Source organism: Acanthochromis polyacanthus, chromosome 10 (genome assembly GCF_021347895.1).
Source record: "Acanthochromis polyacanthus isolate Apoly-LR-REF ecotype Palm Island chromosome 10, KAUST_Apoly_ChrSc, whole genome shotgun sequence".
Taxonomy (NCBI): domain Eukaryota; kingdom Metazoa; phylum Chordata; class Actinopteri; family Pomacentridae; genus Acanthochromis; species Acanthochromis polyacanthus.
The window spans coordinates 41230461-41374639 of record NC_067122.1 but is presented as its reverse complement, the minus strand read 5'-3'; the positions used below and the strand labels follow the sequence as shown (position 1 = coordinate 41374639).

At 40.6% G+C, this 144179-nt stretch overlaps 3 protein-coding genes and 1 pseudogene across 8 annotated transcripts; all 4 read left to right on the top strand.

The window, feature by feature from the left end:
* The first annotated feature begins 10363 nt into the window (after window positions 1–10363).
* Window positions 10364–14483, top strand: smim19 (small integral membrane protein 19). Its single transcript, XM_022223359.2, has 3 exons — window positions 10364–10653; window positions 11377–11501; window positions 13064–14483. The coding sequence occupies exons 1-3, from the start codon at window positions 10520–10522 to the stop codon at window positions 13126–13128; spliced, it is 324 nt and encodes a 107-aa protein (XP_022079051.1). The 5' UTR covers window positions 10364–10519; the 3' UTR covers window positions 13129–14483.
* A 12851-nt stretch (window positions 14484–27334) lies between these two features.
* cep162 (centrosomal protein 162) lies at window positions 27335–72096 on the top strand. 6 transcript variants are annotated; one of them, XM_051954952.1, is made up of 30 exons: window positions 27335–27474; window positions 39357–39458; window positions 41869–42004; window positions 47504–47563; window positions 48049–48327; window positions 49087–49233; window positions 50316–50493; window positions 51435–51508; window positions 51585–51655; window positions 53331–53361; window positions 53581–53649; window positions 54597–54803; window positions 55809–55890; window positions 56579–56774; window positions 57052–57283; window positions 57611–57768; window positions 65392–65523; window positions 65830–65942; window positions 66085–66184; window positions 66272–66398; window positions 66906–67069; window positions 67698–67802; window positions 67900–68139; window positions 68316–68519; window positions 68618–68957; window positions 69295–69427; window positions 69507–69648; window positions 69732–69830; window positions 70397–70531; window positions 71403–72096. In XM_051954952.1, exons 2-30 carry the CDS (start codon window positions 39399–39401, stop codon window positions 71613–71615), a joined length of 4227 nt encoding a protein of 1408 aa, XP_051810912.1. In that variant the 5' UTR covers window positions 27335–27474; window positions 39357–39398; the 3' UTR covers window positions 71616–72096. The 6 variants fall into 6 exon arrangements, with proteins under 6 accessions (XP_051810912.1, XP_051810913.1, XP_051810911.1 ...); XM_051954953.1 differs by having other exon boundaries at window positions 57608–57768; window positions 68636–68957; XM_051954951.1 differs by having other exon boundaries at window positions 57608–57768.
* Window positions 72097–72210: 114 nt separating this feature from the next.
* Window positions 72211–74419, top strand: LOC110969667 (microfibril-associated glycoprotein 4-like; annotated as a pseudogene).
* Window positions 74420–102840: 28421 nt separating this feature from the next.
* Window positions 102841–104695, top strand: LOC127535934 (uncharacterized). Its single transcript, XM_051954970.1, has 2 exons — window positions 102841–104509; window positions 104602–104695. Exon 1 carries the CDS (start codon window positions 103202–103204, stop codon window positions 104198–104200), a length of 999 nt encoding a protein of 332 aa, XP_051810930.1. The 5' UTR covers window positions 102841–103201; the 3' UTR covers window positions 104201–104509; window positions 104602–104695.
* Window positions 104696–144179: the final 39484 nt, after the last annotated feature.

Below are 144179 nucleotides of genomic sequence, written 5' to 3'. Positions count from 1 at the left end.
TGTAAAATCAAAAAGTAACACTTTAGACTGACTTTATTAAAAAATACACTCTCCAAAGTGGAAATCCAATGCAATAAAAGTCATTATTGAAATATTTTATTTTATCATTTTCTATCCATTAGATAGAAAATGATAAAGATGAAGATAAGAAAAATTTAGAGGTTCACATTATGGAAAGTTCTTGACACTGAGGTGTTACAGAACCTTCAGTTCCACTAATAATATCTTTGCCAGATTTAACATGCTTGCCCATCTGTTTTCCATAGCTGAATTGTGAAAGTGTGTTAGCCATATTCTGATGCCAATTCTTCTTATACTTTTGTTTAAGTGTAAATTTAAATTCATTACTTGTATTTCTACATTGTAGCATCTCTCACCTCTAAAAAACTGGAAGACATTATTCCCTCTTGTACAACAGTATATATAAAAAAGAAAAACTTGCACAGAAGATGAATGACCATTAGACCACAGATTGTTTCATTTTTCACTTCCACCTTCCATAATAAAAAAAACAAAAAGTGCCATGAAAAAAAAAAGACTGTAATAAGTGGAAACCGAAGCGCCAGCAGTCCGCCACGATGCGGCGAGACAAAACCCACGAAGAAGAAAAACTACCCGGAATAGCAGACCTACTGGCAAAGGCAACCATAGACATAATAAAGAGTAGACGCGGCTACTGCCTATTGGGGCTGACGAGCGGTGGGGCCGCCATCTTGGTCCGGTCACCCGCTCCACTCAGCGCTGTTTGACAGCGCATTTAATCCATCTTAACTCTGAATATTAAACTGATTTTCACGCGTTTTTTTTTTTTTTTTTTTTTGCTGCAAACGTCATACATGTGCCAGTGGCATCACTGGGCTTCAGGGGGGCTTCAGCCCTCCTAAAATATTCTTAAGCTCCCCTAAATAATTTTATGTTCTTTTTTTTTTTAAAGTTGTTTTTGGGTTTTTTTTTACAAAAAAGTGCCAAAAAGTTCCATATAATGTGACCAGAATATGAGTTTAAATACATAATCACATAACCAGTCATTTTAACTTAGATACGATCATAAATCTTAGTTTCTCTTTACTTCATAGTGGAAGGTAGAGAGTCAGAGTCAGTGCGTCGTTATGCAGTCCATTCCACTTGTTCATATGAAGCACGCCCACATCACTGAAATCCAGTCCACGTTTTCCCTGCAACCTAGGCTGCTGGTACCTCCAGCATGTGTTTATAGGGAACAAGCACACAGAACGGACGAGAGCAGCGTTAGGAGAAGAACGTGAACAAGAATGGATATGCGAAATGTTTTCAGGAGAGTAAGTATTCATCAGTGCTGATAGTCACAATAAGTTAGCTCCAGCCCCCCAACTAACAGCAGAAAGTCCCATGTAATTAATGAACCAAATGCTCCCTGTTTGACAAATAAAAACCTGGCTTGTTCACTCTGTAGGAGAGAGCCCCCTGTAAAGGAGGCAGCGTGAGATGCTGCTGTATCTCTGTGCACGTCTTACCTTTGTTGTTCTGCGGTCAAAAGTGATATTTCAGCTCTAAAAGAACGCTGCTACTTAGCTAGCGAGTTAGTCTGAAATGCACTGTGAAGGTTCTGGCTGTTCATAGAGTTAGGTGTGCACTCTCTTTTTTTTTTTTTTTTTTACCATATACTATCTTTGGAGTGACTTCCTTCTGGAGCATCAACTCCAGCATCAGATGCACACAGTGAAACAGGAGCTGAGCTCATTCACGTATGATTATGTGAATAATGATGATGATGATGATAATAATAATAATAATAATAATAATAATAATAATAATAATAATCACTCCACCACCCCTATTGACCTGTAGGAGTCAGGGCAGAGGAGCAGAGAGAGTGAGAGGGGAGAAACCTCTACTGGAAAGGTGAGTCTAAAGGATTTTACAGGAGAGAATTTGTGATGCAGACAGTCTTGGATTTTTATGGAACTTGATATGAATATGAAATATGAAACATTTCAGTCCAGATGCACCATATAAGACTTATTTAACTTGAGCTTTTATTTATTAGAGTAATGATTGGAAAGTGGAGATAGCCAAGAGAGAGAGATATAAGCCAAATATACGACATAAATAAATACATAATTTTGCTAGTTTTGGACCTAATATGACTCTGCTTTCACTGGTTGGACTAAAGAAGACTAAGACCAGGAACACTGTGGCTCTCGAGGGAACACTCTCCTCTATTATGACTATTAAAATGGGTGGTTTGGAGCCATGCAATAAATGGGAACCCACCCCAGAGATCATCAAGGCTTCAAAAAAAGCCACCAGGGAGTACAACATGGCTCACAAAAATTCATTTTTCCCTGTTCTTTTCCTGTTCCTGTTTACAATTGTGCCATTTATTCTGAGTTGACAGTCTTTATTATTTGTTTTTGGGCCTCGTTAATATGTTATTCATTCATTTAGTCCTGGGTTTAGTCCATGATACCCTGCTCCTGTGAAGTCAGACCTGGTTTAGTCTTGATTTTAGTCCATGTCACCCTGCTCCTGTGAAGTCAGACCTGGTTTAGTCCTGATTTTAGTCCATGTCACCCTGCTCCTGTGAGACAGAGTTTAGTGTCTGATTGTAATTCTGTTCAGTGAATAGATAATTTAAGTTATAAAGATGTTTTGCTTTTGCTTAAGCACTTTTTATTGTTTAGTTGGCTGATGTGGTCAAATTGAAGCTGTTGTGCATTAGAATCCTCCAAGACAAATGTTACAAGTGGTTGCTGGAGTTATTTCAGTTATGCAGATATTTATGGAAAATGCTGAAATGTGTTGTGCACATCCAGCCACAGAACTTTCATCCATATTTTACATGAAGAACTATTTTCAATACTGCCTGCCGTTGCAGTTTTTTTTTTGCCTTTTTTTTTTAGCTCAATGTTGTTGTTTTTATTATCCCTCTATAATAAGATTTTAACAAAATGCTCATAAAATATACCAGAATGCAGGAAATAGAATCAGTAATTTTCTAAATTTTCTGAGGGAGGACCCCCAGACCCTCCATCAGCATCCTGCACAAACCAAATCTCACTCTGAGGTCTGGTCACAACTTGGTAGCTCTGAGTTATTGTGTTGTGAGCAAAAGTCATGGCCACTGTGGTGTAAAACATTTTCACAGTGAAGTATCTCTGAATAAATCTAAATCTTAATGTAGAAAAGCAATTTCTCAGTTTTTGTTAGCTGTAAAATTAAATGTTCACTCACATCCTGTGCATCTCCTGGGGGCTAAGCCCCCCTGTCCTTAAAACCTAGTGACGCCTCTGCATGTAGCTATGATACAGGACAAATGGTTCGTCATATTTTAATATTCATAGCGGGAATAATAGATAATAATAATAATAGGTAATAGAATATTCTGATATTAAGCTCGACTGTAGACAGGTATTTTGCAAACACTGTAAACACACACACACACACACACACACACACTAATATAGCAGATAATGGCAGTAAAGTCAATTATTTTAATAATTTGAAGAGGCAATATATGATTACACTATATATACATATATAAACAAAATACTGACTATACATATTTCTATATAAAACAATAGATAGAAGTTATATATCAGAGAAAATGAATATATATAAATCATGTATGGAGTATCAATATAATCAATATATCAGAAAACTGACTAATGTGTTCATTAGTCAGTATTTTGTTTATGTATGTATATATAACGTAATCATATATTGTCTCTTCAAATTATTAAAATAATTGACTTTACTGCCATTATCTGCTTCTCTAACATATATTAGTGTGTGTGTGTTTACAGTGTTTGCAAAATACCTGTCTACAGTCGAGCTTAATATCAGAATATTCTATTACCTATTATTATTATTATCTATTATTCCCGCTATGAATATTAAAATACGCTGAACCATTTGTCCTGTATCATAGCTACATGTATGACGTTTGCAGCAAAAAAAAAAAAAAAAAAAAACGCGTGAAAATCAGTTTAATATTCAGAGTTAAGATGGATTAAATGCACTGTCAAACAGCACTGAGTGGAGCGGGTGACGGGACCAAGATGGCAGCCGTGTTTCTCGCTGCGCAGCACCCCGAGCGGCGTCTACTCTTTATTATGTCTATGAAGGCAACACTTAAGAGGGGAGAAGTGGAGGTGGAAATTCCTATGGGAAGGGTTGAGTTGAGAGCAAAAATTAAAAAGTGTGTGGAGAATGAGTGGAAGAGAGAGAATGGGAAAAGGAAAGCAAGGGAAGGCATTATTTGTCTTTCCGTCCAAAAATTAAAAAGAGCAATAATTTTCATGGAAACCGGGTAGACTCTGTTAAAATTTGAATAAAGCTGGGACATTGTGGACTAAATAAGTATCTGCATATTATAGGGAAACACAGCACAGGGTTATGTGGATGTGGTCACTCTGAAACGGTGAAACATGTTTTGCTGGAGTGTAGGAAATATACTAATGAGAGGAGAAATCTATTTAAATCACTGGCAGATCTGGGACTACATTCAGTTTCTGTTAAATCTTGTTTTTGTGATCATAATAACTATGGAGCAATAGGAGTGCCAAATCAAAATATAAATAAATAAATGTGGAAATATAAAGATAAATAAATAATTAAATAAATAAATGTGGAAATATAAAGAGAAATAAATAAATAAATAAATAAATAAGTGTGGAAATATAAAGAGAAATAAATAAATAAATAAATAAATGTGGAAATATAAAGGGAAATAAATAAATAAATAATTAAAAAGGAAAATTTTGTCTTTGCTTTTACCTTTTCTGTTTTTTCCTTTTATTTATTTATTTATTTATTTCTCTTTATATTTCCACATTTATTTATTTAATTATTTATTTCTCTTTATATTTCCACATTTAATTATTTAATTATTTATTTATTTCCCTTTATATTTCCTCAGTCCACCAAGAAAAGGAAAAATGCAAATCAGTTTGCTCTGGGCGGGGATTCTGAACACAGGAGTCCTGCCTGACACCAGCTCCCAGCACGGCTGAAGTGAAGCCATGTCACCGTTGAGCTTCGGCTTATTCTGCCACTGATAAGAAAATAAACATTAATTTACCGAATTAGCAGCGTCCTTTCAGTGTCTGATGGCAGAATCAGCCGAAGTTCCACGGTGACACGGCTTCACTTCAGCCGTGATCGGAGCTGGCGTCAGGACAGAAACCTGTGTGCGGGTACGACTCCCCCCCTGGGAAGGAAGCCCCGCCCAGAGCAAACTTCTTCTTCTCTTCTTCTCTCTTTTTAAATGGCGGGTCGCAAACAACTTAAGGTGCATACCGCCACCTACTGCACAAGAGTGTGTATCATCATTCAGTCATTTCTATTTACCTATTTATATCTTATTTAATAACCCTGTGTCCCTCAGGAACACAAGTAGCGCCCTCCTCCCTTTCCTTATCTCTTCCCCCTCTCCTTCTGTTCCCAACATTCCAACTAGACTCCACTTCCTACCCGACTCCTTAACTTTCCTCTCCAACATTTCCCTTTCCACTGAAAATTTCCTACACTGCATCACCACATGTTCCACGGTTTCTTTAACTCTGCATGTTTCACATAGATCATCTCCTCGTTTCCCTAACAGATACATGATATTGTTAAGCCCAGTGTGTCCTACTCGTAAACGTGAGATGACAATTTCTTCCCTCCTGCTCCTTTCTTCGTAGCTATTAACTTTCACTGATTTTTGAATTTTATGAAATCCCCTACCCTTCTTATCTTCATCCCACTTTTTCTGCCATTTTTCCAGTCCTTTCCTTTTAATTATTGTTTCCCCTTCTCCTCTGCCTAATTGAATATGCAGTGCTATTTCTCCCTTAAGTGATGCTTTGGCTAATTTGTCTGCCATCTCATTCCCTTTCACCCCCTCATGTGCTGGTACCCAACAAAACTGTACATCCACACCACCCCGATGTAGTCTAAATAGGCTATGCTGTATTTCCATTAGAAGATCTTCTCTGTCTGAATTAGTTGTCTGTATACTTTGTAAAGCTGCTGCAGAGTCAGTGCACACCACCACCCGTTCTGGTCTGACTTCCTCCACCCACTGCAAGCATACAATAATGGCCACCACCTCTGCTGTGTAAACTGATAACTGATTCGAAATTCTTTTAGATATACATATAATGAAATCTGGGATAAAAATACCAACACCCACATATTCATGTTCATTTTTTGATCCATCTGTAAATATTTTAAGGTGGCTGTAATAATTTTGCCTCACATATGTATTTACTTTTATCCCAGTTTCTGCCCTACACCATTCTCTTTTCTTTTCTAAAATACACATATCCACTTTTATTTCTGGGTACAACCATGGAGGAACATTACTTATTGGATTAGCTATTGCAAAATCCAAATTCTCCATGTTAAGCTGTTTCACCTTATTATTTATCTCCCATCCAAAGCCTCTCCTTTTAAATGTGGAATACTCCCAGCACTGTTTTAATGTATTAGTCACGGGATTCTCACCTCCATACCCTTTTAATTTTACCCAGTAACTTAATGCAAATATATCTCTTCTTATCTCCAGTGGTACTTCTCCTGCCTCTATTATGACTGCATTAGTTGGTGTTGTTTTAATGAGTCCTGTACAGATTCTCAAAGCCCTATATTGTAACCTGTCTATTTTTTTGAGAGTAGTTACTGCTGCTGCTCCATATATTATACAACCATAATCTATGGCTGACCTCATCAGTGCTTTATATATGTCCAGTAATGCTTGTTTGTCTGCTCCCCAATTACACCCAGCAACAGCTCGTAAAAGGTTTATTGATTTTTTACATTTTGCTTCTAAATGTTGAATATGAGTTTTCCATGTATATTTATTGTCCAGCCATAGACCTAGGTACTTAAACTCAGACACTTTCTGCAAAGGTTGCCCATACAACGTTAGATTTATATTATTAATCTCCCTTTTATTTGTTATTATCATGTAACAAGATTTACTGACTGAAAGTTTGAACCCCCACTCATATGACCACCTCTCTACCTCCTGAATCGCATTCATCACATTTTTGGTTACATGAGTCACATTTCTGCTTCTCATCCATATAGCACCATCATCTGCATAGAGGGCTGAATTAATATTCCAGTTTAGATTTGAAAAAATATCATTAATCATGACATTAAACAATATTGGACTAATGGCACTTCCCTGAGGAATACCATTTTCTACCTCAAAATCCTGAGACAGCGTTGTCCTACTTTTACCTTAATTTTTCTATCCGTTAAGAAATTTATTATCCAGTTATAAACTCTTCCACCAATACCCATTTGGTTAAGTTTAATGAGCAGACCATCTCTCCACACTGAATCATATGCCTTCTCAATATCAAAAAAACAATAATCATAACCTCTTTCATTTTTAAAGTCTTTTCAATCTCATTACTCACTCTAACTAAGGCATCCACTGTTGATCGCCCTTTCCTGAACCCATACTGCCTAACATTCAACAATCCTTTCTGCTCTAAATAAAAAGCTAATCTATTTACTATGATTCTCTCCATCCATTTGCAAATATGTGATGTTAATGCAATAGGTCTGTAATTGATTGGATTTCCAGGATCTTTTCCTGGCTTGCTAAAAGGCAGAATAACTGCCTCCTTCCAACTCCTAGGTATCTGTCCCTCTCTCCATATTTTATTGAAAAGATTCAATATTATTTGCATTGTTACTTCAGGAAGCTGTCGGAACATTGCATAACATAGTTGATCTTGTCCTGGAGCCGTGTTACCTGTGCCTTGCAAGGCTGTTTTTAGCTCTTTCATTGTGAACTCCATATCTAATGGTGAGCTGCAATTTTCTTTTACTTCCCAGATGTTTCCATGTTCCCTAAGAACCAATTCTCTCCTTTCCCTGTGTAAATCATCTAGATGATCACCACTATGAATGGCAGCAAAGGTTTTCCCAAGTAATTCTGCTTTTCCTTTATCTGAAGTAATCACCTCATCTTCATGAATCAGTACTGGGGATTTACCTGAGTTCCTGTTACCATTCATTTTCCTAAACATGGACCACACCTGATCTAACTTGGTTTCTCTCCCAATGGTGGAGCAGAAATTTCTCCATGATCTCTTCTTTGCCTCTTTAATTATTTTCCGAACACACGCCCTTTTTCTTTTGAACTCTATTAGATTTTCTTGTATCATATTTTTCATTAGCTTTCTAAAAGCCCTGTTTCTTTCTTTAATTGCTTTAGTGCATTCCTCATTCCACCATGGAACTACCCTTCTCCTACTCCCTGTTGTTTTCTTAACAACATTCAAGTTTGCAGCATCTATAATATGTTCTGCAACCTGTTTAGCATTATCCTCTATATCACCTTCTAGACTGATGAGGTCTACTGTGACTTCACACCAATGTTTAAATTTCTTCCAGTCAGCTTTATCAAAGCACCATCTCGTAAAGGTGCAGCCCATCTGTTTGGATACCTCTTTATTAATTTTAATTAGTATTGGAAAATGATCACTACCTACCAGAGACTCATTCCTAACTCTCCATTCACAACAATTAGCTAGCGATTCAGACACTATTGTGAGATCTATACATGAAAGGGCACCTCTATTTACATCAATTCTAGTCCCTTGTCCATCATTAAGACAAACCAGTGACCTTTCATCTAAAATTTCTTCTATTATTGAACCATTTCTATCCGTATGATTACTACCCCATAAGGTATTATGAGCATTGAAATCACCACACCATATTTCTCCTCTGTGTGGATTACCAGCTAATTGTTCTAACACTTCTACCTCCAGATTTTTACACGGGTTGTAGAAATTTATTATCTTAATATTTCCTTCAGTTCTTCCACTGCATACTTCAAGGCTCACACCCTCAATATCACTAGCTGATGGTATCCTCCTGTAAGCTAATCCCTCTTTAACAAAAGTAGCACACCCTCCACCACTCTGATTTCTAGTCCTATCTTGTCTAATTGAACTAAATCCAGGAATTATAAAATCTAAATGGGGTCTCAGCCAAGTTTCCTGAATACATATAATATCTGGGACAGTTTCTAGTGAATAAATATAACTTTTGAGTTCTTGTCCATTAGCTATAAGACTCCTCGCATTCCACTGGAAATAAAGAGGACCATAATTGATGTTTTACTCAACTGTTTGTCCATTTCCAATTGCTTCCTCTGCTGATAATAACGCATGTATTCAGAGCAAACTGATTTGCATTTTTCTATTTCATGGTGTCAGGCCATTATGAAATAACCACCAAGAAATAAAATGCAAATCAGTTTGCTTTCACTTGGTGGAGTGAGCTGTCAATCAAATGGCTCTAGGCGGGGCTTCCTCGTCGTTCCTGATCACAGGCCGCTCAGAGGGGCGTGTCGTATCTACTCTTCATATGCCTGTGATCAGGAACGACGAGGAAGCCCCGCCGAGAGCCATTTGATTGACAGCTCAGTCCACCAAGTGAAAGCAAACTGATTTGCATTTTATTTCTTTGTGGTTATTTCATAATGGCCTGACACCATGAAATAGAAAAATGCAAATCAGTTTCGTCTGGGCGGGGCTTCCTTTTCAGGGTGGGGAGTTGTACCTGCACACAGGCTTCTTTCCTGACGCCAGCTCCAATCACGGCTGAAGTGAAGCCGTGTCACCGTGGAGCTTCGGCTGATTCTGCCATCAGACACTGAAAGGACGCTGCTAATTCGGTAAATTAATGTTTATTTTCTTATCAGTGGCAGAATCAGCCGAAGCTCAACGGTGACATGGCTTCACTTCAGCCGTGCTGGGAGCTGGGGTCAGGCAGGATTCCTGTGTTCAGAATCCCCGCCCAGAGCAAACTGATTTGCATTTTTGCTTTTCTTGGTGGACCTGAGGAAATATAAAGGGAAATAAATAAATAAATAAATAAATGTGGAAATATAAAGAGAAATAAATAATTAAATAAATAAATGTGGAAATATAAAGAGAAATAAATAAATAAATAAATAAAAGGAAAAAACAGAAAAGGTAAAAGCAAAGACAAAATTTTCCTTTTTATTTATTTATTTATTTATTTCTCTTTATATTTCCACATTTATTTATTTATTTATTTATTTCTCTTTATATTTCCACTTTTATTTATTTATTTATTTATTTCTCTTTATATTTCCACATTTATTTATTTAATTATTTATTTATCTTTATATTTCCACATTTATTTATTTATTTATTTATATTTTGATTTGGCACTCCTATCGCTCCATAAATAACCACCAGCAGATGACAGCAATCATACAGTTCCTGCGCGACACGGGGCTGTATAAGAAAATATAAAGGATGTGCGACCTGTGACAACCAGGGGTAGGCAGTAATACGCCTCGAAGCGTCTACACTGCCGGAAATTAAAAGAGGAAGAAGAAGAAGAACTCCCCGGAAGTGACGTGCTAGTGTTTACAAAGCAACAGCTCATAGACATTTATGGCACAGACGCGTAGCTAACGAGGCTAATTTGAGTCAGTTTCTCATTTTAATTGCATATTAATCGACATAATTTGGTTGTAGTTGTTGTAGTTTCCATGGGTGGTCACGGGGCTTTAGGGAGCGAGCCTGAGTCTATCGATTATTCGGTGCACGAAGCCTGGAATGAGGCCACTAATGTTTACCTGCTGGTGATCCTGGTCAGCTTCGGCCTGCTCATGTACGCCAGAAAGTAAGTAGCGTTCATGTTCAGTCAACTAGTAAAACTGACATCTTATGCCAATGATAAGATGTGCAATTGAAAGACAGGTAAAGACAGGTAATAGTGTATAATAAGGTAACGTGATTTGCTCTGAAAATCTTTAGGACCCAAGCATCCCTCCATATGCTTGTTATTATTTCTAATGATGTACTATATTTAGACTTTAATACTAATTTTATTGTCAAAACCAACACAGTTTGGTCTGTCTATCTATCTATCTATCTATCTTTGGGTGCAGTTGTTCCTATGTTTCTACATGAGTTTCTCTTTTCTTTTCCCGGTTCTTTTTACTGGATGAAAACCTTTTATAGCACCACATCAAGACATTTGTTTCCCACTTCCTCCACACTGTTACTGAAGTCTTATAAATGCTTCAGAATTACTTGATCTCATTCACAAGGATTAGATTTTAAAGATTATAGTCCACAGGATAACAGGAAAAAGGTGAATTCTCAGACCCATCTGTAAATCATGTTAATAATCTAACCAAGGATATTGGGAATACCAAACCCATGAAGCAAACAAACACTGTTGCCTGTAGTCATCCCAATGTAATGCCTGATTAGGCTATAAACTGCACATTGCATACAGTGATTGCGTTGGAAGACTTTTTTCATGTTATGACTGTTTGAGCCAGACTAAAGCAGGTTCAGATGGAAATGTATGCGACTGCTGACTGCTTGTTCTTTTCAGAAACAAAAGGAAGATCATGCGTATCTTCGCCCTGCCTCCCACCGCCGGCAGCAGCCCGGAGCCCAACTTCTACGACAGCCTGCAGAAGGTTCGCCTGAGGCAGCAGCTGGAGATGTACTCTCTGGGTGAGGATGGACAAGAACTACAGCTTGGATAAATGATGCTGCTGTAGAGTCTAAAACTGTATAATTTCTGAAGCACATTTTCCAGGTATTGCTCAGAAAACAAAAACACGAGAGTACAATACATTACTGAAGGTACAGATAGGTCAGCTTAAAAAGACTGGAATAGGAAAGTGATAAGTGATACTTGTAGTGATTCTGAGGTAGTAAATTAATATCACTCATAATGTAATATTGCGCATAAAATTTAGCTGTTACACGTAGTAAAGAAACTATCACTGTAAGAGTTAAGAAATCACACATTTTGGTGTCTTAAACTTCAGTTAAAATTATTAATAATCTGATCTTTCATTTGAAGGAGACAGTTCACACAAAGGCAAGATATCCTGTTTATTAAGCACTTAAATTCTGTCTACATGTGATGATAATTTGTCGAACTACAGCAACTCGTGGTTCAACAAAATGTCTTTTCATTGTTCCTGGACCACCCTTTACTTTCTTAGGTCGTCCATCTTTTGTATTGCAGTTTTGAAGGCCTAAAAATACTTACCAAACCGGTAAAAATGTTTAAATTTTGGGGGAATTATATCCAGTTCCAATCGGGAACTACAGCCACTACTACGTGTCACCTACAGCTATGAAATTTAGTAGACATATGTAACTCATCAAGACAAATGAAAATTTACTTGACAACCATACCTAAAGTACAACGGGAAGTCACCCATTTTGAATTATCTGTCATATTTTGGACCAATTTCTGCACATTTCTAAAAACTACAAACTCAAACAGGGCAATTCAGAGCTGAGATTTGGCCAGAATGTACACCAGGCATGAGTGCATGGGTTATTAAGACGCTCTGTGAAAGTCTGAGGGCGTAGAAATGGTGGAATTTTAACAATTCACCATGAAACAGGAAGTGATGTATAACTGACCTGTACATGCTCCAATCTGCCTCAAACTTTACATGTGTGATCAGACTCTAGCCCTGATGACACCCATAGGTCGAGATAGATTTACAGTGATAGCGCCACCTGGGGGACAGTTCTGATAATTCACCATCAACAAAGCCATAGGCTGACATACACTCTCTGTTGTAGCACCACCTAGTGGACATGCTTGGATTCACTGACCAGCAAAGATGTGAGGACCCGTTAAATGCTGCTTTCAGCTTTATTTTTATTTGTTAAGTTCATGATTATCGAGGTCAGGTTCTATAACACTTCATATTAATGTCACTTCTGCAAATACCCCAAAGAAATGTTTCAGATGAGGTCAATAATATACTTTGTCAATTTAGAAGCTTTTTTTGAATTAGTGACATAATTGTAGCTTCATACTTTCATTTCAGTTAAAATTTATAAGATCCAGTCTATCCTTCATCATTTTTTTGCGTTAGAGAAACAATGACATAACAACTGCCACTCTAAATCATTCTTTTTGGTTTAAGCATCAGGCAGAGGACACATGTAAACAGATAATAATGGACAGTTATAATGATCCTGATCTAACTAAGCAGATGCTGTCAGTCTAATGTTTCTGTCCATCTTCTGTTTTTACCTTCTAGCCCGGAAGTTTGAGCAGCAGCAGCAGCAGAGTCAGACAGAGAGTGTGCAGCTCTCCATGGAATAAGAGCAGCAGATAATTCACCACAAACACTCCCATCGTCACGACATTCTCTCTACGTACACGGATAAGAAAGGACTTAAATCACCGTCATGATCAGAGGTTGTGTAGAAGACGCTGCCCTCATCCACCCTCTCTGTCTTCATTCATCTTCTCATCTGTTAGTGGTTGAACAGCTGGATGGATGAAACCCAGTAGTGAAGTGATGAACACGAAGCTGCAGCAGAAGTCGTATAGATATGTTTTCATTGTGGCACAAGGACAAAAAATGTCCACTGTGAAGTACTTTATATATAAGGAACAAGATTCTTCAGCTGTAACATAAGCACTAGGGGTTTTTGTTCCATTTGTTTTTAATTATTTGTTAGATATGAGTAGACTAAGTTAGTAAATTAAAATGTGAAAATAAAGGCACATAAACTCAAAGTGAATACGTCGATCAGTGCATCTTCTGAGTTTGTTTTGTTTGTCATGGAGTGTCACGATAAACTGGTAGTGATGTGACTTTTAAAAAAAGAAATATTAATTAGGGAAATATTTGATCGACACTCCAACACAGTGGGGATGGTGCTGCATCTAAATGTTGCCAAATGGACAAAGGAAGAATGTGCATTAACTTCCAGCCAACTACAACCAGTTCATTTTTGGGTACATTAATCATGTAGTAAAAAACTAATACAGTGATATGAAAAAGGTTAGGCACACCTCTGAGGCTGCATAATAATTTACTCTGTCTTCACAGAAAATGATCACAGTGGCATGCCATTCATTTTCTAATAAAAGCTAAGTACTGTTTTCTACCCAAAGGTTTTTAGTGTAGCAATATTAAGTTGGATGAAATTACAATGTGAATAGTAGGCCGTGCACCTTTGTCATTGTGTTGATTTGAGTACCTGTAACTACTTAGCAGTGATTAACTGGAACACAGATTTGGTTTGATGATCTCCTGAAGCCTTGAACTTCAGACGGGTGCCTCCAATCATGAGAAAAGGTATTTAAGGTAGCCATTTGCCAGTTGTTCTTCTCTTTGAATCTCCTCTGAAGGGTGGCAACGTGGAGGCCTCAAAATGACTCTCAAATGACCTGAAAACAAAGATTGTTCAATATTATAGCTTAGGGGAAGGCTACAAAAAGCTATCTGAGAGACTTGAGCTGTCGGTTTCCACTATAAGGAAACAGAAGACCACAGGCACAGTTCTTAAGCTAAGACCAAGGCCAAGAAAATATCGGAGAGGCAAAGGATGATGAAAATGGTCAAAGAGAACCCACAGACCGTCTCTAAAGACCTGCACCTGTCTGATTTAGTTTTGATGCATATTGCACATTTTCTGTTAATCCAATAAACCTCATTTCACTACTGAGATGTTACTGTGTCCACCAGTGATTTGATCGGCCAGAATGAAACTGCTGATGCAAACACCTGATCGTCAGTAGATAATTGCAGGACTTTTTGTATCATAGTTGACATTTTTGCTGCTTTCAGGCCTAAAATCAACATGCCCGCCTATAACCAAACACCACATGGCATTTTTAGAGAAAAATTCTTCTAAAATGTTATATATACAATTGAGGAAAATTGAAAGTTAAGATACTGTAGTAAACCTGTAGACTACTTTATACTAAATAACTCAGAAAGCCTTGGAGTCTGGCCAGTAATTTCTTCAGGAGGAAATGACATCATGTGGAGCAGGTCATGTGATCTGGACTGAACACTTCCTTCAGAGTTGTTTTTGTAATGGGTAGTGGAAAGTGATTTCTCAGACAGATACAATTTGTTATTCTCTATATAATATCTGATATATTGTCAAAAAGGAAATATCCATCATGATTATCTCAACAGGATTATCTCAAAGAACACAATCAAAACTATTTCTGAATAAGTTCATTTTATTGTTGTTTAGCTAAATAGAAGGTGGTTGTTATTAAATTTGGACGGCTATTTAGTTGACATTTTAGTGATATCCAGTCATTTTTATTAATAAAGGATTGTGTCCAAAATAAATAATTATGGGATTTGTAAAGACATGATCATAATGAACATAAAAAACATTCTTTTTTACTTTTAATAAAAATGCATGCAAGATATATCCCATGGACTTCTAAAGTACCTCAATTACATACTGACCCAAATGATTTATATATAAAAAACAATGAGGTGCCCAAACTTTTTCATACCACTGTATAATATGACTACTTTTGTCTTTTGAATGTTTTTTTTGACTTGTATGTCTAAAATTGTGTTTTCGCATACTAGCATGCTAACCTAACACAACAATCATTATTCCAGGTAGACGTTAGCATGTTAGCACATGTTAGCATGTTGCTGGAAAAGCAGTAAATTCAGTCTTGCTAAAATGTACTTTTAAAGTGTATCAAGTGCCACAGACTAAATCTAATCCCCACTGCAGGCCCAGTGTGGCTAATCGTGAGGACCGGGACAATAGACAGTTTTCACTGATGTCACACTTCCGGGTCAGTAAGTAGCTCAGCGCCATGGTGAGTGGCAAACTTTGTTGAGTCCATTTGTTGGCTATGGCTGCCACTCAGCTGAAAAAGTATATTGACACACTTGATAGTAGGGCTGCAGCTAGCGAAGCCTCGAGTAATCGTCTGAGCATGAAACGGCATCAAAAGCGGAAGTGAGCACGCAATACAACAGAAATCACCATCCGACTGGAGCGCGGAACACCGACGGACATCGGCGCTGCATTGTGCATGTATTATGTATGCATGATGCAGCGCGGACATCCACGATCTATTGTAAATGCGGATGTCAGCGTTTACTATACAGCTGTATCTAAACGCAGACATCCGCGCTGCATCGTGCATACATAATATATGCACCAACGTCCGTCGGTGTTCCGCACTCCAGTCAGATGGTGATTTCTGTTGCATTGCGCGCTCACTTCCACTTTTGATGCCGTTTCATGCTCAGACGATTACTCGAGGCTTCGTTAGCTGCAGCCCTACTTGATAGCACTTCAAAAGACCGATATCAGAGGAAGTTGGAGGTAATTGAGTAAGTTTGAGCCATTTGCGCTCATAATATGAAGAAGTAGCACTTCAGACACAGATTTTTTTTGCCGAGATTTTGAACACAGTTTGGTGTAGAGTTCGTCCGAAAACAGCATTAATTCAGGTCGCCGATTTAACTAACAATGAACCTAATGATTTTTTTCTATTAATTAGCGTATCATTGGTCTATCTAAATTAAATTAACTGGAATAAACAGTGGGGTCTGGCTAGGAATGGGAAATTGAGTGAAGAACAATTTAAATATATCTTCTCTTCTTTTGTAATATACTAATGATGTTTGCAGTGCAGTTTTTTTATACTGTCATGTCGTTACTTTTAGAAACGACATGACATGACAGAAGCCTTCAGCTTCCAGTCACAACGTTGTGATAAAGACTGGACTGAGGAGCTGAGTGTGACTATTTTCTACAACAGGACACCCAGGGACAAGGGTCGGGTCAGGGGCCAAAAGTATAATCTGTTTTTCTGACCAAACCAACAAACGAAAAAGGGAAAAACAGCTCAATTTTCATTTTTTCGTTTTCAACCAAAAACGAAAAAACGTTTTTTTCCTTTCTCAATTCAAAACCAAAAATGAAACCAACACAAGCAAATTACCCCCGAATTTCGTTTTTTGGATTTCAATTTTCCGTTTTTTTGTTTCAGGTCTCATAACGAAAAAACGGAAGCACGTGACCCCTGACTGTCACGGGTCAAATGGACTCCCTACCAAAATAAAAGCCTTACTGATAAATGGGTGATAAAAGATAAATTACGTTAAATAGCGTTTTTATTTTTGCACAGTATTTATTATATACACTACTAGGCTTGTGATAATGTTAGAAAATAATAATTATTATTATTAACAACAATACTACTACTACTACTATAATAATAATAATAATTACAGGTCTGCTGCCTGGCCTGGATACATCTAATGAGCGGACACGAGATCGTTAAGTGTTCACCTTTGCGATAAGTGTGACATCAACCGGCACTCCGGTTGATGCTATGTCTGTTGATCATAAAATACGTGGGTCATTTTAACTTTGTGACATGTCAGCTGCATGGCGTGTGCTGATGAGAAACTCGGTCGTCCAGGGGCCTGTTTCACGAAGCAGGTTCAAGAAACTCTGAGTTTCATCCTCAACTCTGAGTTGATCTACTCTGAGATAGAAAACTCTGAGTTTTCGGTTTCACAACGGCTGATTTGAGTTGAGTTAATCAACTCGGAGTAGTTTGACCCGGAGTTAAGGGCGTGCACCGCAACTCTGAAAAGACAGCATGGAACCCCGATTCGACGAGTCACCATGGAAACGGGGAAGCGAAAGGCTGCGTTTTTGAACTGGAAGTTTTTAACGCGCTCATATGGCGAGTTTGAACATGTTTTTAGAAAGAAGTGCAACACCGCTGCAGCTGCAAAAGAGAGAGAGACGGCGTAGAGAACACTGCTGCCCGGATCAATGCGTAAAGTTTAAATGTAGTCCTTTGTAATCGTAATAATATTACAGGGAATAACTGTCTGAATGGGAGCCTAGAAAGTTAAGGGAAACGGTTCTTTTCGAGCTGCCTCATACAGCTGTTCTCAACGCGTAAAGCGGCATGGAGGAGCAGCAGTTCTACTCCAAGCTCCTCCCGGACGACCGAGTTTCTCATCAGCACACACCATGCAGCTGACATGTCACAAAGTTAAAATGACCCACGTATTTTATGATCAACAGACATAGCATCAACCGGAGTGCCGGTTGATGTCACACTTATCGCAAAGGTGAACACTTAACGATCTCGTGTCCGCGCATTAGATGTATCCAGGCCAGGCAGCAGACCTGTAATTATTATTATTATTATTATTATTATAGTAGTAGTATTAGTAGTAGTATTGTTGTTAATAATAATAATTTTTATTATTTTCTAACATTATCACAAGCCTGGTAGTGTATAAAATAAATACTGTGCAAAAACATAAACGCTATTTAACGTAATTTATCTTTTATTACTCATTTATCAGTAAGGCTTTTATTTTGGTAGGGAGTCCATTTGACCCGTGACAGTCAGGGGTCACGTGCTTCCGTTTTTTCATTTTGAGACCTGAAACGAAAAAACGGAAAATTGAAATCCATAAAACGAAATTCGGGGGTAATTTGCTTGTGTTGGTTTCGTTTTTGGTTTTGAATTGAGAAAGGAAAAAAACGTTTTTTCGTTTTTGGTTGAAAACGAAAAAATGAAAATTGAGCTGTTTTTCCCTTTTTCGTTTGTTGGTTTGGTCAGAAAAACAGATTATACTTTTGGTCCACCCTTGTCCCATTTCCTGTTGTTTTTGTTTTTTTGTTCAAAACGAAAAAACGAAAAAACGAACCGTTTCCTGTTTTTTTGTTTTTTGCTCAAAACGAAAAAACGGCTTGATTTTTTGTTTCTGCTTGTGTCTTTTATAGCCAGGAAACAAACGGATAAAACGTACCTTGTCCCAGGGGGACAAGGTACGTTTTATCCGTTTGATTCCTGGCTATAAAAGACACAAGCAGAAACAAAAAATCAAGCCGTTTTTTCGTTTTTTCGTTTTGAGCAAAAAACAAAAAAGCAGGAAACGGTTCGTTTTTTCGTTTTTTCGTTTTGAACAAAAAACAATGAAAGAGGAAACGGTTGGTTTTTTCGTTTTTTCGTTTTCACCCCCAAAATGAAAATACGACTCCATATTCCGTTTCATTGGTGGGCGGGGTTTCAGAGCCCACCGGTGCACAATAAAGCTCCTGCCCATCACAATAAAGCTCCTGCGCTGGCAGGCATAGACAGACTGACTTTCATTGTATTGCCTGCCCCCACTGCACTTCCCCTAACTCTAAATCAAAGCAAGTCGTGTACACAGTAATGACAGTCATAACCAGTGGTGTAGTCTAGTTTTTTCTAGTGGGTATACTCCAACCTCATAAACCAAAGCCAGGTCAGGTTCTCATATATGTGCGCGTGCACTCACACGTCCACACACACACACACACACAGCAGCTCCTTTATTTCAAACTACCAATTAGATACTTATAGACATTATAGCGTCAGCAGCTCCTCCTCCTGCCATCAGGTAGAGCTGATGTTTCCTCTCCATCAGGTAGAGCTGATGTTTCCTCTTCATCAGGCTCCCTTTCCTAAATGTTAACCTTAGCTCCAGCTGTAGTGTTCCCTAAAGCGGCAGTATTCACAGGACAAGCAACAGGCTTATTAAAACACTGAAATAGTTTCATTTAGCTTTGCTTTCTTTTTCTCCACTGACTGATGTTGGGTCATTAAAAGATGTTGTGTTAGCTAGGCAGACCCGAGCCGAGAGCCACTATACCAGAACCGGAGAAGTTGAAAAAGGGTTTTATTGTACAGGGGTGGATATGGCTGGAGTGCAGAGACCGGGATGCAGGAACAGGGATGCTGGTGGAGGGAGGATGTGGCCGGGTGGGTCTGGGGACGGGGATCGGCGGTTGTCCAAGGTCCGGGCGGGACCGGAGCGTCGCAGATGGCTGTGGGGGATCCCTGGCGGCCAGACGTCAAAGGGCTCAGAGTTCGATGGAGGAGGAGGGGTTCGGAGGGAACGAGACGTAGCACTCTGACGATCCAGGGGGCCGAGGTGTTGGACTGGCCGGGCAGAGACGGCGTCTCGCTGGTGATGTTCCGGGAGGAGCTCCGGGAGGCAGGGAGCAGCCGGTTGACTGCTGCAGCTCCAGCGGCCGGGAAGGAAATGGGTCGGGGGTTCCAGGAGGGGGTCCGGGCGGAATGGGGGATCCGAGTGGGGAGGAGACCGGTACCGAATGGGTTGGGGGGTTCAGGTGAGGGTTTCGGGTGGGTAAGTTCCCGGGCAGCTGGGTCTGGAAGAAGGCAGGAGAGAGATACGCTAGAAAAACGTCAAATTTTCAACAAACTTTCTGGAGGCTAGAGAGTGAACTGACAGCAAAGTCTATTTCAACAATCTGGCAGGGTGTGGAGTGTTGAGCCGGTACTTATTGCTTGGTGAGTAATCAGGATGATTTCTTCCAGCTGCCCGGGACTCGTGGAGGAGGTTGATTACCTGAGTGGAGACGGCTGTGAAGCCGAACTCCACTCAGGTGCAGTGCTGTGAGGGAAAGCAGAGGAAAAGGGATGGATGGGAGACAGGAGGCAAGACAGGGAGGAAAAGGATAAGGGAGGGGGTTTTGTTTGGGATGCCAGGTGGGGAGGGAATGAGGAGAGGACCCTGACAGTTGTAGACTCATGTCCCTCTTCTGCTAAGCCAGGGGTATTCAGCTAAAATTCAGAGAGGTCCAGTCAGCAAAGGTCCAGAACATCATAATGTCTAACTTGAGTTACTGTGATATATGCTGATGTAACCTGGTAGTTTTATTAGAGTCTGCCTGTAATCAAAAACTGACCGTCAAATAAATTCAGTACGATTCAAAAACATTTAGACATTTATTAATAAATAACTTATATATAACAGTATATCTTAAAATAAACTGCAGAACTTAAAAAGCATGACTGAACAACCTGAATCAACTTCTATACATCACCAATTATGTACGAGTTCAGGCATCCCACGTGATGCTACTCAGCCAATGACGTCGCTGAATTGCATCGCAGCTCTGCCTTCAAAAAGCAGCTGAGAGATGAGGGACAGAGAGGACAGTAGTGATGCAAGTTCGGCTCTTTTTTTAGAGAGCTTTTGGCACTGCTTCCAAGGAAAAGCCGGTTCTTTCGGCTCCCAAATGGCTCCTAATTTATTATTCTTTGTAGCCTCATATTTTATCCTAACCTGGCAAATATGAATCGTTTGTGTTTTGACAAACTCTTTTTCATTCAGTGTTTTTATGAGAAGCCTTATAATTGACTCATTTTGTACATTTGCTCTGTTACAAAAACAGATATTCTTGCTTTTGTTTAATATTTCAACCAAACTTTTTTGCACAAAAACAAATGAACAAAACTCTGCACATGAACCCTCAGAACCAGAACAGAAACAGAACCAGACTCAGTATTCAAACAGTATAAATGTCCTCAGAGCAGGCTGACATTCAGAAAAATCAGATGGCTGAGCTTGGATGGGCTGATACATTTCTTCTTTCAGTGAGTATCTGCTGTGTTTTTGAGAAGATTCTCTCAGATGGAAGAAGTTGTCTCTCCTCCATCACCTTCACCAGGTGGGGCAGACTGAGGCCTTGTCCTGCTCCAGCTCAGTGGGTCGTCTGCTGGTTGGATGAGGGCTTCCTCTAGATATGATCCTCCATTACCACATCAGCTGTAGGATTTCTCCTGAATCATCTCCTGTAGCTCTTCCATCAAAGAGCCTCCACACAGCAGAAGTTTGAGGTTCCTCCTCCACTTGGTCCTCTAATGGTGGAGGTGTCAGACTGCTGCTCTTATTCTCTGAAGTTTCTCATCAACAGCTCTGTTGCCACTGAAGGCAAGCTTCTTTAATCTAGGATCCAGTAACGTGTTTTCTGTGAGGACAGTGTTAAACTCCATACTCCATTAAATACGTTAGGAGTCGGCTCTTCAGATTCACTACAAAGCATCGGCTCTGAGAGTCGTATGTTTTGTGCCTTATACATCTCTAGAGGACAGACTGTGGTCACATGCTGACCATGTTTAACTCAGCAAACAGCTGTAAGGCAGCTTTCTCAACTATGAACATAATCAAAATATGTTTTGAGAACGGCTCAAACAAGCAGCAGCTCAGTTCTCCCATTAAGCCGCAGAGATATTAGGGGAGTGATATGAGACAGACAAAAATGTAAAAGTGTTCAAATGTTTACATTTATGAGATTTATGTATTGTTAAAGATGTATAGAAGTTGATTCAGGTTGTTCAGTCATGCTTTTTTAAGTTCTGCACTTTATTCTAAGATATACAGTTACATATAAGTTATTTATTAATAAATGTCAAAATGTTTTTGAACCGTACTGAATTTATTTGACGGTCAGTTTTTGATTACAGGCAGACTCTAATAAAACTACCAGGTTACATCAGCATATGTCACAGTAACTCAAGTTAGACATTATGATGTTCTGGACCTTTGCTGACTGGACCTCTCTGAATTTTAGCTGAATACCCCTGGCTTAGAAGAAGAGGGACATGAGTCTAGAACTTCTAATGACCCAACATCAGTCAGTGGAGAAAAAATAAGAAAAAGAAAGCAAAGCTAAATGAAACCATTTCAGTGTTTTAATAAGCCTGTTGCTTGTCCTGTGAATACTGCCGCTTTAGGGAACACTACAGCTGGAGCTAAGGTTAACATTTAGGAAAGGGAGCCTGATGAAGAGGAAACATCAGCTCTACCTGATGAAGAGGAAACATCAGGTCTACCTGATGAAGAGGAAACATCAGCTCTACCTGATGAAGAGGAAACATCAGCTCTACCTGATGAAGAGGAAACATCAGGTCTACCTGATGGAGAGGAAACATCAGCTCTACCTGATGAAGAGGAAACATCAGCTCTACCTGATGGAGAGGAAACATCAGCTCTACCTGATGGAGAGGAAACATCAGCTCTACCTGATGGAGAGGAAACATCAGCTCTACCTGATGGCAGGAGGAGGAGCTGCTGACGCTATAATGTCTATAAGTATCTAATTGGTAGTTTGAAATAAAGGAGCTGCTGCTGCTGTGTGTGTGTGTGTGTGTGTGTGTGTGTGTGTGTGTGTGTGCGTGTGGACGTGTGAGTGCACGCGCACATATATGAGAACCTGACCTGGCTTTGGTTTATGAGGTTGGAGTATACCCACTAGAAAAAACTAGACTACACCACTGGTTATGACTGTCATTACTGTGTACACGACTTGCTTTGATTTAGAGTTAGGGGAAGTGCAGTGGGGGCAGGCAATACAATGAAAGTCAGTCTGTCTATGAATGCCAGCGCAAGAGCTTTATTGTGATGGGCAGGAGCTTTATTGTGCACTGGCAGGCTCCGAAGCCCCGCCCACCAATGAAACGGAATATTGAGTCGTATTTTCATTTTGGGGGTGAAAACGAAAAAACGAAAAAAACAACCGTTTCCTCTTTTTTTGTTTATTGTTCAAAACGAAAAAACGAAAAAACGAACCGTTTCCTGCTTTTTTTGTTGTTTTTTTTGTTTTGTCTTGTTTTAGTTGTTTGTTTTGTCATTTCGTGTTTCGCTTTATTCGCTGTTTTGAGCATCATTTTTGTTTTGTGTTTTTGTCTCGCTTGTGTTGTTTGTATTTTTTGTCGTTTTACTTTTTGTTTTTGTCATTTTTTGTCTTATTTGTGTCATTTATGGAATTTTTTGTCTTGCTTTTGTCATTTGTCCATTTTTGTCACTTTGTAACTTTTTGTGTAATTCTTTCTCTTTTTGTTTTGTTTTGTTTCATTTGTCCCATTTTTAGTCATTTTGATTCTTGTTTTGTCATTTTGTGTCTCATTTTTCTAATATTTTGTCTTGTTTTTGTTGTTTTTTGTCTTTATTTATGTCTGACTTTTGCTGTTTTGATCATAAAGTAAAATATTATATCAGTCAGTTCCAGACACCTGTTGCTAAATGTTTTGTGCATTTGTAGATCCACTGTGATCTGTCGGTTGTAATGTGTGAATGATAAAATGAGGCACAATGTTGTAGAAATAGAATATATTTTTAAGAAATTTCAGTCTGTTCATAATATTTTGGAAAAAGATTGTTCCTTAAATGAGAACATTTTTGCAAAAAAAGAGTCTCCTCTGATTTTTACTGGTCAGTAACAGTAAATTTGCTTGCGCCAGGAACCCGCTCTACTTATCTGCCTGTTCATTGGCCATATTTTTATGACGTATTTTCGTCTAGCCAATCAAATTGGGTTTTCCGCCCAGGTAGTATCACGGTACACTGTGGGGGGGTCGTAATGATGAGAATGGTGAAGTGGTTGAGGAGATGATGGATTTAAAGAGTCTTGTTTGCCTGAATGATGGAAGTGGAACAAGGTGTGATTTTAAAAGAGGAACAGAGTCAGCTATTGACTTGACTTTAGTGTCTGAAAATATTGCTGGGATTTGTAGTTGGAAAGTGGATAGAGAGACAACTATAGGGAGTGACCATCGCCCAATTAGTATAGAGGTGGGTGTAAATATTGAGAATGTGGATATAGGGGGAGTGAGGAGGTGGTGTTATAAAGGCATAGATTGGAATAGTTTTAGAATATTGTGTGACAAGGAAATGGAATGTATTAATGTGCAATCTACTGTTAATGATTATAATTTGTCCTTTTGCAGGGCAATTGTAAGAGCAGCAGAAAAGACGATTAAAAGGAAGGAAGGAAGGCGCAAGGGGAAGATTGTGCCTTGGTGGTCTGAAAATTGTAGTACTGTTATTCGAGAAAGGAATAAAGCTTATAAGAGTCTTAAAAGAAATCTGTCTTATCAAAATTATATTGAATTCAAAAGGAAGGAAGCAGAGGCAAGGAAAGTAATTAAAGGGACTAAAAGAGCTTATTGGAGAGAGTATTGTGGGAAGTTGGGTAGGCAGACACCTATAAGCCAAATATGGGGAACAATTAAAAGAATGTCAGGAATTTATAAAAGTTAAAACTACCCAGTAATGAAAAATGGTGAGCAGACGGTTGTTAGAAATTCAGATAAAGCAGAGCTGTTAGCTAAACATTTTGTAAAAGTTCATAGCAGTAGTAATCTAAGTTTAGAGGAGAAGAGAGCAAGAGAGGAGACTGTGGGGAGTCATATTAATATGTTTGAGAATGTAGGGGGCGCTGATAGTGTGATTAATACAGAGTTCACAATGAAGGAGCTAAATGACGCGTTAAGCAAGTGTGGTAAAACAACTCCTGGGAAAGATGAAGTTAGCTATAGTATGCTAAAGAATCTTAGTGGTAAATGTAAAAATTTTTTGCTTGTTCTGTATAATAAAGTGTGGGCAGAGGGCTATTTGCCTGAACAATGGAAGGAAGCTGTAGTTATACCAATCTGTAAGCCAGGTAAGGATCCTTGTTTAGCTGAGAGTTATAGGCCTATTGCACTGACCTCCCATGTGGGTAAATTGATGGAGAAAATGGTCAATGACAGACTTTGTTACTTTTTAGAAAAGTATGAGTTACTTAAAAACCATCAGTATGGGTTTAGGAAGGGGAGGAGTACTTTGGATCCTGTGGTTATTTTGGAACATGAAATTAGGAAGGCCCAAGTGAATAAGGAGAGTGTGATTGCTGTTTTCTTTGATGTGGAGAAAGCGTATGATATGATGTGGAGGGAGGGGCTAATCATAAGGTTGCATCAGATGGGAATCCGTGGGAAGATGTTGGGATGGGTGAAAAGTTTTTTAAGTGAAAGAAAAATTTTAGTGCGAGTGGGGAAAGATTTTAGTGCTAAGTATGATGTAGAAAACGGCACACCTCAAGGTAGTGTAGTAAGCCCTGTGTTATTTAGTGTTATGATAAATGAAATATTTTGTAATGTTGAAGGTTATGTAGGATGTTCTCTTTTTGCAGATGATGGAGTAATGTGGAAAAGGGGTAAAAATATTAATTTTATTGTGAGTAAAATGCAGCAAGCTATACACAAAGTGGAGGAATGGACTATAAGGTGGGGTTTTAGATTTTCTGTCAGTAAGACAAAAACAATGTTTTTTACACGAAAAAAGGTTGATCAAGTAAATGTTAAACTGTATGGGGGGAATTTAGAAAAAGTAAGTGAGTTTAAGTATTTGGGTATATGGTTTGATCCAAGGCTAACATAGGTGTTGCACATTAGTAAAGTGGTGGAAAAATGTAAGAAGGTGATAAATATTATGAGATGTTTGAGGGGTCGGGACTGGGGAGCTAGCCGGAATTGTCTTAAAGCAATTTATATTGCTATGGTCAGATCAGTGATAGATTATGGTTGTGTAGTTTACAGTTCAGCTGCCAAGACCAACCTGAAAAAATTGGAAGTTGTTCAGAGTCTTGCATTGAGGTTATGCTGTGGAGCAATGAAAACAACCCCAGTAGATGCCATTCAAGTGGAGATGGGAGAGATGCCATTAGATTTTAGAAGGATGCAATTAGCTCTGACTTACTGGGCTAATTTACAGGGACATAGACAAAGTCATCCGGTGTTGAACGTGTTGCAGCCAAGTCAGGAAAAAGAAAAGGTGCAGATTAATAGCTTTGGATGGGTAATAGAAAGCATGACACAAGAGTCCGGAATAGATCAACTTGAAATAAGTCCAACGGTTTCAATTTCTCTTACTCCTCCATGGTTACTGACAGAAATAAAGGTGGATCTAAGCTTATTGGAAAAGAAGTGTAGTAGTGGTTCTGTTAATGGGTATATTTCTTATGTTTATTCAAATGATTTGGTAATTTATACTGATGCGTCAAGGTCACTTTCAGGTCAGGTTGGAGTGTCCTTTGTTATTCCTGAATTAGGCATTGCTATTAATAAAAGAACAAGCGACAAGTTATCAGTATACACCGGGGAATTGGCAGCAATGTTGCTGGCTTTAAACTGGACAGAGGATAATGGAAAAGAGAGAACTGTGATTGCAACTGACTCCAGCAGTGCAGCAATAAGTGTTAAAAATTTGAAATCTGAGGCTAGACAAGATATTATATGTGAAATTGGTCAAGTTAGTTATAGGCTAGGGAGACAAGGCAAGCAAGTTATTATTTTGTGGGTTCCGGCACACATAGGGGTGGATGGAAATGAGTTCGCAGACAAGTATGCAAAAAGAGGGGCTGCTAAAAATGTAATTGACTTTCCCATGAAGTATAGTAGATCTGAAGTTAAAACAATAGTTAAAGAACAAATGAAGAAGAAATGGCAGAGACAATGGGATACCTGCTTGAAAGGTCGCTTTTATTACTCCATTCAAAGAAGTGTAGAGGGGAATTTAGTAGAACAGGGCTGTTTAGGCCGGAAAGAGGAGGATGTCTTGTCACGATTAAGACTCGGGCACACAGGGCTGAATAGCACTCTGAGAATTATTGGTAAGCATAATACAGGGGAATGTGAATGCTGGAGAGTGGAGGAGAATGTTGAACATGTATTGATTTATTGCCCCAAGTTTCAGCAGCAGAGAAGAGTATTCAAGAGGAAAGTCTGTGATAGTAAAATTAAATTCGAGGTCAGGGAAATTTTGAGTAATTTATCTTTGAAACATGTTGCTAGAGCATTGCTTTTATTTATGGAAAGAACAGGTTTAAGAGAGAGGGTTTAAGGGCTGCTGGGGCCTTCCTGCCCCACACTCCATTCCAGAAGGTGGCGGTAATGCACCTAAAGTTGCGTGCCAACTGCCATTAAACAAAAAGAAGAAGAAGAAGAAAGTAGTATCGCGGGAACTGCTAGACAGTCGTCAAAACAGCAAACCTCGGAGAGGTTAAACTACTGTTCATATGAGTGAGTTCAGTTAAGGTGAGTGTTTTATGTGATTTCTGTCGATGCTAGACTAATACGTGTGCGCCATTGAAAGTGTAATGCTTCTATATCGCACGTATTTGTAAACGATAGCTTACTCTGCTAGCCAGCTAACGATACTAGCTCGTTAGTTAAGCTGCAACTTAGCTGCGGTTACCGGTGACAAGCGTCTCGTAAAGAAACGGTAGCAAAGCAATACTTCTTCAAAGGTAGAGGCTAGAGGTACGGACCCATACCCGTAGCATCTGTACTGGAGGTACGGACCCGTGATTGCACACTAAGCAAGTTAGAACGACAGTTACTCTTGTTGGACCATTCTGTATTTCTACCAGTATTCGCTATGGCGAACGGAGCTCTTTCTCTGTGGCAACATTGGTGCTGGACTGCTGATCTAGCAGCCCGCGTTTGATTCCTGGGTTGTAACACCATAGATATCTATGTGTAACACTCTGTTGTTGTGGGAGTGCTCTATGCTAGAGTCTGTATAGGTGAGCAAGCTAACATATACAATTTATAAACTTGAACATTATTAAACCTTACCATGTTTACAATATTATTGTATTGAAATTATAGTTAGTACTTTATCACCATAAATATTTATGTAACTGGGTTTTAAACCTTTTGGCGATATAATTCAGTAATGCATGTACCTTAAATATGTTATAATAAGATCGCAATATAAAAGAATTGACTTTTCAAAAATCAATGAAATCTTTATTGGATTATACAACACAAAATACAATATTATATGCAATGTTCCTTATAAGCATAAAACAAGACACAAATTATGAACATGAAGCTTAATGGTTCTCAATATTAAAAATGAAATAAGAAAGTATTTAAATAGTTGCAGTTAACGCTTAATATTGATAAAACACAGGAACAATTCTTTTCATTGCTTTAAGAGAATGTTAAGTTGCTCTTTCTTTGTGAACTAAAACTATGTCTAGCAGTAAACAGTAATTGTATGCAGCATTCTGCCATAGCACTAATGTACTGTAAATTAATCACAAATATGGTAGTACATAATGCAGATTGCTTTTCTTACTTCCTATTGTCATAGTTGTATGAAGCTGATTAATGACTTGTGATAATGTATTGGGCAGACAAACTATTCATGATTCTTGATTTATTTGCACATGGGGCAAAAAAAATGTCGTCTTGGCTTGCATATAATGTTTACACAAGAGTAGTGCAGCCACAAATAACAGCTGCTGCAATGTATCCATTTGGGCTTCTTTTCCTTACTTTGCACACAATTCATATACAAACCACATCTGTTGGTTCGAAAACGGTCATTCTCTACCAGGCGATGATGAACATAACGGTGATACGTAGAACAATGTTGCTGGCACATAATGCTGGGAGACACCTCGCATGCAATTGCTTCAGCATTCTGGAGGAAACACAAACATTGTTATAATGGAGCTGCCTCACTGACAGGTAAAGACAATGAAAAGAAAAAAAAAAAGAATGACTTACCATCAGCAAGAAGACTCCGCAATTTGATCCATCAGTCTGTTCTGAACACAGCTGCTCAACAATTGTCCAATTGGCCAACTCTCCACTCACTTCACGGCGAAGCTCCATGTATTAGTAAATACATGGAGCTTCGCAGTGAAGCATGTGTCTGTTACTACAGACACATGTATTTTTATTATATTTTTTGTACATTCTTACACAATAAAATATTTTTGTTTAGGGAACTACACATACCACCAATGACTACAGAGTCTGTGCTGCGTTCTGATATCTGCGGGAGTTGGGCTTCGGGTTCAGAATGAACACAGACAGTGTAGTCACGTCTGCCACTAACAACATCCAGTGCTCTCCGTGTCCCTCATCTTTCCAACCAGTAGCATTAGACACGCCAAAGCAGTAAGGGAGAAAAACATACTTGAATCTAGAGAATTTCACCTGCGCACACATATAAAAACTCAATGTTACAGCAAACGAATGCCAACCAAAGCGTCACAATAGTATTCTTTAGTACTGTATCTTGTAGTATTTTGATGCTACTAAGTGTATGTATCTGCAAAAAATGGCTAAAATATTTAGAGTTTCAAACACAGTCATTGTATTTTCCTGCTTCTAGTTTCTGGGCCAGGGTAGATGGCAAATGGAAAATGGTCCCTGGATGCTCCATTTGTAGAAGCTCAAAGTATGAATCGATCAACTGTGTAAATGAACGTTATAACACAGTCTTGAAATATGATATGACTCTTAGTAATCTTAACTGGTAAAAGAAATCCATTAGAACACAGCACACAATTCCTGATAAAAAAAACCACATAGGAAAAAATATGTGTCAGATACAATGTGAAAGGCTATGTGTAATTTATTGAGATTTTTATTTAAAGAATAGGTGCAACAAAAAAATTGAAAAGTTATTGTTGTAAAAGGAACAAACTTATATTTATATCAAATTATAAGTTATTTTGGAAAGCTTAAACTCTTACCACGTCATTAAGCCATTCTCCAGGCTTTAAACATTCCACATCCTTCAACTCTACACGAATAGAATTCACCTCTAAGTAGGTGAATTGAGCTGGAAAAGAAATCGGCGGATATGAAAGTAAATGTGGAGGCCATAGTGGGGGCATTTTCTCTTCATCAGTCGCTTTCTTGAGTGGTTCAGCTGAATTAAGAAAACATTACATTATTAAAACCTAATAATTCACATTATTTATTTTAGATTTAGTATCTATGTTCATAAAAGTACCTACTTTTCAGCTTCAGGCGTGCCTTCTTCTTTGGCAACCCAACAACTGTGGTCTCAGCCCCTTTTGGGCGACCTCTTTTGGGCAACTTGGTTGGAAATCTGTAACCACTGCAGGAGGCGAAGAATGTGCAGCTGTAACCACTGCAGGAGAGGACTGTGCAGCTGTAACCACTGCAGGAGAGGACTGTGCAGCTGTAACCACTGCAGGAGGAGTGTACTCTACATCCACAACATCTGTGTCCTGTGATAGAACAAATTTCAACACAATTAATTTTACCTCAGATTTGGTAAAAAAGTCATTTCAAAATATTTATATTACTAGTTAGTAGTTACCTCAGTGCATTTGTCAGATCCATTCATTTCACACACCCCTGCATGTCCTGCATGTTCCCAGATGGAAATCAGCTTTTCTAGAACCTCCAGAAAACCTCCAAATTAACAGGGCCAACCCATTTATCAAATTTTTTCACTGGCCAAACTGCCCAAACAACTGTATTTCACTTTAAATAGGGCTTTTTATGTACATTAGTGCAAAAATTAACAGGGCCAATCCATTTAATACCAAATATTTAAAATAATTACCTATATATCAGCCAGTTTTATGTCAGATATGAGGGCCTGAACACTGCTGAACAGGCCAAATCTGCCATGACACGTCCCGTGTAAACACCATGGCACATGGGACTAAATCAGTGAATGCTAGTCACCAGCCCACATTTTAAATTTGACAAAACTTACAAACAATACTTCTGCAGCATCATGTAATGATGCAGTAATTGTTTATAAATAATATTATTTGAACATTTAGTAGGTATTATTTACTTTATAACCAATCCTATGAGCAATTTGCTTACCTTTCAAGAGTTTGCAGTGGTTAGCGGATTCTTGAACATTGGCGGCTGTTCTACCGGAAGTCACGTGACCAGATCTCGCAAGACAAGTCACGTGACTAGATCTCGCGAGACTTTGAAAAGTGCCGTATCCGTAGGCCACCACAGGCTACGGGTCCGTATCTGTAGACTCTGTAGACACTAGGGCTGGACCTGAATATCCCGAATATCCGAATATTCGTTTGCTACGGCACTATTCGGATATTAATTTGGTATCCGAATATTCCCCCTCCCCGTGCGGAAAGAATATGCTGCGTTACTGTCTTCCCTCCGCCTTCCACTTATCGGCTCATCTCATCATGTGATCACATAAACATATACACATATGTCTATAAAATATACACATATGTCTATGTGATCACTCCCTCCTCCCCCCAGACGAAAATATTCGGAGCTCATCTCTTCCCTGCGCCTTCGGCCCACTTCGGCTCATCCCGCCGTGTTCTTCGGCTCATTTCGGCTCCTCCATTCGTGTTTGTAAACACCACCCGAATGGCCGGGTGGCTGCCGACTCTGATGTCACGCTTCACTTTGTCACTTCGCTGCATAAACACAAGACAAAATGCCGAAGACCTCTGCTGTTTGGGAATTCTTCAGTTTAAGTGAAGACAAAACGAAGGCAACGAAGGTCGGTTTACACTGGGTTCAATCTGTCTTCAGGAAATGGTGGCCAGAACTGTATAAAAATGAGAAAGGATCCGAATTTTCGGACACATTGGTGTCAACTGGAGCCAGTTGAAGGCTGCAGTGATTCTGGTGACAGTACAGAGTATCAGAGTGAGGTTATTGAATATTTGTGTCTCTCTTCACTGTTACAGCGGTTTTGCAATTTGCAGACCGTACCTGTTCCCTCCATTGACCCCAACGTTATTTCTGCAACTTGAAAGACAGCTACTTTTGATAATACTGGGCTTGTAGCACATCATCTGCCTTACAACGATGGGAAAGAGGCATTGTTTATGTTTTGACAACCTACATCTAATGTGCTATTGATGCTGGAAGTTTGAATCTGTGAATATCTTTCCAACTTTACCAAACGCGGGGCCACAACCACCCAAGGACTGGTATATTTAATTTGGAAAAAAACATTTAGTCATACTTAAAGCTTTAAGTGCTTTATTAACACAAAACTAAGAGTTTGGTATTGTTTTATGATCACAGGTTCTGTCTAAAAAGATGGGGCATCATTTTAAACAGTGAAACCATACTAATAAAATGTAATGGCCAACCAGTGTGCAATACTGGATTCTACAAAAACATAAACAACTGAATGCAGAATACTGTACAAAGAAATTCTCTACAGATATTTTTCCCATCTAAATCTTTTCTTAACACAATGAATGTATTAACTTATTTATGTGTATATGAATGTATTTGCTGACTTATTTATTTAGTACCGTTAACATATCAGAGTTCTCAGTGAGTTTTTCTTTAGATAGGCAAAGGCCATTTATTGATCACATATAGGCTATTAAATAAATAATATTAAAAAAATAAAAGCATTTAAAATACTATTAAACAACTTAGGCATTTATTGAGTCACTAAAATACTGTAGAGTCTATGGCCGCATTAGTCTGACTATAATCATTCTCTGATAAATTCACAACCATATACTGATGTCTCTTACCAAAGGGACTTCACGAGATGACTGGGGATGATAAATTGTGACCTGCTGGTTGAGTTCTCTCTGTTCTCATGTTTCTTACATGTTGGTCTCCTGATGCTGCCTTACTTCAGCTAGTCTATGAGCAACAGAAAACACAGTTTGCCCTGTACCTATTGCCAGGGGTTCCAGTCTTCCAGTCTGTGCTTTTGAAAATGTTTTTGCTTCTTTGGATGTGGTGGAGTTTCGGGTGTAGACATTTTTAAACACGCGGGAGCAGCAGCGTCTGTAACCAGGAAACCTGTGACAGGACCGGCAAACAGAGAAGTAGATAAATCAGAAGGCAAATATTATTATTTTACCCCCACAGAAGTGGATTATTATGTTAATAATGCTTCAGCCTCACTGCGTACAACTCTTGATAGTGTTGCACCTGTAAAAAAGAAAGTTATATCTCAGAGAAGACTTGCTCCTTGGTATAATTCCCAGCTGCGGACTTTAAAGCAGGCATCCCGAAAGTTGGAAAGAAAGTGGTATTCCACTAATTCAGGGGTAGTGTATGTGGCTTGGAAAAATAGTCTAGTAATCTATAAAAAAGCTCTTCGTAATGCCAGGACAACTTATTATTCATCTTTAATAGATGAGAACAAGAACAACCCAAGGTTTCTCTTTAGCACTGTAGCCAGGCTGACAAAGAGTCAGAGCTCTGTTGAACCTTGTATTCCTTTAGCTTTAACCAGTAACGACTTCATGAGCTTCTTTACACATAAAATAGTTCTGATTAGAGATAAAATTAATCTGGCCCTTCCTACAAATGTCACAGATGCTTTTGAATTGGCTGTTAGACCTGATGAATCTTTAGAATTCTTCACTCCTATATGTCTCTCTGAACTAATTTCAACAGTTTCTACATCCAAACCATCAACATGTCTTTTAGATCCTATCCCAACTAGACTCTTCAAGGAGATTTTACCTTTAATTAATTCTTCAATGTTAGATCTGATTAATCTCTCTCTAGTAACAGGCTATGTACCACAGGCTTTTAAGGTTGCTGCCATCAAACCTTTGCTTAAAAAGCCCACTTTAGATCCAGATGTGTTAGCTAACTATAGACCGATATCCAACCTACCATTTCTCTCTAAAATTCTGGAAAGAACAGTTGCAAATCAATTATGTGAACACTTACAAAGGAATAATTTGTTTGAAATGTTTCAGTCAGGCTTCAGAGTGCATCATAGCACAGAAACAGCTCTAGTGAAAGTTACTAATGACCTTCTTATAGCATCAGATAATGGACTAGTCTCTATACTTGTTTTGTTAGATCTTCGTGCAGCGTTTGACACAATCGACCACAAAATTTTATTACAGCGTCTAGAACATTCAATTGGCATTAAAGGGACAGCACTGGATTGGTTTAAATCCTACTTATCAGATAGGTTCCAGTTTGTGCATGTCAACAATAACTCTTCTGAGCATACTAAAGTTAATCATGGAGTTCCTCAGGGTTCTGTCTTAGGACCGATACTTTTCACATTATACATGCTTCCTTTAGGCAATATTATTAGGAAGCATGGTATTAACTTCCATTGTTATGCAGATGACACACAATTGTATTTATCTATGAAGCCAGATGAAACTGATCAGTTAGCTAGACTGCAAGATTGTCTTAAGGACATTAAAACCTGGATGACTTTTAACTTCCTACTGCTAAATTCAGACAAAACTGAAGTCATTGTATTTGGCCCCAAACATCTTAGAAACTGGCTTTCAAAGCAAATAGTTACTCTGGATGGCATCACATTGGCCTCCAGTACTACTGTGAGGAATCTTGGAGTTATTTTTGACCAGGACATGTCCTTTAACTCACACATAAAGCAAGTCTGTAGGACTTCCTTTTTTCACCTGCGTAATATTGTAAAAATCAGGAACCTTCTGTCTCAGAGTGATGCAGAAAAATTAGTTCATGCTTTTGTTACTTCCAGGCTTGACTATTGCAATTCCTTATTATCGGGTTGTCCAAATAGCTCTCTCAAACATCTACAGTTGATCCAAAACGCTGCTGCGAGAGTACTGACAGGAGTTAGCAAAAGAGATCGTATTTCCCCTATACTTGCTTCTCTTCACTGGCTTCCTGTTAAATCCAGAATAGAATTTAAAATCCTTCTTCTGACATATAAAGCTCTTAATAACCAATCTCCATCATATCTTAAAGATCTGATAGTACCTTATTATCCTAGTAGAATTCTTCGCTCTCAAGCTGCAGGCTTACTTGTTGTTCCTCGAATTTCTAAAAGTAGAATGGGAGGCAGAGCCTTCAGTTATCAGGCGCCTCTCCTGTGGAACCTGCTCCCAGTTTGGGTTCGGGAGGCAGACACCCTCTCTATTTTTAAGACCAGGCTTAAAACGTTCCTTTTTGACAAATCTTATAGTTGGGGCTGACTGGGTGACCCACAGGGGTTCGGCTTGTGTCTTCATTTGCACAGCTGACTCCCTCTTGGACATCCCTTCGTTCTGCCTCTAGTCATGCTGCTATAGGCCTGGGCTGCTGGGGGACTTTTCTTGACGCACTGAGCCCTTCTCTATCTACCTTTACATTTAATATGTATACCGTTATTGCAGTACATTCACTCTGTTTCCCCCTGTGCTATTTCTCCGAGTGTCCCTGGTCCCAGAGCTGGATGCTTCAGATCTGCGGTCGATGTTCCACCAGCTGGTCCAGTCTCCATCATGTCCACTGTGGGATGCTGCTGCTGACCTTCCTCCAGCCCTCTGCTTCCAACTCCCTTTTTCCACCAGTCAACTCTGCATTGCCTTCACTATACTGTTATGCTAACTTACATACTGTTTGAATTTTACTGCTAGCTATATATGTTTAATGTCAGAGCCATACATCATAAGAGTAAATTATGAGTCAATTTTCAATGTTAGCTTACACACGTGGACAAAATTGTTGGTACCCCTCAGTTAAAGAAGGAAAAACCCACAATTCTCACTGAAATCACTTGAAACTCACAAAAGTAACAATAAATACAAATTTATTGAAAATTAAATAATCAAAAACAGCCATTACTTTTGAATTGTTGATTAACATAATTATTTAAAAAAACAAACTAATGAAACAGGCCTGGACAAAAATGATGGTACCTCTATAAAAGATTGAAAACTATTTGACCAGAGTGACATGATTAACTCAGGTGTGTCATGTAATTGACATCACAGGTGTTTCCAAACTCATAATCAGTCAGTCTGCCTATTTAAAGGAAGACAAGTAGTCACCCTGCTGTTTGGTGAAAAGGTGTGTACCACACTGAACATGGACAACAGAAAGCGAAGGAGAGAATTGTCCCAGGACATCCGAAAAAAAATTACAGACAAACATCTTAAAGGTAAAGGCTATAAGACCATCTCTAAACAGCTTGAAGTTCCTGTGACAACAGTGGCTCATATTATTCAGAAGTTCAAGACCCACGGGACAGTAGCCAACCTCCCTGGACGTGGCCGCAAGAGGAAAATTGATGACAAATTGAAGAGACGGATCGTTCGAATTGTATCCAAAGAGCCCAGAGCAACCTCCAAAGAAATTAAAGGTGAACTCCAAGGCCAAGGTACATCAGTGTCAGATCGCACCATTCGTCGTTGTTTGAGCCAAAGTGGACTTCATGGGAGACGACCAAGGAGGACACCACTGCTGAAAAAAACTCATAAAAAAGCGAGACTGGAATTTGCAAAAATGCATGTTGACAAGCCACAAAGCTTCTGGGAGAATGTCCTTTGGACAGATGAGACCAAACTGGAGCTTTTTGGTAAGGCACATCAACTCTATGTTCATAGACTCAAAAACCAAGCATACGAAGAAAAGAACACTGTCCCTACGGTGAAACATGGAGGAGGCTCAGTAATGTTTTGGGGCTGCTTTGCTGCATCTGGCACAGGGTGTCTTGAAAGTGTGCAAGGTACGATGAAATCTGAAGACTATCAAGGCATTCTGGAGAGAAATGTGCTGCCTAGTGTCAGAAAGCTTGGTCTCAGTCGCAGGTCATGGGTCTTCCAACAGGACAACGATCCAAAACACACAGCCAAAAACACCCAAGAATGGCTGAGAGAAAAGCGTTGGACTATTCTAAAGTGGCCTTCTATGAGCCCAGATCTGAATCCCATTGAACATATGTGGAAGGAGCTGAAACATGCCATTTGGAGAAGACACCCATCAAACCTGAGACAACTGGAGCTGTTTGCTCATGAGGAGTGGGCCAAAATACCTGTTGACAGCTGCAGAACGCTCATTGACAAATACAGAAATCGTTTAATTGCAGTGATTGCCTCAAAAGGTTGTGCAACAAAATATTAAGTTATGGGTACCATCATTTTTGTCCAGCCCTATCTCATTAGTTTGTTTTTTTAAATAATTATGTTAATCAACAATTCAAAAGTGATGGCTGATTTTGATTATTTAATTTTCAATAAATTTTTATTTATTGTTACTTTTGTGAGTTTCAAGTGATTTCAGTGAGAATTGTGGGTTTTTCCTTCTTTAACTGAGGGGTACCAACAATTTTGTCCACGTGTGTATACTTTGTCTGTGTCACATATCCTGTCATGCATGTATCCAAATGTGTGTTGTGTTTTCCTTGCTTTCCCACCCCTCCCTCTTCTCCCATCCCTCCCCCTTACCCTCTTCTGTCCTTCTCAACCCGCCCGGCCAGCAGGCAGATGGGTCCCCCCTATATAGAGCCGGGTTCTGCTCGAGGTTTCTTCCCTGTTAAAAGGGTGTTTTTCCTTGCCACTGTCGCCTTTGGGCTTGCTCTGGGGGTCAGGCATATGGGTTCTGTAAAGCGTCTTGAGACAATTTGACTGTAATTGATGCTATATAAATAAAATTGAATTGAATTGAATCCGCTGGACCTCACATCGGGTCCTGGGTACGTAGGTCTAAGGAAGATGAAACTGGCTGCCCTTAATATTTGCTGTGTTTTATTTTGTTTATTATGCAGTTTTGATGCGTGTGTGACAGACGTGTATGGGACATTTATGAAAATACGGAACAATTTCCCGCATTGAATCAATACGGGACGCTACAATTAATTGTCAACAAAAGGATGATTCTGTATTTTAAGGGACGGGTGGCAACCCTATTCCGAAGTGCAAGCTCTTCTCATCCCAACAGAGGAAACTGTACAGAGATCTTGTCAGGGCTCCTTCCTCACCCCCGTCCTTCCCACCTGACATCCCCTTTTCCCATCTGTTCCTCTGCCCCTGTCTCTCCTTCTGTCTCCTTGGTCTCCCATCCGCTCCTCTGCCCCTGTCTCGCTCTCTGTCTCCCATCCGCTTCTCTACCCCTGTCTTCCCTGTACAGCTCGGCGCCTGAGTGGAGTTCAGCTTCCCAGCTGACTCCACTCAGGCAATCAACCACCTCTACGGCTCCCGGACAGCTGACAGACATCACTCTGATTACTCACCTCAGCAATAAGAACTGGCTCATCCTTCCACTCCCTGCCAGATTGTTGAACAAGGACTATGCAGTTCAGTTTGCTCTCTAGCCTCTTGCAAAATCTGTTTGAGTTCCTGCCTTTTTTCTTACGTTGTTTTCTCCTGCCTCCACTCAGACCCAGCTGTCCGGGATCCAGCCACCCAGAACCCTCGTCCGTTTTCCCCCAACCCATTCATCACTGGTTTCCTCCTGCCTGGACCCCCCGTTCCTGCCTGGACCCCCCGTTCCTGCCTGGACCCCTCGTTCCTGCCTGGACCCCCGTTCCTGCCTGGACCCCTTCTGTTCCTGCCTGGATCCCCCGTTCCTGGCCAAAACCCCCCACTACACCAGCCGCTCCCCGCTCCTGCACCCTGGTTTTACCCCCACCGAGCCACTATTCATCCCCTGCAATAAATCATTCTAAATCTCCTCTGGTCTTGGTAGTGTGGCTCTCTGCTCGGGTCCAGCCCTCCCTAGTTCGTGACAGATCTAGTAGCGGCTGGACTAACTGTTTTTAATCTTTGCTCTCTACTAAACATGGAGGACTGTACAAATTTGAAGAAACTTCTGAACTGAGTCATAACCACAGAACTATATAGGAAAATATATGGATTTGTCTGTGGAATATGAGTAACATCCAGTAGTTGGCAGCAATAAGACAGTGATGTGTCTGGTCTGCCTAATTAAATGAATTAATCATTTCAGGTTCTACCTCATGAAGCTCATCCAGAGAATACCAAGAGTGTGGAAAAGCAGTAATCAAAGCAAATAATCTAAAATATAAAACATGTTTTGACTTGTTTCACACTTTTTTGTTTACTACATCTCATACTACATGTGTTCATTCGTAGTTTTGATGTCTTTAGTGAGAATCTACAATGTAAACAGTCATGAAAATGAAGAAAAACCATTAAATGGGAAAGTGTGTCTAAACTGTTGACTGGTAGTGTATTTTCACCCCTAATATCTAAAATTTCTTCATGTGAACACAAATGTGCTGCTGACTAGCAAAATGATTTATACATCAGATCAGCATTTTGTACTAGTACCAGTAATTAAATTACAATGATAATAACATTAGATCCATCAATATCATGTAGAACCCCTGTTGTTTTAATGTCGAAAGTCAGTAATAACATTTGTTGTTGTGTGATGTCATTAAAAAATATGTTTCTTTTTTTTCTCTTCTTTTTCAGTTGTGTAGTTTCCCATCGGCATATGGAGGGAGTATTATCACTATGTCTCACAGACTGACGAAAGAAGAGCTGGATGCACAGTTTGAACAATTTCTGAAAGAGGTAATATACCATCAACACACCTGTGTCACTCCTTAGAAAAAATCATTTGAGCCATGAGGTGCTGAATGTATTTCATGGTTTGAAATGAATTGTTCATTTGTAAATGTAAATATACCTCTCAAACTGTTTCAGAAGGTTAGCTCTAAGCGTGCTGCTTCCCATCTCATAAACATTTTACACACTTAAGACACTTCACACACTTAGATCCTTGACACAAACACTTTCAGATACTTTGCATTTTGTACTTTGCATTCTTTGTTGTTTCTATTTTACTACTAACCTCTGTGTTATTGTGTATATTCCACTAACCTTTGTTTATTGTTTTTTGTATTGTGCTCTGGCAAAACAATTTCTTCCAGGACGAATAAAGTTTATCTTATCTTATCTTATCTTATCTTACCTCACCTCACCTCACCTCACCTCACCTCACCTCACCTCACCTCACCTCACCTCACCTCACCTCACCTCACCTCACCTCACCTCACCTGACCTGACCTGACCTGAACCTGGCAATCATATCAGTGCTAACTTAGCAGGCTATGACTGAAAAGCGAACAGTCAGTCCTTTAACAAGTTGTTTTTCAGCCATGTTGTCAGCATGCGATTCAACAACAGAAGGCGAGTGACAAATGAGTGCAGAGAGGAAAGTTAGCTTGCCAATGTGGCAGTTTTTATTGTTTTCAGAATGTGACCAAAGCCAGAGCACCGCTGTTTGGAAACTATGTACGAAAACTGTTTCATGACCAGGGTTTGGAGTTAGGGATGAGTTTGGAACTCCTGTATCAAACGAGCCCCGGGGCTACATTTTACAGAAATATCAATAAGCTCAGATGTTACCAGTTTAGACATTAGGAAGGAAGTTATGCTGCAAATTCTTTATAGTAATAGTGTTGTCTCTGTAGAAGCAGCAGAGAAGCTCTGAAACACACTGCAGCTTGATGCAGCACACAGAGACAGTGACTTAGTGACACAGGACACAAGTAAATGCTCAAAAGTGTGGTTACACTACACTAAAGCTGATGCAGACACTGTTTGTTTCCACAAGTATCACAAGTTAATGGCATGCGAGTGCAGAAACACGAGCAATCGGTGGAAACAACCAGCAGAGGTTACATACAACCGAAGAAGTGCAGTTTGACTGCTTAGTTTGTACCTCATCTCTCATTACCTTTCCACTAACCTTAAGCCTTTAATTCTTTATATAATCCTGGGCAATTTATTGAAACACAATACACAACATTCTTTTTAGTGAGTAAAAGGTGTGACACTCTGTCCAAGATAGCTGTTTGTTTTGCTGTAACCAATGTTATTTATTTACATTTCAATTATCATGTTATGGTATATATTAGTGATTTGTTTTCAATCCAATCCAACTTTATTTATATAGCACTTTAAACAACTACAGTTGAAACAAAGTGCTTTTCATCCAGAACAAGGAAATATAATACATAAAAACAATAAAACAAATAAAATCAGAAATACACACTAAAGGCAAAACCGGTGTTTTAGCGCGAGCTATCGCACGATTTCGGAACGAGATTTGCTTTCTAGCGTCCTGAGATTTGGATACAGACCACAACAAATAGCGATCGCCAAGTAATGTGGAGGTTTTCGTTCATTTCTCATCTCTAGTATGTTGTGGGACACTCGGTGAGACTGTCCGAGCCGGTCAGTGTGGGGAAAAAAAGCACATTGGGGCGGACTTTGTCGCGGGGGGGCAAGTTGCCCCATACTTTTCGCTAGCTGAGCTGCTAGCTGAGCTGCTAGCTGAGCTGCGAAGCTGCCTGGCTGGCTAAATACTGGAGCTATGTCGAAAATTCATTTATCCATCACTCACATGTATGAAAAGACATATGAAAACAGACCCCAGGTTGAAAAAAAATGAAGTTCCCCTTTAAATACCGTATTAGTACATACAGCATCTTAATACTGTTCCTGATTTATTTAGATTTTTCTAAAAAGAAAAACTACCCATCCCTTAGTGGGAATACAACAAGCTTATTGCATCACCATAACTACTTTCACACTTTGGAGACATGCCACCAGACGCGACCCACGTTTCAAGAAACAACCTACATGCAGTCTACGATGGAGAGATACTCAGTAATAATACCATATGACTAAACAATGAATGGGTAAAAGACATAACCCACACAGTAGCATTCTGCATTGCTAACGATGCGCTACCATTGGAATGAAACACTCCTTCCTAATATAATTTTCCCCTATGTTGTCAAGTCCGTATCTGTGTTCCTTGATAAGTAGACTTTTGTTCTCCCAGCCTTTATTTAAATGAGGTCATTTAAAGGCAAAAATATAAATTATTTTCGATTATATTGATTTTATTGTGGTAGTTTAATATGCACTGTTGGATCCTGACAACATGTCACTGATTTGAGCCTGATTTCAGTCTGTTTCAGACGACTCGATTGATTTAGGAAGCCCTGACAAGCAGCCTCATGCTAAAACCAGTCAGAAATCCTCCCAGAAACCATCAGTGGCACCGTGGCAAGATGACGATCACAGCAGTGAAGGAACAGGGAGAGGTAATGATTAAAAGAGGACTTTCCATGATAATGCATCTATCATAGTGCATGTGTGAACCTAAAGCCATCTCAGGCGAACAGTGTGGAATTCTAGTGGCTGTACTTTTTTCAATGTTTAAGCTCTGCTGTTCAGGCATGAAAATACAAGGGTTTGCCTATAAAAAGAGTGTTAAGTAGAAGAGATAAAAACAAACAAGAGAGATCACCTGACTCACTGGGAAAATTAGAGAGAAAACAAGGTTAGATTTATTTTGCTGTAGCTACATTATCTGAAATTGTAAAATAAAAACAGTTGACTCATAACTTTGTGGAGTAGAGATGTAATTAATAAATTTAAGTTGGATCTGTGTACCGTCTTTGACACAACAAAACAAAATGCCACACAAATGTCGCACTAAGGTCCAGCAAAAGAAGTATAGAGACCAGGGGCCTCATTTATAAAATATTGCGTAGGATCCATACTAAAAGTTTGCGTACGCCGAAAATCCGAAATGGGCATATGCCCTTCGCCCCTGATTTATAAAACTGTGCACAAGCACAGCTGCACGCAATTTCTTTATAAATCACACACCAGCTGGAAGATTGGACAGGTGGATCCACCTCACATTCCGCCCACAACACACCCACATTTTACCATGAATGGTCAATGCAAAGTAACTCATGAATGTATCTGTATATAAATAAGCTGCTGATCCACGGCATTTTACGCAGCGCCGGCCTGCAGTCTTTTCACTGCTGTGCGTCAGGATGAATGAATCATGTGCTGACCCAGGCCACCCTGCCACTAAATTTGTTATGATCATGTCCGATGTACAAATAATTTGTACACTGACTGAATGTACATTTTTCGGTTCACATAGACAAATTCATTTTCACTCAGAGCCCTTACAGCAACATGAGTGCAGTCAGTTACCCCGATTACATTTGGGAAACCGGACATCGCTGAAAATTGCCGTTTAATGTTGGCCTGTTCACCCACAGTGTAAGGAAACCTGATGTATTGACTGGTCATGTTTATAATGTCATCCAAAACAGCTGGCATTATTGCTCTGAGGGATGGTTGTGATATCCCAGACCTAAAGGACATCATTTAACTGTACATCAGACCCAGATAGGATTTAGACAACAAATGTAACCTCATATATTCTTCATATAAAACACATACCTGTCGGCCAATTCCCACTGGAAGGAGCCGGTGTCGCCAGAAACCCCCGAGTTGTCAGCTCCTGAGTCTGTACCGGGATGGCGAGATTTCGGGTGGGTCTGTCTAAGACGGCCCAGGTCAGCACATAGATCCAAGAGCACTGCTCTAGGGAATCTGAATCGCCTTATTAGCCAGTCATCGTCATGGGCAAATCCCCGTGATCCCTAAAATCTCTCTCCATTCTTAACATGATCTTCCAGCAATGCCAGCGCATCCATTGTACCACATTACGCACGGCTGTCACCCGCTATTTATCTGCTTGATCAGTGATTGGACTGATTGTCACATGCCTTTTCCAAATTAGTAATCAATCAGTGCCACTCACCGCTCTATATCATTTGAAGATGGAAGTTTGATATACACACGTGGACAAAATTGTTGGTACCCCTCAGTTAAAGAAGGAAAAACCCACAATTCTCACTGAAATCACTTGAAACTCACAAAAGTAACAATAAATAAAAATTTATTGAAAATTAAATAATCAAAATCAGCCATCACTTTTGAATTGTTGATTAACATAATTATTTAAAAAAACAAACTAATGAAATAGGGCTGGACAAAAATGATGGTATCCATAACTTAATATTTTGTTGCACAACCTTTTGAGGCAATCACTGCAATTAAACGATTTCTGTGTTTGTCAATGAGCGTTCTGCAGCTGTCAACAGGTATTTTGGCCCACTCCTCATGAGCAAACAGCTCCAGTTGTCTCAGGTTTGATGGGTGTCTTCTCCAAATGGCATGTTTCAGCTCCTTCCACATATGTTCAATGGGATTCAGATCTGGGCTCATAGAAGGCCACTTTAGAATAGTCCAACGCTTTTCTCTCAGCCATTCTTGGGTGTTTTTGGCTGTGTGTTTTGGATCGTTGTCCTGTTGGAAGACCCATGACCTGCGACTGAGACCAAGCTTTCTGACACTAGGCAGCACATTTCTCTCCAGAATGCCTTGATAGTCTTCAGATTTCATCGTACCTTGCACACTTTCAAGACACCCTGTGCCAGATGCAGCAAAGCAGCCCCAAAACATTACTGAGCCTCCTCCATGTTTCACCGTAGGGACAGTGTTCTTTTCTTCGTATGCTTGGTTTTTGAGTCTATGAACATAGAGTTGATGTGCCTTACCAAAAAGCTCCAGTTTGGTCTCATCTGTCCAAAGGACATTCTCCCAGAAGCTTTGTGGCTTGTCAACATGCATTTTTGCAAATTCCAGTCTCGCTTTTTTATGAGTTTTTTTCAGCAGTGGTGTCCTCCTTGGTCGTCTCCCATGAAGTCCACTTTGGCTCAAACAACGACGAATGGTGCGATCTGACACTGATGTACCTTGGCCTTGGAGTTCACCTTTAATTTCTTTGGAGGTTGCTCTGGGCTCTTTGGATACAATTCCAACGATCCGTCTCTTCAATTTGTCATCAATTTTCCTCTTGCGGCCACGTCCAGGGAGGTTGGCTACTGTCCCGTGGGTCTTGAACTTCTGAATAATATGAGCCACTGTTGTCACAGGAACTTCAAGCTGTTTAGAGATGGTCTTATAGCCTTTACCTTTAAGATGTTTGTCTGTAATTTTTTTTCGGATGTCCTGGGACAATTCTCTCCTTCGCTTTCTGTTGTCCATGTTCAGTGTGGTACACACCTTTTCACCAAACAGCAGGGTGACTACTTGTCTCCCTTTAAATAGGCAGACTGACTGATTATGAGTTTGGAAACAGCTGTGATGTCAATTAAATGACACACCTGAGTTAATCATGTCACTCTGGTCAAATAGTTTTCAATCTTTTATAGAGGTACCATCATTTTTGTCCAGGCCTGTTTCATTAGTTTGTTTTTTTAAATAATTATGTTAATCAACAATTCAAAAGTAATGGCTGTTTTTGATTATTTAATTTTCAATAAATTTGTATTTATTGTTACTTTTGTGAGTTTCAAGTGATTTCAGTGAGAATTGTGGGTTTTTCCTTCTTTAACTGAGGGGTACCAACAATTTTGTCCACGTGTGTATGAACATAGTTCTGCAAATACAGTTGTAGGCCGAATGGCGCACTATAGGAACATCTACAACAATGAGGGTTTATTATTATCCAGCTCTACAAGTCTAATATGTGATAACAATAAAGATTTGAGATCAATCTGGTTTCAATTCACCACTTCACCCTCCGGCACTGCCGTTCCCTCTGTCTCCAAAATGTACTTAAGCAAGCATCAAAGTTGGCGCACCGGTGCGCACATTCTCACGCCAAGTTTGTTTTTAGAAATTACAAGGTACACAGCGTATGCCACTTTCTGCACAAAGGTTGTGATTTACGCCACTTTCTAGCCCTGTTTTGTGCGTAAGCAAGCATCGAGCATCAAGGTTGGCGCACCGGTGCGCACATTCTCAATCCAAGTTTGTTTTTATAAATCACAACCTTTGCGTCTAGCCCTGTTTTGTGCGTACGCAAACTTTATAAATGAGGCCCCAGTCCATTATCTGACATTATGAGAAGGTCATTAGTAACTTTAACCGGAGCTGTTTCTGTGCTATGATGCATCCTGAAGCCTGACTGAAACTCTTCAAACAAGCTATTCCTTGCACATAATTGATTTCCAACTGTTCTCTCCGGAGTTTTAGAGAGAAATGGGAGGTTGGGTCATGATGCTGGTACCACCATGCTTCATGGTGGAGATGGTGTTTGTTGTGATGTGTAGTGTTTGGTGTTTGCCAAATGTGGCATCTAGTCTGATGGCCAAAAAGCTCCATTTTTTGTCTCACTAGACCAAAGAACCTTCTTCTACTTGACTTTGGTGTCTCCCACATGCTTTTGGGTGAATTCCAGGGGAGATTTCAATGAGGTTTTTTCAACAGTGTTTTTTTTTGCCACTCCATACCGCTTTGACTGGTGAAGAACCTGAGCAACAGCTGTTCTATATACAGTCTCCCAACTGAGGCCCTGAAGTTTCTAACTTCTTCTGAGTGGTCGTAAGTGTCTTGATGGCCTCTCTAACAAGTCCTGCTCTAGTCCAGTCCTTCAGTTTGTGAGGACGACCAGCTCTAGTCAGTATGCTCCTTCCATTTCTTACTGATGGGTTTAACTAAACTCGTGCTGAACTGAACGCCATCCCCTGACTTATACTTTTCGATGACCTTTTCTCTGAGTTTCCTGGAGTGTGCTTTTGTCTTCATGTTGCAGTTGTAGCAGGAATACTGATGAGCCAGAGACTGGACCTTCCAGATACAGGTGTTTTTATACTACAGTCACTTGACACACATGTACTGAACTCAGGTGACCTCCATTTCACTGATTATGATACCGCTGGCATCAACCAGCATCTTGTTATTGTATTCAAAACAATTCAATATTGATAGAGAAGTTCTTACATTTCCCTGATTCTCTAGCAATTAAATCATATAAAATAATCTCTTTGTCTTTAAAAGCTAGGAAGGAAGGATCATTTAAAAAATATTTATATGATGAAAACATGATCTTACCAGCTTTGTGGTTAGTATTACATTACTATCAAACAAAACAATAAGAATTCTTGCAATAAGTTTGACATATTATTTTATTTTATGCTATATTTACTTGGGATTTCCTGCTGATTCCATTTACAATTAAAACTGTTATTGAGTTAAGATTGCTATTGAAGCTGTCGGATCCTACACTGCAATAACAGAAGGCCTGAAAGGACCTATCACAAGGCTGTTCCTTCAGATATCCATGCCTCATGTCTGCTCTGAGATGTTGCAGTGGAAATCTGCCTGTTGGTGTTGACCTTGCAGACTAATCAGTTGTTTGATTTGTCACTGAGTCGTATTTCATATTAAATGCAATATCATAGCAAGCAATTAGAAAATATCACCTTTAGCTGAAGGAAGTTGTAGTTCACCCGTGTCACAGAAAGCATCAAATTATCATAGCAGTGGTTCTATTCATCAAGATATAGTCGCTCTTACTCTCTAACTTGTATTGCTATTTACACTTGGGACTGATCTCTCCTTGTCATTTCTCATTACCCATATTCATTTTCAGAAGGATGATGGTAGTGTTGCTTCTTTTTCCTTATATCTGTCCTGTCTTTTAATTAAGAGTTCCGTCAAAAAAGCAGCCCCGTGTTTGCTCTTTTTTTTACACTTCTTTCAGTCAAAGAAATGAACACATGCAGCTTGAATTTGGAAGATATTGCAAAAGAGTGAATTCAGTCAATCAAATTCAAAATGTGCAAATCTGTAGAGGATGTGGGTGCACTTTTTCACAGCTTTGTTTTTCTGCTGTCTCTTGTTTTGAAAAATTTCCCCTTCTTTGTCCTCATCTTTTCCAGCAGAGACAGCCAAACGCAGATTTATCAAAGCCAGAAAGGCCCAGCCCAAGAACAACGAGGGTGAGAGGAAATTGAGAAAAATATCTCATTACAAAGAGCTATTGAAACAATTCTTTGACTACATCGACATTAAGCTGGTTTATTTTAAAATACTGTTGTTGTGCATTAGTGGAGCAGTGTTTCCAACTGTCTCAGCTTAACACTATGATGCTAATTTGCTATCCCACAGTCTGATCATGCAATAAGAGTAATATCAGAAACGATGCACACTGGCCTAGTTTGGACAACAGAAACACACCTGGTGAAAGTGTCTATATGATAAATAGAATTGCTGCTTTACATTAGCTCATGGTCTTCACAATAGACTTGGTTACACTTTCTGTTCTGGCTGTGACAGTATTTTGAAGCTGGCAACACATTTGATAATGGCCAGTATATGATGACGAATGAAAACAAATTCAGTCTTGTGTAGTTCAGGTATCTCATTCAGACTACAATGAAAGGACCGCCAACATTACCTTTTCTTTACTTTTTGCTCCTTGAAGATTTCGGCAGGGAGTCCTTCTATAAGCCTGTCCCCAAACCTTGCTGCAGTGCTCCGAATAAACTCGTTATTTCTGAAGAGAGTCACAAAAGCACAGTTTTGGAAGATTCCCAAACTGTAGAACGACACAAAGCTCCATCTGATGACTTGTGCTCACACAGTCTGAGCAGGTCTATGCATGAAAGTCTCCAGTGTGTGTCAGGAGAAAGGAGTCCTGATGACATTACTGAAACCCCTCCAGCCACCACTGATAGTCTTTCACAGGGGGACAGTGAAGATGGTAACTTTCCCTCAACTCTCCCAAACCACTCGTAGTTTAGTCCACCAGCAGAATAAGTAGTCTCAGTAGCTTCCCTTGTCTTCGTCTCTTTGACGCTTTAAATATTAACACTATTGATTTTCTGCCTGCCACATGGGCCTGAGGAGTGATGTTTTGTTTTTTTTACTCAATGATACATTTGACATACAGTAGGACATAATTAGTACTGTCATCGTGATTCACAGCCTGACTGCGTTTCCTTTAATTATTAGGCTCATTGTACATCTTTTCAACTGACTGGAATTTGGAAATTGACTATTTATGAAATGACAGGATGCATTATATCGTTACATCACAACTGAACATTTATACCCACATGCAGGCAGAGCAGAAATCATATAATTTCACTCATTTAAAGCAAAGTTGATAGGTACTACTATAGTGAAGACACTAGGTGGCAGCATTTGACCTTCAGAAACAATCCACTGTGTGTGTCCTGTGTTTTTGTTGCAGTAATGCTCATTTTTGAACCCACAGTGTGTTGTTGTGTGTTGTATGTATGTTTGTCCTCATGTACTGTCTGTACTGGCAATGTGTATTTGACGATCAGGCAGTCCTCATTGTTAGTGTAAGAGTAATAAATACCACTTAGTATAATAAATAGAGACTTAATATGTCTAATCGTGATCTCTTTTAATCAAGTTGTGTGACTAGTGTGACCTACACAGTAAGGAACATGAGCTTCATTGCTATGTTTTCCTTTTTGTTTTTAATATTTAGGACTGTTGGAATTTGCGAAGTCTTTCAGGAAGTCTTTAAGGAATTCACAGCCTATTCAAGAAGAGGATGAGGATCCAGAAGATGCTGGTTTGAAGAAAGACGGGATGGAAACCGCTTTCCTTAACAGAGATAGCACAGAGACAGAGAGTGAGTCTAGGAAACCTGAGATAACCAAAGCAGAGATACTTTAAAATCTATGACAAATGGAGGGATGCAGTGTGCAGGAGTCAGGCATTGAGGTTTTTAAAGTACATTATATTGTTTCCAAGCAGTATGTTACAGCTGCTGCTGCTGCTACTACTGTGGGCCTAATCCTGGTCAAATTTCTAGTTGTTTTTAGAACTTTGTCAGGAACTCCTCACAAGACCTGCCATCCAGTCTTTCAAGCATCACAATCTCAGCCTTGTCAAAGTCACTTAGATCCTTTATGAAGTTAATATACCCCACCTTTGACCTGTACCGCTGTAATGAGAATATGATGTACGCGTCACCTGTATGGTTTTAATGTTATGACTGCTTGGTGTAAGTTGCTTACAATTTTTTCTAGTATTTTGAAAACTGTAAGAAATACTAAATGAAGCTAGAAATAAAAATCAGAGGACCACATCAAACAAGACACGTTAAAGTGTTCTGATGCATCCAGCCATAGTAAAGGAACATTTTAATGTCAGGTATTCCTCGCTGCAAACCATTTACAGTATAGCAGTCTCGAGGATTTCAATTCCTCTACATCCTCTGAATATGGGACATTACATCACGTGTCTCCTTTTGAAATGCTGTTGCTTAACTACTACCAATGACCAAGAAGAGAGAACACATTTCTGTACACGTTGATTCTTAGATCCTTGCACTGGATTTCAGGAAAAAAGAATTTAATGTCCTATTGTCTGTATTTGCCTGTAAGTCTTTGAATATTCAGGGCCTGACACATCTCGGAGTTATGTTTGCTGAGCCGGGTAGGTCTCTAGGGTTTGCAGGAACTGGACCGTTGGCGATGCCCACAGACCAGACACAGTGAAATCCAGTTTCATCGTTATGCTGCCCACTGCTGGAACCAGATCCCCTTGGAATTTAGATTTGTCTTGCTATACCCAGTTTTAAAAGTAAACTAAGGATATTTGCTCTTCCCAGTCTTTTAAACGAATCAATTATTATTTATTATTTTATTTCTGTTGTCTCTGTGCACTGTCAGTTCAGAATTATCTAAGTTTGTTTCTGTGTGTGTGCAGACTCAGGCGTGGCACCAGCTGTGAACATGACCAGTATGGGTTTGGACACACTGGAAGAAGAAGAGGAGAAAGCTAGGTTCTTTGCCCAGCTCGAGGCGGGAGCTTTGTCAACTATAGATTACTCCAAGCTGAACAGAGACCTAGACTCAACTGGTTATACCATCACCACTAACCTTGGGTATGCAAGCAGCCGTACAGTATTACATCACTCTAGAACAGGTCGATCATCAGGGATCTTGGACCTGTTGATGCCAGACTTGGAAAATCTTTTGGATGTGGTGTTATACTACCCCAAAAGCAGCTGGAAGAAAAAATAGCCAAGACCGGGCTAATCAAACGCTAAGCTCTCTATACAGTCAGTAAAAGCTCATTAATACCATTTTGCTCGATCAAAAGCCAAGTATTCCCTGATGTACATCCCTAATGAAGTTATCCAAGTTGTTGTTCTGTTCTCCTAATTTCTGTTTGCTTTTAGTCAGACTGAAAACAAACATTTAAAATGAGTTATGTCAAAATTATTCTCTTGGAAAGCAGCGGGGACTTTGCGGAAAGTCCCAGAATATTTTCTGTGCTCTTCCTTGGTTCCCTGTCTCTCTCTGGTGGAGGTAGAGCACACAAAGCTACCATGGCCCATAGAACCACAGTAGCCACGCTTGTGAGAAATATATGCAGATAACGTAAACCTGGATTTTTCTGGAACGTTGTGGTAAGGCTTCATTATTCCTCTTAAAGGTGGTGGAAGATGGTTTGGCCTCATGCAAAAACATGCATTTCTAAAAGTCAAAGCTGGAAAGCTGGCTTTCCAAAACAGTTCTGTTCTGAAAAGGACACTTTGATTTTCCACATTTGTGTTTCTGTTAAATATTATTTCTTACAAAATACTTTCTGTAATTTGATGATAGCTAAAATGCTGTTACTCATGACAAGTATAGTTAAGGACACTTTTGTTAAATGTTTCCCCCCTTGACTCTGTGTGATAATAATTCTGTCTGAATGTGGCTTAGGAATGAGATGGATGAATCTTCTATGGGGTTAGTGTCTGTGGTGATGCTGTGATTTTTAAGCTCAGGGTTGTGACTTCATGTAATGACAATGGATACCCCCTACCCCGCCACACAGAAAAGCAGAGGATGTGAAGGAGCTGAGTGATGGTCAAAGTGAGGTCAGAGTCCCAGAAACTAGAATGTCTCCAGGTGAGGATAATAAAGCCTGAGCAAGATGCAGACATCACTATGTCTCTGTGTTTCTCAATAAGGTCTCCTCTCTTAGCCTTTACAGGTTCCCCACACTACAGTGACGATTTTGAAGATGAGAAGGATGTGAAAAATCCACTAGAGGAGGTTTGTAGTTAAAATCTACAGCTATTGAAGTCATGAAATGTTCTTGGATAAGGAACGGCCCTGGTTATTGAAACGGCCATCCGAATCTGACCATGAAAAATCTTATTTGACCTACATGATTTCAGTTGCTTTGAAAACTTGAGAGTTTGGAACTTCAGTCAGGTGATGATGTAATTTGTTTCAAGACTGTTTTGTTTGCAAATAAGAAAACTGATTGGTGGGCTTTCATTTAAGATTGCCACTCTATGATTTGTATTTTAAATTGGTTGAAATACACCAAATTTTCTATTGCTTTTCAAAAAAAAGAACTTCATCAGTGTTGCTGTTGTATAGTAGTGTAGCAGTGTAGTGTTGTATAATATTTGTGTCTTCCTTAATTAACCTCTCTGCAAGGTGCATGGAAAATACTCCAGCAACACGTGTCGTACCGACTAGTATGAACAGTCACACCAGCACACAGAACCTGTGGTTTCCATCAGGAGTGTTATGCTTTAAAAACACATTACATGTAGAAGAAATAAGTAAAATATACCTTCAAAAGTTTTGCCACACCTTATAATTTGAGGAGTATTCTTTATTTGTGCCGTTTTCTGAGGTATAGAGTAAAGCTGGAGTTATCGCTTATCACTTGTCAGCTGCTTTTTCCTCACTCTGCAGTCCAGTTCATCCCAAAACATCTCAGCTTGGTTTTGGTTAGTGGCCAGAGAATTCAGGTTTTCTGAAGCAACAATCCATCATTCTGCTTCTTGGTCAAACAAACCAAGCAAAAGAACCTATACCGAAGTTATAACTTAGGTATACCAAAGTTATACCGTTACACTTTTTGAAGGTAGTCACCTTTAACAACTAACGTTTCAAAAAGAACAAAACATACATAATACTACCATTGGAATGACTACTAATACTTGTATCCCAATTTAAAGTACTGAAAAGCAAAAAGCGATTTTGACATTACCCATGCCATTTTGAGTAAGAATATCTCAGTAACTACAAATATAACCCTGCTGCTTTTTTGTACAGTGATAGAAGGCAGATGGTACTGTCTTGTAGAAAAATTTGGGGTCTGTGGTACCTGTCCCACACTGAGATTTTTGCCACCAAAAATAGCCAATTAAAAATCTTGTCCAACTTTGGGAGCTCATATTTTCCAAACTGAGGTATCTAGAAAGCTCCAGTTTGCTAAGTTATCACACAAGTTTGTGTAGAATGGAACCCAGGGGTGTTAAAACACTTCTGTGCAGTATTTCTAGTACTTTTAAGGTCCCAAACCCCACTCGTGAGTAGGTATCTCTTTAATTTTTTAGCATTTTTAGCAAGCCCCCATGGCCTGCAGAGTGTAGGGAAACACCTGAGGATGTTTGTGGGGCACTAGCTACATGCAGAGGCCTTGTTTACCAACTCACAGCTCTCTGGTATGTCTCGAGGCTGAGAAATAACCACTTAAAGATGCAAAAAACGCTAGCGAGGCTTTTTATAGCCCAAATTCTGAAAAATTCAGACCCCCACAACTCAGAAACTATTTGAGCTACAGGCCTACAATTTTGCATAGAAAATACTTTTGTGACTATCTAATGGCATGCAAATTTATTACTAATTTGAAAATGGTGCGGCAACCACCATCTGGTGAAACCACACGGAATGACCCATTAGTGTTCTCATCTGTCTCTTGTTTCAGAAGTGTACAACATCTGCAATTTTTGCCAGAGGTAAGAAAAACTGATTGTTTTTCACTCAGATCACAGGCAGGTGTGTCACCCAGTAACAATGAGGAATCAGTTAGATGGCTCAGACCATCTCAGAAACCACATACCATTAAATGCTAAGACCATGAGCAGCAATGTACTATATGTGTGTCTTGTTGAAATGTGCCTCTAGTTCACATTAAAGCCTGGATAGTTATTTATGCCACTTAACGTTTGTTTCAGTTTCTCTTTATGATTCTTTGGATGAAACTGATGACAGAAGAAAGGACACAGAGGGGTCACTGGACAAAGGTAAGACAAACACAAGAGAAGAAAGTCATCCAATAACATACGTAAAACCAGACAATAAGATAAATGCAGTCTTAACAGGATGACTTTGTTACAGTAAATTTGTTTTCATTTCAAATAATGACGATGTTAAATGTGCAGAGAAGAAGCTTTAACTGAAATCAGTTTGTTTGTTAAATAATGACGACACAACAGTTTCCAGTCATTTATGTGTCGTGGAGAAGATTTTGTCTAAATTAGTAAAATGTATTAGTAATCGTGGCGATCACGATTTTAAGATTGATTGAACACACACTGAGCATCCCACTCTCAGGAAACTACTCACAGAACGAAACACTTTTCATTTATTGACAGCTTATGTAAATGTTCACTGATGAAATTCTAAAACATTTAAGATTACTTGATAACCCTTTCTAGTTCTGAGTTCTCTGTCATTTTATTTTTTGTGAGGCATGACTCATGTCAGCAGATGGATTTTGTGAATGGCAAACTCAAAATAAAAGTCGCTCAATGAAACACTTCCAGTCTTGTGTCCCCTTCCTCACTCCAGTTAGCTTGGAGTTTAAGGTTAAATTAGGAGTTTAAAGACAGTTTCCAGTGTACCGGCAATGTCTGAATCATATATACAATATGGTAAAGAACACAATAATTGGTCTGTTATTAGTTAAATATATAGTGTGTTTGTTCATAATTGTACCTTAGATAAAGATGGCTTGATTTTTCACTAAACGTAAAACATTTTAAGCACAGACCATCACCCCTTAAGCTGATTTTCTACAAGCAAAGAAGATTTTAATGGTGGCGATCATGTAGAATAAGTAAACGTAGCGATCAGAAGTGATAGATGATGTTGAATACATCCCTAATTGATGGCCTCTTCCCCATGATCATTTAAATTTGATCTTGTCCTGTTGTTTGATACGGAATAGACTAAAGCTGTTTTTGTACAGGCCACTCATATCTGCAAAGCGGAGAGTCTGAGATGGAGGCTCTTCAGGAGGCCTACAGACAGGTCCATGTTGTGGAGGATTCAGATGACTATAATCACCAAAATGCATCTGTGGAAGGGAGAGGAAAGAGCAACAGACCTGTGTCTCCATTCTCCTCTCCTCAACATGCCTGTCAGTCTCTTCAGCCTGCTTCAACCAATGAGTCAGGTCAGACACCACCCTTCTGCTAAAGGTGCTGAACTGAAGTACTGGTCAGCAAATTCTGTCAGTCTGTGTAATATACTGGTCGACAAACTTGAATCCCAGAGGCCTCTGAGAAATGCAACTTCTTTTTCTGAAATTTGAAAAGACTCAGTTGATGCTTGACTGCTGTCAGGATAATACATTACATCATGGTCTGAATAATTGTTCAGTGATACGTTCAGACAGTCTACATCAGCTCCCAAAGACATACATGTTGCTGGCTGTACATCAGTACTTACTGTGCATGACATGAAGTGAAACCATGCCTCTTCCACAGGCAGAGCACACTGTACTTGTTAGCAACATCTGCATATGTTCAAGACTACATGTAGGTGACAACAAGAAGTTGTAACCTTACAGCTGCAGCTCTTGGAGCACTATCGTTTTGGTGAGAACGCACAACTTTGGCGTATTAGCCTCAAGTTATTGAACACATCTTTTCACAGAACCCACCTGTGGCATACAACCACGCGAGTCACAACAGTGTGACTGGCAGCCACAAAAGTGCCCGGGGTTTTGAGAAGGTGTGTGTGATCAGCGCAACAGTTCTTTGTTTTATGTTAATAAAGCCGCTATAAGCACACAGTCCTCATCCCTGTTTCATTGGACATAATGTTGGCGATGAGGATGGAGCTTCACCTCTTACCTCTATCTCTGTTCCCTGCTTTGCAACGCCTCAGGTTCCCCACTGTTCTTGGCACTCTAAGTTGTTTTGATGCTCCACCAGACCCGCTCCACCCACACAGATCATCTTAGACTTGGACTCTTGTTTTTTATCTCTGCATTTTGCAAATAAAGTTCGCCAAAAAAATGAATTGCCGAAAATTATTAAATAATCAAAGAGAGCTCCATGCATTTATACATGGATCAACAGCAGTGACTTCATTAATTGTGTTAAATTCTAAATTATCCTCACATGGAGAGAGGATCACAGGGTGTGTTTATCATTGATATTTTGTGTGTGTTTAGAGCTACCTACTGAGGAAGAACTAATGAGGCGCATCCGACCAGAGAAGGACCAAATTAGAGGCTTCACCCTGCAGCCTGTCAGGTTAGCACTGCCGAATCATACTTGCAATTTTTCAAAAGGATGACAGAATATCGACAAACTACTGCACAGATTGTTCAGTACAACAAAGTTGTTAACACTGTTGCAAGAAAATCTACAGTGTAAATGAAATAAAAAGGAAACAACAATACAGGGAGCCTGCTATGAAAGTCGACGTGTATATCAAATGTGTAATGACTGTAGCACAGGTGGTGAAGCACATGTATAGATAACACCAAGTATAGAGACCAGTAAGATACTACTGGACTGAAGCGTCTACATGAAGATGCTTTTTAAGATGCATCAGAATTATTTCCAGGAGGTGAAGCACTGGCTAAAGTTAAATATGTTAGTAAGAATTGGCAGACGTTGGAATCATTTGCCTGTTGTACTATCAGTGTATATTGTATTAATGTTCATTTTGTACATCTAATTAGTGAAAGTGTCTTCCTATAAAACCTGTTTCCTTAACTTAAATTCCCACACTGGGGCAAATGAAATAGAATTCTCTCTTCTTTCTCTATTGTTTTCTGCACAGATACACAGAAACAATGCATTTTGCATTTAGAAGTTGGGAAAAACCTTCTAACATATAAGTGGAAAAAGTACACATTCCTCCATTGCCAAACAACAGCACAAAATATTCTTTGAAATTTTACCTTTATTTTCATTCTACATTGTCTGATTGCAGTGCTGTGGAGTTCAACCAAGAAAAGGAATCTCAGTTCCTGGATAACACAGATGTGCCTTATACAGACTCACAATGGAAGAAAACAAAAAAGTCTGTCCCCGTTTCAGGGGTAAAGGGAGCCAGGGGACATGCCAGCCATCAGTCCAGCTCCCCAGATCCTCCCAAGCATCACCTAACATGGAGTATCAAGGAGGAGGTAGAGAGGCTGATGCAAGATCAAAGCAATTATTCTTCTTACACAACCTCTAGTGCTGGTAAAGCTAAGAAACAACAGATAAGACATGCCATGTAAAAGGATCAATTTGTAAAAAGATACAAGTTATGAATGACTTGAAAAAGCCTATTCTGAGTATTAGGTAAATAGATAAAATGATATAAAAGGTAAATGTGTTTTTTAGGATAAGTTGATTGTGTAAAAGGTGAAAAGTCACACAATTACATAACTTTGTGTAATAATGCACTCTTTCCCCCAGGGCTCCCATGGTTCCACTGTTTTTAAACCCTCTACGCCTTCAGTGGAAAAACCTGCTGCAGCTGCTGTGAGAGGCAAGAGAGTGGATGAGAGAATTGCTCCCAGGCTGTTTGGCTCGAGTAGAGCTGCTACTACTGCAGCCAAAAGCCAGATCTCTGTTTCCCGTTTCCCACAGCATCCACGAAAAGCCAAATTTACAAAGAACCAAGAAAAGGATGACTGTGATTCTGCAGGTAATTAGTGGCTCACACACACAAACACACCAATATGAAGTCAGCAACCTACTTATATTATTAAAGACAAAAACTGTCTGTTTCTCTAATGATACTATTAAAAATTGTAAAATGGTACAGTTTTAGAATAATTTGCATTTGTTTGGTTGCTTTTACATCTATACAAGTTGTATCATAGTAACAGCTAATACCAATGTTATACTGTCATAAACTTGATTTTGCAGCATTTCTGAATCCCTTTGTGTTTATGCTAGAACATGGTGTGTCAGGTTTGGAGCAGTGTGCTTGATCTGAAGCTACCAAATATCTTTGACTTTTGATCAGCAGAGTCGGGTCTGAAGGTGAGCAGTGAGCTGGTGGCATCAGTTCAGTCCTTAGTGGCCATCCTCCAACAACAGATAGACACCAGCACTCACCAGGATGCTGCACAGGAAGTTAGAGGTCTTCAAGAAACCCGAGAGATACAACACCTTCCACAGTTCAATGTAAGGAAACCATTTATCTCATCTCCAGTTGATGTCTGTTTTTCAGAGCCCCACAAAAAGACTAACTGGTGGTCCAGTGATTAGCACAAGTAGCTCTGAAACACTTTATTAGAACCACACCTTCTCCCTGTTTGGTTATTTTATCAATAAAAGAAGAAGAAATCCTAACTTTAAACTGTGAATTAGCCACTTTAACTAATCACTCTCCAGCCAGTAAAAGTCTTTCAATCTGCAAGAAAGATTATTGGATAATGTGAAAAGCAGAATAGCCTTTATGAGTTTGAGTGATTGTTATAGAATCTGAGGTCCACACTTGCGTTAAACTGTATGGAAAACCTTTCTTTCATTTCATTAAATAGCTGCAGCATCTGAAGGCAGCAGGACAAATATGTTATTAAATCTATTACATTTGTGGCCTCTGATTAGAGCGTTTGGTACACACTCACTATGTACATCCATTCATTGTGTTAACGATGATTAAATCGCCTGCAAATGAAACCAGGCTACTACAGAATATCCACACATATCTTTATATGCTTTATATTGGTTGGTAGTATCTCAGTATTGTGCTGTTATATAGAGATAAGACATTACAGTGCCTCATCAATTGCGTGTCATTACTCTTTGTTTCGTTGCAAAACTAGCATTTAATGCTGCATTCCTGGAACATAGACTAAGGAAATAAAATAATACTGATGGTAATACACCAGTGATTGACACTTTTTCAACAGCAATAAGGAAATGTTACAATAGAATTTTAAGTAGTTTCACTTAAATACATGAAATGCAAAGTGCTATAAAAGTGCATGAGGAAAGTGGTGTTCATTTTCATGAATAAACCTCAAGCATGCTCCTTCCATGGCAATGGAGCCAGTTAACCCTCCCCATGACTTTTAAGCAGATCTCCCAAGATGCGCTAGTCTGTGGCTACCTGTTTGTCTTGACACCACATCCACACCCACAGGAGGGTGGAGGGTGGGGGAGGCTGCAGCCAACCCATGGCTGGAAAGAACAAATGACTCCTTTCTTGGGCCACTGCAAGACATTGTCATTTGTCAAGATCAGAAAACATCTGAAGCACCCGAAATTTAAAGGACCCACCTGAGACATTGAAGTCATTTGTGTGCATGGCAAAATGTAATTGGGTGACTGTTAGGTGAATGCAGCACAGACTGGGACTGAAACCCTCAGTAGAACTAAGCAAGTCCAGCTGGCGCAGAAAGAGAGGGAACTGCAGATGATGAAGAAAGGAGCAGAAGAGCTCAGCTCACTTAGACAGCAAAACTTCCTCCTGCAGAGCAAGGTGCACAAACACAAAACACGCAACAAAAAAAGCTTCTAAAACAAAGCATTTATTCCATGCAGTGTTGCTATTTTACTTGAAAAAATTCCCTACTGTCATACAGTCTGTGTACACTACACTGTGTGTGGTTTAGAGTGGGACTGCAGGCTGTTAGTGTACTATTGTACCAACTTGAATTTGCAAAAACTTTCATCCATTTCTTTATCTAAATGGACATTTTGTCACGGATTCTGAGAGCGGACCCGAGCAGAGAGCCACACTACCAAGGCCTGAGAAACTGAGAAGGATTTTTATTGTAAAGGGTGAATAATGGCTGAGGTGGGGGAAACCAGGATGTAGGAGCTGGGAGAGGCTGATGGATTGGGGGCTTGGCCGGGTGGGTCTGGAGCCGGGGATCGACGGTCATCGGCCGCCCAGAGTGCCGCAGATGGAGGTGGGGGATTCCTGGCGGCCAGACGTTGGTGGGGAATGGTATCCAGCGGGTGACGGGGGTTCGGGGGAGGCAGGACGTCAGACTCTGATGACCCGAGGGGCCGAGGTGTTTGGTTTGGCCGGGCAGAGGTGGACGTCTTGCCGGTGGTGTTCCAGGAGGCTCCGGGAGGCGACGGAGCAGCCGGCTTGCTGCTGTGGGTTCCAGGCGAATGGGAGGGAAGCAGGTCTTGGTTCCAGGGAGGGGTCCGGGCGGAATGGGGGATCCAGACGGGGAGGGCACCAGTGCCGAACTGTTCGGAGAGGACAGATGGGGGTTCTGGGCGGAGGACAGCTGGGTCTAGGTTCAGAGGGAGGAGAAACAATGTTAGAAACGTCAAAAAACTCAACGGACTTCAGGAGGCTAGAGAGTGAACTGACTGGGAAGTCTTATTCAACAATCTGGCAGGGTGTGGAAGGCTGAGCCGGTACTTATTGCAGGAGAGGTAATCAGCGGTATGTTCTTCAGCTGTCCGGGACCCGTGGATGTGGTTGATTACCTGAGTGGAGTCAGCTGAGTCATTCCACGAAACCGGTGCCTTTTCAACTTTGAAAATGTAAAATTTAAACTATATTTAATTTTTATTTTTTAAGTAGCCAGGAATCACAGAAGGTCTAAAATGACAGGAAACTATATTGTGCCATCTCAGGCTGTGTTATTTAATATTTGTTAATTATGTCAAATCCTGTTACTGTGGAAAGGTAACAGGGTTGACAGTAACAGGGTTGACCATTTTAAACTAATTTGCTTGTAGCTAGCTAAAATAAATGCTAGTTAAAGTGCAAGCTATGTACTTTGAAAGATAATTACTTGTAGATATTGATTATATTTTGAAAAATAGAAAATTGATTATGTTTATATGTTAAAAACTGGTAACAGGATTGACGTTGTATGCTTGTCCCGCCTGGTTAAACCTTGAAAAAACTTCAAAATACCAAATCAGAGATGAGAGAAACTTACTTGTCAATGAGCTGTTAGCATCTTGGTTCCGAGATGATGCAACCTCCTTTAAATCCTGTCAAATCTGGAATGTACCATTATTTTTTATAGGGTTTTTTAGTTAGGGTAACAGGGTTGACACGAAATCAGGGGACGCCGATAAATTGGTAATTTATAATGGTTAATATATATTATTATTACCAAAAACACTGTTTTACAATAAGATCATACTTTAAACTACATGTAAATGTAAAAATTTTAACATTTTGCCTACATTTTACAAATGAAAAGTCCTGTACACATACAACAATAACATTGAGGGACAGGCCAAAAACCTCACCCTCTTCAGCATGAAAGTAATTTAAATTGATTAAAATAACATTTCACTGACTTTAATTTGATGTTATATTAATGAGAGAAGACAGGGTAATGTTATATTTTTAAATGAAATATTAATTTGTTGTTATCATAATTGTATGACTGATTATTTCTTGGGGACGCAAAAGGCACCGATTTCATGGAATGACCCAGCTGAGAAGCCGAACTCCACTCAGGTGTCATGCTGCGGGGGGAGACAAAGGTAGAGGAGCGGATGGGAGACCAGGAGGAAGACAGAGAGACAGAGAGAGAGAGAGAGAGGAGCAGGAGAGGGAACAGATGGGAAAAGGGGTATTAGGGATGCCAGGTTGGAAGGAGGTGAGGAGGGAGTCCTGACACATTTAAATATACATACATTCTATGAAATTGTTGACACCCAAAGACTGACAAACAAAAAGTGCAGTTTAGTACAGTTTGATTAGACTGCTGCCAATATGTTGGTGACTTCAGTTGCACAACAGAACATCCATCCATCCATCCATCCATCCATCCATCCATCATCTATACACCACTTAAACCTCATGAGGGTCGCGAGGGGCTGGAGCCTATTCCAACTGACTTGAGGCTAAAGCAGGGGACACCTGGACAGGTAGCAGTCTGTTGCAGGGCTAATAACAACAGCCGAGTGTTTTAATTGATGACATGACGGTGTGAGTCATGTCAGTTGCTTCGTGTTTTGAAACAGTTCTTTTGCATCTCTTTTCAGCTCTGTTTCACAGGCGTATAATCTGAACAGCTGCTTCAATAGTGGCAGCACAATGTTTTGTTCATGCTGCAGAAGAACAAAGTGTATCCACAGATTGTCCACACTTTCCTGTTACAATACGATATGTACTGTGATGTAAGCTCTCTGACATCATGAACAATGAATATAGGTTAGTAGCAATAGTAGGACTGTGTGATCAATTATATAAAAATAAATAAAAAACAGTCAGTGCAGCTATGGCTTTTGTGTTGCGGTGCATCAAGAGCTCTAAATCTGCTGTGAAATGATGAATGTTTAAATTCCCTCTCTAGTTACTGATAAAACCTCTAATATGTATCACTGTTCATCAAAAAAGCATATTTAGATGTTTTTCTTCCGATACATGAATCTTAAAGTGTTTTAAAGTGTCTTACATTTAGGTCTACATTTTAGTAATTCAGTCACACGTTAGAACCAGAAACCGATTTTGAAGAGGATTAATGACACTAAAAGCCCCACCCTGCAAGTTTACAGCACTGGTTCCTTACTTGTGTTATATGTGAAACCTCAGACATTTTAATCCTTGTTTTTGAGAATGTGTTTACATTGGAGTTTTAAGGTGGAATTGCTCAGCCATGGGGTTGACCGCACACTTTTCTGACAGTTTGTGTTCCAGCATATATAAAAGGACCATATGGACATGTTAATACATTTTTAAAGAAACTTGGTTGGCACCAGAGCCCACAGGTGTGAACGTGCCTTTTTTTATTGAGCCGAGGTGATTTCAAAGACTGTCATAGCCTCTCACAACAGATCAGAATACAATAGAATAGAATGCCTTTATTGTCACTATACACAAGTACAATGAGATTTAGAGCATCTCCATCAGTGCAAGATACATGTAATAAAAATCACAAAAAAGGATAAGTTAAAACAGTATAAAAGAATAAAAAGTGCATGGTCAGTGTGATATTGCACATTAGAATAGTCCGTATTGCACAGTAGACGGTTATGAGGTAGTTTCGGGGGGGGGGGGGGGGGGGGATGTCAGTGCATGTTTGAGTTCAGAGTGGTGATGGCTTTTGGAAAGAAACTGTTTTTGAGTCTGTTTGTTTTGGTTCTGATACACCTGTAGCGCCTTCCTGAGGGCAACAGGACAAACAGGTCGGAACCAGGGTGGAAGTTGTCCTAGATGATGTTTTCTGCCCTTTTAAGGCAGCGGGAGGTGTAAATGTACATCAGGAAGGGGAGGGGGCAGCCGATGATTTTCTGTGCTGTCTTAACAATCCTCTGAGGCCCCTTCCTGTCTGCCATGGTGCAGCTGCTGTACCACACTGTGATGCAGTAAGTCAGCAGGTTCTCAATGGACAAGCGATAGAAGGTCATCACAGATTTAGAACATGTAAAAGCCCAAAGGTGAATAGTAGATTGTCTTAGAGTAAGCATCAAACTCTAAGTGACAACTAAAACTTATCATATGGACATGAAAATACTTTGTTAAAGCATTGTCTCTCTTACTTGGCTTACTGATTGTTCTGTGTATGACATGACTAACACAGGTTACTTTTATTTATGTGAGACAGTGGAGAGATTAGTGGAAGAGACAGCAGCGTGTAGCTTTTGATGTCATTTTCCTTTGCAAAGAACTGGGGCCTTATTTATAAAACATTGCGTAGGATCCATACTAAAGTTTGTGTACGCCGAAAATATGAAAAGGGCGTATGCCCTTCGCCCCTGATTTATAAAACTGTGCGTAAGCACAGCTGCATGCCATTTCTTGATAAATCACACACCAGCTGGAAGATTGCACAGGTGGATCCACCTCACATTCCGCCCCCAACACACCCACATTTTACCATGAATGGTCAATGCAAAGTAACTCATGAATGTATCTGTATATAAATAAGCTGCTGATCCACGGCATTTCACGCAGCGCCGGCCTGCAGTCTTTTCACTGCTGTGCGTCAGGATGAATGAATCATGTGTTGACCCAGGCCACCCTGCCACTAAATTTGCTATGATCATGTCCGATGTACAAATAATTTGTACACTGATTGTCTATGTGACCCGAAAAAATGCACATTCAAATTCATTTTCACTTGGGGGTTGTGGTGTGAAGCATGTGTGCCTGCGTGCCTGTAAAGGGCTGATTAATGGTTGGACACTCATCCCATTCGGCCGCATATGGATAAATAAACAAAATTATTTACTTTTTTTTGCCTTTTTACTGTGATAGTTGCAGTGAAGAGTGACAGGAAATGGGGAGAAGAGTAGGGGGAAGACATGCATAAAAGTGCCGCCGGCAGGAATCGAACCCGCGCCACTGCATCGGAGACCACCCCTGCAAATGGGTCTTCTGCTTTCCCCGATGAGCCATATGGGCATCAGGTGATTAGTAAACAAAATTATTTAATAAAGATCACCGCACCGGCCCCAGATCCCGGCCCTTCGGTCAAACGACCGAATGAAATAACGTTCAATCCGCCCCTGTTAATATATGAACATAGTTCTGCAAATACAGTCGTCGGCCGAATGACGCACTATATGAACATCTACAACAATGAGGGTTTATGATTATCCGGCTCTACAAGTCTAATATGTGATGACAATAAAGGTTTGAGATCAATCTGGTTTCAATTCACCACTTCACCCTCCAGCACTGCCGTTCCCTCTGTCTCCAAAATGTGCTTAAGCAAGCATCAAAGTTGGCGCACCGGTGCGCACATTGTCACGCCAAGTTTGTTTTAGAAATCACAACGAACACAGCGTACGCCACTTTCTACGCAAAGTTTGTGATTTACGCCCTGTTTTGTGCGTAAGGAAGCATCAAGAATCAAGGTTGGCGCGCCGGTGCGCACATTCTCACGCCAAGTTTGTTTTTATAAATCACAACCTTTGCGTAGAAAGTGGCGTACGCCACTTTCTAGCCTTGTTTTGTGCGTATGCAAGCTTTATACCCCAGGTCATTATTTTCAATAACACACACTTAAAACTGGTCAGTTATGCTTGTTAAATGTGAGACATGGGGTTGAAGGGACTCAGTGATACTCTGTCCTGACTTCCCAATCCTTTCCAACTTTGTTGGAAATCTTTCTTCTAAGTTTAATTATTGAAAAGCGTCATGGTGAAATCACTGCAAAAGTATGATCTAATATTTTTCGGAGACAGTAGGATTAAGACTGAAATAAATGTTAGATTGGTGGGAACACCATTCTATTTTTTCAATGTATTTCATATACTGACCTCATCAAAATCCTGACTTAAACCTAATTAAGAACCTGTAGAGTGCGCTGAAGTACAAATTTGTGTCAGAAATCCAACATATATAGTTGAACTGCAACAATTCTGTCAAGAGAAGTGGTCAGAGATACAACTAGCAAATTGCCAGAAACTTTTGGACGGCTACCAAAAGCACTGAACTGAGGTGAAAATGGGCAAAGGACATTTAACCAAATGTTAATTAATTACATTAATCTTGCTGTAACTTTTGACAAAACAGATATTTCCAGAAGGCCTGTAATCTATGAAAGAAGCAAAATGCTTGATTGTTTTTTGTGACTAAGATGTATGTGTTTCAATGATTCCATCACTGAATATTAAGGGTTATAGGAGTAATTGAAAACTCAAGACTGTTGCCATAATATGCATTGCCTTTACAAATGTATGTAGACTTTTGTACACAATTGCATTTACCTGGACAAAGTTGTGTGTAAGCTGACCACCGCTTGCACACACATGCCATACTGGGGCACAACCACTTTAACAGTACACTGTTTTCATGGTGGCGTATGATATATGTAAGTGTTACAAAGGTATGTAGTGAATAAGCTGTAGTTTTTCACTCCTCAGTTGCAAACTGCAGAAGAAGCTCGTCGGAAGAAGAGTTGTGTGGAGACTGCAGACCCTGTGACAGAGGAGAAGCTCCAGAAGATTGATAAAGAAATAAAAGAGCAGGAGACACTCATCAAAGGTTACCAGCAGGTTTGTGTCCCTGAAGACTGTCTTAACATGACCGTGTACACTCTTCATTTGTGACCTTAATATTGATTTTTTTCCTCTTTGATCCATCAATTTCATCCCTTCTCATTTTGTGCAGCTACATTATCTCCAAGCTCCAAGTCAAAATGTAACCAGGCTAAAAGTATCATTTTTCATCCATCCATCCATCCATCCATCCATCCATCCATCCATCCATCCATCCATCCATCCATCCATCCATGCATCTCTTTCTTTTGAAAGCAGTAATGTTGTGCCATTAAACCACAGTAACCCTAAGGTGTTCTGCAGGAGAACGAGAAGCTGTATTTGCAGATGAAGACTCAGCAAGCCGCAAGTAAAGCCAATGAGGAGGCAATGTTCAATGAAAACCAGAGGCTACTGAATGAGCTGGCTTTCACAAGGTGGGTTCTACATCTACCAAGTCTATGATCATCATGCACCCATTCATATTCCAAATATGAATGGGTGTTAATGTGGGTGTTAATTAATGTGGGCAATCATGTGTTCTTCACTGGTTTCATCATGTTCTTCCATCCTCATCAGGGAGCAGCTGAATAAAACTTCAAGGCCTGTGGGAAATGTTTGCCTAATGGATCACACTCAACGCATTACAGACCTTTTAGCTCAAGTACAGGAACTTAAGGTTGGTACTGCTCTCACTGGAATACTGTAGAAGTGAAGCTCTGTGTCAGACCCCTCATACTCAATAGATGTTTGTTTCTCTGTGCAGAGGAATGAGGCCAAGCTGTATGTGGACATTCACAACCTGAAGCAAGAAAAAAAAGCTCTTGAGGTTGACCTGCAACTAACAAGGAATGAGAGCGACTTGGCTAAAGGTCAAGCCATTTCTACGTCAGGTAAAAGAAAAAAGTGCTAATCTAAAAAAATTTTTAAAGATATATACTGCAAGTAATCTTTGATTTTCTGTCACTGAGTGTGTTTACATGGACAGGAGTGTCTCTGTTATTAGACTTATCTGTGTTTTAAATTTAGTATAAGGTTTACATATAATAACACAGAGAAATCTGGTACTTCTTAAACCAAAATATTTTAAGATCTTTATTACTGATTACTGCAAGCTATTCCCACAGATTTCTCAAAAGCAGAGTAAGGACTTATAACCCGGTGTCCCTAAGAGCTCACTGTTGTGTTTGCAGTGTTTTTTTTCTAATTCTGTGCCCCTGTTGTCAGATTAGCATGTGTTTCCTGAAGTTGCACTGCATTGAGCTCTCAAGGCCACCATCCTAAACAGGCTTACATGTGCACATGCATAAACTGGATACTTTTGTGCTCAAAAACCACATTATAGCTGTGATACTTAGTACAGGTAAACACACAGTATTTATCAGTTCTGAATGTGTCAGGTGATAAGACTTCTGAGGTGGGTGTACTGGAGAACAAACACAGAGAGGAAGTGGTGGCCCTGAAGAAGAAGCTGCAGTGGTTTGCTGAGAACCAGGTGCTGCTGGACAGAGATGCTGGCAGGCTGAAGGCAACTACAGCTGAGATACAACTGCTCAAAGAACAGGTAAGGCTCTGCTCACACATGCTCTTAAAATGCTAATTCTCATTTTTACCTTCAGTATACTCTTGCTTAGCTTCTGTTTCAGTACAAAGTCCTCCAGACCTAATCTTTTCATGGCACCAACATTCATTTATAGCTTTTGTGAACTTCACAAAAACACTATTTGGTTACGTAGTCATCATTCCTAACTTCATTTTAAATTAGATTTTTTTTTCTGGCAAGGTGACGTTGCCTTGCTGAACAATCACTGAAAACATCGTAGTTGCCTCTCTATGTTGGATCATATATAAAGGTCTACAATTTGGTCTGGGTCTCCTAAAATACAGTAAATAATTCATAAAAAAGGTAATTCCTAAAGCATATATTTCAATGTTCCTTTTGACCTTTTACGTTTGCAACACCAGAAGCACTGTATCATGTCAAACAGAATCAAATTTATTTTTAAATATATAAACATGTGTGAGCTGGATCTGAAATTCTTTTTTTTTTCTATTTTTACTTTTAATTTACACTGTAGTATGAAGTAAATATTTTTGCAAAGTTATTTCTGAAAGTGTGCTGACAGCCAGTCACAGCTCTACAGTTTTACAGAACTTCTTGTGTAGGAAGTAACACACTGTCTCCATTTCAGGTAGAAAAACTTAAACAGGCAGTTGGCAAAAGAAGCACCGAGCAGCAGAGAAGGGTCAGAGACAAATCTCTGAACATGAAGAGGATGCAGGACTTGGAGAAACAGGTCAGATAACAGCAACAAGCAAATGAGTCAGACTTATTATACTCCCTCCCCAGACCATACCATATCCAGTGTTTACGATTTTTCCTTTCTTTACCAGGTGAAGGAACTGGAGCAAATACTAAGAAACAGAAACCCAAACTCTCTACCTGCCCTGATTTATGCTGCGGCCAGGTCTGCTAGTCATGAAGATGTGGGTGCAGCCAAGACATCTCCACCTAGCCAGATAGCTCCTCTGCTGGAGAGAAGGATCCAGCGTCTGGAGGCTGAGCTGGAGAGTCATGATGAGGATGCCAAGCACAGCCTGCGGGCAATGGAGCAGCAGTTCCACAGAATCAAGGTACTAAACTAAAGTAAATTAAAGCTGCAAGCAGTGTTGAACGGGTCCTCGCATCCTTACTGGTCAGCATGTCCACCCAGTGGCGCTGCGACTGAGAGTGTAGTTTGGCCGGGCTCTGATCACACGTGAAGTTTATATGTGTATAAAGACTATATGTGTTTGTGTGTTCTGTGAAGCTCTGCTACGAGCAGCAGATTTCAGAATTGGAGCAGCAGCTGCAACAGAAACAGCAGAATGAAGGAGCAGATTTGTCAAAAGCATGGATGTCAAAGATTCAGACTCTGGAGGAAGAACTGCAACGTGAGAAGGAGAGCAACCAAGAGAAAGAAAACTCTCTCCACAACCTGATTGAGTCTCTTCAGCAGCAGCTCAAACACAAGGTAGGTACAGCCATTAGTAAGGTCAGTAACATATTTAAAAAAAAAACTGATATAATGGACTGTGTGTGATTACATTTTACATGCTTATACAAACTCAGGAGAATCCCGTCCCACAGAAAGCCCAGCCAAGTCCAGGCCGACAACAACGTCAAGCCGAGGCAGCTTTTGGCGTTCGGATAGAGAGGCTGAACCAAGAGGTTGCTACCAAAACACGAACCATTCAGGAGCTGACTCGTACTGTGGAGAGATTGCAGAAAGAGAGGAGGAACATGTTGTCTTTACCGAACCCACGGCCAGAAATACGTTCCACAGAGACCAAACAAACACAAGGCCTGACCAAAACTCTTTGTTCCCCGACTGTACAAGAGACACGTGCAGTGGAAGAAACGTTTCCAGTTGCACAGTATGAAAAGACCTACCAGCCCACTGTCTTTACAGGTATGATTTATTTTTCTTTTTTCCATGGTTGACTTTTCTCTGCATGCCTTGGTAACTGTATTCTGTGATGTCAGAAAGGATCCAGAACTGTTGCTAATAACCATCTGATGCTAAAGAATCATGATAGTACAAACATGGATGATTTCAGCTTATTAACACTGTATCCACTTGTCAACAAAATGCAATATGTAATCAAGCTGAAAAACATCAGTCATTAATATACATACTGACTCCTGGGTCTATTCACCCTCATAGAAAATTGCCTTTTGCGGCTGAACTATGTGAAGGGAGTAGCAGATATTTGAACCTTGTACTTTAACATGCCTCCTCCTGACAGGAAGTCATATCTCAGAGGTTCTGCAGGAGAACGAGGCCCTGAAGCAGCGTGTGGAGCTGCTGGAGCTGCAGGGCGAGCAGGAGAAGGAGGCACTGAAGGCTGATGCTGTACAAGCCAAGGAGGAGCTGTGCAGGTATGTGTGAATACACTGACTGCGACTTTGTGCTCTGCGTGAATGCAAAGAAATGATGGGCTGTAATGTGATCTGCTAGGCTGAAGGAGCACTTTGCAGAGCAGCTGTCTTCACTGAAGGCAGAACACCTCTTAGTGGTGGATCGTCTGCGTGCCACCCATGCCCTGGAGCACTCATCCTCAAAGGTTGCCCAGCTGACCAATAAGCTGAATGCTCAGGAGGTATGGGCTTAATAACCAACCAGCCAACTGACAGGAAATCTTGTAAATGATCCTGTCGATTACATTTTTATGTCTACCTATAGATTGGGATAAAACAGCTGCAAGAGCAGTTGAAGGAGCTGCAGGGTTCCAAAGATGCACTTGAAATATCCAGGACCAGAGAAAATGTTCTGCAGAAACAGGTGAGCAAGTACAGAATGGTCATGACTTTTTTTCATTTCAAATGTACTTATAAAGTGTCAATTCATACCTTATTTCATCTCATAACATTTGAAATCGTGAAGACCTCACAGATTTTAAACAGAAAAACCAACAAATCCAAAGTTTTCTTTGAATTTCCTTTGAACAAGTACTTGTACTACAGTGGGAAAGACAAAAAAAACTACCCCCCTCTCCTCCCACCATTCTCCCTCCCACTCCTCCATCCTCTCTTCCTCTTCTGTTCCTCTCGACCCGTCGGCCAGCAGCAGATGGGTCCTCCCAATATGAGCCGGGTTCTGGTCAAGGCTTCTTCCCGTTAAAAGGAATTTTTTTTCTGTCACCCCCAGAGCAAGCCTTAGGGCTTGCTCTGGGGGTTCAGATATATGGATTCTGTAAAATGTCTTGAGACAATTTGAATTGTAATTGGTGCTATAGAAAGAAAATTGAATTGAATTTTTGCACTTAAATACCATGTTTTGTCTTAACATAGATCAAATACTATTATTATTTCCTCATGATTTAACTACTGATTTCGTTTTGTGTTTAGCTGACCACACTGCTGCAGGAACTGAAGGAAGCTAAAGAAGCTCAGAGCCCAGAGGTGAAACTATTGTGTAGCCTGGAGACGAAGATCCTCAACATCGAGGGCAAATACCAGCACAAAGAGGAGGAGCTGCAGCAGGTACCAATAAGGGTGCAGCTTTGGTACATGTTCATATAAAATCAACCTAAAGTGTTATTGATCTGAAACAGTCACTGTTAAACCTTCTGCGTACTTGTGACTTTAGGAAAACTTACTTTTGAACAAAAGAACTCATAACCTGGAGCTTTCCAGAAGCCACACCTGTAGGAGCCCATAAGGTCCAGGGTCTAGGTTCTGTCTTGTCTATGTTTTAAGAACCAGAATGTTTCAGATACAAAGACATGGCCATACATGCTGGTCCCCTTTCACATCCTTCAAATAATACTACTTTCATGTCTTTGATTTTATTTTAAAATTTGCCCCTCAGGAGTGGACTGTATGATGATTGAAGCAGACTACTGGGTTGAACAGTTGTACAGGTGTCTTAAATATTTTGATCATTCACAAAGCTGGTAAAATTAAAGTGTTGTTCAATATAATTGTGTAACCCACACTAAACACGGACAAGATAAATAAAAGACAAGAGCTGGTAAGGATATAAGGAAGGTATTAACTACTGAGCACATTCAAGTGTTATGTGACTTTAAAATGTCATTATTGTAAAGACCAGGACTGGCTGCATGTCTTACAACCTGCTGGTCCTTCTGTAACTCTGCACAATTCAGTCATGCTCTTATTTTCTCTTCAGACTATGGACAAGGGTTTCTAGCAGAGCATTGTATTTTAACAAGATGATCTGTGTTATGGTTTTCATTTTGTCGCCAATCAGTGTGCACTCTTATGTCAGAGTGGATGAAATGATGCATAGTGTCAGACTAGCACAGTATTTAAAGTATATCAAGAGTTGGAATATAGTCTTCTCCCTTACTAGCCAGCATGCTTGAAGACACTGAGCCCATGTCTCCTGCAGGTGATTGAGGGAGCGTGGCAGACAGCCCATGTGGATTATCAGTCTGAGGTGGAACGCTGGAAGCGCCTGGCTCAGGACAAAAGCAGAGAGCTAGAAGTTTTCCGTCTGGAGCTGGATTCCATCCTGGACATCCTGAGACATCTTCAAAGACAGGGATTGGTCCTTCCCACTGCTGACCACCCCATCACAGCCCTGTTCCCTCAGACAGCGTAATGTGTGCTCAAGATTTCAAAGCTCATACTGAAAATTGTGTTCCGATGCTAGTTTATCAGTATGTGAGTAATTTAGGTCGATTTGCATCTCATAGACAGCCAGTAATATTACCCAGCATGCCTCATATCAAACTCGATGCTGATTTCTGTTCCAAGGTTAGTGGCTGCTGCTTATCATTAGTTTATAATGTACAAATACAAACTAAGCCAGAAACGATTGAAGCTGTTCCTTTGGTGTAAATTTTGTAGTGAGTTTTTACTTTTTATTTTGTAATTTATTGCAGAGACACTGAAAATAAATGTTTGTACATGTTTTAACTGAGCTACATTATTTTCAGTACACTGTACATATCTTATTGCACTGAACTGTATAGTATTAGTACTGTACAAAGACCTACTGGGATATTTACTCTGGATGTGCAGCTTTCTTTTGGCTGCTGAAGAGTTAAACTGCATTTAATAAAGTGACACACTAAGGTTGACCCTGTATAATTTTATAAAGTCTACACAACTAAAAATACTGTGTATAATGTAATCAGAAAGCCTTTATTCCCAAGTGAGGTTGCACACATAAGGAATTTGCCATGATGAATGGAGTTACGGGACTCAGAAACAAGAAGAAGACGGGAAGAGAATAAATATAGAAATCTAAATCTGGAAAATTCAAATATAAAATAGATAAAATTATGTCATCTTGTTAGTTCACAATCATCTCCACTGTTTTGAGGAGGTTACACTCTAGATTTTTGTGACTGCACCAGACAGCCAGTAATGTGGAAACGAAGTCCCAGATCATGGGCTGGAGTCTAAGACTAGACCGTGTTCAAACGTCTAAAAAGCTTCTGTAAAGATCTTCAAAAAAATCACCAGAAGTCAGCATTCAGAGGCAGCAGGATTTATTGTTGACAGAAAATCCAGGAGCGTTTTTTAACAGTGATAACACCACAGATACTGAAGATACTGAACTGTGCATCGTCTTTCATGTTGTGAGAGTTGGTTGTGAGAAAAAAAATCATGAGTACTGCAGCGGTTTAACTTCAGTTTTTACAAAAGGGTTTCTGCTTCAGAAAGTCTTCAGTAGTGATCAATATGAAGGCAAAAGCTGCTTTTCAGCTCGAATACAGCGTTTTTAGCACATAAAAATGATGACGGCTACAGGTTGACGGCTACAATGTTTACAGAACAGGTTTGTGACATTCTTCACAATGTCTTCACATGATAAATATGAAGGAAAAAGCTGTTTCAGTTCAATTTGTATGAAGGAACTGACGGCACAACACACATTGAAAAATTGTGCTTTTCAGCTGTCGTACATGGTTAATAGCCCAGGTCATTAACTGAGCGTGGACCCAGACTTCATCCTATACGGACCCTGATCTTTAATCAATAAATTAATAGGAAAATTATAAATTAGACAAGATGTTTCTAATTTAAACGGTGCAGCTTTTCTAGTGTTTACGGTGTTGGTTTAGCAGATCAGATGGCTGAACTACGAAGACAGTTTAACATAGGGTATCTTTGTGTAAAAAAAGACAAGATAATCCTTTATTGCTCCCCACGCTAGGGGAAATTTACACCATTACAGCAGCAACATTTTTAAAGCAGCAATAAACATATGTATAATAGTGATGATAATTATAGTAAAAACATGTACATGAATGAAAATGAATACAGTATGAATGCACTGTAAACAACAGCAATATAAAAGTGTTTGTAAAATAAATTTACAAGTGCAGGATGCAGCAGTGCAAAAAAATTGCTGTGCACATTTTATTATGCTTTGAGATGATGCTGATCTGATATAGTCCGGTTTATGTTAACATCAGCCAGTGATGCTGATGTTGTACAGTCTCACAGCAGATGGAATCAATGACCTGCGATAGCACTTCTTCTTGCAGTGTGGATGTTTCAGTGTGCTGCTGAAGGAGCTGCTGAAAGCCCCCACAGTGTCATGCAGTGGGTGAGGGATTGTCCATGATGGATGTGAGCTTTGCCAACATCCTTTATTAAGTCCAAGGAGCAGTCCAGGACAGAACTCCTTGACCAGCCAGTCTAGTCTCTTTCTGTCTTCTCTGTGCTCCCCAGCAGACCACTGCATAGAAAATAGCAGATGTTACACAAGATATAACAATAACAAGATGTTTGCTCGGTACTCCTCATTCTCCATCGAGTCAGAATCCAATGGATACAGACTTTAAGTGTCTGGATTCACCAATGGAGGGGCAGGTGTTTCAGTCTGTCTGTACTGGTTCTGAACCAGCAGCGTTCCTCAACTTCAGTTGCAGGTAATTACTCGAAGGTCGAAGGGACAATTACTGAACAGCTTCTCTCTGTAGGAGACTCCCTGAGTAATCACAATGGACAAAAGTTCTCCACCTTCGACAACGACCAGGACTCTAGTGGAGGATGGAGCTGTGCCAGACAATTCCTGGGGGGGTTCTGGTACAATGACTGTCACAAAACAAACCCTAATGCTGTTTGTCGCTGGGGGGCAGATGGAACCATCTATGCAGTTGGAGTAAGTTGGCATCAGTGGAAGGATCATGACTACTCGCTGAAGACCATCAGCATGAAGATCCGCCCTGTAGAGTAAACCTCCAGGACCAATCCACAGCAGAACATCACGTGCATGTAATCTCATCTAGTCTTAGAAGTAAACTGATGGTCTGATGGTTGCATCAGCTGCCAGTACAGTAACTAAAACAATCAGGTGATGGTGAATGTGAGCAGCTGCTGGCTGGAAAATCAACTTTGGTGGAGGTTTGATGTGAATCAATAAACAGGAAACTGGTGCCATTTGATGAAGTCACTTTGTCCTTGTGTCTGATTTTCATGAAGGATGAACCTGAAATGATCACAGACAGTCTGACACATTTTGGTAACTTTGAGGACTTTATCATTTAAAGTCCACCATGTTTGGTTGAACTTTAGCTTTATTATGTTTTAAATTAGAATTTGGAAACTGCAGGACTTCATCTTCTGTTCAGTTAATACACACATTAGCTTATTTCATATTTTCACATCAGAAGTTAAAATGGAGAATTTAAGCTAATGCTAGCTTGTGGAATGAAATTCAAGCTGTAGGAGGACACGTCTTGTGTGACAGGCGATTTAGTGTCTTTTTCTGGACTGTAATAAACGGAGCTGGCCTTCAGAAACAGATCTATGCGTGGGATGAATGAACAGTGAAGAGAAGAACTGCAGTTATTTCTGACAGCTTTACTGCATGTAATGCATTTATAGAGTGGAGGAGCCTTGTCCTTACCTCGTATTATGTTAATATACATATATAATTCATTTAACATCAATTCTACACATTCGCTAGTTATTTTATTGATGTTTTTAATTAGCAAAGTGTCATTTTTAACCCTCTGTTGTGGGCACCAAAAAATATTTTTCCTTGTCTGAAAAAAATCCATAAATTCAGCATAAAAATTCCCCATTTTTGTAAAAATTTGCAAAATCTTCCGGAAGGAAATTCCAAAAATTCCTTAAAAGTATTTTTTTTTTTTTTTAAAAATCCCCAAATTTGGCAAGAAATAAAAATTTAGAAAAATAAATTTTTAAAAATATTTTCAAAAAGTGAATAAATTTTTTCCAAAAATATCTAAAAATATCTAAAATGATGATATGTATATCAGTGAAATCTGTAATATTTTCTTTGAGAACATTCAAAAAAAAATCAACCGAAATCCAACGAAATTCGCTGGATTTTGGTTGATGTTTTTTTTCTGAATGTTCTTGTAGAAGCATATTTTTTAACATTTCTTTTTTTGTACGAAAAATGTTCAAAATTTCCCAAAAATGTTGAAAATATGAAAGTTTTCACTGTGAAAATACATTTTTTTCCCACAATGGCAAATTTTATAATGGGCCAATTTGACCCCCAGGACGACACGAGGGTTAAAACACAAATTTGCCAGCACAAATCTGCGTTAATGAAGCGATGAGAGGGAAAAATTAAAGTAAACTAAATGAAATCCACCCCCAGAAGCGGCTCAGGGTGGATCCTTAACCGTCTGATTCACACACTTGATGCAAACCTCGGAGAGAACGCCGGTGTTGTAGAATTTTCACATTCCCCAGAAAAATCTGACTCCCCCTTCGCGTGAACGCGCGTGACTTACGTTTCACTCTGTGGCCACTTGACGGGTTTTCTGTTGTACGTTTACTGTTTTTGCTGTTGTTTTCGGGTTAAATGTGATTAAGTACCGAACTGCAGACATGTTTTCCTGTTAAATATGGTTAGGTGAAATGTTTCTCCTCTACTATCCGTATGTGCGCACCCTAAATGGCATCGGGGGGAGATCCTATGTTACTCTCAGCTTCACTCCTATGAGGACATCAGGACAGGACAGGGTGTAATCGCCAAATATTGTTCATATTCCAACAGTGTTCTACACGTGTCAATAAAATAATTGTTCACTGAGAAAACTTTATATCTCCTTACTTAAAATCGGACTCCCCTAAGAATGCACAACACGGTCTCACGGGGATTCGTGAAACTGTCACGTCAGTTTTTGTTTCGGTTTCGTGCGCACCAACACGATGTCGTCATGTTTTTCGTGCCGCTCACCACGAGCGAAACCCGCTGTGGTAATCACATCTGAAAGTGGTTTATACCGGCGGATTCATGACGATCTGAGCTGTCCATCGGCGTTTGCGTCCGCCGTTGCGGCCGCCGGACATTCTTTAAATTCCTATGCAAATTAGGCGGATTCATGACGATCTAAGCTGTCCATCGGCGTTTGCGGCCACAGCTTTCAGATGGACCACTTTCAGATGTGATCCGGCCGCAATAGCGGCCGGATCACATCTGAAAGTGGTTTATACCGGCGGATTCATGACGATTTAAGCTGTCCATCGGCGTTTGCGGCCGCCGCTGCGGCCGCTGCCGTGGCCGCAATGGCGGCCGCAGCAGCGGCCGCAAACGCCGATGAACAGCTTAAATCGTCATGAATCTGCCTAATTTGCATAGGAATTTAAAGAATGTCCAGCGGCCGCAGCAGCAGCGGCCGCAGCGGCGGCCGCAAACGCCGATGGACAGCTCAGATCGTCATGAATCCGCCGGTATAAACCACTTTCAGATGTGATTACCACAGCGGGTTTTGCTCGTGGTGAGCGGCACGAAAAACATGACGACATCGTGTTGGTGCGCACGAAACCGAAACAAAAACTGACGTGACAGTTTCACGAATCCCCGTGAGACTGGGCTGGAATGCAAGATATGGCGTCAAACTATGTCTGGTATTTATGTATAAAGTCTTTAATATAAGTATAGTTCTTAAGTATAAAGTCATTTGTTATTGTTGTTATTTTTATTGGGCCAGTTGACAATATACAGACCTGATCAAAATCTTAAGACCAGTTGAAAAATTGCTAGAATTTACCTTTTGCACATTTGGATCTTAATGAGGTTTTAAGTAGAACTACAATATGCAAAAGCAAGAAGGGGGAGTGTGACAAAAAGCACTTTGAAAAAGTAATTTATTGAAAACAACAAGTAAACTGAAATAGGCTGTTTATCAGCTGATCAAAAGTTTAAGGCCATCGCTCAAAAAATTACAAAAAACTCTCCAAACCAGAACAAAAAATTTTCTCAGTAGGACGCAGTAATGAGTAGCTCCACTGTTCTTGTTAATCACTTCAAAAATTCATTTGGGCATGCTTGATGCCAGTGTTTCCAGGAAGGTTTTGGGAACATTGCTCCAAGTGGTGAAGATGGCTTCACGAAGGGCATCGACTGTCCGGAACTGATGGCCATTTTTATAAACCTTGCCATCCATCTCCAAATGTTCTCTATGGAATTAAAATCAGGGGAACATGCGGGATGTGCCAAAAGATTGATGTTATTCTCCCTGAAGAAGTCCTTGGTCAAGCGAGCATTGTGAACTGCAGCATTGTCCTGTTGAAAAACCCAGCTATTACCACACAGACGAGGGCCCTCAGTCATGAGGGATGCCTGCTGCAACATCTGCATGTAACCAGCCGCCGTTTGACAACCCTGCACCACCTGAAGCTCCAGTGTTCCACTGAATGAAAAAGCACCCCAGATCATGATGGACCTCCCTCCACTGTGCCGGGTAGAAAACATCTCAGGTGGGATCTCCTTGTCATACCAGTAATGTTGGAAGCCATCTTGACCGTCAAGATTACATTTTTTCTCATCAGAGAATAAAACTTTTTTCCACCTTTCAATGTCCCATGTTTGATGCTCCCTGGCAAAGTGTAAACGGGCAGTTTTGTGGCGTTGAAGGAGACAATGTCTTTGACTTCGTTTTTCATTTTTGAAACCCTTTTCCCGCAGATGCCGTCTGATGGTTATTGTGCTGTAGTCGGCACCAGTAAGGGCATTAATTTGGGTCGAGGACCGCCCTGTGTCTTGACGGACAGCCAATCGGATTCTCCGGCTCAGCGCAGGTGTAATTTTTTTGGGTCTACCACTTGACTTTTTTGTTCCATAATGCTCAGGATCGTTCAAAAAAATCTGAATGACTGTCTTACTGCGTCCAACCTCAGCAGCAATGGCACGCTGTGAGAGGCCTTGCTTATGCGGCTCGACGATCCGACCATGTTCAAGAAGAGAGCAGAGGTGCAGATGTTGTAGCTGAGAAAGTTTGGAGGTTGCCACTTCTTGCATTCCCAAAATAGTAGGGGAGTCAGCAGGGCCGGATTGTGAGTCAAATTCAGCCCAGGACTTTTTGGACCAGCCCCCCCCCCAACCTCTTCAACAGAGTCTGAATCTGATGAACGGTTGGATGCTCATCCCATTCGGCCTCATATGGATAAATAAACATTTTTTTTTCCTTTTTATTGTGATAGTCGCAGTGAAGAGTGACAGGAAATGGGGAGAAGAGTAGGGGGAAGACATGCACCAAATGGCCGTGGGCAGGAATCGAACCCGGGCCGCTGTGTCGGAGACAAGCCCCTGTACATGGGTCGCCTGCTTAACCCGACGAGCTATACAGGCACTGGGTGCCCAGTAAACAAAATTATTTAATAAATACCACCGCACCGGCCCAGTTGTGGACCGGCTCTTCGGTCAAACGACCGAATGAAATAACATTCAATCCGCCCCTGGGAGTCAGATTTTGTCAAGTGGCCCAGAAAAATCTGACTCCCCCTACAACTTCTCTCCTGTAATGACTACATACTTGATACTTCACACAGCAGCAGCAGCCGTGCAGATGTTGTAGCTGAGAAAGTTTGGAGGCTGTCACTTCTTGCATTCCCAAAATAGTAGGGGAGTCAGATTTTGTTAAGTGACCCAACAAAATCTGACTCCAGATTTTATTTCATATCATACAATCTGCACCAGGGGCGATTCTAGGATCAGAGGTTTAGGCAGTGTTGGGCAGTAACGTCACTACAAATAGCGTCGTTAGTAGTTCAACTACATTTTTCTGTAACGACGTGATAGCGTCGTTGTTTGAAAAATCAAAAAACGTTTCAACAGCTTAGCTGATCTTTTGGTCATTAGCGCGGTAGCGAACGCAAAAAGCTACATAAAAAATGATGAATGTTGAACTGCTTGAAGCGGAGCTTTCTGCTCTGCTGCAGTCTCATCTCACACTTTTAAGGATCAGACAGTGACATCCTCTCCAAACGCCGACATGTCTGTGTCGACCAATAGAAGCGGAGGAACTGTTGATGTCGTCATTCAACAATCCCTTCCTGCGACTCACTGGATCCACACACACACAGACGCTCGCTTCAGTTCACTGAGAGATGGCAGAGAAGGAGGGAGAAGACGAGGAGCTACCGAAGGAGTCAGAGTCACTGTGGCCCTACCTAAATAGTTATATGAGATTTTGTGAAAAAACGGAGAAAAGTTGTTTTCAGATGCCTACTGTGCCAGCCCAAGGCGAAGTTTCTGTCAACTTCAAAGACGTCAAATACAAATATGAGAACCCATATACAGGTGACTACCGAATATGCACAACCAGCAGCAATTAGGGGAGGGGGGTGCGCGGCTGCGGTGGAGACGGTGGAGACGGCCTGATAGTATATATAACCCCCCCCCCCCCAAGTAGCTTGCCCAACACTGGGTTTAGGAGTGCTGAGCACCCAGAAGTGCCTGGTCAGGCAAGATAAATTTCACAGTTTTGTACATTTTAACACAATTTCATTCCCACATTTGTCAAAGAAAAGCATAACACTTTTTGAAAAAGTCTGTGACCAGTGGCGTCACTAGGCCTATTTTCACTCCACCTCCCCTATTGACCTGTAGGAGTCAGGGCAGAGGAGCAGAGAGAGTGAGAGGGGAGAAACCTCTACTGGAAAGGTGAGTCTAAAGGATTTTACAGGAGAGAGTCATTTGTGATGCAGACAGTCTTGGATTTTTATGGAACTTGATATGAATATGAAATATGAAACATTTCAGTCCAGGTGCACCATATAAGACTTATTTAACTTGAGCTTTTATTTATTAGAGTAATGATTGGAAAGTGGAGATAGCCAAGAGAGAGATATATAAGCCAAATTAGAATGGCCCAAATATACGTCATAAATAAATAAATAATTTTGCTAGTTTTTGGACCTAATATGACTCTGTTTTCACTGGTTGGACTGAAGAAGACTAAGACCAGGAACACTGTGGCTCTAGAGGGAACACTCTCCTCTACTGTGACTATTAAAATGGCTGGTTTGGAGCCATGCAATAAATGGGAACCCACCCCAGAGATCATCAAGGCTTCAAAAAAGGCCATCAGGGAGTACAACGTGGCTCACAAAAATTCATTTTTCCCTGTTCTTTTCCTGTTCCTGTTTACAATTGTGCCATTTATTCTGAGTTGACAATCTTTATTATTTATTTTTGGGCCTCGTTAATAAGTTATTCATTCATTTAGTCCTGGGTTTAGTCCATGTCACCCTGCTCCTGTGATGTCCAGTCAGACCTGGTTTAGTCCTGATTTTAGTTCACGCCCTGCTCCTGTGAGACAGAGTTTAGTGTCTGATTGTAATTCTGTTCAGTGAATAGATAATTTAAGTTATAAAGAAGTTTTGTTTTTGCTTTAGCACTTTTTATTGTTTAGTTGGCTGATGTGGTCAAATTGAAGCTGTTGTGCATTAGAATCCTCCAAGATGAATGTTACAAGTGGTTGCTGGAGTTATTTCAGTTATGCAGATATTTATGGAAAATGCTGAAATGTGTTGTGCACATCCAGCCACAGAACTTTCATCCATATTTTACATGAAGAACTAGGAGGCGCAACGACGGCAGTACTCGTTTACTGCAGCAGAGCGTTGCAGAGCGTTGGAGCTTAAGAGACACTTAAATAAAACTTCCAAAACAAAGGAATGGCACCACTTACCTCCCCATCTGCTTCTTGTGAGGGCTGCCTTCGGCTCAACCAGACGGTCGCTGAACTGGAGGGAAGAGTCTCTCTCCTACACCAAATCGGAGCGGACGAGTGGCTAATCGACACTATGCTAGCGCAGTGTCTGAGCACTGCAGCGACAACTGGCGACGCCGCTAGCGGAGACCTGGACGCTACAGTGCCGTGAATCAATCCTGCTCAGTCCCTGACTGAAGACCAATGGGCCAGAAAGGGAACCAGACCCAAGACTCTCCTGTGTTCCACCCCGGGACAGCCGGCACCATGGACGGTGGTTCAGCACGGCGGAAAATATGCCGGTAAACTGCGGAAAACACCATCCCCACCTCCAGCCTAGGATCTCTGTCTCTCCAACAAGTTCATCGTACTGGACGAGCAGGAGTTCCCTCCACTTACAGGATCCACACAGTGGAACCCCGGACACCGGCGGTCTGCACCCTTCACCACCAGACACCGGCGGTCTGCAGTCTCCACCACCGGACACAGGTGGCCCGCGCCCTCAACCACCAGCGCCGCCACAGTGGGCCCCACACTGGCTGCTGCCCCCTCTGCTCTCCGTAAGGCTGTGGCTCTCTCATTTACACCACGGACAAATCTTCCACCAGCCGGCTCATCCAGCTCCCGGGTGTCTCCTCCATCCAGCGGGCACATCTGCTCGGTCGGGTCCCTCAGCCTCCACCACCAGTGGAAGACATCCATCCGGCGAGCCCTCCACCTGGTCTGGTTCTGCGGCTGCCGCCACCGGGGACTTGCGGCCCGGACGCCTCTGCCCGACCACGGTCCTGGTCCTGGTAGTCGGCCTCATCCCACTACGATCATCATCAGGGACTCCATCATCCAGTATGTGAAAACACAGTCCTCCACCACTCTGTGCTTCCCCGGCGCCACTGTCAGCGATGTGGCTGCTGAAATCCGCGGTGTACTGGAGGCACACCCCTTAGTGCAAACGGTGGCGGTTCATGTGGGAATTAATGACATTAAAAGGCAACAGTCGGACATCTTAAAAGAGGACTTTATTCGACTTTTTAACATCCTGAAGCAATCCGGAGTGAGAGCTTTCATCTCCGGACCAGTACTGACCCTCGGCCACGGGATGGGGCACTTCTCCCGGCTACTGAGCCTCCACACCTGGCTTTCCACGTCTTGCCGTGAACACGGTGCTGCTTTTATTGACAATTTTAATTTATGGGAACGCAGGGACTCTTTTAAATCAGATGGCCTTCATCTGAATTTTCGGGGATCGCGGCTGCTCTCCTCCAACATAAACTTCACCATCCTACACCACATGGACAATCAGCACGCCGCTGACCAACTTGGATCATCTTCATCATTGTTGTCATCACCATCCACCTCATCACGTGATTGACTACCGATCTCACATGACTCAGGTACACCCTCCACTAGCCTTCATAGCACCACTACCTCTCCCTACAGTACATCTCATAAAGCAAGAATCACAGTCAGAATCACAAACAGAATTCACAGACCAGTTTCATCATGGACCAGTAACAAGCGAAATAACTGTCACACCTGCTTCAACCTCCTCACACTGTGATGAAGAGCACACGTTCACAACGAACATCCAGCTGGCTGTGCTGAACGTGCGCTCCCTTTTACAGCCATGGCCATAAGTTTGGACACAAGTACCATGACGCTTGTGAATCTTAGAAAATACCACAAAATTGTCACTTACAATATAAATACCAGTCAAAGCCATCAACCAAAATGAAATATATTTCATTTTGGTTGATGGTACTTGTGTCCAAACTTATGGCCATGGCTGTAAATAAAACTTTTATCATAAACGACCTGATTTTAGATAACAAGTTAGACAGCATCTTCTTAACAGAGACATGGCTTGGCACTGACGCACCAGTTGTTCTCACCGAGGCTTGCCCACCAAATTTAAATTTTTTATTTTTGACCAGGGGTGGTAAAAGAGTGGGTGGAACTGCCTCTATTACGAGAAACACACTGAACTCAAATGAAGTCTCCTTTAACAGTTACATATCGTTTGAGCATCATGCCCTTTTTTTTAGCAGTCCTCCTATTCTTTGCATCACAGTTTACAGACCACCCCATCATCATTTTACCTCTTTTATCAGTGAATTTTCTGAACTATTGTCAATCATACACACCAACTATAACAGAATTCTAATATCTGGTGATTTTAATCTACATGTTGATAATAGCTCTGACTCAATGTCCAATGAATTCTTAAATCTTTTAAGTTGCATGGATTTTAAACAGCACGTCACACAGCCAACCACACAATAGAGGACACACCCTGGACCTGGTCATAACCTATGGCCTGTCCACTGGTGTGTCCTCTGTCATTGACCTGGCTGTGTCTGACCACTACTGTGTGTATTTCAACATCACCAGTTTTAACCACCAGGTGGCCCCGGTGGGAACGGTGAGGAAACGCTACATTACTTCTGAAGTGGCTGCAAATTTTATGGAGACTTTAAAGAGCACTCCTGCCGAAATTTTACCTGCATCTTGTGATTTTATTGTTGACAATTTTAACAGCAAACTGAAAACAACACTGGACTCAGTTGCCCCACTTTTAACCAAAACCATAAAAACAAAACCTACACCACCGTGAAGAAATAATGACAATATCAAAAAACTAAAAAGAAATTGCAGGAGTGCAGAGAGGAGGTGGAGAAAAAACAAACTGACAATTCACTATGAAATATTACGTGAACAACTGAAAATCTACAATAACACAGTCAAATTGTCACGAATCTCTCATTTCTCAAGACTCATCACAGACCATAAAAATAACACCAAATTCCTGTTCTCCACCATCAATCTTTTAACAAATAGTATTTTTAAAAAATCTTACAAACCCCCATCAGATGCTCTCTGTGAAGACTTTGCAGACCACTTTAGAAGTAAAATCGATAATATCAGATCCAGTCTTCTACCTCAACAGAATTCATTTTTTAACACACATGTACCACTACTTTTACCTGAAGAAACACTGGAGAGTTTTGCCCTGGTGGACGCTAGGACACTTGGTCGAGTTTTCTCCCAAGTACACCCAACAACCTGCCTCTTAGACCCAATTCCCACATCACTTTTAAAAACATTTTATGGCTTCTTTGAGGAACAGATTTTAAAAATTGTAAATTACTCTCTTCAGACGGGTGTCTTCCCCGCCGCCTTTAAAACATCAGTGGTGAAGCCCCTTCTGAAGAAGAGTAACTTAGACCCCAACATTTTTAATAACTACAGACCTGTGTCCAACTTACCATTTTTAAGTAAAATATTAGAAAAGCTGGTTTTTAATCAAGTAAATGATTTTTTAAATAGTATCAATATTTTAGAGAAATACCAATCTGGTTTTAGGATGAACCACAGTACAGAGACAGCCCTTTTAAAGATTTTAAATGACATTAGGTATAACACAGATTCACAAAAACTTACAGTCTTGGTACTACTGGATCTAAGTGCTGCCTTTGATACAGTAGATCACCACATTTTATTAACAGACTGAGAAACCTGGTCGGCCTCTCTGGTACTGTTTTTAACTGGTTCAGCTCCTATCTCACAGATCGATATTTCCGTGTAAGTTTGGACACATTTTCCTCCAGAACACATAAAATAAATTGTGGGGTGCCCCAAGTGTCAATTTTAGGTCCAATTCTTTTTAATCTATATATGCTTCCCCTTGGAGACGTCATCAGGAGACACGGCATCAGCTTCCACAGTTACGCAGATGATACACAGCTGTACATTGCCGTGTCTCCTGAAGACACAGGGCCAATTGATGCTCTTTTTAACTGTATTTTAGACATAAATTCATGGATGGCAGAGAATTTCCTACAGCTCAACCAGAACAAAACAGAGGTCTTAGTCATTGGTCCTGAAGGCAAGAGAGAGAAACTCCAAGATTTTAAACCAACACAATGTGTAAAGAACCTGGGCGTCATTTTTGACTCTGAGCTGAATTTTATCCCACATATTAAAAATGTAACAAAAATAGGTTTTTATCATCTTAAGAATATAGCCAGAGTCCGCCCATTTCTCTCTCAAGCTAACACGGAGGTGCTGATGCATGGTTTTATCTCAATGATCTCCCTCTCCTTTGGACCAGGGCCTTTTGGGTTTCCCTATAAATAAATTAAGAAAGTAAGTGGATAAAATATTTTACACAACTGAAAACACATTTTTGTTGTGAGACCACAGTCAGTTCTTAAAAATAAATGTCACAAATTAATAAATAATATTCTTGCACTGTAAACATACTTTTTGGATCGAATGGCAATTTCTTGGTGTCTTCAACAGGCTTTTCCGAGAGGTCAGTCCTTCTTGAAAGAGTAGTCCTTTCTTCTGAATCCTCCGTGTCCAAATTTCCTGAAACCGCTTGGGTAGAAACAAATAAAATGCAGTTATTAAATAAACTGAATGAATGAAAGCTAAATACTATACTAAAATACTGCATCCCATGCAAAAACTTAACATCCTCATCTGTAGGGGCAGACTGGTCTTTAGAGTGAAAATCTTCCATTTCTGAGTCACTGGAGCCATCTTCAACGGCAACAAAATCAAAGAAAAACCACATACTTAATTTTTAAAATTAGTCTATTTGCATAGTTTTATGCTTTACAAAACATGAAAATTAAGTTTGAAAACTTGTATGAAAGAGGGTTTTCCTTTGAATTTGCCCATTCCATTTTGGATGGCAAACAGAATTCTGCTTACTTTCGTCATCTGCAGAGTTTCTTCAGGTAATCCGTAAAACTTCTTATGCACATTAATGTCGTGTCCCATGAATGTTGCCTGCTGGTCCAGTTCATTAGTTTGTAAGTTTAAAAGCTGTGAAACTGTAGCCACATGCTTTCTTACAGTACCTTGTGAAAGTATTCGGCCCCCTTGAACTTTTCAACCTTTCGCCACATTTCAGGCTTCAAACATAAAGATATAAAATTTTAATTTTTTGTCAAGAATCAACAACAATTGGGACACAATCGTGAAGTGGAACAAAATTTATTGGATATTTTAAACTTTTTTAACAAATAAAAACCTGAAAAGTGGGGCGTGCAATATTATTCGGCCCCCTTGCATTAATACTTTGTAGCGCCACCTTTTGCTGCAATTACAGCTGCAAGTCGCTTGGGGTATGTCTCTATCAGTTTTGCACATCGAGAGACTGAAATTCTTGCCCATTCTTCCTTGCAAAACAGCTCGAGCTCAGTGAGGTTGGATGGAGAGCGTTTGTGAACAGCAGTTTTCAGCTCTGCCCACAGATTCTGGATTGGATTCAGGTCTGGACTTTGACTTGGCCATTCTAACACCTGGATACGTTTATTTGTGAACCATTCCATTGTAGATTTGGCTTTATGTTTTGGATCATTGTCCTGTTGGAAGATAAATCTCCGTCCCAGTCTCAGGTCTTTTGCAGACTCCAACAGGTTTTCTTCCAGAATGCTCCTGTATTTGGCTCCATTCATCTTCCCATCAATTTTAACCATCTTCCCTGTCCCTGCTGAAGAAAAGCAGGCCCAAACCATGAGGCTGCCACCACCATGTTTGACAGTGGGGATGGTGTGTTTAGGGTGATGAGCTGTGTTGCTTTTACGCCAAACATATCGTTTTGCATTGTGGCCAAAAAGTTGGATTTTGGTTTCATCTGACCAGAGCACCTTCTTCCACGTTTGGTGTGTCTCCCAGGTGGCTTGTGGCAAACTTCAAACGAGACTTTTTATGGATATCTTTGAGAAATGGCTTTCTTCTTGCCACTCTTCCATAAAGTCAAGATTTGTGCAGTGTATGACTGATTGTTGTCCTATGGACAGACTCTCCCACCTCAGCTGTAGATCTCTGCAGTTCATCCAGAGTGATCATGGGCCTCTTGGCTGCATCTCTGATCAGTCTTCTCCTTGTTCGAGGTGAAAGTTTAGAGGGACGGCCGGGTCTTGGTAGATTTGCAGTGGTCTGATACTCCTTCCATTTCAATATGATTGCTTGCACAGTGCTCCTTGAGATGTTTAAAGCTTGGGAAATCTTTTTGTATCCAAATCCGGCTTTAAACTTCTCCACAACAGTATCTGGGACCTGCCTGGTGTGTTCCTTGGTCTTCATGATGCTCTCTGTACTTTAAACAGAACCCTGAGACTATCACAGAGCAGGTGCATTTATACGGAGACTTGATTACACACAGGTGGATTCTATTTATCATCATCAGTCATTTAGGACAACATTGGATCATTCAGAGATCCTCACTGAACTTCTGGAGTGAGTTTGCTGCACTGAAAGTAAAGGGGCCGAATAATATTGCAAATCCCACTTTTCAGTTTTTTATTTGTTAAAAAAGTATAACATATCCAATAAATTTCGTTCCACTTCATGATTGTGTCCCACTTGTTGTTGATTCTTGACAAAAAATTAAAATTTTATATCTTTATGTTTGAAGCCTGAAATGTGGCGAAAGGTTGAAAAGTTCAAGGGGGCCGAATACTTTCACAAGGCACTGTATGTATATATATATATATATATATATATATATATATATATATATATAACATTACAATATTACTTATAATATACAGTTGAGTTTATGTGAACTGATTTGAATACTGACATGTGACACAATTCACCATAGAGCAGAACTAGTTTATGCATTTTCAGCTCCACATGTCACATATTTTAAAGACATGTGAACTCATAGCAGTCATCATGCTCATTGAAGCAACATTTCCATCTTGAACTTACCTGAATATCTGACTCTTTCTTGTATTTGTATTGCATGCCTCCAGCATCATCATAACTTGACAAAGACCAAGATCCAGCCATTTGAGACTGCAATGCTGATTGTGTCAAATTCAGTTTCCTGCTTACTCCAAAATCTGCAATAAACAATTTGTTGCTGATATCTGTAAAATATTGAAAATGATCCTTAAACATGTACCGCGTAATACAATGCCCACAAAATAACATCTTTTCTATGATGTATAATGAAAAAATGGATAATCTATACAGTCAACAAAAATATAAATGCAACACTTTTGTTTCTGCTCCCATTTTTGAGATGAACTCAAAGATCTAAAACTTTTTCCACATATCACCATTTCTCTTAAATATTGTTCACAAATCCTTCTCAATCTGTGATAGTGAGCACTTCTCCTTTGCTGAGAGAATCCATCCCGACTCACAGGTATGCCATATCAAGATGCTGATTAGACACCATGATTTCGTGCACAGGTGTGCCTAAGGCCCCATCCACACGAAGACAAAACAAGGTCTAAACGCATAAGTTTCTTGCCGAATCTGCTCATCATCCACACGAAGACGGGGGTCTGTTTTGGGGGTCTGTAAACGATCATTTTTGAAACCAGGTTCCAGAGTGGAAAGCTTTTGAAACGCTGTATACGCAGCTCCGTGTTTACTAGCTATCCACTACTTTTCAGATACGCTTGCGTCATAGTTTCGTATCTTCATTGTGTTCGCCAGTCTAGCCTTTTTTAACCCTTACCTCAGGTTAAATCTGGTCCAGCTCTCCGTTTAAAGGGTTAGAGTCTATCTGCCTATTAGTATTCCACCTAACAGGTTTCAGCAGAATAATTAAGCTGGAGTCGAGAGACACTCGCCCAGGTTCTGACTGCTTTGCATCCGAACGTCTCACCCCTCTTATCTGATAAATGCTATCCCACTAAGCAGCCTTTCTAAGTAGTAGAATTGATCTATCAATCATGTTCGTTTTCGGTCAGCTTCTCTCGAAGGACTTGCATGCACTTGGTGCTATTCCTGGGTTCGTTTTAGAGGTTTGGAAAGAACTAACCTCAGGGGTAATGTTTAAACACTCTTAACTTGGACTAAGTAACCTTTAAGAACCATTGGATTGAATGCACACAATCAACTTAACTTTTTACCACTATGCAGATTTTCAGTGGTTTATAATAATTTCATTAGGCTTCTCTTTAAATGCAATAAAGCGTTTTATTAAGCAAATATAGCAAGGGCAAAGCATCAATTCATGATTAAACAATTAATTATTTCTGATTAAAAATGATACTAAAGTAACCAAATTGAGCATACCTGACAATCTTCTCTAATTATTAAATTTAGGAGAGAGAGTGAACAGCGTGGCCACTACCGTATCACTCGGTCTTGACTTGCGTCTGGGAGTAGTCCTCAGTTGTCCAGAGGACTCAGTACGATGTCTTCTTGGCGGACAAAAGGATCTTTTCCCTCAGCAGGGGGAGCGGAGGAATCCCGTAAGCCAATCGTGGTCTGGCAGTTATCTTTGGAATCGGCTGGGACGTTAGTGCTTACGCCCCAGCTGTCTTCTCTGTGGGATGGTGGTGATGGAGAACCCTCGTCTGTTCAGGCTATGGTGGGACACTGGATCTCCCAGCCCCGGGGAGGGGAACAGCCCAGTGCTGTTGCTTCCTTTGCCTCTTTGGGTGTAGTCGGTTCTTCCCTCTATTGGTTTCTTCTGGATAACTGCAGAACCTCTTAGGACTCTCCGTTTGGCAGAGTGTGGTCCTCGCTTGTTGAACAAAGTCAGAAAAAGACTTTGCTTCCAACGATGTCCTCAGCGATCTCTGGAGCCCTAAGTCCCGTGTAGTCTTCCCATCTCTAGGGCAATAGAGGAAGGTGAAGATTCTTCAGAACTCCGGCCAAGTTCCCTTTGCAGCTCTTCTGGCAGCTCCGGCGAACATCTCCCGTTCTGTGCTTGTGGCTCTGCCTTTTTATCTCTCTCTCCTTACACACAAAACTGGCTAGGTACGCCCCTGGCTCCGTCTAACTTATGCAATCAACTTGTTGTCACATACAGCAGTAATACAGAAGTCATGTTGTTACAGCAAATACACAGTGTCCACATTCTGTTCAACACACACACATTTCAACAGATCCTTCTGGGTTTTCCCAAACTTCCCGTTTTTCTGAGGAGGTTGCTGTGTCACTGTGGCTGCCGAGTCATGGTGATTGTTGCTCTCTGCACTTCTGCATTTTTAAGGCCTGCACTCACACACAGAGCTTAAACAAGGATTACTTTACACAGAAACACTCTTTATATCATTCTTCCTGATTTTAAACATAAAACTTAAATCATCTGTATCATCACTTTAATCAAATGAAATCAACATTCTAGAAAATATACTGTTCAGCAAGCATAATTATGTGGTTAACTTATAATGTTTCTTTATTTGTCTGCTTCAAAACCTTTGTTACCTTAAGGCCTTAATGAGCCTGAGTGCTTTCTGAGACCTCAACATCTGCATCCTACTTGACAATTGACACGCATGCGCCACACGCGGCAACGAAGCTAGTGACCCTACTATCCCTGTTGCAGCAAAATCTCCTTCTTCTCAATCACCAAGTTGAACAAACAATTATCGAGGACACATTACGGTACTTTATTTACTTCCCGGCTTGGTCTCTGTTTACAACTTTTGCTGCAAGTGCGCATGCCCACTGTTTTTTCTTCCGTTTGCGCGTGTTTCCGTCATATCATTACAGCGCCCTAGAGGTCTGGCATGTGTTTTACAGCGTTTCCATGCGTATCGAGTGCATTCATGTAGACGCACACATTTTCTGAGACGCCTTCGTTTTTATGGCGATCGTTTTTGAAACTTAAGCGTTTTGTCTTCGTATGGATGGGACCTTAGACTGCCCACAATTAAAGGCCACTCTGAAAGGTGTAGTTTTATCACACAGCACAATGCCACAGGTGTTGCAAGATTTGAAAGAGCGTGCAATTGGCATGCTGACAGCAGGAATGTCAACCAGAGCTGTTGCTCGTGTATTGAATGTTCATTTCTCTACCATAAGCAGTCTCCAAAGGCGTTTCAGAGAATTTGGCAGTACATCCAACCAGCCTCACAACAACGCAGACCACGTGTAACCACACCAGCCCAGGACCTCCACATCCAGCATGTTCACCTCCAAGATGGTCTGAGATCAGCCACTCGGACAGCTACTGAAACAATCGGTTTGCATAACCAAAGAATTTCTGTTGGGCCACAGCATGTGGCTATCACTGTTGGAGCAAAAGTGTAGTGAAACTCGCTCCTCTTCTGCAGAAGACAAAATCATGACTTCAGATAACCAAACGTCTGCTCGACCCCAACACAAACAGAGCTCAGATACTGTATACAGTATGTTGAAGGACTCCTGCTCAGGAGCAAGGTTGGGTGAAGCCTGATATCCTTTAATCAACCAATTGAGGAAAGGGTAGGCAGGGTCACCAACTATTTGCAGCTTGATGTCTTCACCCTCGATGTGTCTTGTGACCTGTCGAAGAAGACGTTTATTATGTGTCTTATGTTGTTGATTATGCTGTAGCTAGTTTATGCATGTTCAGAATAAACTGAGGCGAGGCAATTTTGATAAATGTCCAATTTCTATTAATATTGCAAGAAAAAACATGATACAGGGTGAAATTAGCAAAATGACAGCAGGCCAGTTTGTACTGTCATTTCTTTTGTTTACAAAATATTGCTGGGGATTTTAAATTCAATTGTGAGAACCCCCAGGACAAAGGAACTAAGGAACTGTGTCACTCTCAAAGGGTCTAAATATTTCCAGGGTGGTTGTGATGCTGCCATGTCTGATCATTCCTCTCTCTCTTTTTTTTGAGAGCTCCATCTGTGTGCACACAGAGGAAAATAATTAAATGGTTTATCCAGCGAGATTAGCCACAGTTCCATGGGTTATAAATTTGTTGATTGTATTACGCACAGTGGATAAAGGAACTTCAAGATCTCTGGAGATGGTCTTGTAACCTTGAGATTGTTCATATCCCCCCCCCCCCCCCCCCCCCCCACACACACACACACACTTTTTCTTCTTAAATCCTCAGACACTTCTCGGCTTTTCTTTCTCTTCTCCATGCTTGATGTGACAACACAAAGGTTGAGTCAACGTTTAGACATTCTAACTGGCTTCAGGTGTGATTTCTCTATTGCCAGCACCCGCCCATTTAAGTTTTGTGTAAAGTTACATCAATTGTGGCTTTTTTCCTTCTGCTTTTGTGTTTTTCCAATGCACATCAAGGAAATAAACATGTGCAGACCAAAAACATTTGTTAATGCAACAATTTCTGGGTGAAAATGTGTGTTTTATTGAAAAATTCCAGGGGTGCCAATACCTTCATCCATGATCAATAGCTGTAAGGAGAGACTTCATAATTACAACTTAAAACTGAGGAATGCACGCAAGTCTCTGGAATTATCAAAAACAAAAATATTGGATGTTCTTCATTTGCTGTGGTTTCCAGGTTAACAAACTTTAACACCTGAACTTCAGTCCACCACAGCAGCGATGAATTTGCTGCTGTCAATAGTCATGGATATGGGATCCCCTAGTCAGCCATAAGGATGGGATTATGAAAGAGTGGCAGCAAAATGAGAGATGGGCTGATTATTTTTTGGAAAAATGTCTTTTCTTTATACATTTTTATAAGTCTGTTGTTTCTTTGAATATGTCATTATTACATTCTTTAACGTTGAACGATGAATACTGGTCTGATATGTTTCAGAAGGAGATGAGTGATTGTGTTATTCAAATGCATATTCCTGAACCTTTGTATTAAATGTGACCACTTGAGGGCAGCACCTCATTGGGAGCAGTGAGGGCCTTGGTTACCAGAGGGGTCAGGAGGTTAAGGCTTTCTATTACTATATAAATGAGAATGCTTTCAAGATTTTGATTACTGTGAAATGTAGATGTTTACAGAAGAGTTTGATCGCCCTGGGAAGATAAGGGATTACTGAACTAGTAAGTAATCTGGAGCTAAGGTTAGAATTAAATGTTGCCCATAGAGGTTCATTAGCTCTGTATATATTTTTGGGGAATTTCTCGTAAGTCTGTGTGCATTGTGCAGAAATGTGAAGTGTGGGTGGCAGTGAATCTTAGACGCTGACATCAGCTTCTCCCATTTCCCAACCGGAGTCTGTGCCGAGTGGTGGATGGAACAGATACATTAATAGAAAGTTGAGACTGGGTGAAAGGGCTCAACAGAGAAAGCTGGGGATTTTGGTTCCTCCAGTGCACGAAGGGGCCATGAGGTTGGTGCATGGGGAAGTGCACAAGTGCGGAGGGGGGAGGATGTTTGCTGTAAATCGCATATTTAAATTAAAGTGTGCCGTCAACACGTATGTAAATGAGAATAAGATGTCACCACATATGCAAAGTCAAGAGAGTTGTGATGTATAAAATGCACCTGTTGAAAGGAATTTGTGGGAGTTGTTGCGGGGTAGCCACCTGCTGCAATCCAGACATCAGTTCTGAGCACAAGGGAGGATTACCACGTACCTTTGGATGGGTGAATCAACTTGATCTGCCACAAATAACTGTTCTGATGGAATTATGGATTAAAGGAACTGCTCTTTCTGCATTGTTGGAGGATTACAGAACTGTGATCTGGAAACAACATTGACTGATGGAGTATTACCGGACTCTATCATTTCCAAAGGAATAACACCAGAGTGGATTACAACAAAGTTTATTGGCCGAAACAACAAAATTGAATACATGCAGATCTGAATCTGGACTAAACACTCTCTCCAGCTTCCCTCTGGGCTCCTGCCGGGTCTCAGGTGAGCGGCCGGGTGTGGCCACACCATCTGCTCTCCCCCTCCAAATTACATAGTTTGGGTGATTATTACTCTTCTTTTAGGAAAGCATGATACCAGTTAGGAATTACGATGAGTGATTTGAATATTATCTAATGTTTGATTAATTGTCTGATGATTTATTGGCTTGAGAAATATTTTAATAAAGCATTATTCTGCAATTAAAGACAACAAATTTCAAGTGCTATTTTTATCCCTGAATAAATATTTATACATCTCGCTCTGAATGTAAAAAGTCTGGTTATTGCATGCATAACAACAGTGGAGGTTCTGAAAGGTTACCTAGTCACAGGGGCCGGGGTTGGCCCATTATAAACATATCCTAGAGGTTGTCTGAATTTAACCTAGCAACTTACCAAGTGCAAGATCAATAAGAGGAAAAGCTGCCGGCGTGACTGGTGATTAAATTTAACTATACCAAAGTGGCTACTCAGTTAAATTAATTATCAGAGCAAGCAGGATTAGGCGTCTGGATGTAGGCAGTGAGAAGCTAGGCGAATTTTCCTCGATTACCAGCTTAACAGTTCTACAGCATCCCTCTGAGCTAGATCTCAGGGGCGGTAGAACCGGACCCGTAGGATGGAGAGCTGGTCCGGTGATTCCCTGACAGCTGAATAAGTTAATTTGGGGGCTCACTGGCCCTAAGGATCGTTAGGAGACGTTCACCGGGGGTATCTGGAAGTAGTCCTCTTTTTATCAAGTCAGCTGATGTGCTGTTGTAAACAACCAGGCCGGTTTCAAAGTGAACTCTGAGTCGGGCTGGGTGGAGAGTCTAGAAACTGAGAGCCTTTTCTTTTAATGTTTTTCTCTTTTCATTATTATTTCGGTTGGGTAATCTTGCTCGAAAAACACTCGTTTGCCATCATAGAAGATTTCTCTTTTTTTTCCCCAAGCATCGCGGAGTATCATCTCTTTGGTTTTATGCTCCAAGAAATAGATAAGGATCGACCTTGGACTACAGCCCGCGCGGGGTTGGGCTCTGAGGGACCGGTGGCAGTGTTGGATGCCAAGAGAGGCGTCAGGAAGGTGCAGCTCCATTTGTGATAAAGTCCTGGATATTTTCACCCTCGGCGTCTTCAGGAATGCCGTGGATACGTATATTATTTCTATGCGAACGTGCCTCCAGGTCCGTCAGTTTCGCTTGTAGAGAGTCTTGTTGTTCCAAGGCATGGATCAGCTTCGGTGCTCCACTCTTCCACCTCGGCCAATCGCTGCTCCGCCTGCTCGACCCATTATGTTTTTTAGGTCGGTGGCAATAGTGTTTAGCTTCAGACTAACCTCTCCTCCGAAATCGCCGAGTTCACTTTTCAGTTGACCAATTCAGTCTGTTCTTTCTTCACATCCATTCGGCCCATTTCAGCGATGATGTTGGCTTGGATAGCCTCCATGTCCATGTGCTCACTAGCTCTGTTAGCACCGCAACCGACTTTCACCCTGTCACTCGGTGAAAAATCACTCGTCTCCACATTTTGACGAGATTTTTTTCTCTTCCTTTCTGTTTATTCCCCCCCTTTCATGCTATGTTTCACAGCTAGCTTATTAAAAAGTTGTATAATTCTTCAGGGGGAGTAAGACCACCTGGGAGCTTACAAATTATGCTGTTGCTCGCTTCTCTGTCATACTGGAAGTCATGTGTTGGGTTTTTTTATGGTGTGAAGTACTTCTCCCTTTGGAGTGGACACGTGTTGGCCAGAAGGTAGAACATAGTTTCATGTAACTTTGTGGTGTGATTATTTGAACTGCTTTGTTTTGCCCAGTCATCAGTCAAGGGGAGCAGTTGTGTAACATCTACTATTTTACTTGTTTACAGAGGAAGCTGCCAGAGGGACTTAAGCAGTCCTGTTTTATCCCGGTAACTCGTGGCAGGTTTGCTGTTCTGTTGGATGAGGAGGAAGATGTTCCTACGTCACCCCCTGTTTCTCCTCCATCCAGCACAGCTGTTTCAACTCGCAGACAGGTATAATACTTGCAAATTGCAGCTACACACGTGGACAAAATTGTTGGTACCCCTCAGTTAAAGAAGGAAAAACCCACAATTCTCACTGAAATCACTTGAAACTCACAAAAGTAACAATAAATAAAAATTTATTGAAAATTGAATAATCAAAAACAGCCATTACTTTTGAATTGTTGATTAACATAATTATTTAAAAAAACAAACTAATGAAACAGGCCTGGACAAAAATGATGGTACCTCTATAAAAGATTGAAAACTATTTGACCAGAGTGACATGATTAACTCAGGTGTGTCATTTAATTGACATCACAGGTGTTTCCAAACTCATAATCAGTCAGTCTGCCTATTTAAAGGGAGACAAGTAGTCACCCTGCTGTTTGGTGAAAAGCTGTGTACCACACTGAACATGGACAACAGAAAGCGAAGGAGAGAATTGTCCCAGGACATCCGAAAAAAAATTATAGACAAAAATCTTAAAGGTAAAGGCTATAAGACCATCTCTAAACAGCTTGAAGTTCCTGTGACAACAGTGGCTCATATTATTCAGAAGTTCAAGACCCACGGGACAGTAGCCAACCTCCCTGGACGTGGCCGCAAGAGGAAAATTGATGACAAATTGAAGAGACGGATCGTTCGAATTGTATCCAAAGAGCCCAGAGCAACCTCCAAAGAAATTAAAGGTGAACTCCAAGGCCAAGGTACATCAGTGTCAGATCGCACCATTCGTCGTTGTTTGAGCCAAAGTGGACTTCATGGGAGACGACAAAGGAGGACACCACTGCTGAAAAAAACTCATAAAAAAGCGAGACTGGAATTTGCAAAAATGCATGTTGACAAGCCACAAAGCCTCTGGGAGAATGTCCTTTGGACAGATGAGACCAAACTGGAGCTTTTTGGTAAGGCACATCAACTCTATGTTCATAGACTCAAAAACCAAGCATACGAAGAAAAGAACACTGTCCCTACGGTGAAACATGGAGGAGGCTCAGTAATGTTTTGGGGCTGCTTTGCTGCATCTGGCACAGGGTGTCTTGAAAGTGTGCAAGGTACGATGAAATCTGAAGACTATCAAGGCATTCTGGAGAGAAATGTGCTGCCTAGTGTCAGAAAGCTTGGTCTCAGTCGCAGGTCATGGGTCTTCCAACAGGACAACGATCCAAAACACACAGCCAAAAACACCCAAGAATGGCTGAGAGAAAAGCGTTGGACTATTCTAAAGTGGCCTTCTATGAGCCCAGATCTGAATCCCATTGAACATATGTGGAAGGAGCTGAAACATGCCATTTGGAGAAGACACCCATCAAACCTGAGACAACTGGAGCTGTTTGCTCATGAGGAGTGGGCCAAAATACCTGTTGACAGCTGCAGAACGCTCATTGACAAATACAGAAATCGTTTAATTGCAGTGATTGCCTCAAAAGGTTGTGCAACAAAATATTAAGTTATGGGTACCATCATTTTTGTCCAGCCCTATTTCATTAGTTTGTTTTTTTAAATAATTATGTTAATCAACAATTCAAAAGTGATGGCTGATTTTGATTATTTAATTTTCAATAAATTTTTATTTATTGTTACTTTTGTGAGTTTCAAGTGATTTCAGTGAGAATTGTGGGTTTTTCCTTCTTTAACTGAGGGGTACCAACAATTTTGTCCACGTGTGTAGATCATCTTCCTCTGCATCTGATAGTGGAGAGGGATGCGGTTCATCTCCCGATCCGGTGTTGGCTGTACCGGTGGTCATCTGAAAATACAAGTTTCATGTTGACAGTGTTTGAGAACATCAAACTGGAGAAAAGAATAGTCAGTTTGATGATAATACTGCAAAACATGCAAACTGTGTGAAAAGTCAAAATGTCAAAAAATTAAGGCATACCAATGTGAACCAGTCTGCACCGAAAAACATTCAAAGTCATTTTTAAAACATTTCTTCGACTTCAGCTAAGATCTCTCTGATGTGTGTTTTGGAATATTGTCATTTATCTTACTAATGTATTGTACTGAGGAGCAGAAGCTTACAGAGCAACACACAGAAAATCTAGAGACCCTTTCCCACAGCTGTAAATTTGGCAAGAAACCGTTTCAGGGCTCAAAAAAACGTGTGGCTTAACTTTAAACTCGGGCTTTGTTCTATAATTTACTTTAAGTTGGACTTCTTAAGGTAACTTTATAATACAACAGTGCTAATATTTTCTGTAGAACTATGAGTTTTGACTGTTAGGGGGCGGCATGGCTCAGTGGGTAGAGTGGCCATCTTGTAACTGGAAGGTTGCCGGTTCGATCCTCGGCCCGTCGTGCTCATGTCGAGGTGTCCCTGAGCAAGTCACCTAACCCCTGATTGCTCCTGATGGGTCGTGGTTAGCACCTTGCATGGCAGCTCCCGCCATCAGTGTGTGAATGGGTAAATGTGACATATCATCATGTAAAGCACTTTGGATAAAAGCGCTACATAAATACAACCATTTACCATTTTACTTTGGTGCAATGCAACACAAACCTGCCAAAGTGCCTCTGTCTCTCAGTTCATGTTTGTTTGTTCTTAGCATTAGTTAAAATGTTTGTGTATAATTATGGTTGGTTTTATTGTGCATTTCTTTGTTTGGGAAACTGGAGATCAACGAAATCAGAGTTTATGACTTTTGATCAACACAGTAGATTTGATTAATTAATGATTACTGAACCTGAAATATTGTTGATAAAGGTCTCTTAGGTGGCCTAGATTAAATATCTAAGCGGTGCCCCTGATAAACGAGTGCAGTTTTTAACATATAGTGTAGTTTGTACAATTATGTGGTGCTGCTGCACAAGGCTACAGATTTTTGATACCTATAATTATATTCCCACGCATGATGCTATTTCCAGTACATCTTTCACTGGTTAATTATAGATTGCAATTCTAACTCATGCTACAGTAGTTCTGATACCATTTCATTGTTAAGTTGTTTTTTTTTTTAAAGCACTTTCATTTTTACTTTATTTTAACAACTTGTTAGGAACACTGCTGCAGCCCTCCCTCCCCCCCCCCCCCCCCCCATCCTCCTGCCTCTTCCTATATCCATCTGTCTCTCTCTCCTGTCTGTGTCATAAAAGTCAAACTAAATTTAAAAGGCAATGTAAAGCCTGTTGCTCATTTTAGCAGCTACGCCCCTTCAAGCTGCCCTTCTCACACGCAAAAATGTCCGCCTCGTGCACCTCCACATTTCTCTAACTACGCGGACGGAACCGCTCCTGACATGGACCACAGCCTTATGCACACTCCAAGTTTCTTCGCTTTATAAAGCTTCTTTCATATAAATTAACCATCACTAACACACTCATACCTAAGGGCGACTTAGAGTCACCAATTAACCTAATGAGCATGTTTTTGGTCTGTGGGAGGAAGCCGGAGTGCCCAGAGAGAACCCATGCACGGGAAGAACATGCAAACTTCACACAGAAAGGCAATAAATGTCACATTTGCTAAATGTTTGGTGTACTCTGTGTGATGGGAGGATGTGCAATACATATGTCTTTTTTCTTTTTTTTTACTTGTATACTGCCCTGCGTGTCTTACCTGTATTATCTAGCTGTATTAGTCTGTATAGTGTCCTTGAATGTTTATGTTACCATCAACCTGCCAGGGGGTCTGCAGATGGAAATTAGCCTAAGGCTATAATCTGGCATATTTACATTTGTACAAATGTTCATTAATATGTGCTGTTCCCTCTTTGTTTTTTAAATCAATAAAAAAATAAAATGAGAACACAATGACTGATTTTGCTAAACGCAGGTGATGAACTGCCATAATACTAGAACACAAACTTTGAGTAGCTGGGAAAAAGAAAATCCCATGCACCAGGCCATTAATATCTGATCTTTTTGTACAGATATCACAGCTGTAAATGTTTCTAAGTTGTAGATAAAGTGTGTATGAAAATATTTGCTTATAATTTTAAACTATTTGAGAAATTATCTGCCACAGTAACAAAGTAAGTGATTGACAGTAAATTAAGAAATAAACAGATGCATACATACTATACATACTGTGAGATTTTATGTGTTTTCTATGAGAAGAGGCATCAATCTAGCCACTCTTACATTGGGCCTAGATCAGTGGAGGGCTGTGGTAATGGTTGTCGGATTTTTGTCTCATCTCCACAAATGATCTCTGGGTCTCTGTTAGTGTTCTTTTAAACTGAAGTAAATTTAAATTAAATAAAGTTATTAAGATAAATTTAATGTAAGTAAACATGTTTAGGATGACCAAGATACATTTTTTCCTTGAAATGTATGCATTTTTAAGAAAAAGTCAAATATTTTATTCTTTCTTCTTATATGTTTCAGTATCAGTTTACTAACATCATAACCTAAATTGTATAACAAAAAAGGATGGCATTGCCCATTTCAACATCCTACATGTGAAGCACTTTAAGGTGCAGAGTGTGGAAATTGGCATTTTAGCGACATCTGGCGTTCAGAGTGATTATAGTTGGCAGCATTTTGGTGAACAGAAACGGTGAAGAAAGGGTATAATGTTTTATTTGTATGTAAAGTCCGTCAAAATAGGAGTACAATTACCCCCATAAAACGTTTGTTTCCTTTTATTTAGTTAGAAAAAGCTTACCAAAGTTTACATTAATTTGGCACAATGATCGGCCGTTTTGTGGATGCGGGTGGGTTTTGGGGACAAAAAGAGTGAATCACGATTTTTGAAAACGAGTCTACAAAAGTTTTTAAAACCTATATTCATCACCTTAACTAATCTCTAATCTATGAAAATAACAGTTACAAACATGAATGAAAAGCTCACCTCCTAACTACTGAAAATGATGCCCTGTTCACAATCCTTTTGATCCTTACCAGCACCCGTTGCATTGTAATCTGACATTTACGCCAGATGTCGCTAAAATGCTAATTTCTACACACTGCACCAACCAGTATTCTTCCATTTCACAAAGTAGTGCCAGACCAAAACCTTTTGTGTGGTGAAAAATCATCATATAATTCCCTTCCCTGTAAAGAGGAAAAGGCAGAGAGCAAAAAGACAAGAACACACACCTGCTTGACATGGTGGATGTGCCTTGTTAGCCATGCTAGTTTGGTCATACAGACCAGACAACCCTGGTGGATATACATCCGCCAGGGTTGTCAAAAAGACGCGGGGTTTGGCGCTAATCTCGGCACCTACCTCATTCTTTCCTCTTCGTTTGCCGAGCTGTTCTTGCAAAAGGTAAGACAAATTGTCAAACTAATGTGAGCAAGTGGGTTTCAATGTTGTCATTGTTTGAGTTATGCTAGGAATAAAGTTTATTATGTTCTAGAGGATCAGAGTTAAATGTGGCAAGGTAAACTAGCTGGCTGAACAGTCTGGACATGAAGCATAGCAAGTAACATCAACCACGCAGACAGAGTGCAGGGTTCTCGCCAGCGCATTTCAGCGTAACGGCCCGTTACGCTGTCATAACAGCCCGTTACACTGTCTAACGGGCCGTTACACAGTCTTAACGGCCCGTTACGCTCAGTTTAAAAGATTACACTGTGATTAGGGCCGCTACGCCAGCGCATTTCAAAGATTACGCTGTTGTTATGAGAGTGTGTGGCTCCGTCATGAGAGAGGGAGAGAGAGCAGCGTGTGTAGGGGGGGAGAGCGAGTGAGACAGACGGGCAGTCGGTGCAGTCGGAGGAGGAGAGAAGGTGTGTAGTTGCTGGTTGGCGGTACTTTGCAGTTCAGCCACTGTTTATAGACAAAGGCTGCAGTGTTCTTCGATACGGCTGGGCTCCTGTGTCTTTGCCTCTAACGGCTGCTGAGGAAGTGAAGGGGGTTAACCCCGGGCTTCCTAACCACGGTCGGGGGCCGAACAGGAAGGATTAACACTGTGATTAGGGCTGCTGCGCTGTTATTTTGACAGATAACGCCATGTGCGTTTGTTTTTATCAACTGGGTGCCTATCTAGATTAATTTATGTCTCCCCACCTCAGCCGTACTTTCCTGTCGATTGACCCGTTCCCGTCTATTGCGCGCGCGCTTTTGTGCACCACCTGTGATTGAAATGTGGAGGACCAAACCTGCCATAATTAAAAATAAATAAAAAGAAGTTAAAAAAAATTCAAAAGTAAGATGTAAAAAATATATAAATGAAACTGATACAAAAGCAGAAATATATACAAAATTGAGGTAAAAAAAGAACAATTAAATTAAAAAATAACACTAAAAATTACAATTAAATAGAAATGAATAAATAATAACTGCAATGGCTCTGTTCTCACATTTATTTGCTGCAGACACTGTCAGCATAAAATGCAGCAAAAAATATTATTGAAATGAGGGGTAGGTCTTTAGTGTGTCTTGGGTTGATTGACATGCGAGTGCAGGGATCTAATTTGCATGAAGTCAAGGAAGTCTGCCCTGTGAAGGCCCACATCAACCTGGTCTGTTGATAATTAATGTGAAATGAATGCTGGAATTTTGTGAATAAGATGACTTAGAACTGTCCATTCTCATCTGTAAGTAGTTATTTATTTATTTTGTTACAGATCCAAACATGGATTACTTCGGTAGCTCGCGGACCAAACGGAGACGAATTAAAGCAAGAATTGCAGAGCACTTGCAGATGTTTGGATTTGATGAGACTCTATTTTTGAGAACATAATGCTCAGTCCATGCTCCCGAACCAGAAAGCAATAGCCAAATGGAAGTGTTGGATTTACAGGACTTTCAATATGAAGGTGGTCAAGAACCGGATTATGAAATGTTATCAAGTGACAGCAATGAAGAATTTGATTTTGAGGATTGCGTTGAAGAAACAGGGCCTTGCACTGATGTCAAAAAGAAGTTGGCTGAATGGGCAGCAAGTCGCAACATTTCACACAGTGTTCTGTCAGAGCTACTACAAATTTTATTGCAGTGTGGCCTTGATTTTCCCAAAGATCCAAGGACTCTTTTATCAACTTCAAAAATATGTGAAGTCAAAGACATTGGAGATGGATGTTATCATCATTTTGGGGTGTCAAATGCTCTGACTTCTTTACTATCACAGCAGTCTCAACTGAAGGTGTCAACACAGGGATGTGACTTTTCCTCGAATTTGTGGAATTCCGCTTTTTTCAGGGATGGGAATTTACCGCGGATTTCCGCGGATTTCATTTGAAGTTTGAACACTTTATTGTCGCTGATACTCCCGCGCAATGGTAACGATGTTAACGATAGCTTGTTAACTACGATTGTAAATGGCCCAGCGATTGGAAGTCGCTGCACCGCCGCCCGCCACTGCACACATCCCCCCCGTCAACAACTTTCCACTGGAATCAGAACTTGCTGATCCCATCCCTGCAACATCGATGGCTTGCCCCTCTTCCGAAGCTCAAAAATGGAGTTATGGCCTATTTTGGCCAAAGTCAAAGAAATTCCAGGAAGTAATGTTATTATCATTGGTCTGTATGCAGGTCCTACAAAGCCTGCTTCTGTTGAAGAATACCTGAAGGACTTCATCCAGGACCTGAGGCATGTAACTCAGGTGGGTTTACATTGCAATGGAATACATTACAAGATTGCGCTTCCTGATGCCTTCATCTGTGATGCCCGAGCCCGTGCCTTCGTAAAATGTACCAAGGGTCATTCAGGTTACAGCTCCTGTGAACGCTGTACAGAGCATGGAGTTCGGACAGAGAACAGGGTTGTTTTCCAGATCTGGCTGCACCACTGAGAACAGATGAACAGTTTGAACATATGGCAGATGATGAACATCATCATGGTGTTTCACCCCTACAAGAGCTAGGCATAGGAATGGTGTCATGCTTTGTTCTTGACTACATGCATCTAGTGTGCCTAGGAAATGTTAGAAAACTTGTGGGTCTGTGGATCAAAGGACCATTACAGTGTAGGGTTTCTGCAGCAACCATCACAGTTATCTCCAGCCACTTAAAAACAATCAGAGAACATCTGCCGAGGAATTTTGCTCGAAAACCACGGTCACTCATGGAATACAGTCAGTGGAAAGCCACTGAATTCAGACAGTTTTTGTTGTACACAGGCCGTGTGATTCTTAAAGGACATTTACCTGCAAGACTGTACAAGAACTTTATGTTGCTGTCTATAGCAATAAGAATTCTTCTTAGCCCAGCTTTGTGTTACAAATACTGTGATTATGCTGATAAACTATTGAAATGTTATGTAACCAATTTTGCAAAGATTTATGGAACAGAGCACCTTGTGTACAATACCCACTCTCTAATTCATCTGGCTGATGATGCAAGGAAGTTTGGACCCCTTGACAATGTTTCATGTTTCCCTTTTGAAAATTATCTGGGGACATTAAAGCAGCTGGTTAGAAGACCACAAAACCCTGTCCAACAAGTTGTACGGCGCTTAGGTGAAAAACCCAGCTGTCCTCAAGGAAAGATGAAGGAAATGAGGAACAAGCCTCAACCACCAAGTGCATGTGGTCCAACTCTCTCAAACTTTCCCCCTTGTGTACAGTACAAAAGGTACATATACAAGGGAAACATTATATCTTGCTCTCAAGGCAACAACTCCTTTGATGTTGAGGGCAAGGTTGCCATTGTGAAGAACATTGTGGAGTTTGCATCTGGAGAAATGTATGCTGTGTGCCAGTTTTACAAGAGACAAGGATGCTTTTACGATTATCCTATTGACGTTACGTGTATGAGGATCAGAAAGGTTACACAGCTTGATGATGGGCTTCATGGTGTGCTTCTGACTGACTGACAAAAAGACTGATACTGCTTCCTGTTCAAGATGAAAATGTAGTCTTTCCCCAGTTACATGACTGTTGATCTACCTCATATGAACTTGGCAGCATGCCCCTCTTCAGCATTGTGGAGTTCAGGGGGGAAGTGTCAAGTGAAGGAAGGGCTCTTGTGGATATTATTTCATCATGTTGGTTCACTGATGAGGACAAGATGGACTGTTTTTGGCCAGTAGGCCACAATGTTAATATCACCAAGGCAGTGAAACAACGTCAACAGCCAGATGCCTCATGGGGGACATACAGTGTGTGTGCACTTGGACATGCAGGTAAGGAAAAGGGTTTTTTGGTTGGGGAGTGGCAGGGGTAGGTGTAAAAACTTAGGTGTAACCATATTCTGTTTTGTTTTGTCACTTCACAGACAGATATGAGGATGCCCGTCGCAAGCTCACACGAGCAGAGGCTACTTCTGATCTTCAAACAGACGACGATATACCAAAGAAGAGACAAAGAAGGTAAGTGTAGTTCAACCCATCAAGGAGAGCACTTGAACTAAATGTCCATCTAAAAACTATATTTCAGAGGCTTGTAAATTTTGAGTATACATCAGGTTCACTAGTCCTGTTTATGTTGTAAGGACAGTAAGACTTAGCTCCAAGACTGATCCCTTTACACACATTCCTGATACACACATGCAAGAAGACACCAAAGGTGCTAAATAAAAGTAAACAAGAGTGCATATTTTCCCAGAGGTGTCGCAGTGTCTCTCAGTTCTTTAGTGTTACTGCTATGAAGCCATTGGAAAGTAAAGTCTTATTTCTCTGTTTGTCTTTCAATCAATCAATCAATCAATCAATCAATCAATCAATCAATCAATCAATCAATCAATCAATCTTTATTTGTATAGTGCCAATTCATAACAAATGTTATCTCAAGACACTTTACAATCGAGCATAAAGCTCCTCATTTTATGGATACACATATATGCATAGATACATACACACATATATAAATACACATATACATATACATATAAATATATACATCCAACACCAACATGAATCCATATAGCCAATCATGAATCCCTCCATCATAGCGGCAAGAAAAACCTTCTGTTAAGCAGCAGGAGATCTTGAATGTGGACCCCAGTCTGATGATGAACAGCAGATCCACACCATGTTGTGTTGGTGTGTGGGCAAAGGAAGGGAGATAAGTGGAGACAAGTGGACTAAAGTAAGAACTAAAGCTAGAGACAGATCCATGCACCAATCACCAGTTTTAGTTGTCAAATTTGGATAACACTGAAAGCTTTATCAAAGCTTTATCTTTGACAACATTTTCATCACTTTTATTTTCATTGTCCACAGCTGTACTCTGTGTTTTTCTCTCATTTACAGTGTTATAAAAAACTCATTTCTCATAATAATTTAATTTCTTATAACCTAAATATTATTTTAAAAACTTTGGGGCAGTTTGTCCTGTGTATAGCTGTCATCTTAATAATTACAAAGACAAACAATTTATAACAATTTAACTGATTCAAAATTATCAATGCCCCTGACAAAGAATAATCTGCCTTTTATTTATTTGGTATAAGACTTTTAAGACTCATACTTGTGGATAACGCTGTATTTTAAGTAAAACACCTATTAGAAACAAATTGACCACGCTTTTTTTACCACAACCTGACTTTGTTTATCTGTGTACTTCAATGCTGCTAGCTAATAAGAATTGTTAATTAAACAAATGGGAAAAGCAGATGGGATGGAATGCACTGCATTATTTGCATTATATTAAAGTTTGTCTGCCTTGCACTGTATTGATCACATTTGAGTAACTTCTCTTTACTTTTGTCTTAATGTAGGTGATCCATGAAAGCCCTGCCCTTGAAACAAGTGAAGAGGAATCCGATACATGTGGTGACGATGAATTGCCTCCTACTCCTCCTATTGAATTTGGTAGCCGTTTTAAAGCATATAAACCAAGTGTAAGTGTGAGAGGAACCAGCCATGATACTTGCTCAGCAAGCACCAGTACACCATCCAGAGTAAATGACTATAGTGCCACCCCGACTCTGAGAAGCCCGAGTACCATCCCAACTCTGAGAAGCCCGAGTACCATCCCGACTCCAAGAAGCCCCAGTACCACCCCAGCTCTGAGAAGCGCCAGTGCCACCCTGAGTCCAAGAAGCCCCAGTGCCACCTCAAGCATGAGCAGCGCCAGTAACCTTGGAGAAGCTATGTGTATAAAATTGATAACTTTACTTGAGGAAGTGAAGGACACACAGAGAGTGCATAGCAAAATGCATAACACTTTGTTGAAGCAAAGAAAGGCTTTGACTTTGGCAGAACCACCACAGGGAGCAGTGTTTCCATTAACAACTATTGATGATGTCCAGGCCATGAACGAGAAGCTGTCAGACTCAACCCCTGACTGTTCATGTCAGGGGTTGTAAGTTCAAGTCTTATTAACTTTTTACTGTATTTGCTCTTGCATCTAGGATCTCTGTCAGTCACTCATCTATCAGCTGCTGGTTGCACATATCTATCAGAGGCTTTTCATATGTAGCACAAAGGACCCATGTATACTGCAGTGGTAAACCTTGAGCACTTTAGTCAAATGTTGCTCCCTATTTGTTGTCTGATTGGGCCTTAATATCTGAGATATAACTAAGGCATAAGACTCACAGATTTGATATATCTTTCAAAGGATTTTTTTACAAAGCAGTTCTTTGATGGGATACACAAATAGGAGAGAATACATTTTCTGTTTCGACAGAAACTTCCCTAAATTAGGGAAGCCATCAAAATAAGAAAACGGGGCCCAGGAACGATGAACAGGGATGAGGGGGCATACATGCTCTCACACACTTGGAGCAGCATCCTGCAGAGGCAAACGGAAGTGTGGCCCTTCTGTCAAAAAAATTGACAGAAGGGCCACACCTCCGTAACACCAGCTGATATGATGCATCACCCTATCACCTGGTGATACTTCTGAGAATACATGTCTGAGATAAAAGGAAAAAAAGTAAACTATTCCTAAGAAACTGAAGACATAATGAACACCATTCAACTATTAAAGGAGAGAATACTGTGTGAGGGTTTCTGTGGATTTTTGAAAGTAGTGGTGTTGAAAATGATCATCTCATGATCATGCACCATGATGCAGATCAATGCAGAAGCAGCTTATATCAATGCAGATAGATTGTGCTTGTGTATTTTCTCACTTGAGCTGGACCTACTCTAAATGCTTAGATAATGACCAGTTTCTCCTCAAATGAGGCCTCTTTTGATGCATTTCCATTGGTAGTGTGTTTTCAATGGTGCAGCTTTTCTTGTTGTTTGGTAGTAGTAGTCACGTGTACAGTAGAAATCATCATCTGGATCCAGAATTTCTTTAAGCTAGTTTAGTTTAATAATGTGCTGAGTTGGTAGGGGTGGGAATCTCCAGTGGCCCCATGATACAATATCATCGCAATACTTGGGCCATGATTCCATTTATTATTGGGATTGTAAACATTTTGCAATACAGTTAGAATTGCAATTCCATGAGAAATTTTTTCTCTAAAATCTTTTGACATTATGTCACTGTTTTTGATTGTTGTCATGAACGAGCATTTGCATAAAGCAAGCATTTTTGTCCACTGTTATTGTAAAGGGTATATAAATCTTCAGAAATACTGACATATGATACATTTAGAACATATTAAAAGGGCATAGGCAGAGGGTAATAAGGAAGAATTATTAAATGGTAGCATCATCCAGCTGTTCAGTAACCATAGATTTTTTTTTTTCTGTGACTTTCACTATGCATTCTCAGGTCGCCGTGGTTGAAGAAATTGGAGGTTCAACGATAGATGACACAACCCGAAGAATGATGGAATTTATAATGTCACCTGACCTGGCACTGCAATACAACCTCTTTGGACGTCATGGAAAGAAACCCTTCAGGGAGCTACGTCTATTTTACCTTGTTTATGGTATTTCTCTTTAAAATTAAGTATCTAATAGAGTGGAAGTTTTATGTCAAAGGTTTAAACAATGATTTAAATGTGAGGTTAAAAGTTCATGTCCAAAATGTAGTTGGCTGTCAGACTCCAGCCTTCAACTTTAGCAAGGCATTTGGCCATCTAAATTGGTTTGCTGTGTGATCAAGCACTATTAAACAAATATAGGTGGCATTCACACTGGGGCCCTGGTCCTGGGTCCAATTTCGCTTGAGCCCAAAGTCTTGGTAGTTTTGGTCAGTGTGAACAGAAACAAACTGCACCCAGGCACCAGGACAGAGCGTTGTCAGCCTTATGAAGTCATCATAAACTAAACTCTTTTCACTGAACAGCAGTTTGTCTACATTTTTCCTTAATAAAAGGTGGAAGTCATCAGAATTATGTCAATATGTGGAGTGTTATGACTTACCTTACAGATGAACACAAGTTGGAGTCAGTGAGATGAAGTGGAAAGGCAGTAAAAGTCTCCTGTCACCTCAAAAACTGTTGTATCGAGGCAACATATTTGGCAAAGTGATTTTACATAACCCATGGCTTCAGGATGGACTTTCTGTTTGGTTAAAGGGACTGTGAGGAGTTTCTAAGTAATTACAAAAAAGTCTCACTTTTAGGTATATGCCTGATCAAAATACACACTTAAAGATGAGTTTTATAGCATCAAAATAGGTTATCTATAAATGGTATTCCTTAGCTTCGCGGTTGGGTCGGACAGGACTGGACTGAAATGGCTAAACGGACTTAAATGTTTATGCTGAGGCCTGGATACTCAACTTTGGGAACAAGACAATTAAACCTAGAGCAAATTTGTATTATCCGGACACGTCTTAGAGCACCGGGCTGTAAGTAACAATATATAGCCGGCTACAAAACTACGACGCTAAGTTTTCCAAATATTGCTTGCTGTCACACATCAAAAACTAGCGGTACGTAACTAGACAGAGATATATTACCTCATCGCTTTGCATCCTGTAAGTTGTTGAAAAAAGAAGTTGTAAAGCAATGCAGAGTTCTGAAGAAGGTCCGAGCTGCATTCATTAGCATCACAACAAACACACGCTTTGGCTTTGGTCAAGTCTTAATGCTGCGTTTGAGGCAATTCGGATATTTCCCAGTTGAAATCTCCGAGTTCCGACCTAAAAGCGTTCCAGGAATTCTGGTATGTAAACAAACAAACATGGCAACATTATACGATTTATGCTTTATCAACCTGCTCATTTGAGTGAAACAGAGGAGGGGAAACGGTGCATGAGGTAACAGAAGCGTATACTTTACAGTATTTGTCATTATTTAGAGGCTGCCATATTGTTTAGGCAGTGATGTGATGTCACAAGTCGTAACTCGGAGTACATTGACCTGGTGTGAGTTCACGGGTGGGAAGTTACGAGTGCACTTTCACGAGTTACAGGTGGGAAAAACACGAGTTACGGGTTGCATCGAACGCAGCATTACGACAGTCGCCGCACGTGCTCATGGGTAGCAGAGTCTTTATGTCGCAGGAAATAGATCCTCCTCATAGCATCTTTAAATTAATAACATTCTTTGCTCAGGTCATAACCTGAGTTGTTATCGTGTTAACGTCTTATCAGCCTTTGGGCTCTGTGTACCACTGAGTCCCCACACACAGGGAGAGGGGAGAATGTGGAGCTGTTATTTCAATGAAGATCACAGGAGACTACTCATTATGCATTATGTATTTATGTACAAAAAATTTACCGTATTCAACATATTTAATCATAGATCTGGTGATTGTCTAAAAATAGTTTATTTCAAATGCATTTTTTCATGGATTCAATGACTTGCATTGAATTACTTACACTTATAAATTAAAAAATGGAGGGCTTGATAGGCCACCCTATGATGTCATTGTGATTTCAAATGGTAGTTATTGTATTCCATATTATGATGCATTTCTGTTGCTCTGTGATTATTTAATAGAAAATAGACAACTAATTGGTCGTCTCTCAGTATTATTGAGTTGATACTTTTCTCATTTATTTCTAGGAGCACTGAAGAAGAACATCCTTACAAAGGACATAAACCAGAAGGATGCAGAGAAGGCTCTCTCAAAATGGTTTACAGGAGCTAGGGACAGAGGGGGCAAGCGGGCCGCCAGAGCGCAGAGGGAGTTCACCAAAAGAGGTGAAACACAGGCCCTCCAGTCTCAAGATGAGACACAAATCCAATAGAGCTCAGCAATCTGGTACTGGAAGTAAAAGTCTATATAAAGACAAGTGTTTGTTTACAGATTTAAAAAAATGTCAATTGAGGATATGATTGGCAAATATAATTTCAAAAACTAGAACTACTAAAAAGAGTGGATGGGCAATGTTGAAACTGTACTTCTGTTTGGAGATTTGTGTTGGGTTTTTTTTCTGTTCAACCATCTGTTCAATTTCTGTTCAACCTTGTCAGTCTTTTAATGCTATCTATTCTCCACATATGCAGCCTTATATCAATTGCTCAGATAGGCCCAATGTAGAGCTCAGTTGGTTCCCACTTGAGGCCCGTGTAGACAATCCCAGGTAGGGCCTCTATGGAACCTGTGGACAAACCCACTCGAAGCCCTTATTTACAGCCCACTTTGGCACCACACAAGGCCCTCTGAGATCTTCTTTCCAAGTAGAGATGGGGCCCAAATGGAACCCTTATGAAATGCCCAGAAAGGCCCCATGTAAAGCCCAGGTAGATCCCACTTGAAGCCCATATGGGCAATTACAGGTTGGGCCTTTATGGAACCCGCGGACAAACCCACTTGGGACCTGTATTTGTAGCACACATATAATTCATCTGGGGCCCACATGGACATGCTGGCTGGGAACATGGCCAAGAAAACACTGTTTAACCCTCAAGGGACGGACATCCCACGGGTGGCCGCCGGCGGCCCCGCCCCCCCGCGCTGTCTACATAGGTCTGCTTAAACTGATATAACTCAAAAACCACATTAGCTAGAATGCTCATTCTTTTTGCTGCAAAAAGCACAGACTTCTGTCTTTCAAGTGACATGATTTACGTCATTACAACATGTTAAAAAAAAAAAACTCGAGTGATTACTCCGGGAATTGTTCCGCGCCACCACTGTGTGGAACCAAAATACCTTTGTGGCGAGTAGGTTGGAAAGAGCAGGAGGTATAGTGAGAGAGCTCTAGATAGATAGCTAGATAGATAGATAGATAGATAGATAGATAGATAGATAGATAGCTAGACAGACTGATTGATTAGAATTGTGATAGGGAGAGTTGGGTACTGTAGAGTGTGTGATTTAGGGAGAGTAGTTTGATTAGGTGAGAGAAAGTCGTGTGATTTAGTGAGAGATTGTGTGTGAGTATATAATATAGTTGAATAAATGATGAATGTTGAATGAATGAACAAATATAGTTGAAATAATATTGTTGAAAAAATATTTTGTTCAATTTTCTATGTTCAGTGTTGCCTGAGTTCTGCAGTAGTGATCAAACTAAAAAAAACGCCTCTGCAGTTTTTACACAAAAATGTTCATATCTCAAAAACTAAAATAGGTATTTTGTTTAAATCACTACTGGTGTGTTCAGAAATTTCTTATTTATTTTTCTACATGTGGAAATCATTTCGATCAATGGGTTTTGTGTGCATATTTAGTAATTATAATTAAAAAAAACATTTCCGATTTATGTATTTTCTTATTTATAACACAATTTGAACACCTTTACCTAATGTTTTGGTTTATTTATATGTATACCATTTTAGATTAAGTTGTAAGGATTCTAGGGATATTAGGTATTTGAAGATATTCCAAGAAATGACATCAGAATGAACAAAAATACAAATGTATGTACAGGCGAACCTTTAAAATTGCAGTCCCCAAAGGGTTAAACTTGTGGGGACCAAAATGAGGTCCCCACAAGTGACATTGTTTTCGGTTTTCCTACAGTTGTGGGGACATTTGGTCCCCACAAGTATAGCCAGCACCTGACCACACACACACACACGCACACACGCACACACACACACACACACACACACACACCTTACAAATGCTGCAACAAGTAAGAAGTTGCCAGGATACAGACTAAACATCTTGAGGCACTTATAATAATATATAGTGACTTCAATCATGTCACCCTCTCCTCCCACTCGACTGGATTTATAATTCTAAACAACACGGATCATCAACTCATAATATTGTGATGAGCCTCTCTCTTGACTGCAGGATGGAGAGATATAGAAGATCTTTGTACCCACAGCGATCAGGCTTTATAATTCTATAGCAAATAGCAGATGAGCTGACAGACAAATGAATTTCCCTTTTGGGATGAATAAAGTAATCTGAATCTTTATTAAAATTCAAAACAGCAGTACTCAACTGTTAATTACAATGACAATGAGTATTTTGAGTATTTCAAGTAGCTGTAATAATGTTAACAATAACAATAAATTGAACAATAAAGTTAACATTTAAAGACAGCAAAAGCTATTATAACATTGTCATCATTATAAAATCTGAACAAAAAATGTGCCTCAGTAAAAATGTGTTTTTAAACAGTAAGAATGTCTCTACCAGTGTTTTGAGCAGTGTCAGCACAACTTTACACCAATGCACAACATTGAGCAACTTAAGAATGTTTAAGGCACACATGCAACATTTGCATAAAAGGGCTTTTTTGAACATGGTCATTTAAACGAGTGTCTATGAGTATGCCACATCAAATACTTTACAGCGTTATGGTCCTGATGCGGCATTTGTTTATGAAGGCTTTTTTGACCTTACTTTTCTCCACCGGTGTCCATCCATCCAGTGTATTACAGCGCATGATGTAAACTGCAAGAAGAAAAGAAAGGAAAGAAAGCACAAATTACAAATTACATAATGTAACTGCTGTTACCACGGCAGTATTGAGAGCTTTTTTTTAAGTCCCGATATCACAAAATTCACATTGAAATATATCTATGGTTCACACAGGAGAAAATTCAGTAAAACTGTGAGGACACTGAAACAATCACAACGTTAAATGTAGCTATGTTATACATGGGGTTCCAACACTTCAGAAACTATGCCAAATTTGGCCAGATATGTTGATGAATATGAGAAGGGGCACAAGAAAGAGAGAAAAACAAACTAGAAATTAAAACTAGAATTAGAACAAATTCATTTTTGAAAATAATATGTGCTTTGTATGTTGAAAAAGTTGATGGATGCATGTTAAGCAGTACTTGAGGAAGATGAAGCATTGTTGAAAAACAAAAACATGATGTTAAACTGATTTTCTGGAGCTGCAACTATTAGCTGATTAGTTGTCAACTAATAATGGGGAACAATCTGATTCCAGCTTCTCAAAGGCCTAATATAGAACCCTCGAATCACTTTAGGTTAGAGGCTCAGGTTGAGCCACAAACACAAAGTGTCAGTAATGGGCAAGCTGGGAATGAGAATGATAGCTGATGATGGATAGCTGAATTCACCTCCTTTGTGTTAACCCTATGGGACCTTATTTCTGGAAAAATGTGTATTAGAGGTGCCACAATATTGATTGTAAATTGGATACTGATCAAAATGACATCACAATCTTTAACTTCTTAATCAGACTGAAGTTACAAAAATAATTAAAGCTGCAAGCAGCGATGGACGGGTCCTCGCATCCACGCTGGTCGGCGAATCCATGCACGTCCACCAGGTGGCACTGTGACTGAGAGTGTGTGCTGGCCTCTGAATCACATCTGGACCAGAGTTTAATGACACGTAAAATTTCAGCCAGATTGGAGCATGTTCAGACTAGTTATACAGCATTTCCTGCCCATCCACCACCAGGTGGCGCTGTAACTCAGAGTGTATTTCAAACAGTGGATGTGATGAGGGCTGGACTCTGATCACTCATGAAAAGTTTCAGGCTGATTTGATCATGTAGAGGCCAGTTATACAGCATTTATTGTCCCTCCAACAGGTGGCGCTGCAACTGAGAGTGTCTGTTGGCCTGTAGATGTGATCAGGATTGGATTGTGATCACACATGGAAAGTTTGAGGCAGATTGGAGCATGCAGAGGAGAGTTATACAGCAGTTGTTGTTTCATGGCGAAGCATCAAAACTCTAATGGTCGCCATGGCCACGCCATTTGGCTTCTGGTTAAACTTTTGATAACTTTTCCAAACCAAGTCCTGCTGTGTGGACTGACAAAATTTCAGGTCTCCTGGAATTATCCCCTAGGAGGTATTAACTCTCAAAAATGAGAAAAATCATCAAAAATCTCACAATTAATCCAAGATGGCCGACTTCCTGTTGTGCTTAGGACATGGCTCCAAGAGGCTTTTTTGTGCGTCCTGATGTGCTCTATAAGCCTCCCAAATTTCATGGATGTAGGTGAAACGTGCTGGGGGGGCTGTTTGTTAAAAATACTGTAGGGGGCGCTATAGCATGCGCAGTGCCGAGATGCATACAGTGTTGTTCCTTGGGTCAATGGTGATGTGTGTGGTAATTTTTGTGAGCATTGGAGTATTCCTAACCTGTCAGAAAGGGCTTTGTTTTTCATGGCGATATTTGGTTGCTACGGCAACAGCGTTGCATGAAATGTCACACCCTTCACAGTGTGTGATTGTCAAGAGGTGAAGACTCGACTGACCAATTTCCAGCATGATATCACCAAGTGTGGGGCCATTCTACCTGAAAATATAAGGCCTTAAACTTACTATTACCAACAGGTGGCGCTATGACTTTTTCAAAATTTATGAGTGTGGATGTGTTCAGACTGGACCTGGTATCCAGCATGTGAAGTCTGAGGCAGATAGGATGTTGTTCAGCTGAGATATGAATCGTTAAATTTTCATGGCGAAACATCGAAATTGGTTTGGCCGCCACAGACACGCCCTTTGATGACAAGTCACCATTTTCACTGGGATGCATCATCAATGTGTTTAGGCTGTTGTCACTGCATTTGAAGTGAATATGATCAACCGGGTAACAATAGGGCATGAAAGTGTAAAAGATGTCTATTTCCTGAAACCACAAGGTGGCGCTATGACTGTCAATGAATATCCCTATGTGGATGACATCAGGACAGGACTGTCATCATACATGTAAAGTTTCAGGCAGATTGGAGCATGTTGAGAAGAATTAGACACCAATTCCTGTTTCATGGCGAAGGATCAGTTGTTTGAGGCTCCGCCATGGCCACACCTTTTGGCTTCTGGTTGAGTTTTTGATAACTTTTCATCAGAAAGGTCTGGTGCATGTACTGGCCAAATTTCAGTTCTCTCAGACTTATCCACTAGGAGCTATAAATTTTGACAAATGTACAGCAAATTCAAGATGGCCGACTTCCTGTTGGGTTTAGGGTGTGGCTGTGATTGACTTTTTGGTGTGTCCTGATGTGGTGCATATGCCCACCAAATATTGTAGCTGTAAATAAAACATTGTGGAAGTTGGCCTAATGACCACTTTTTCAATTTTGCAGGTGGCGCTATAGAGCCATTTTTCCACACATATGCGCAACTCCCATAAAATATCAAATTTTTCGCCAGTCCTGATGTGCACGCCAAATTTCACGCGTTTTGGTTCATGATAAGGCCGCCAAAAAGGCAAGTCATTTCCCGAGGAGCGATTAAGTTTGAAAAATTTACAGCAAATTGAAGATGGCCGACTTCCTGTTGGGTTTAGGGCGTGGCTGTAATTGACTTTTTGGTGTGTCCAGATGTTCTGCATATGCCCACCAAATATTGTAGCTGTACATGAAACATTGTGGCAGTTGGCCTAATGACTACTTTTTCAAGTTTGCAGGTGGCGCTATAGAGCCATTTTGCCACGCACATGCGCAACTCCCATAAAATATCAAATTTTTCGCCAGTCCTGATGTGCATGCCAAATTTCACGCGTTTTGGAGTATGATAAGGCCGCCAAAAAGCCAATTTACTTTACGGGAGAAAAAAAAAAAAAATAAATAAATAATAATAATAATAATAATAATAAACCCTAGGGTTTCAATAGGGTCCTTGGCACCGCTGGTGCCTTGGACAGTCGGTGCCCTGGCACCGCCTGTCCTTCGCACCCTCGGTGCTCGGACCCTAATAATAATTAAAGCTGCAAGCAGCGATGGACGGGTCCTCGCATCCACGCTGGTCGGCGAATCCATGCACGTCCACCAGGTGGCACTGTGACTGAGAGTGTGTGCTGGCCTCTGAATCACATCTGGACCAGAGTTTAATGACACGTAAAATTTCAGCCAGATTGGAGCATGTTCAGACTAGTTATACAGCATTTCCTGCCCATCCACCACCAGGTGGCGCTGTAACTCAGAGTGTATTTCAAACAGTGGATGTGATGAGGGCTGGACTCTGATCACTCATGAAAAGTTTCAGGCTGATTTGATCATGTAGAGGCCAGTTATACAGCATTTATTGTCCCTCCAACAGGTGGCGCTGCAACTGAGAGTGTCTGTTGGCCTGTAGATGTGATCAGGATTGGATTGTGATCACACATGGAAAGTTTGAGGCAGATTGGAGCATGCAGAGGAGAGTTATACAGCAGTTGTTGTTTCATGGCGAAGCATCAAAACTCTAATGGTCGCCATGGCCACGCCATTTGGCTTCTGGTTAAACTTTTGATAACTTTTCCAAACCAAGTCCTGCTGTGTGGACTGACAAAATTTCAGGTCTCCTGGAATTATCCCCTAGGAGGTATTAACTCTCAAAAATGAGAAAAATCATCAAAAATCTCACAATTAATCCAAGATGGCCGACTTCCTGTTGGGTTTAGGACATGGCTCCAAGAGGCTTTTTTGTGCGTCCTGATGTGCTCTATAAGCCTCCCAAATTTCATGGATGTAGGTGAAACGTGCTGGGGGGGCTGTTTGTTAAAAATACTGTAGGGGGCGCTATAGCATGTGCAGTGCCGAGATGCATACAGTGTTGTTCCTTGGGTCAATGGTGATCTGTGTGGTAATTTTTGTGAGCATTGGAGTATTCCTAACCTGTCAGAAAGGGCTTTGTTTTTCATGGCGATATTTGGTTGCTACGGCAACAGCGTTGCATGAAATGTCACACCCTTCACAGTGTGTGATTGTCAAGAGGTGAAGACTCGACTGACCAATTTCCAGCATGATATCACCAAGTTTGGGGCCATTGTACCTGAAAATATAAGGCCTTAAACTTACTATTACCAACAGGTGGCGCTATGACTTTTTCAGAATTTATGAGTGTGGATGTGTTCAGACTGGACCTGGTGTCCATCATGTGAAGTTTGGGGCAGATAGGATCTTGTTCAGCTGAGATATGAATCGTTAAATTTTCATGGCGAAACATCGAAATTGGTTTGGCCGCCACAGACACGCCCTTTGATGACAAGTCACCATTTTCACTGGGATGCATCATCAATGTGTTTAGGCTGTTGTCACTGCGTTTGAAGTGAATATGATCAACCGGGTAACAATAGGGCATGAAAGTGTAAAAGATGTCTATTTCCTGAAACCACAAGGTGGCGCTATGACTGTCAATGAATATCCCTATGTGGATGACATCAGGACAGGACTGTCATCATACATGTAAAGTTTCAGGCAGATTGGAGCATGTTGAGAAGAATTAGACACCACTTCCTGTTTCACGGCGAAGGATCAGTTGTTTGAGGCTCCGCCATGGCCACACCTTTTGGCTTCTGGTTGAGTTTTTGATAACTTTTCATCAGAAAGGTCTGGTGCATGTACTGGCCAAATTTCAGTTCTCTCAGACTTATCCACTAGGAGCTATAAATTTTGACAAATGTACAGCAAATTCAAGATGGCCGACTTCCTGTTGGGTTTAGGGTGTGGCTGTGATTGACTTTTTGGTGTGTCCTGATGTGGTGCATATGCCCACCAAATATTGTAGCTGTAAATAAAACATTGTGGAAGTTGGCCTAATGACCACTTTTTCAATTTTGCAGGTGGCGCTATAGAGCCATTTTTCCACACATATGCGCAACTCCCATAAAATATCAAATTTTTCACCAGTCCTGATGTGCACGCCAAATTTCACGCGTTTTGGTTCATGATAAGGCCGCCAAAAAGGCAAGTCATTTCCCGAGGAGCGATTAAGTTTGAAAAATTTACAGCAAATTGAAGATGGCCGACTTCCTGTTGGGTTTAGGGCGTGGCTGTAATTGACTTTTTGGTGTGTCCAGATGTTCTGCATATGCCCACCAAATATTGTAGCTGTACATGAAACATTGTGGCAGTTGGCCTAATGACTACTTTTTCAAGTTTGCAGGTGGCGCTATAGAGCCATTTTGCCACGCACATGCGCAACTCCCATAAAATATCAAATTTTTCGCCAGTCCTGATGTGCATGCCAAATTTCACGCGTTTTGGAGTATGATAAGGCCGCCAAAAAGCCAATTTACTTTACGGGAGAAAAAAAAAAAAAAAAAAAAAAAAAATAATAATAATAATAAACCCTAGGGTTTCAATAGGGTCCTTGGCACCGCTGGTGCCTTGGACAGTCGGTGCCCTGGCACCGCCTGTCCTTCGCACCCTCGGTGCTCGGACCCTAATAATAATTAAAGCTGCAAGCAGCGATGGACGGGTCCTCGCATCCACGCTGGTCGGTGAATCCACGCACGTCCACCAGGTGGCGCTGTGACTGAGAGTGTATGTCGGCCTCTGAATCGCATCTGGACCAGAGTCCAATCATACATGTAAAATTTCAGCCAGACTGTAGCATGTTCAGAGCAGTTATAGAGCATTTCCTGTCTATCCACCAGGTGGCGCTGTAACTCAGAGTGTATTTCACACAGTGGATGTGATGAGGGCTGGACTCTGATCACTCATGAAAAGTTTCAGGCTGATTTGATCATGTAGAGGCCAGTTATACAGCATTTATTGTCCCTCCAACAGGTGGCGCTGCAACTGAGAGTGTCTGTTGGCCTGTAGATGTGATCAGGATTGGATTGTGATCACACATGGAAAGTTTGAGGCAGATTGGAGCATGCAGAGGAGAGTTATACAGCAGTTGTTGTTTCATGGCGAAGCATCAAAACTCTAATGGTCGCCATGGCCACGCCATTTGGCTTCTGGTTAAACTTTTGATAACTTTTCCAAACCAAGTCCTGCTGTGTGGACTGACAAAATTTCAGGTCTCCTGGAATTATCCCCTAGGAGGTATTAACTCTCAAAAATGAGAAAAATCATCAAAAATCTCACAATTAATCCAAGATGGCCGACTTCCTGTTGGGTTTAGGACATGGCTCCAAGAGGCTTTTTTGTGCGTCCTGATGTGCTCTATAAGCCTCCCAAATTTCATGGATGTAGGTGAAACGTGCTGGGGGGGCTGTTTGTTAAAAATACTGTAGGGGGCGCTATAGCATGTGCAGTGCCGAGATGCATACAGTGTTGTTCCTTGGGTCAATGGTGATCTGTGTGGTAATTTTTGTGAGCATTGGAGTATTCCTAACCTGTCAGAAAGGGCTTTGTTTTTCATGGCGATATTTGGTTGCTACGGCAACAGCGTTGCATGAAATGTCACACCCTTCACAGTGTGTGATTGTCAAGAGGTGAAGACTCGACTGACCAATTTCCAGCATGATATCACCAAGTTTGGGGCCATTGTACCTGAAAATATAAGGCCTTAAACTTACTATTACCAACAGGTGGCGCTATGACTTTTTCAGAATTTATGAGTGTGGATGTGTTCAGACTGGACCTGGTGTCCATCATGTGAAGTTTGGGGCAGATAGGATCTTGTTCAGCTGAGATATGAATCGTTAAATTTTCATGGCGAAACATCGAAATTGGTTTGGCCGCCACAGACACGCCCTTTGATGACAAGTCACCATTTTCACTGGGATGCATCATCAATGTGTTTAGGCTGTTGTCACTGCGTTTGAAGTGAATATGATCAACCGGGTAACAATAGGGCATGAAAGTGTAAAAGATGTCTATTTCCTGAAACCACAAGGTGGCGCTATGACTGTCAATGAATATCCCTATGTGGATGACATCAGGACAGGACTGTCATCATACATGTAAAGTTTCAGGCAGATTGGAGCATGTTGAGAAGAATTAGACACCACTTCCTGTTTCACGGCGAAGGATCAGTTGTTTGAGGCTCCGCCATGGCCACACCTTTTGGCTTCTGGTTGAGTTTTTGATAACTTTTCATCAGAAAGGTCTGGTGCATGTACTGGCCAAATTTCAGTTCTCTCAGACTTATCCACTAGGAGCTATAAATTTTGACAAATGTACAGCAAATTCAAGATGGCCGACTTCCTGTTGGGTTTAGGGTGTGGCTGTGATTGACTTTTTGGTGTGTCCTGATGTGGTGCATATGTCCACCAAATATTGTAGCTGTAAATAAAACATTGTGGAAGTTGGCCTAATGACCACTTTTTCAATTTTGCAGGTGGCGCTATAGAGCCATTTTTCCACACATATGCGCAACTCCCATAAAATATCAAATTTTTCACCAGTCCTGATGTGCACGCCAAATTTCACGCGTTTTGGTTCATGATAAGGCCGCCAAAAAGGCAAGTCATTTCCCGAGGAGCGATTAAGTTTGAAAAATTTACAGCAAATTGAAGATGGCCGACTTCCTGTTGGGTTTAGGGCGTGGCTGTAATTGACTTTTTGGTGTGTCCAGATGTTCTGCATATGCCCACCAAATATTGTAGCTGTACATGAAACATTGTGGCAGTTGGCCTAATGACTACTTTTTCAAGTTTGCAGGTGGCGCTATAGAGCCATTTTGCCACGCACATGCGCAACTCCCATAAAATATCAAATTTTTCGCCAGTCCTGATGTGCATGCCAAATTTCACGCGTTTTGGAGTATGATAAGGCCGCCAAAAAGCCAATTTACTTTACGGGAGAAAAAAAAAAAAAAAAAAAAAAAATAATAATAATAATAAACCCTAGGGTTTCAATAGGGTCCTTGGCACCGCTGGTGCCTTGGACAGTCGGTGCCCTGGCACCGCCTGTCCTTCGCACCCTCGGTGCTCGGACCCTAATAATAATTAAAGCTGCAAGCAGCGATGGACGGGTCCTCGCATCCACGCTGGTCGTGAATCCACGCACGTCCACCAGGTGGCGCTGTGACTGAGAGTGTATGTCGGCCTCTGAATCGCATCTGGACCAGAGTCCAATCATACATTTAAAATTTCAGCCAGACTGTAGCATGTTCAGAGCAGTTATAGAGCATTTCCTGTCTATCCACCAGGTGGCGCTGTAACTCAGAGTGTATTTCACACAGTGGATGTGATGAGGGTTGGACTCTGATCACTCATGAAAAGTTTCAGGCTGATTTGATCATGTAGAGGCCAGTTATACAGCATTTACTGTCCCTCCATCAGGTGGCGCTGCGACTGAGAGTGTCTGTTGGCCTGTAGATGTGATCAGGATTGGATTGTGATCACACATGGAAAGTTTGAGGCAGATTGGAGCATGCAGAGGAGAGTTATACAGCAGTTGATGTTTCATGGCGAAGCATCAAAACTCTAATGGTCGCCATGGCCACGCCATTTGGCTTCTGGTTAAACTTTTGATAACTTTTCCAAACCAAGTCCTGCTGTGTGGACTGACAAAATTTCAGGTCTCCTGGAATTATCCCCTAGGAGGTATTAACTCTCAAAAATGAGAAAAATCATCAAAAATCTCACAATTAATCCAAGATGGCCGACTTCCTGTTGGGTTTAGGACATGGCTCCAAGAGGCTTTTTTGTGCGTCCTGATGTGCTCTATAAGCCTCCCAAATTTCATGGATGTAGGTGAAACGTGCTGGGGGGGCTGTTTGTTAAAAATACTGTAGGGGGCGCTATAGCATGTGCAGTGCCGAGATGCATACAGTGTTGTTCCTTGGGTCAATGGTGATGTGTGTGGTAATTTTTGTGAGCATTGGAGTATTCCTAACCTGTCAGAAAGGGCTTTGTTTTTCATGGCGATATTTGGTTGCTACGGCAACAGCGTTACATGAAATGTCACACCCTTCACAGTGTGTGATTGTCAAGAGGTGAAGACTCGACTGACCAATTTCCAGCATGATATCACCAAGTTTGGGGCCATTGTACCTGAAAATATAAGGCCTTAAACTTACTATTACCAACAGGTGGCGCTATGACTTTTTCAAAATTTATGAGTGTGGATGTGTTCAGACTGGACCTGGTATCCAGCATGTGAAGTCTGAGGCAGATAGGATGTTGTTCAGCTGAGATATGAATCGTTAAATTTTCATGGCGAAACATCGAAATTGGTTTGGCCGCCACAGACACGCCCTTTGATGACAAGTCACCATTTTCACTGGGATGCATCATCAATGTGTTTAGGCTGTTGTCACTGCATTTGAAGTGAATATGATCAACCGGGTAACAATAGGGCATGAAAGTGTAAAAGATGTCTATTTCCTGAAACCACAAGGTGGCGCTATGACTGTCAATGAATATCCCTATGTGGATGACATCAGGACAGGACTGTCATCATACATGTAAAGTTTCAGGCAGATTGGAGCATGTTGAGAAGAATTAGACACCACTTCCTGTTTCATGGCGAAGGATCAGTTGTTTGAGGCTCCGCCATGGCCACACCTTTTGGCTTCTGGTTGAGTTTTTGATAACTTTTCATCAGAAAGGTCTGGTGAATGTACTGGCCAAATTTCAGTTCTCTCAGACTTATCCACTAGGAGCTATAAATTTTGACAAATGTACAGCAAATTCAAGATGGCCGACTTCCTGTTGGGTTTAGGGTGTGGCTGTGATTGACTTTTTGTGTGTCCTGATGTGGTGCATATGCCCACCAAATATTGTAGCTGTAAATAAAACATTGTGGAAGTTGGCCTAATGACCACTGTTTCAATTTTGCAGGTGGCGCTATAGAGCCATTTTTTCACACATATGCGCAACTCCCATAAAATATCAAATTTTTCGCCAGTCCTGATGTGCACGCCAAATTTCACGCGTTTTGGTTCATGATAAGGCCGCCAAAAAGGCAAGTCATTTCCCGAGGAGCGATTAAGTTTGAAAAATTTACAGCAAATTGAAGGTGGCCGACTTCCTGGTGGGTTTAGGGCGTGGCTGTAATTGACTTTTTGGTGTGTCCAGATGTTCTGCATATGCCCACCAAATATTGTAGCTGTACATGAAACATTGTGGCAGTTGGCCTAATGACTACTTTTTCAAGTTTGCAGGTGGCGCTATAGAGCCATTTTGCCACGCACATGCGCAACTCCCATAAAATATCAAATTTTTCGCCAGTCCTGATGTGCATGCCAAATTTCACGCGTTTTGGAGTATGATAAGGCCGCCAAAAAGCCAATTTACTTTACGGGAGAAAAAAAAAAAAAAAATAATAATAATAATAATAATAATAATAATAATAATAATAATAAACCCTAGGGTTTCAATAGGGTCCTTGGCACCGCTGGTGCCTTGGACAGTCGGTGCCCTGGCACCGCCTGTCCTTCGCACCCTCGGTGCTCGGACCCTAATAAACCCTAGGGTTTCAATAGGGTCCTTGGCACCGCTGGTGCCTTGGACAGTCGGTGCCCTGGCACCGCCTGTCCTTCGCACCCTCGGTGCTCGGACCCTAATAACTAAATGGCAGGTACCCTCTGACTTTTTATTTGTTTAGTTATTGTCCAACTGACTGGTGAAGTTATTGCTACATTATATTGTTGATAAATGATTTAAAGTAAGGCCTTAGTGTGGTACATTGCAAACACATAATGGAGATTATATCACCCATGACACCATGTAGATCATCTTTTGAAATAAGAAATAAAAATTTAATATCATGGCATAAAACCAATGATTCCAGATTAGACAAATCTAAAAGTGGCAAAGCCATCTGCACTAAAAGGGGAAAAAAGATCAAGAATAGAATGTAATCATGACTGAATAAATTCAATAAAATCAAAACTCAAATCGTGTACAGCATTTGAAGAATCGTGACAGTATGGCAGTGAACAGCGATAGACAGCTTAACTTATGATCCCATGAATTTTGCCATGAATTACACGTTTGTTAATTTATATCTCTACAAAAAGATATCTGATTAAAGAAAAATAAAATGAAATTAAAATAGTGACATATTTAGTACTTTTGTGTGAAACCAGTCAGTACACTCAATGTCTCATCTTACACAATATATTATACGACAATAGTATCCACTTAGCTGTTTCATGCACAAATGTATGTTAGCTGATGTGTTTTATGCAGTGAATCCTGCTCCTTTACAGCTGGGAAGCAAAAGAACAAGCAAGACTCAATGTGCGTGTGACTACATGCTGGAACGAAACACTCAGGCATCGTGTTAACACTAGCTTCAGCAGCTCTGGGTAGCGTGACGTCACATAGGCAACTCTTGGGTGTAAATTGACAAATATATGTGTAACTTATGACATAATTCAAACAGGATCAAAAGGTAAGTTGTCTCTTGCCGTTCACTGCCATACATATTTTTCCCAAAATAAGGTCCCAAGGGATCTGTGGGCGTGACTTTGGCTCTCTATATTGGGTTCCCACACAGTTTTACTAATGAATTTCCACAACTTTTCCATAACATTTCCATAAATTGTTAACTACCAAATGAGCAATGTACTTACTTAGAATCCCATTGACTTTGAACTTATCCAGGACTGTCTTCCCATCTGGCACCTTTCCGTGTTTCCCAAACGCCACAGCATTTCGACACTCCTCTGCAGTAAAGAATTCATCAAAAAGAAGATGGAACAAGCGAAGGCACTCCTTCTTTGCTTCTGCATGGATTGCAGCCAGGCGGGTAGAGGACAAGAAGAGACCACTTTCTGGATACAGCTCTTGCTTCCCAGATCTGTTTTTAGGAGCCCCAACACCAGCCCGAGGTTGGGTCTGTTCCACTTTGTCCAGAAAGCTTTTTAATGCCTCGAGGTGCTCACCACCTGTGACACAAAAGATGAATTACCTTACAGGGACACAGCAGCAATCATAAACTCAAGAGAAAGATGAGAGTTTAAAAAAAATCAAGATTTCATGATGGGCGAAGATTTTTATCAAACTGTTTCAAGCTTTTAAGTTTTAGCTTAAGAACCAAATAACTCCCAGTGTGCAAAGTAACACAATTTAGTAGAACTTTACAAATCATAATTACAATTTAATGTTTCACAGTTAATGACACTTGATTATTGTCCACATTGTTTGCATTATAACTCATTTTACAGTGCATGTGTGTACTGAATAGCAATTGGGTACCTTAGGAAAATTGTGTGAGAAAAAAAGTAATAGCGTTAAAGGAACAATTAATTGCAACAGAGAGACAAAATGTACTTACTCAGACCACACAGCACATCCTGCAGTTTGGGCCTTCTGTGCTGCTGGCGAGTACGAATTTATCAATATGCCAGCTGTACGGTGTAATTTTAGGACATCCTCAGGTCTCAGGATGCGATATCAGTTATCAGGAAAACTTCTGTCATTTTTCAGATGAAACGGTGTTGACACCTTCTCTCAGTGCGTGGCCACACCCAGTGCACTTCAGTCTACCAATTTACCAAACTGCCTGCTTGCGGGGCTGCGCCTCACCTTGTTAACACTGCACAGGTTGTGCTGCCCAGCACCTTGCCACTGGCGAGTCATGAATTTAGAGCATATTGTTTGTGTCAATACGTATGAAGTAGATCAGTGTTTCCCAAACTTTGCGCAGCCTGTACTCCTTCAGACACTTGACCTCCAGTCATGTACCCCCTATTCTCATGCACTTATAGCAGCTAGAAAAAGAAATGTGTCTGTAAGCCTGCTGCCACCCCCGCCTCCACAGTTCACATGCATAACATACCAATAAAATCCTTTCAAGTGAATTATTTCTCACTAGATTTATTTACCAGCAATGTCAGTGGGCAACCAGTTCACTTTTGGGAAAAAAAAGTATATTTCTGGATCACATTCAGTTATGAACTTGAAGCTGTTACTCCCCATAGCTTTAATAAGAAGGCTGTCTGACTGAACTTATTCAGGACAGATTTCCTTCTCTCAGATACCTCACCAGTGCATCCTCCAGCCTCTCTGCCCACACTTCAGGCCTTTATCAAATCTCACAATACAAACATTTGCCAGTTTGAACTTGAACTACTAAAACAACTGTTTGAAACCTGACAGGTATTCGCATACCCCCTATGTCAATTTGTGTATCCCAGTTTGGGAATCACTGAAGTATATTACTTATCTAATGAACATTTAATGCAGAAAACTATTCCAAATAGTCCACATACTCGTCTTGGCACCATATATTGCAAAACAGGCTTTGTAGCTGACTTACACAAGTGCTGTGAGGCCTGCTTTTTCTCCTCCCTCTCTTTCCTTCCGCCATCTCTGTCTCCAGAAAGATGAAGCCATCTCTTTATATATGCCTCCACTTCCTGGTCCGTTGCACTGGCAGTAAGTCGATTGTTTCTAACTGTTCCTAAAAATGGGGAAAATATGTAAGCTCTTGATAGAACAAAATGACAAACAATGGTGAAAAATGATGAGAAAAGCAGCATGGCCTGCTACTATATTGACCCTTACATAGTATAACAAGAATTTCTTTCTCTTGTTAAACCTGAAAAATTAAGGCTGTCCTATATTCAGGGTCTATACTTTTCAGTGTTTGTTATAAATAGGCTTCACTGGGGTGGCCCACCCAGGTAAACCAATTCATTTGTCACATAGTAGACAATATAACCTCCAATTAACACTTACCAGTTAGTACATCTTTAAGCTGCAGTCTGTGGAAAGCAGTTTTTCCATTGATCCCACGCCAGTTCAACAGCTTTGCCAGTGAGTTTGTGAAGCACTGCTTCATCAGTCGCCACACCGTGTCTTTAGTGTCAATGCCACCAATGACACTCAAAGTAGTAATCTTGGGGTGAAAAAAACACATACATACACATACATGATTTATATGTACAGTAGTAGCTGTACCACAGTTTAACCTGCTTAGCCCCAGCCCCTTTTAAGCCTTTCTGCATCAAAAATGACCCATAAAGAAAAGAGTGCATCTCTGCAACCGCAAGGTCTATTTGAAAAACGTTGGTGTCATAATGAAAGGAACACTTGAGAGATTTGTCCAGATGTGTAATTATCAGTATATGCATTACTGGGACAGAGTAAATGAAGATAGAAGTCAGAATAATCTGAAAATATCATCCTTGCCTAAAAAAAAGAAAAAAATGTGACTATATCTCTCAGAAATGATGCTGAAGTGGCTGCAGAACTCTAAAAATGAATAATAAATTATTTTTACATCCTCTCTACAAAGGATTATTGTTATAAAGTGATGCAGAGCAAAATTAGAGAGGTTTGATAACAATATAATTAGGCAAGGATTTTGAAAAACAGTGCATATTGAGTCAAAGATCAAATATATATGTATTTTGTCAAATAAAAGACAAATTTAAGAAATGAAGTGTTTAAAATGCATATTTTTGTGCTGCTGTGTCAAGGAGCTTTTCTCCTGAGCCCTAGCAGACCCAAATTTGGGCCCTGTGGGGCTACAGAAAATGGATTTTGGACTAAATAAATCCATGATATTCAGTAAGTCACCCCAGTTTGCCAGAACCCAGAACGTTCTCAGTACTGAACCATGATACAGTCCCATGTGTTAGCAGAGATGAATTCCACAGCGATTCTGGCGTGGACACCCAGTGCTAGACCGAAATAATTCAGAACAGTGGGGCATCAGTCTTCTTAACTGGAACCATTTTATTCTCCTTTTTTTTTTTACACAGGCAGCAGCAAGCACACTATACAACTGCATAACAACAACAGCGCCTCCTATTGGTTCAATTTCATTACATCACAATAAAGGTCCATTCCCACAAATTGAGAGCACACTTTTCATATATATTAACACCCCCACTTGCTCTCACATTGTGATTTTAAGCAAACATTGAAAGATCTTAGCTCCTTATCGTATATCATTTCATACACATAGCTAACCTCCAAACATAAACTTTGCAAACTTATTCAACTTAGATTTTGTTGCAGGCTTTGTCATAACAACCATCAGGTCTGTTGGACAATACTCCAGACTTATTTTCCCATCATTTACCGTTGACCTTACAAAATGATACTTGATGTCAACATGCTTGCACCTCTGTCTATTCACAGGGTTTTTAGCTAAAGCTATTGTGCCCTGATTATCCTCATAGACTTTAGGAAGTGTGTATTTATGTTTGTCAATGCCCTCAAGCAGTTGCACTAGATACATACACTCTTGAATAGTAGTGGCTAACGCCATGTACTCTGCCTCACACGTGGAAAGGGCAACAGTAGGCTGCTTTTTGGTCTTCCAAGAAATCAAAGGACCATTCTCATTTAGGCTTACACAGTAACCACTTGTACTCCGTCTGTCAGTTACATCAGCTGCCCAATCCGCATCACTGTAAGCATGTAGTCCCATCTTTTCACTGTTGCATTTTCTGTAACACAACTCTTTCTCAGTTGTCCCCTTTAGGTACCTCAGTACATGTTTGACAGTAGTCCATTGTTCTTCGGTTGGTTCAGTACAGTACTGCGAAAGTTTACTTACAACAAAACTCAGGTCAGGCCTTGTACATGTTGCAAGATAAAGTAAGCTTCCAACAGCCTCTCTGTATTTTCTGACATCACACATTTCTGCATCATCAGTGTAGTCCAGTTTTTGTTTGCAAGGTGTCTCTCTAGTTTTACAGTTTTGCATGTCAAACCTTTCAAGAATCTTTTACACATCCGTCACTTTGGTCAAAGTCAATACCAAGGAAATGTGTCAGTTTCCCCAAATCCTTCATCTTGAATCTGGCTGTGAGCATTTCTTTCACAACATTCAGTGCATTTTCATCACTTGCAGCAATTATTAAATCGTCAACCCATATTATCATGATCACTTTCTCATTTTCTGTCTCCCTCGTGTAAACACAATGATCAGCAGGGCTTTGTGAAAAATTGTTTTCACTCAGATACTCATGTAGAGTTTTGTTCCAATTTCTACCTGATTGTTTCAGTCCATATAGGGACTTTTCTAGCTTGTACACCAACCTTTCATTTGTGCTAGATTTCTCTTCATAACCTTCTGGCTGTTCCAAGTAAATCTCACAATCTATTGGTGCATGTAGATAGGCAGTTTTGACATCCATCTGATGTAAAATCAGGTTTTCCTGTGCTGCTTTTTGCATCAGCACTCTTACGCTGGCCATGTTAGCAGTAGGAGAAAACGTTTCTTCATTGTCTACACTTACTTTTTGACTGTATCCTTTGGCTACATATTGAGCCTTGTATTTGTGAGTTCCATCCAAATTGTTCTTGATGGCATAAACCCATTTCCTTGATTTAGATGAGGTTACAGCTTCTTTGAAAGTTACAGGTATGTTACACATCAGTTTGTAGCAGTAATCTATGTTCATCTGTACATGATCCTCACTTTTATCACCGGTTACATATTCACTTAAGTGACCTGGCTTGTTTCTCACTCTGGAAGGGTATCGCTTTTGCTCATGTTTGGTCTCATCTGTCTGTTCTTGACTGTTCACCTCAGGTATAGTGACTGGAACCTGGTCTCCACTAGGTCCTGGACTCTCCTCATTTCTTTGTCTATCCTTGTTCACCCTGTTCTGTATCTCAATGTCATCATCGGATGTCATGTCTGTCTGCGTCTGATGCTCAACATATGTTTTGGTTGTAAACTTCACCAGTCTGTGTTTCTGCACCTTTCCATTTTCAGGAGTGTAAACCATGTATGCTGGGCTGTTCTTGTCGTAACCGACAAATATCCCCTTCTCACTCCTTGAGTCTAGTTTTCTTTTGTCCTGCTTATAAGCATAACATTCGGATCCAAATTTTTGCATTCTGGAAATGTCAGGCTTTCTTCCAGTCAGCATGAAATATGGTGTTTGTTTTGTGCGATTGTTGAAGCATCTGTTCCTCACTACAGCTGCTGTCTGCACTGCATAGGTCCATAACACTTTTGGCAGGTCGCTTTCTATTAACATACACCTAGCCATGTCGAAAAGAGTTCGCCAGTTTCGCTCAGCCGTACCATTCTGGTGTGGCGAATAAGGTGCTGAAGTCTCATGTCTAATCCCGTTTTTGCTCAGTAACGCCTGATAATTTTTACTCATGAACTCTGCACCGTTGTCAGATCTAATGCGTTTGATCTTCTCGTATGGGGCTGTATCAGCTAGAAACTTCTCTGTTGCTTGTACTGTGTCACTCTTGTTCCTCAAAAAGTATACAAATACTGCACTGGAATAGTCATCAGTGAATGATAACGCAAACTTATGTCCATCTCTAGACTCTGGGTCTATTGGTCCTGCTATGTCTGTGTGTACCAGCTCTAAAGCTGTTTTGGCTCTCACATCAGGCTCCCTGTTCCTAGTTTGGGTAAACTTTCCTTGAGTGCACACTTCACAATGTGGAGTTTTATCCACTTTACCTTTGATTGTCATACCTTTAACCACATTCTGTAATTTTTGGATGTCATCATAATTACAGTGTCCTAGGATCTCATGCCATTTCTGTAGGTCATGACAACTGTTACATTTGTCAATACATTCACTACTTACTGTGTGTAGATAATAGAGATTGTTGCAGACATGAATATGAAAGTTTGTACCGTCCTTGTGTTGCAGGAGATCTTTTCCCTGCTTGAAGATCACCGTTGCTCCATTTGAAGTAGCTGCTTTCACCGAAAAGATGTCCTGTGGGTAGGAAGGGATGTATAATGCATTCCTCAGGATCGTGTTGTGGCACTTGCCCTCTGCTGTCGATCAGAGCGACCTCCGCATTTCCCCTGCGTTCAGCCACTCCAGTGCATCTGGTGCCATCAGCTAATTCCACGCAGTGCGTCTGGGGCTTGAAGTCATCGTCAAACTCCCTGAACTTTGCTATATCCCTGATGATATGCGAAGTTGCTCCTGAATCCACCATTAGACCTTTCTCGTTGATAATAAGCCCTGGATGGCTCTCTGTGTCTGCATCGCTCATTTGGAATGCATAATCACTGTTACATCTCTCCTCAGAAACTTTCCTGGCATCGTCTCGCCGCTGTTTCCATCGACAGGTCGCGTCACGATGTGTGGCGCTTTTGCACTGGCTACATCACTGCTTGCGCTGACATGCTCTTGCCTTGTGTCCCTTTAGTCCACATATGTAGCACACAATGTCCGTGCTTTCGGCATTCCGGTCATTTGCACTTGATGAAGCGGGTCTCTCCCTCGGCTGCATTCGCGCCTTCATCACGTTGTCATCCGGAGCTGCAGCGCGCATCTTCTCCGTGTCCTCATAGCTCCGTAGTTTAGCTTTGAAATCAGTAAACGATACTTCTACCTCACTTTGCGTGATATGAATAGCGAATGGTTTGAATGATTCTGGCAGGCCCTTCAAAACCATAGCTATCAACAATCCATCTCTTAAAATCTCTCCAGCATTTCTAAGCGCTGTGATGATTGTCTCTGCCCGTATGACGTATTCTGTCACTGTCTCACGGTTAGACATTTGAAGTGAAGTCAGTTCAGTATACAGGCTTATTATACGAGGTTGACCACTGCCTGCATAATAGCCTCTCAAAATCTGTAAGGCTTTCCGCCGATCATCTGCAGCTTCTCGCATCACCAGTGACAAACTTTTATCATCTAGAAACTGTATTAGCTCGGCGTATGCCTCCGAGTTTTTCTCCTCGTCTTCCGACGCCTCATCTCCGTCGGGGGGTTTACTTAAAATAATGTCCTTTAGCCCTTGTAAGCGAAGATGGCCCAAAAATTTCGTCTCCCACAGTTCATAGTTCTTTTCATCACCATCAAAAATTAGCCGAGACCAACGGCTACTTGACTCTGCAGCTCTTCTACTCATGGTGCTAGCATAGCATGTTAACGCTCACCAGACACGCGGTACATTGTGACGTTTCTTTCGGTGGCTTATCCTCTCAGCGATTCTCTGGGTGACCCTGGATGACTCTGGGCCCATAACCTGTTAGCAGAGATGAATTCCACAGCGATTCTGGCGTGGACACCCAGTGCTAGACCGAGATAATTCAGAACAGTGGGGCATTAGTCTTCTTAACTGGAACCATTTTATTCTCCTTTTTTTTTCACAGGCAGCAGCAAGCGCACTATACAACTGCATAACAACAACAGCGCCTCCTATTGGTTCAATTTCATTACATCACAATAAAGGTCCATTCCCACAAATTGAGAGCATACTTTTCATATATATTAACACCATGTATTAAGATTAAGATATTCCTTTATTAGTCCCACAAGGGGAAATTCCAATTTAGCTAGCTAACAAAGTTTTCAAACACTATTATACTACAGTTTTCACCAGTTACTCGACTGGTTTTGCAACACTACCCTCTACCAATTAAAAACAATATGTGCATAAAGTTCCAACATGGATAAATTAACTAATTTGTCATTTGGGACTTACCGTGTCTTCCTACCGTTCGGTTAACGGTCGGCAAGAGAACGCAGCGCGCCTTCAGCTCCCTTTTCTCAGTTTGAAGAAGCTGCGTTCAAAAGATTCTGTAATTTGGGAAACTCCAGCTTAAAGAGACAAAAACCCATCAATAGCAAAGAAATAACGGCAAATATAGTTTAACCCGTCGCTATCCGATCCTGCCGACGGGATCAAAAAACACTTGTATTGAAATGACTGGCGTTTACAAACCATTTGTCCTATTGTAATTGTTTGATTTTTAAGTTTCCGAGGGTACCTGAATGTATCATAAGTAATGTCAGCAACAAATTTTCTAAGATTTCCTCCACTTTGCTTATGTCTTCTTTGACAATTTGCAGAAATTAACCGTTTGCTTTGGCTAAATTCTGTAAAAAATTAAAAAAGAAATAACTTAATAAATAAATAAATCTAAGCTTCTTACTGTGTTCAACAAGACCTGAATGATCACATACTTCCTGAATTCGGTGTTTAAAAAATCATTGAATTTCCGTCCCACACAGTGTTTTTGCAGGCTCATAGTCCTGCTCAGAGCAATTCAGCATTAATAAGTGCTGAGCTGGACACCTGCTGCAGTGCCTTAAAGACCTGTTACAAGGCAAACTTTTACCAGCAAACTGTCGTTTTTACAAAAGAGTGCAGTGTAGACTGTGAATTGATAATATTAATATAATGATTTTTAATGATAATTAATATTTATTATAAATATTAATGATATGATAAATGTTATTAAATATTTAGATGTATGTTTGCTTTTCTTTTATCTAATGATTTGCAGCTTTTAAATATTGTTACATCGCATAAAGACATAATTGAGTTACATCAGCCTATAGCCATGGTTGTCCTGAATCTATAGAGGTGCTGGACTTCATATTGCAGAGAAAAATGTGAGATAAGCACAAAACGACCAGAAACTGCTTGGGATTCAGGGTTAAATAAAATCCTTCCCAACATGCAGATTTAATAATGTTGATTGCAATATTTTCCATGTAAATTGAGTATATGTTATTAAAACTTCATGCCCTTTTTGATTTTATGTTGGTTACGTTAATCAAACATGAGGTTTGACACTCTGTGACAATGGTGAACAGTGGGAAAAAGCACAAAATTCATACAAATACAATTATTCACACATACATATACAAAGGACCATGTATAACTCTAAAGTAAGGGAAATACAATTTCTGATTTATTTTTTTTATTTCGGGAAAAAATAATTTTATATCAAGTAAAACCAATCTTTATTACAGTATTTACAATACAGCACTTTTCATACATCAAGATAGCCTACATATGCTGGGCACTGGATCCATGAGAGACCAACCTGCGGCGGACAATGTTGTGCATTTGTTACATGTGATAGACGATTCAGATCAACTCCAAGAGGTCTGTGCTGTCTGTCAACTTTGCCAAAGCCTTTGATAGAGTTGAGTGGTAATATCTGTGGGATGTATTGCTAAAATTCAATGTGGGTGAGGGCTTTATGGTATGGGTTCTGTATGTTCACCCCTTGGCCATGGTTTGCAATAAAAACTTGTGCACAAAAATAAATAAAAAAATGGTAAATTCATCATTGTCCAATCTGTACTCAAAACCTTAGAGCAGTGGTTAACATACATACATATTAATGCATTTAAATGTAACACCAACCACAAATGCTGTGAAGAAAGGCCAGCAGCGACTTTTGTCTAAGAATAATCATCAAAATTCAAACTGACAAGTCTCTGATGTCGCTGTTTTATTCTGCTTTTATTGAATCCATTATATCCTTTTTCATTACTTGCTTGTAAGATAACCTAGGGAATGCACTTGACCAGATTGTGGAGATGGCAAGTAAGATACAGTCCTCTGGTCTGAATCATATTTGTAAAAAGCAGGGTTTTTTTTTTTTACAAAGCTACTAAAAATAGATATAAAATTTCCTTCATCCAAGTCTCCATCAGAGCCTTAAATGACTTGGTTAGGGTTAACGTTTTTTAACCATCATGGTCTGAATAATGTTTTTATCTGATCCTTTTACCGGTGTATTTGCCCATAATGGGACATAATGGGAGAGAATTGAGGTGAAGTGAAATGAAGAAGAAGCTTCAAGGTGCCACTTTGTCATCAGTAACTGTGACATCTTGCTCCAAACGTGTTCTGGAGTGGCTGAAGATCAAATCAAGAACCTGGCTGCATTTTCACAGATTAAAAGTGAACCAGATTCAGATTCAGGTTCAGGTTCAGATTACTTTATAATTTATACCCGAGGGTAGATTTGTCTTGCAGACAGAGTGATTACATTCCACAACACAAACCACACAGACAAAAAACAATTGGCAAGTATTTGGTCAATGTGACAAGGCATAAAGTGCTCAGTGTTTCACCATATATAACAGCATGGATCAGGAGAATAAATAAGATCAAATAGATAAAACAACACGCAATAAAACACAATAAAAACCTCAAGAAGATAACTTGAACCATTTTTGGTGGTTAGGATTTATGGTGATGCTTCACAGAGCACTTGGGGGTCACATACATACAGGTAAAAGCCAGAAAATTAGAATATTTTCATAAACTTGATTTATTTCCGTAATTGCGAACAAAAGGTATAACTTTTACATTATATGTAATCATTGCACGCAGACTGATGCACTTCAAATGTTTATTTATTTAATTTTGATGATCATAGGTGGCAACAAATGAAAATCCGACATTCCGTGGGTCAGAAAATTAGAATATTGTGAAATGGGTCAAGTTTGAAGACACCTGGTGCCACCCACTAACCAGCTGATTAACTCAAAACACCTGCAAAGGGCTTTAAATGGTCTCTCAGTCCAGTTCTGAAGCTTACACAAACATGGGGAAGACTTCAGATTTGACAGCTGTCCAAAAGGCAACCATTGACACATTGCACAAGGAGGGCAAGACTCAAAAGGTTATTGCTGAAAAGGTTGGCTGTTCTCAAAGCTCTGTGTCCAAACACATTAATGGAGAGGCAAAGGGTAGGAAAAACTGTGGTAGGAAAAAGTGTACAAGCGACAGGGATCACCGCGCCCTGGTGAAGATTGTGAAAAAAAACCCATTCAAAAATGTGGGGGAGATTCACAAGGACTGGACTGCTGCAGGAGTCAGTGCTTCAAAATCCACCACCAAGAGACGCATGAAAGACATGGGTTTCAACTGCCGCATACCTCGTGTCAAGCCTCTTTTGAACAAGAAACAGCGCGCAAAGCGTCTCACCTGGGCTAAGGAAAAAAAGAGCTGGACTGCAGCTGAGTGGTCCAAAGTTATGTTTTCTGATGAAAGCAAATTTTGCATTGCCTTTGGAAATCGAGGTCCCAGAGTCTGGAGGAGGACAGGAGAGGCACAGGATCCACGTTGCCTGAAGTCTAGTGTGAAGTTTCCACCATCAGTGATGGTTTGGGGTGCCATGTCATCTGCTGGTGTCGGTCCACTCTGTTTCCTGAGATCCAAGGTCAACGCAGCCGTCTACCAGCAAGTTTTAGAGCACTTCATGCTTCCTGCTGCTGACCTGCTTTATGGAGGTGGGGATTTTATGTTCCAACAGGACTTGGCGCCTGCACACAGTGCCAAATCTACCAGTGCCTGGTTTAAGGACCATGATATTTCTGTACTCAATTGGCCAGCCAACTCGCCCGACCTTAGCCCCATCGAAAATCTGCGGGGTATTGTTAAGAGGAAGATGCAGAATGCCAGACCCAAAAATGCAGAAGAGCTGAAGGCCACTATCAAAGCAACCTGGGCTCTCATAACACCTGAGCAGTGCCAGAAACTGATCGACTCCATGCCACGCCGCATTAATGCAGTCATTGAGGCAAAAGGAGCTCCAACCAAGTATTGAGTACTGTACATGCTCATATTTTTCACGTTCATACTTTTCAGTTGGCCAACATTTCTACAAATCCTGTTTTTGTATTGGCCTCAGGTAATATTCTAATTTTCTGACCCACGGAATGTCGGATTTTCATTTGTTGCCACCTATGATCATCAAAATTAAATAAATAAACATTTGAAGTGCATCAGTCTGCGTGCAATGATTACATATAATGTAAAAGTTATACCTTTTGTTCGCAATTACGGAAATAAATCAAGTTTATGAAAATATTCTAATTTTCTGGCTTTTACCTGTATATGTGATCCAACAAATCTGAGACAACAGCACAGTAACTACTTTTCAGCATATAGTCAGACTGACTGATTACAAACTTGAAGACATCTCAGATACTAATTACAGGACACACCTTAGTTTGACATGTCCCTATGGTCAAATCATTTTCAATCTTATCTTGGGTTACCATCATTTTTGTCCAGGCCAGTTTCATTATGTAGTTTTCATGAAATTATTCTGTTGAACCACAATTCAAAAGCAATGTCTGATTTTCATAAATTTTCATTTGTTATTACTTTTGTCAGTTTCAAGATATTCAGTGACCATGTGTTTTTTTCTTTCTTCAGCGGAAGGGTAACATTGTTGTCCACATCTGTTTTTCAGCCAAAACTGGCCCAGATATGTTCAACAAAGGTGGGCCACATGTGCCACCGTATATGTGGGCCACTTTGGGCTCACATCCGGATGACCTGGTGTAAAGTTTGCCATATTTCAACCAAAGGTGGTCCAGATATGTTCAACAAAGGTGGGCCACATGTGCCACCTTATAAGTGGGCCACTTAAGGCTCACATCCGGATGACCCGGTATAATGTTTGCCATATTTCAACCAACGGTGGGCCAGATAAGTTCAACAAAGGTGGGCCACATGTGCCACCTTATATGTGGGCCACTTTAGGCTCACATCCAGCCCTCCCTGAAAGCTAAGCTGACGGTGAATGTGAGGAGGCTATGCTGTGACTCTCGCCAGTGAGATTTCGGAATACAACATGGCGGCGCCCTGCTGCTGAAATAGAATTCACTAGTCTTAGCTCTTTCTCTAAACAAAATTAAATTTAATCACCGCATTACTTGCATTCACTTATCGATATTTCCTTACTTGAACTGCGGATTTGGAGCACCACCCACCGTGGAGGACCTCCAGCGATTTATCGACGGATATTTTTACAACCGCGTCATGGAAGACCTGAACCGCGACAATCCGTCTAAAAAGAGGAAAAACGATTCCTCGACTGATACGGACGACCTAGCTACAACGGACATCCCGGTTGATATCCTGGAGTCCATAAATAAAAAGCTAGATGTTCTCAGCATTCTCCGCGACGAAATTCGAGACCTGAAGGTAAGTTTGGAGAATGCCTATCAACAGGTAAGTGAGCTTCAACTTGATAACGCAGAACTACGTTCTAACTTTTCTGCTGTTACAACCGAGTTGGAAACGATTAAAAGGGAGAATAAAGCGCTTAAAGAGACTGTACTGGATGTCCAATCCCGTAGTATGCGGGACAATTTAATATTTTCAGGAATTTCTGAAAGCACCACAGATAATCCGGAGACAGAAATTAAGAAATTCATGAGAACGGCTTTAAAAATTCCCCAGGAAACGGTGAATAATATTTCCTTTCACCGAGTTCACCGCCTCGGAGCCCGTATAGGCAATAAGCCCCGTCCTATTACTGCTAAATTCGAACATTTTAAACAGAAAGAATTAGTTAAAAGTAAAGGACGGGAGCTTAAAGGGACCTCTTTCGGAATGAACGATCAACGAGCGGCGGAAGGTATTGTTTCCCATACTGAAACAGAGCAGACAGAAGGGTAAACGGTCTACGTTGGTCGTTGATAAACTTTATATCGACGGCCAACTGTACCGGGACCCCAATACCACTCCCTGGCTGTTCTGATCAGTGCTGGTGAAATGAAAGAGCTTTGCTTATTTATTATAAAATAATGTATACATACATATATATATATATATATATATGTATGTATGTATATGTGTGTATATATTTAATCTCACTATGGCTACTTATAATACTGGCTCACTGTTTTATGTTTGACCCCCTTCTGTTCACCTTGTCTACCTCCCCTCCCTCTGCTTACCCTAACCTCCTAAACTCACACCTCCCCTCTCCCCCCACACAAACTCCCTATGTAAATCTTTTGTGTGTTGTATATGTCGAGGCACCAGTGTTCTTTGTTCTTTTGTGCTCACGTTTGACATGTTTTACAGTCTTGTTATCCAGACCCATCATAGATTTAAATCCCGCTATACACCCATCCAACATTATCAGTAGACTGACTTTATTTCATAAAATGCCAATATTAGTAAGCAGCTCACATAGCTATACATCCAAGGTTGAATTTAAACTGTCTATATGCATAAACTAACTCTGGTCTCCTGGAATGTGTGTGGCACTTGCTCACAGGCCAAAAGAACAAAAATTCTGGACCATTTTTCAAAATTAAAAGCAGACATTTGTCTCCTACAAGAAACCCACTTACAAAAATCTGAAGAAAAATTACTTATTGGCATGAATTTCAATCAAGTTTATTCTGCCTGTTATAACAGTAGACAAAGAGGAGTCTCTATACTTATTCATAAGAGGCCACTTTTCACTTTAAATGACATAATAGTTGACTCAGAAGGCAGATACATTATTATTCAGGCAACTATATTCAATAAAGAATATACTATTGGGAATTTGTACGCCCCTAATAATGATGATCCGGCCTTTTTTCATTCATTTTTCTCTCAACTGTCTGATTTAACAGCAAATTCAACTGTTATCATTGGAGGAGACTTCAACACAGTCCTAAATCCATTAGTAGATCGCTCCAATAATACAACACGTACAAGGCAATCACAATCTGCCAAAGTAATAGAGGAATATATGGATGATTTTGGCCTTGGCGACAGCTGGAGACTAAAAAATCCAACCAAGAAGGAATCACCTTCCATTCCTCGGTGCATCGATCATTTTCAAGAATTGATTTTTTTCTTACAAATAATTCTATTGCCGAGAAAATTTCTACAAGAATATATCCCATTATTATCAGTGACCATGCAACAGTCTCCCTCTCCTTACAAACCGACCTCACCTTTAAACCACCTCCGACATGGCGTTTTAACATCTCACTGTTAAAAGATGAAGAGTTCGATAAGATCATAAGGAGAGAGTGGACAGACTATCTGGAAATGAATGATTCCCCAAACTCATCTCCATCTTTACTCTGGGAAGCAGGGAAAGCAGTACTTAGAGGTAAAATTATTTCATATTCATCTTATAAAAAAAAACAAGATCAAAAATTAGAAAAAGATCTGGAAGATAAAATTAAACAACTAACTGATGAATATACAACAAACCCAAATAATCAAATATGGACTGAATTACAAAATACAAAAATACAGCTAGATGAGATGTTATCCAAAAGGACCGAGTTCATAATACAACAACTGAGATACAACAACTTTGAGCATAATAACAAATCAGGTAAATTTCTTGCAAACCAACTCCAACGCAATCAGGAAAAATCTCTCATAACAGCGATAAAAGGGACAACTGGGGAGTATACGCAATCAGCAGAAGAAATTAATCATATTTTTTACACTTATTATTGGAATCTGTATTCAGAAAATAACAAACCCAACCCTGAGCATATTGAGGCATTTCTCAGTAGTTTAAATATGCCTCAGTTATCTACTGAACATAAAAATACCCTAGATGCTCCGCTGTCCATAAATGAGTTGTCCAGTGCTCTAGACAGTATGCCTAATGGTAAGGCACCAGGCCCGGACGGTTTTCCGGCCGAATTTCTGAAGCATTTCTGGCCAATGCTGGCTCCACTGTTTTTTAGATTAGTAACAGAAATTAAAACCAGTGGTCACATACGGCCTCACATGAACACAGCAGCAATTAAACTTTTATTAAAACCAGATAAAGACCCTACCCTTCCGTCAAGCTACTGCCTGATATCACTAATTAACACCGACATTAAAGTTATTTCAAAGGCCTTGGCATCTAGACTAGAGACAGTAATTTCGACAGTTATTCATAATGATCAAACTGGCTTTATTAAAGGTCGACATTCTACCAACAACATTAGAAGGCTCTTAAATTTGATTAACATGTCACAACGCCAGGACAAAAAGGCAGTTATTATATCGTTGGATGCAGAAAAAGCCTTTGACAAAGTTAACTGGTCCTTCCTCTTTGCTGCTCTAAATAAACTTGGCTTTGGAGAGTCATTTATTCACTGGGTGTCAGCACTATATGATTCTCCCAAAGCTACTGTCACCACTAATGGAATCACCTCAAAGACCTTCACCTTACAGAGAGGCACCAGACAGGGCTGCCCACTCTCTCCTCTATTATTTGCGATGTTCATTGAGCCGTTGGCAACAGCTGTGCACCAGGATGTCAGGATCCAAGGAATCCGCTCTGGGGCAACAGAACACAAAATTAATTTGTACGCAGATGATATATTACTTTATTTAGAAGAACTGGCTACTTCATTAAGGGAAGTATTTAACTTAATAACTAAATTTTCAGAGTTATCAGATTATTCCATAAATTGGACAAAATCAACATTACTTCCGATCACAGAAAATTCATGGAATCCTGCAGACCAGGACCCTCACTACTCTTTCCCTACAGGCAATTTAAAATACTTAGGCATAAAAATTTCATCTAAATTATCTGAATTAACGCACTTAAATTTTGCCCCACTACTGGATAACATCACCAGTGACCTACAGCGCTGGAACAATCTCCCTATATCTCTTATGGGACGAATAGCTACTATTAAAATGAAAATCCTACCAAAAATAAATTACTTCTTTGCAATGATTCCATTCAAACCAACGTCCAACTGGTTCCAGTCGCTGGACTCGGCTATCACAAAATTCTACTGGAAAAATAAAAAAGCAAAAATAAGTCTATCTACTCTTCAGAAAAGTAAATCCGAAGGAGGTCTAGAAGCACCAAATTTTATGCATTATTATTTAGCTAACCAGCTACAATATCTTATTCGATTGACACAATCTAACAGAGATGCTTAACTGTTGGTTAGAATTAGAACAGAAGGATTGCAATAGCATCAGACTTTCAGACATACTCTTTATTACAACATCCATCAAACGACATAACTATTTTAAAAACCCAGTGATTTCCTCCACCTTGACCGCTTGGTGGAAGGCATTAGAAATTACAAACTCTAAATTGGAGCCCTGTAAGTTTTCTCCCATTTGGTACAACCCTGACTTTCAGGTTAACAATCAGCCGCTTCATTTAGCTGTTTGGGAGCAGAATGGAATCACACATCTCCACCACCTCTTTTCAGATAATATGTTCATGTCATATTTGCTTCATAAATACAAAATAAAAAATGGGAATTTTTTACATTATCTTCAAGTTAAAAATATTATTAAGAAAAGAATCCCAACACTTCAAGGCACGCTCCAGCCGCCGGCATTAGCTGAAGCAATCATAAAGCTTTCTCCGACAACAACTAAAACCCTCTCTAAAATATATAAGTTACTCTTAAGCACTGATACAATACATTTACCCATCTCTAAATGGGAGTCAGACTTATCCATATCCCCGGAACCAGACTTCTGGCCTCAAATTTGCGATAATGCATTTAAAATGACAAAACACACAAACTTACAACTCATCCAATACAAAATCCTCCATAGAACACATATTACTCAATATATGATGAACAAAATGGGATTCTCCGACTCCGACATCTGTCTCCAGTGCTCCCAGAACACTGCTGATACTTATTTTCATGCTCTATGGCTGTGCACCCCCGTAAAAAATTTCTGGACCAACGTCTCAGAAAAGTTTTCTGCAATCTTAAACTGCAGGATTCCTTTATCTCCAAGTCTGTGTCTACTCGGCGACTTAACAACAACGGACCTACCATGCAAACAATCTCAATCCTTACTTGTAGCCCTCGCCATCGCCAAAAAAACAATCCTTGTTAACTGGAAAAATAAGCAATCTCTGAACATCAACCTCTGGTTGAACCTCCTAATAAATCACATTTCAATGGAGAAAATCTCTGCTTCAAATAAAAATCAGTTGTTAAATTTTATATAAACATGGTCACCGTACGTTAACTCCCTTAACTTAAGCGGTAGGGTAGGGGGAGGGGGACCGGGTGCGGTGCGCGGGGGTGTTCTGGCCTAGCCCACTCCAATTCAATGTTCGCCCTCCCGACATCCTGGACGGGCTTCGGGGACGGGGAGAGTGATCCTCGCCCTGCCGCGCCGTCTGCCCGCTGGGGTGCCGGAGCTGGGGGTGGGGGGGTGTATGGGGGGCGCTGGGCACGCGCGCACCTCCCTCCGCCTGGCTGGGTGGGGCCCCGTTGATCGCTCCTCTTAATTCACTTCACTAGCTTCGCACAATACACCTTGTAAATATACACACAGGGCACACAACACATCCCTTGGGGGGGGTGGAAATGTACTATTCCTACTCCACAATTCCCCTCCAATTTTAATGCACCACACTACCTGGTGAATGGGTGGTTATGGGGTGGGTCGTCATTAGACAGGATAGGCCCCAGTGCAATGTTGTACTGTGGTCCCCCGTCTATGCCCCCACCCTGACACTTCTTCCCCCAATTTTAACGCACTACATACACATTCACATTTTGGGCTTGTGGGGAGACTGAGGGGGGGGTTCGTTACCCTCTGCTCTGCCTCACCGACCCCCAATCTTAAGGCACCACACAGACTTGTATATACACTTGGGTGGAGGGGGGGCGGGGGTTTGGGGGCTGGGGGCGGGGGGAGTCGGGTTGTGGGGGAGGGGGGGTGGTCGTGGGGGAAGTGCTGCGCGGGCCTTTGGGGCTCTGGCTGTGTCGGCGGGGGTCGCTCCTGGGCTGGCTCTCCGCTCGGTGGCTCCTGCGGGGGGGCTGTGTGGACCTCGTTGGGCTGGAGGAGACAGCTCCCTCCTTTTGGTGGAGGTTTTCATGCATGCCAGACCCACCACACCGGCACTTACCAAAACTCAATAGAGTTTGTTCCCCCGGTCGCTGAGTCAGTGGAGGTTGCTGGGTTAGTGTCTGTGGATCTCACTCTGCTTTATCTATCCTTCTTGTGGTCTCCTGACATCCTCATGATTGATCCAGTTGGGATTTTGTCGTATCTGGTGTTTGTGAAGGGTCTTAGATTTGTAACTGGTTTTAAGGTGTGAATTAAAGAGCACAAACAAATAAAATGCACCTTTTCTCTTACACTGTCTATGCCTCACCTTTCTGTCTGTCCTGTGTTTGTTTTATGTTTCACTTGGGTGTGCACAGCCCTCAATGACATAATGTAGGAAACAGCTTGAAATAAACATGATAGGTTAATTTGCCATGAGGATAGGTGATGGTCACAGTCACAAAGAAGAAAAAAATTGCACATGAAGCTTAAAGCTGCTGTCCGGAGTTTCTGTTTGTTTTCAATTTAAGTATCATTTTTTAACAAAGCTTAAATGTGTTAGTCTAGTTCAATACTATAATATAAAGTTAGTATAATGCGATATGAAAATTTATTCCTGAGCTCCGCCTTCCTCTCATAGACCCCCATGTTATTCCAAAAAGCGCCGGTCACTGCCGACCAATCAAGTTCGAGCTTCAGCTTTGTCATGTTGTCAATCAACGGTTACGCGCACAGCAAGCAAGCCCATGCAGAGGTGGGCGAGCTACGCACTACGCAACCGCGAGCACATTTGTTTTGCTTGTGGAGGAG

Coding starts and splice junctions, on each gene's coding strand:
- smim19 (XM_022223359.2), top strand. CDS start 10,520: ATGGGTGGTCACGGGGCTTTAGGGAGCGAGCCTGAGTCTATCGATTAT. Junction 10,654..11,376: donor CTGCTCATGTACGCCAGAAA/GTAAGTAGCGTT, acceptor TGTTCTTTTCAG/AAACAAAAGGAAGATCATGC. Junction 11,502..13,063: donor GCTGGAGATGTACTCTCTGG/GTGAGGATGGAC, acceptor TTTACCTTCTAG/CCCGGAAGTTTGAGCAGCAG.
- cep162 (XM_051954951.1), top strand. CDS start 39,399: ATGTCTCACAGACTGACGAAAGAAGAGCTGGATGCACAGTTTGAACAA. Junction 56,775..57,051: donor CATGGAGTATCAAGGAGGAG/GTAGAGAGGCTG, acceptor TCTTTCCCCCAG/GGCTCCCATGGTTCCACTGT. Junction 66,399..66,905: donor TCAAGCCATTTCTACGTCAG/GTAAAAGAAAAA, acceptor TGAATGTGTCAG/GTGATAAGACTTCTGAGGTG.
- LOC127535934 (XM_051954970.1), top strand. CDS start 103,202: ATGGCAGATGATGAACATCATCATGGTGTTTCACCCCTACAAGAGCTA.